Below are 144,179 nucleotides of genomic sequence, written 5' to 3' on the forward strand. Positions count from 1 at the left end.
TCTAAGCGACATACGCGAATATCGCTTGCGGCCTGGCAATAAGAGGTATACAGCAGAAAATCTTGAGGACCCACTTCGAAAACTCCGTACAAATATGGAGGATAAGAGCTTAGGCACAATAAACAGAAATGAGAAATTAAATACAAAGACGATTCCGGAACGGAAAATTATTGTCCATCAAAAAACAACAGTTTTAGTTAATTATTTTCCACGAAACAATAGTTTAGTATGTCTTGAATTATGTATTGAAGTATAACTTTCAATGTATGAAAAATAATTTCCTGTTCTAAGTCTCTACATTTATCTCTTTATTTCTTATTTTCATTTATTGAATTTTAATGTCGTAAGTTTTTTCATTACGCAGAAAATAATTCTGTTGATAAACTATGGCATTTCCTTAAAAAATATATACTTGAAACATCGGATTTTTATTTATAAAAATTTTCCTTTTTTATGGATAATAAGAGAAACATGTTGTCAAAGAAACATGGTAAATTTGAAAAATATTGTTACAATTGTAAAAATTATTTTGAAAATGTTAAATTAAAATTAAAATACTGATATGATACCTTCTTTCAAGCACGCTTGATATTACATAGTTATTTTGTACTGCAATTTTCTTGTCTTATCAAAAGGCGCGCGAATATGGTTGTGAAGATAATAAACTTGGCGATAACGTCTCATAATAATTTACAGTGTTGTAAAATCTATCATGTGTGTCTATGTATGTATGCGTATGTATGTAATTAAATAGATAGAGTATAAGCAATAAAATGTGGCAGTTATAGAATGTGAGAGGAGAAAAGTCGTACTTGTCGCACATATTAGTATTATGCATAATTATAAAAGTAATTTAACTGAAGTATAAGATTAATTATAAGTATTGAATGTATGATAATACATCTATATGTACATATACAAATATATATATATATATATATATATATATAATTTTTTAACAGACATGGTTATTTGTCTATACTAATATGATAAATTTTTCGCTATTATGTTCATTTATTATATGTCTAGCGTTTCATATACAGACTATCTGAGAGTCACTGTCACTACCTTTCACCAATAGATTCTTTAATCAAGATTTAAACTCGTTTTTATTTTAAGATACATGATAACAGATGTTTATCTTTGACAACTGCAACTGCACAATATTAAGAATATAAAATATTTTTATAATTTTTCTTCTAACACTTCAAACTATTCTTTAGATAAGAAGAATTTATTGAAAAGTAATACTATAGTATTACTATTAGTTTAAGGAATATAAAGAAAATAAAATATATTTTACAAAATTTATATTAATTAAACAAATCTTACTTTTGCAAAATTTTAATTTAAATAACTAATAAGATATTTAAATGAGATATAAAAAATAATGTTTTGTAATTATTTGTATTAAAGAGTTAATTTGTAATTTACTGGTAAATTTATCATTGTATATATAATAGCCAATCATGTTCCATGTTCAATTCTTCTGCTGTTTAATTGTTGCCTTCAGTGTACTTTTATTAGAAATATTGCGAATTGATATTAATTTGTTTAGAAAGAATTAAATGGTGAAATGTGTGTGTAATAAAATAAAAATATTAATTTTGTTACAAAGATTGTGGATTAAAAACAACTTATGTATGTGTATATATATATATAAAATGATAAATTTACCAGCAAAATGAAATTAATTCTTTAATATAAATAATTTCAAAATATTTTTTTTTATATCTTCCTACATCTCATTTAAATAACTTATTAATTATCCAAATTGAAATTTTGAAAAATTAAGAACTGTTTAATTAAAATGAATTTTGTAAAATATATTTTATTTTCTTTTTATATTCTTTAAACTAATATAGTATATTACTTTTCAATAAATTCTTTTTATTTAAAGAATAGTTTGAAATTTTAGAAGAAAAATTATAAAAATATTTTATATTCTTAATATTGCAGTTGTAATAAAAGATAAATATCTGTTATTATATATCTTAAAATAAAAATACATATAAATTGGTAGAGTAGATTAAGAGTTACATAATACATATAAGAGTCTTAGTTTAAAATACTCTGTACGTAATGTTGAGCAATTTTTTTTTAACTAACAAATTAGACTAAAGCCTGGTGATGCGGAGAAATATGTAGCGATATGCAAAAATCGAGGTTTTTTTTTTTTATCAAATAAAAGCATTTACCTGACTTTCTATACTTCATCATACGTTGCACGGTTCATATGCAATAATGTACCGTGTATACAAAATATAAAATCGGTTAATACGCATATGATGAAGCGGAAACCAAAGCGACGATCATAATGTTTACATTTACTATGCGAGCAAACATGTGGTCGCTTCATTCCATCTATTATCCCTGAAAGAGAGAAAAAAAAAGAAAAAAGAAATAGCGCGATCAAGTAATAACGCAATACATTCGCGCGAGAAGATTAGGGTTTTTGCCGTTTGATCTCTTCCTCTTGCGTATCTTTCCTCGATACTTTTGTTTTGTACACTCGGGAGAGAATCCCGATTAGAGGAATACCGGACGATCCATGAACCGTTAACGCTCGATGAAAGTATAGCGTTAAATTATCTTGTATGCACTGCTAGAATGTCGGAACTGCTACCACCAAGTATGTTCATTGCTGACCGAGGTCTCGTTGCAATTAATTTAATAATTGTATTTCAGATATGTATTTCCGATAAAATACAGCGCAAAAGTAGCCAATTATCGCTGTTCCGTATTCAATTTCGCTGCCGTTTAATTGTTGCCTTCAGAGTACTTTTTATTGCTAATTGATATTAATTTGGGAAGAATTAAATAGTGAAGTGTGTTCACATGAAATAAAAATGTTAATTTTGTTAAAAAGATCGTGGTTTTTTAAAAGTAATCTATATAAATAATATAATGGGAAAATGTACCATATACACATACATTTATTATCCTTGAATTTTAATTAATCAGAACATCCTATCACGCTCATATAACATGTATCTCTAACATATTCGATCGAAGTACTTAGTATTTTTAGTACTTAGTACTTTGTATTATTTAATATTTTACTATTTTAATATTAGAACGTAACTTTCTATCCATATATTATTTTATTTATTTTTGTCGATACAAACTTCCGTGATATTCCATTTTAATATCCTGGAATATTATATTCCTTGAATTTCTTAAATCTTTTTCTTCAATGAATTTCTTTTATTCAGAAAAAGAGGCTATCAAGGAAAGATATCGCGATTAATGTTATAGATAAGCAGTTGAGAGAAGAAAACCATTTAATCTTGATAAGAAATAGAGCACTCCTATTTATAGATTGTAACTCCGATCGAGAAAAAGAAAATATTAAGAATGGTTTAACTTTACAACATACTGTTAGGCGATAAAATCCAGATTGAAGATCTATCTTTGTTTATATGTAGCTTATAAAAGTAAACGGCAAGGTAGTCAGGCAATAGTATGATTATTTATGACAAATGTGAGACTTTGAATATTAGAAAAAAAAATAATATTTACAAAAAGAAAAAATATTTCTTTATTACTATTATTATTAATAAATACGAAAATAAAAACTATACGTGTCAACTGCCTAGTCTAAGAGATTTAAAAATTAATATTTATTTAACAATTAAATAATCAACAGAAAATATTCTCATCACTGTATATATAATTGTGTCTCTTTATGATTAATTAATGTGATTACATAACTTTAATTATTTTTTTATATTTAGCTCTTACAGTTCACTTGTGGTCGATATCGATGATTACTCAAAAATAAAAAAGTCGTTCAAAATCGACAAGAAAACGGAGTGATTCCTTACATAGCTTTAAATATCGAAGATTTCGTAAATATGATTTATTTTTACATTTTATCAGAAATCGAGAAATAAATTGTTTGGCGCGCTATAACATGAAATTGATTAATTATTTGTTATCTCCAGAAGTGGTCGTCCTTCAGTTATATGTGTATCAGTTTTCGAATACATGCTCCGTTTGTTTCGAAAAATCGTTAAATATATTAAGCTTAATAAAAATATATTATAAAATTCTCAATTTTCAATGATTATTTTTCCAAGACAAAATTTAATTTTTTATATTTTGCCTACTCTTTCGTAAGAAATCACCTCGTTTCGAAGATACGCCATTATAGCCAAAGTACTTTTATACGTAGTCAACGTATTTTTATTTGTCAACTTATAAACAATTTATATTTGTCAATATTTCATTTCAATATTATTTGTTTTACAAAGTATACCTCTTGTCTTATTGACATACCTTCGCTTAATTTGTATTTGCCACATTTTTATTATTATCGCATTATTTATGAATCGAAGAGCCTGGATGGAATAAATTTCTCATCTCAATTTTAGAGATTACTCGTGTAATCGAGGAGAAGAGTAATGATGCAGGTCGTATCCCGCGTAATTCTTCCCGCCACAATTTGGTTCCCCCGTTTCTCATCTCGCCGATTGATTAATCGCCGAGAGTCAGATTGCTCTTTAACCGCGCGCACATTTTCACGGCGCGCCTCACTTTGCCTGAAATTTATTTGTTTCACACTCGAGCGGGCGGGTATGCCGATCCACGGAATGACACATAAATCAGTCTTCCCGCCGTCTTCTTCTTCTTTTTACCCTCGTTCCCTCGTTCTTTCGACTCGGGGAACTCGTTGCTCTCACAACGCGGATCGCCTCTCAGCTATCTCAGCAACGGATCCGGAACACGCCGGAGGTGTCACGGACATTTCGGGGAGATCTCGTGGCATTTCGTAATCTATGGAACGTAAGAAGCGAAGGAGAAGTGCGAAAAGGTACACGCATTAGAGTTTCTGAAGAATACGTGACTACAGTACGTGACTTTTTTCTCCGCCGACACGTAGAGATGGGAGTATAAGAAATATATTATATTTCTACAATGTAATTTTCAGAAATAGATTTAAACACAGAAGTTAACAAGACGATTGGTTAATTTGAGTACTTAAAAGATTAAATCGAAGACAATTTATCTTAGAAGAAAAAAAAGTTTTATATATATATATATATTCAATGATTGATAGTCATAAAATTTGTTCAATAAAATAATAAGTTAATTAGTATATAAAAAATGATTAAATATTTTTATTCTCATATATTATTATAATAATAATCCGAGGTGATTTTAAATAAAATTTATTTATGTTATTAAGAAACACAGCACTCAATCTTACGATTATAATAATTGCGACTATAATGAGAAAGAATTGATTTCTTTTAGAAAGTAGTGATCGATAATATATTATTCGGAATAATCTCGGAAGATGTAATAACAAGGCGTAATAACAAGATGTAATAACAAGGTGAATAAAATTATAATAAGATACGACTACATCTTGAATCAGAAATACGCATGCTTTGACTTAGGAATGTTAAAAACTCGATCACTTTAATTCCATACTCTGTAATTAATCGGTGCCGCAAATCAATTTTATACGTCCCTCTTTCTTCCTTTTTTTAAATGAATTTATGCCTAATCACCGATTTTGATTAATTGATTGACATGACATTGATGGATTAGCGTCTTTAATTAACTGAAAAACAGGTATAGCCGAATTGAAGTTAAAAAAATTTAATTGTCAGAGAAAGATAGAAAGAAAGAGATAGATAGATAGATAGATAGATAGAGAGAGAGAGAGAGAGAGAGAGAGAGAGAGAGAGAGAGAGAGAGATTCCAATATTTTCTTACATTCTAATTTTTCTTATATTGAACTATGTTCGTTTTGCTTTGCAAAACTTTATTAGTTTGTTGCTTACTCGGTTAATTTTCTGTTGGCAACCAATAATTAACAAACTGATACTGTTATTTATGTATGCATCAATATTAATTGATAAGGTAGTACGCGAGCTACGTATTAGATCAACAGGAACAGGGGACAAATTACTTTTATACAAATAATCCAGAATCCCTTCATAAATAATATTAAACAGAATCATCATTTATAAAAATTTATATTTGTATTTCGATTTCTCAAAAAGGTATATTAAGTCGATACTCGAATATATCGAAATTATTATTGTCGGTTTTCCGTTATGCCGATTAGTTCTCTCGCTGCACTCACTTCATAAGCGGCTGTCATTGCGGAAATCATTTTATAATTGTGTTGTAATATGTTATAATATGTCATTAAAAAGTTTCTGAATATATGTACATAGTATATGTATATGTATATGACTTTCACGTACCGATTTAGATATTTAATCCTGGTAAAAAGGAAGAGAAAAGATAGGTAAATAAAAAACACATAAGAAACGTATGTTCTTATTACATAAATATAAGATATGAGCACTTTTTTATAATCTTTGTTTCTATTTTTTGAGAAAGATTTGTCTAATAAATATCTTAAGATTAAATCAGGATTAAATATTCCAAACTGTTTAAGTCTATTCATTTTAGGGCAACGAATCTAGGTAAAGATCCAACTGCAATACTTTTATAAATATAAATATATAAAAATAATCTAATCTAATAATAAGACAAGTTTCACAGATTTGTAACCTCGTTAAAAAAATTATATCACTCACCGATCCGATGCGCAACGGCGGAGTGAATCTGCCACGTAGCTACGATGATTCTGTAACACAGAAACAGAACATTCAAATTATTAGAGCAGCTCTAAATGATAGATATTTTAAAAACTAATTTTTACGCATATCTACATACTTGTTTTTCAATTAGATATTCATTAAAATAATAAAATAATTTTCGGAAAAAAGATTTTTATATAAAGGCGTATAAAACTTTAAACTGTTTTTCTCTCCCAAACTATAAATTTTAAATTATCGAAATTTAATAATTCAAACAAATGTGAAACTGATTAATTTTATATTGAGAAAAAATGTATATTTACCCTCAAGGTTGCTCCATCGACGCCCGATGCCTTTCCTAAGCCTCTTCCTCCTCTCAAGATGTCGGGTCGTCGGGTGTCCTCGCAGCACAGGACACTCGCGAAAAACACTCGCGAATTATTATAATCGCACGTGGACTAATTTTAAATAAAAATCTTTTAGATTACTTGTACGACACTCCCGAAGCAAACGCGCGGCGCGACGAACTGAGTGCAGTTCATTCATTCATTTTGAAAATCGGCGGCGGAAAAATGACGATCGATTAAAAAAAAAAAAAACCGATTGATTTGCCACATAAGAGCCATTGAACGACTCGCGGCTATGCTGTATTAATATATTATTAATAACATAATAATATTACTTAATGTTAGTATTAATGTTATTAATAACGGGTGCAACGGGTACTGTTAGCTTCTTCGTCTTTGGGATTCCGTTGGGGAACTCAAAGGAATCCCTCGGAATACTGAGCCCCACGGGTCAAGGTCGTACCCATTGAAGGGATTATCGTTTATAAAAATTTATGAATTTCAAAGAAATAAAATAAATTACGTTAAATATGCATACACTTTGTTAGAGATTCGTTATTTCGGTGCTTATGCTTACAAGTCGTTAATCACGCGTGTTAAGAAGCATTTACTATTACATTCATAAGATACAACGTAATTTGATGTCATTTCAACATTAAAGAAGTACGAAGAAATACGGAACGATGCGTACCGTGACCTACCCCTACGAACACCAATGAGGCATTGATGACGCGCGGAGCGCTCGTAAACACGTGACGTACCAACCGCGTAACGTAAACTCTTAACTACAACAGTTGGCTAAAAAAAAACAACAACAATAGTTTGGCTAGACGAAATTCAACACATACATTACAAATCAAATCAAATTTCCACGAAGCGTTACAGCTATCTTTCGATAACGAAAGATCATTAGATTAATATAATTGTTATATTTTACTTTCTAAATCTCTATTATCATACATTTGCTCTTTCATTTAGAGTGCGCTTGTTTGGAGACGCTAATGCGCTATAAATATTCCTTTATTTTCCTTTGACGTATATGAATGATAAAAATAAAATGATGCTTATAGCGCATGAGCATCCAAAACGAACACACTCTTAATAGACTCGTTACAATTTATTTGAGATACATGCATATATATATATATATATATATATATATATCTTATATAGTTCATGTTACAATAAACAATTGTACAATAGACCAACAGTATATGTATTACAAAATGCGAACTACGTTTAAATTGATGAAAATTTCAAAGCAGAAGAGCTCTCTATCATTCCAGGAGAATTTATATTGAAGATACTCGAATTAGATCATTAGAGAAAACCCCTCGAAGTGCGCAGCCCTTCCGTCATGTTAAGGTAATACCTGTATCGTTTACAAAAATTAATTATCACTATGCTTCAAAGGATAAGCGTTGATCAATGAATGAATACGAATCAATTCCGCCGCGCGGAATATTCAAATGAAACAAGTCGTCTTTTGATATAAGTGTATAAATCCGACAAACTCATAACTGCGCGAGCAACGTTTATTATAGCGTGCATCGATGTTCCGAAATGTTAGTCCAGAAATTCGTCGCGAAACTTCGTTTCGAAAAGAAAATGTGAAGATACGCGGAGCGATAACGAAACACTACCCGCCCGCACGAACGTCGGTGGTTGAATGACGTATATATACAATATCCGTATACAATATCGATTGTAAACAAAGTACCAAGGCCGCGCGCTATTGTATCGTTATCTCAAACATAAAGATTTCCATGTTTATAACAAAATTATATATAAGGTATATATATCTTTTCATTGGGCTTTACACACGGAGAAACAGGAATAAATATTAAATTTTGGAAATGAAAATTTGGAGTTAACGTTAAGATAATATTAGTAATTATGTGCGATTTTTAGTCACAAGATTATATAATATGTGATGTAAATCACATTTTATATAAAAATATATAATATTAAAAGAAAAATGGCGCGCGCTTCGCGCGCGTTTTGTACTATTTTAGTATTATAGAAAGATACATGTAGAAGTATCTTATCTTAAATAAAATTATCTACATAAAGAAAGACTGACGTTTATTTTTTTATAATATAGCATCCTATTTATATATATTATCTACTTCTCTCTCTCTCTCTCTCTCTCTCTCTCTCTCTCTCTCTCGGAATTTATATCAAAATTTATTTATATATCGTGTGACAGGTGATCCGATTGATTTTTTTATGTTCGAATACACACGAAGTGTAACACGAAGTGTAACACAAAGTCGTACAGTGACATTTCATTAGCAAACATGTTACTCGCGGCGACGTGTCGAACTTGTTTTATCCACACGGTCAATAATTACCGAGCACCGACATTTACTGCCGGTTGATACCTGCTGTTCTATTCTGGACTATATTTCAACATTGAACGACGCTAATGACCATCTAATACGGGTCCGAGACACGTTTCTCGCGTCGAAACGTAAATCTTCTCGTGCCTCCCTTTTTCTTCTCCCATGTTTTGTTTGTCGAGGCTGCGTTAGCGAGCAGCGATTAGGCCATTCTGACCAGTTACAGATTATTAGACCGGTAATAATGGCGTTTTCAAGTTTAATGGGACGACGTAAAGAGCAATTTTGGAGCCATAAGAGTCAGTTAATATTTGTCAATATTTTCTCTCTCTTGAATTTATATATCAAGAAACTTTTGTCTGATATAAAGGAAAATATTTATTTGAAAAATTTTTCTTTTGAAAATATTCTTTTTACAATATAATTACGTAATATACGTATTAATATAACGTATATCTTTTCATTGTTTTGCACATGGAGGAATAGGAATAAATATTAAATTTTGGAAATGAAAATTTGGAGTGACATTAGTTAACATTATTAATTATGTGAGATTTTAGATTATCTACATAAAGAAAGATTGACGTTTATTTTTTTATAATATAGCATCCTATTTATATATATTATCTACTTCTCTCTCTCTCTCTCTCTCTCTCTCTCTCTCTCTCTCTCTCTCTCTCTCAGAATCTATATCAAAATTTATTTAAATTATATATCGTGTAATAAATATACGTTTAATATAATTTCTGTAGTACATTTATTTAATTTATTATATTGCTAATTATAAATTATTTATAATTAATACAATCTCACAATACTAATAATTAAATTATATAAAAATCTGACGTAAAAAACTAACTTGAATTCATAAGAAATCAGTTGATTTATCTCTGATATTTTCTCTTTCTTTTGAATTCAAATATCAAGAAAATAATTTTTATTTGGATATTTGAATTCAAAAGAGAAAAAATATCAATAAATTAACTGGCTTTTTACAGATTCAAATTAACATTTTACATTATATCATATTTTTATATAATTTAATTATCGGTATTATAAATTATTGGTATTATATTGACATAATTAGCAATATAATAAATTAAATAAATATATATTATATAAATTGTATTGAACACCAATATGCATTATATAAATATATCATAAATAAATAATTCTCCTTTTATTTATTATTTCTTTTTTATCGTTTTCAAAATTTTGTATGGCAAATTCTTAGTTTGATTACGAAAGTATTAAATATTTAATATATAATTAAATGTAAATTAAATGTAATTAATAAAATGTAATTAATAAATATTTAATATGTAAATAAAACTATACTATATTTTTTTTTATTATAAAAGAAATAATTCGTGAGAATCGGAGCTTTTAGTTTAGTTACGAAGCAAAGTTGAATAAAATTTTACGAAACTTAATTGGTTTTTGTAATTCCAATGTATATTACATACTGGGGTATTTATTGCGCCTGATCAGTGAAATTGTCGACCACGAAATGGTCGACAATTGCCCCTGATCTTCCAAGGACGCAGTATATAATCAAAAAATATTGGTGTCTTACTTATTTTCCCGCGAATTATACGATATCGCTTGCTTTAAATCTTGTAATTACCGAGATTCCTGACGGTCGACGACTTGCACCTGCCCTGAATCGCGTTTTTATGTTATAATGTCATAAGGAGGATGTTTCATCGAGAGAACATTAATTGACATAAAACATTAACATTAACATTCAACGTCAACGATTACGATTAATTGTTTATACATTTATTTAAGCAGAGATTAAATATGAGCTAATGAGGCAACATTTATATTGAATTATTTTAATAAATATAACTAAATATAACTAAAACTCTACACCTTTATAATGTATTTGCATACATGTCAAACATAATATTTGTCATATTTGTTTGTTTGTAAGTGAAAAGCGTTTGTCTTTTTTACATAGCTTTTGTAGATGCTAAAAAACGATACGCAGTGTTAATTATTAATAATGACAGTTACTATAAGTAATAAATCACAGATAATTAAATGCTGAAGTACGATGGACGGAATATCGAATAATTACTTCAGCCAGATTATTTATCAGTTTGCAAATATCTCCATCTTGACATTTATCTTATAGACAAATTATTCGAGTGATCTGTAACAATAATTGATTGCGGTTTTAATAGCGGATGCAGTTGCGAAAGCGCGATTGCACATGATGTCTCACTCGAGATACAAGATTAATTAGTGAGATATCGATAATTTTGAGAATTGCATAACGATATCTCAAAGAAAATGAAACTTCAAAGTAAGAAAACGGTTTTATCAATAGCCATTTATAATAATAATATTTATTTAAGATTAATAATGCTAATTTCCAATTAAATACAATATTTGACAAGCTCGCGGTATTAATATCTGCTAATAAAGCTAGTACTTTTTTAAAAATTTCAACTTATTAAGAAAGTTTTGACTTTTCTGAAAGAATTTTGAAATTCCTGATCAAAGAGAGTTATAATTATTAATGTGAAATAAAGTAGTATGAGGATACGATTAAAATTAAATTATTTTAATTATTGAATTACAAAAAGAAAAGAAAGAAGACAATTTTTTATTGCTTAAATCAATTTAAATCATAACATTTTTCGATAAAATTATTGAGAATGTTAAAAAAAAACAAATAACAATTTTCATAAAGTTCTTTAAAATTTATAGTAACTTTAGAGATTTTTAATAAAAAAAATCGCCGATTTTCCTTTTCTTATCTATTGTTTTAAATGTTAAAAAAAAAACTATCAAAATTTTTTTTAAGAATTTATTAGGGATTTAAAAACATTCTAAAACATTCTAAAAAAGTTTTATTAAAATTTCGAAAACAAATGCTACTTTCATATAAATATATTTGTTTGTTTTCCATATCAAAATGTGCCACTGCAGCGTAATAACTATTATTTATTGACATATAACAACCGTCAATAATTTAATTACCGACGATGCTCAAGGCCACGCCTTGCAATTTCGTTCGACGAAGTGAAATTTAATTGATCGTAAACGCAACGGTGTTGCAACCGTAACATGAAAACATACATCGATCATACTATGTTTTGAAACTATCGCTTCCTCTTCATCTTTAGATTTTTTTGTTCAATCTGAATTCTATTTGTTTTATATAGTTAATTTTTGTACTTTTTCTTTTTTGAATAAATTTTAAATCTGAAGTTCACTTAAAAACTAAAGATATATTAAATATTTTTTTAAACAAATTGGACAAAGACAGCTCGTTTTTTTAAATATGCATCAGAAATATTTTGGAACAGTAATTCGAATGAATACAATGCAATTCTATATACTAATTGAATTTGAATTGTTTTAACAAAAATCACCTTGTTTTATTTTTATAGAGAGAAGAGCTTGAAGATAATGAACAATGCTTTCGCTTCAACGATTTGCTTGTGCATAAACTATTGTTTGTACGCATATATATATATATATATATATATATCTATTTTCATACCGTTAGTTTTACATAAGTGGTGCTCGAAACATAACACCATTCGCATTGAGAGATAGCATACCAGGTATTTAGAATCCATTTGTGTCACGAGCTCGATAGATCAGAGTCTCGTAAAACAAGTAGTCCACACGCACACCTACAACTTTGTATTACGCAATGTGTTGCTAATGGATCGGGTCTATTCATGAAGTCGTTGAATGACTTCGATTCCTTGAGTTGGCTCTACGTGGCTTTCGTCATGGCTTTGTTACATAGAGAAAGTCATCTCGTCGTTTCGTGCAACGTCGATAGACTCATCTTACTAGTCTCTAAATTCATAAAAGTCATCAAGATATAGTTCAAAAATGAAAATGATTTTACAAGATATTTTATATTAAATATGAAAATATATCAAAATAAAATATAAAAGAACTTCTACACTAATAATTTTTAAGTATAACTTTATAATAGCTTTTTGTAGAGAATTAAAAAGTATGTTGATTAATTTATCTAAAAAAAGGATTTTGTTTAAAAAATGGACAGTTCCTTTTTCTCTCTTTTACAAATCTAGCAGCGATATTCCATATATCATTTAAAAGGTTCCAATGAAAGACGTATACGAAGAATGTTATCGCTATTTCTAATGGATTCGAAGAAAATAGTTTGTAATACTTTATATGGCTCACCTTACAATAAATCAATATAAAAAATCAAATTAAATTTTAAATTACAATATCTCTACTCGAATTATTATATATTTAAGATTAAATGTAGTTTTTAGTTTTAAATATAATCTTAATACACTAATTTATAAAATAGTATTTTAGTTTAGTTTTTAATTAATATTTACTCAATTAACATTTTAATTTTTTAATTTCTAAATCTTAAATTAATAACAACTTTACTATTCATAACAAATTTCTATAATATCCCTATTTATTCACAAATTCTTATATTTATTTACAAATTTTTATTCTTTCTATTTGCAGATTCTCATAATATTTCTATTTACCTGCGAACTCTGATGTGATGTCTTTATCTTCTACTCGGATTTTAATCCTACGGGATATGTAACTTACGATCATCCGATGGGAAATCTATGAATTCAAAGAGATTTAAATGATTTTAGAAGAAAAACATGAACGGTATCGTTTGCATAATTATATGCGATTGCACATATCATCATTACTAATTAATTACATATCCGTTTCGATCAACACTACTGACAAAAGCAGAAATTAAATAATACTATAAAAAAGACACCGATAATATTTTTAAAATATATAATTTTTATTTAAACATTTTTGCGATCTATTTTTATGATGTTTAAAGATATTAAAGAATGACTAGAATTGTTGTTGTTTCATTTTTTTCTTTTTATTATTTTCAAATCAAATATCTTATCAAATATTTTATTTTAAGATTAAATATTATATAGAAAAAACAATATTTATGTTAGCTTCAAAAATAATGTATGTATATATATATATATATATATATATATATATATATATATATATTGAAAAGTCTACGTGTAAGTAAAATTAATAAAGTTTACACAAGGTAGCTAATATTAGCTACAATGTACATAAGATATAAGCGTAAAATATAAAATTTCTTTCTTTATACATGCAATTGCACATTAATTTCGCCATAACATCGTCGATTTAAATCTCTGTCGCGTCTAAATTAAAATTCTGATTTACGCGCAGACCTCGTATCTCAGGTGATCGCGGGTTAAAGATCTTGTTGAATTAACCAATACGTACGTGTACAGACACCTAATGCATTAGGATACTGGTAAATAAGTAGGAAAAAATATGCGGGTAAGTTGGAATATATGGGTAAGTAGGGATATAGGAGCATAATTCGATAACTGGAAAGATCAGATGTAGAAAAATGTATATTTTTATCGCACCTTTAACTTATTTTAAGAGACATTAAACATGTCGGTCAGATCAAGTAAAATTTATTAATGTAAAAATTTAATAAAAATTAACTTTGCAAAATTTAATAAGTTATTTAAATTAAATTGTTCGATTTCAATTTAAATTAATTGTTAAGTTTACCTTTTACAACGTTTTCATTAGGATAATTATTTTTTTTTAAATATCCATAGTTTAAAACACTCTGTGTTTAACTACCTATTTGATACCTGGCAGGTAGCATTTTGTTTTGATCACACAAAATCAACAACGCGGAAAGTCATGTTGTGAATGTCGTTCTTTAAGATCAAGATATCCGTTCCTACTTATTGTTTCGTCCACCGCTGCTTTTCCTTCACGAAATAACGCCTTCTCCTGTTGCTGTTGTTTCGCTATTTGCTTATCGACAATTTCGATCAATGCCACCTACATAGGAGATCGACTAGTTCAACCGGTCTTGTGATTGTGACCAGCCTTCGTGACATCGAACATGCCGATTTAGCTGCAAGGTGACTGAATGTACCGCTACCGTGATGTAAGATCATCGATTGCTCCGATCTTAACTCCGTTTCTATTGCTTCATCTTGAGAGCAAGTACTGCCGTACAATTTTGTACCTTAATGACCTCAAACCTCCCGCGTGCGCTGGAGGATTTCCTACATAACTATTTGACGTGCACCGATATTATATGTAAATGATTGCCGTTGGAACTCCCATTTCTCCCATTTCTACGCGTGGGTGTCTCGACCCACTTATATAGACGATGCTTCCTTAATGAAAATGAACACTGCACTGTGTGAACAAATTTCTGTAATTAATTTAAACGCGACATTTAACTAGCTAACTATCTATTTATATTAATTAATTAATAATATAAGTGTTTCGAACAGTTAGTTAGTCTCCTTGTAAGTAAGATGCATTAAATTTAATTATAAAAATAATAATAATAATAACGTTGATAAACCGCAATTTCAGATATAAAAACAACTTGTGACATTGTAATCTTAATTTAAGTAACAATAATGTTATCGTAAAAAAAAAAGAATATTTGTAATATAAATTTCATCCCGAAGAAATTTCTCTTGCAAAAAGATAAGTCTTAAATTAACTCCGAGGAATCCGAGGAGGACGGATTAAAAGGGCACTCGGGATTCCGGGGTATCCCGGAAGTGTAAATTACGTAGGCGTTAATCGAAAAGCATTTAACAGGGGAACAATACCCGTTTCGCTCGTGATGCAAACTCTTAAGTAGCTCTGCCGGCGAGCTCTGCGGCTACTCCGAGAGCGAGAGATTACAATTTCGTCTCTCGACGTCAGCCCGCTTACACGATCCGCTCTCGACGTTTTACGTAACAATTTCGTTCAACAATTTAACCGCGGCCGCGCCGCGCGAGAAAAATCGCGCGTTTTCGCGCGCGGGAATCCCTTCTCGCTCCTGAGCTCGCGAGCGAGGAGGTCGGCAGGAGGAGGTCGAACGACTCCGACTCACACAATCGCTCGGAGTTAAATGCAAGTACCGTCCAGATATCCGTTTTACGTTACCTCGCCAATTAAGCGTATTTAGCAACCGCGATTGCGGTCGGTGTCGTTATCGCGGTTACAACGCGACTGTCAATTGACTTCAATTACGTTTGATTATCTGGACGTACGTACATATGTGGTGGGGCGGGGGGAGGAGGGGGGGCTCCCGTACCACCTATCTCGTTAAAACGTCACATTTCGACAAATTGTTCGAGGATTGGGAATCGACTTTTCTGACTCGTAATTTTATCCCGAGCGATTACACGATTATGAATATGTAAATTTGATGGCGAATTATGCGATAAATGTTATATGAATATGCAAATTGATGATTAGAGCGCAGCATGATGGAGGACTTCTTACCTCTCCTGTCCTCTTGCTCGAAAACGATTATCTTCTCTAATGCTTTCTAAAATTAAATAAAATTATTGATTAAACGAAAAACGTGAAATATTCCAGCGCAAATATTTAAAGTTGTTATCTTAAATATCGAAAATATCGGTAGTAACAATTAATATATTTCAACTTTATTAGATCTTATCTAAAGAATACATTTGAAATACAAAATTAAACAATCAAAAAAAATCAGTAATTTATTAAAATATTTATTACAATAAATTTATGACATAAGAATTAAAAATGTGCCAATATTACAAAGACATGTATTTTGACTATTCTGTAATAAGTAATACAAATGTCACAATCGAAAAGTAATAACATTGTATAAAAACATTATATAAAAAAATAAAAAGTAAAAATATAGAATAAAATTATCTTATGCTCAGCTTTGTTTCTGAAGGAACCAATTATAAAGCTCGTCCAAATTGTGCGCAAATTCGTTTCATTCGTAACTTAACGGATCTCGCCATATTTACACTCTTATCATGAATTAATTAATATTAATATTCAAATTATTAAAATTATTCAAATTGCCTCCATTTTTTATGTGTTCCACATTCGTCGGGGAGTTATGTCGTTTATAAACTCCGAAAACTCCGTGTGTTGCTAATTAGTGGAACGAGCGATTAAAAAAGAGTGGAAAGTAACCGTGGAAACGGGAGTCGGTCCAGTGTATCTTCTTCTTCTCGGCCATCGAGTTCAGGAGGTCAGTCGCTGTACCCGAAGGCGCGATGGATCTCTATCCGGTGTTTATCTTCCGTATCGCGCCGCAAGATCGTAACGCACCGTGTCGGTATAACCAGTTCTAACGGACGTTATCTAGCTTCGGTCGGCCCAAACGGATAGTCTTGAAATGCCAGTGCCGATTTGCGAACTCTCATAGGTCACAGGATACACGGAGATATTACTATTACTTGTCGCTGGCAATTATATAAATCAAAATAAATCATCTGTCACGGAGGAATGTTACGGAAATACGGATAAATGGCTAGAGATAACAACGAAATAAATTAATGGACGATTAAAAGTGATAAACGAAGATTTTATTAACTTTTTACGAACTATTAAAGTGAGCAATATCACGAGAATCAGCAAATTTGAAGTATTTCAAAGAAGTTGATGTGTCCTGTCCTTTTTCATTCCTCTTAACTTTGTAGCCTTTCAGAAACTAATTATAATGAAAAACACTAATTGTATGCAAAAACTTGTTGAAAAAAATTAAAGTTATGTAATCGTTTAAGTTAATTTTACTAAAACGCTCTAATTTCAAGTTACATCGGCACTAATAAAGAGTTGCAGAATTTAAATCACTTTCTTATATAATCTTTTTTCTTGACGACGTCATATCGAGTATTCTTTTATTACTTAATCGCGGAAGTGCATTCTTGAGCATTATTAATACTTTCGAGCGAGTACATATAATTGGAATGAGGCCAGTTATTTCCGGAAAGCAACAATCGCCATGTTTTCCATTAGATCAAGCCAGGTAAGAGAAAGCTCGCCCAGATTCATATGCGAATTGTCAAGATTTCTTTCTTAAGCTTCGTAAAAGAAACCCTTTCATCTTGAATATATTATTGCGATAACATTTCAAATTAATGAGTACTCGCTTAATGTACTTCTGAAACATTGAGTGCATTTTAACGTTGCCTTTTCTATCTACGGTATCTTTAATACAATGTGAGATATTCGACAATCGAATCATGATTTAGAGACGATAAATTATGGCCGTTATTGCGAAAGTTCGATGTTTCTCAGTTCTTTGTGAAGTAAAAGATAGATTTTTATCAGGTAAAAGTATGTTTATTAATGAGATCTTGATTTAATTTTGTCTTTTATCTTAAATTTAAATTAATTCATTCAAATACGAATGAAGAATTTGCGAATATTAAACGTAAAATTGTTACACATATTTGAAACAATAAATATGTAGACCAATAAATATGTATATTTCCAGATAGTATTTCAGATAGTATAGACTATCTATGGAAATTAGCTTTTATTATTTTTAGTACATTTTCGAAGAAGAATCATAAAATGAAATGGTCAATTTTAGTTCTGAGATATCGATGTAAAACATGTAAAGTAGCATAGAATGAGCGGGAAATCAGCGTTAAATTTGTCCGAATATCAGGAATTGTCGGTAAACGTGTTTCTCAAATGATTTTGTAACTGTTAAGGCAACTTTCGACCCGAGGTCAGCGGTCCGTCAAGTTGAGACTCGTACATGATAAAGTGTCTAATGAGCCATGAGCCTAATTAACGATGCGTCGAGGATGACTCGGCGCTAAGAACCCACTTGGGACTGAGTATAATGCCTTGATAGCTTTGTCGTGTCTTTGCTAAGCGGGCAGGTTCAAGATTTTCTTTACGACATACATATGTTCTCTCTGAAGATGCCATTTCTCCCGATCAGATTAGGTAAATGGGAGAGCAGAGAGAAGCGTGGCTGAAATAATGGCCTACGGTGATAGAGAGAGAGAGAGAGAGAGAGAGAGAGAGAGAGAGAGAGAGAGAGAGAGAGACAGTGGAAATAAAGAATGGGAAGCGCATCGTTGAATGGACATTCATATGGCATTAGTTATCGCTGAATGGCTATTGATTAATTTTTTACGCGGAAACTAACAAGAGATGTTTACTGTTGTTTTACTACAAATTAACGGCAGACAAAAAAAAAACTCCGATGTGTCTAACATAAAAGACTAATCAAGAAGCTTTTTGAATGAACAGAGATCGAAACAAATGAACCAGATATGATGGTCATGGTGAATTCATGAATTAATGTTTCATTCATAAAACTTATTATTATAAAAGATATTTTTACGGCTGTTGATGAAAATAAGGCGTTTTTTGTATAAAAAAAAAATTTCCTTCCTCCTTCTCTTTCTTAGTTTCTTACTCTTCGGTACTTTGCCAATTAATAATTATTAAAACATTATCAAAATAAAATTTATTCGAAATAAATAGTAGGTTAAATCAAGGCGTTACACAATCGATCAGGATTTTAGGTGTCAATTTCTTGCATTTCTTTCTGAAAATTTATATTTACATAAAATTTATTCGTTTAAAATATCATATATTGTTACAACGTGTTTGTCATAATTGGCGGATTGATATGTATCTTCTATTTCTTTAATATTTTCCTTTTCTATTTTTAGTTCTATTTCCAATTCAATTAAGAGCATTTACCTCTTTACTGTACTTTGCTTGTACGTGCGTTGTTCCATTTCCATCCAGTGTTGCAATTCGATCAAGGTGTCCATGATCCATGATTACAGGCATATGCTTGACCTTGCACGTGCTGTACGCGCGCGATCCCGCGGATCTGCTATTTCGCATCTCGCGCATCATCCGCTCGCAGCATCCACCAGCTTCTCTGGGATTATTTCCCCGAGTAATCTGATATCTGGTACAAACCATCACGTGTCGGCGACTTGCCATTATTGTGCGCATACGCTAAGGTCCAGTGCAACGAGCGGTGCAACAGCCAGATCCGTGATTCCTTTTGTAGCGTAACAGAGGAAGTATTATCCGACTTGCCTCTACTCGTGTACGTGTAATAAGTTTAATCGGCTCTTTTAAAAATGCAATCCAATGATGGAAGAGATGGAAATAATAATATTCGGGAATATTGGAAATACGCAAATTAGAAACACGCTTGGCTTCGCGAAAACCTTGCTTCGCGCCAATCTCACTACCACTATGTTCGGCTCGCAGGAGCGAATTTAATGTGAAATCGCAAATTGATACTTTGATAGCGTTAATATAAGAGGCAATATTTCACGTGTGAGCGCGCGCGAGTATGTACACGACTTAATAAGCATTACGCGTATTAATGCCGCAAAACTCGCCGGACTGCGTCCTACCGCAACACCTCTGAAAAATATGACGTATTGCCGAGAGAGTCATTCACTCGCGCTTGAATATTAACGAGCGATTTGTGTCGCGCGGCTGGATTTACGATAATTCTGCCGGCAGAGAGAGAGAGAGAGAGAGAGAGAGAGAGAGAGAGAGAGAGAGGAACATCGCGATTTATCGTCATTGTCCGCATGTTCTGCCCGCAATGCACCGTTATATTTCGGTATGTGCGTCGCACGATTGCCCTTTACCCTAAACACAAAGTATACCGCAAGTAAATACCTAAATACTTAAATACAGAGAGAGAGAGAGAGAGAGAGAGAGAGAGAGAGAGAGAGAGAGAGAAACAAAGAGAGACCGAAACAACGCGAAGCATATCTTTGGAAAGTCTTATTCTTCAAGGAAGATAAATAAAATGCTGATCTTTCGATTAAAAAAATAACGAAGCATTTTGCCTTTAATATTTTTTTTTTTTTTTATTAAACAAATCGATTTGTCCTATCAAATATAATTCTATCTGTACAATATATAAATGTTTACGCGTTCTTATATATTTAATGTACTTTGCATACACCGTCAATATATACGTATGTGTTAAATATATGTATTTTTCCTATTAAAGCACGCAATATATAATTTCGTAAAAGATTATAAATATATTATTATATCGAGAGACGCAGTAGCATCTCGCGCCAATATTTATAAAACGTATTCTTTCGAAGCGAGATACTGCAGCGTATTTCTTTATTGAATATTTACATATCGATGTTAAAAACACCTTGATTTTATACATATAAAGCACATTGTAAAATAGGAAAACGTATTGCTAGCAAATAATTTTTATTCTACTTAACAATAGTCTTAATCCGCAACTTATTATCTCGCATAACGTATTCAGTTTATTTTCAAATTATTTTCCTTTTCATATTCTTTTGCTGGAGTGATTAAAATAAAAAAGAAAATTTATAACTTTTATCTTATATTTTTTTTTTTTGCAATCAGATTTCAAGGACCTTTATACCTTTAGATCTTTCTCGGAGCTTAAATTTCCTAGATTCTCGATTTACATCGTTTATTTGTATCACTTAATGTTTAATTTAAAAAAAAAAAAGAAAAAGAGATAATTTCTAGGATTAAATTCTGTGTGTCTTTTTCCTTAAATTATTCGCGATGTTTAATGCAAGAACGCACTGCAATAATTTTTAGACTTCTGAGAAAACTCCTTAGTTGCTTCAGGCAAAGTTGTTTCAGAAACAAATCCTTAAATGCTGCCATAGGGATATTTCCTAGAAAAGGTTGTTACAACACTTCTATTCGTGCTGATATGGAAGCTCCGTTGCTCTACGGAGTTACTCCGACGACGTTACTTTCGAATACGGGGAGATACTTCCTACAAATGGCTGCGAACATTTCGATTTGTATTTGCAATTGCCGTGTTGCAACCGACAATTGGGCTTACTATGTTGCAATTACAGGTTGCAGTTTCGGTTGAAACTCTTAACCATCTGGCAATAAAAGAGCGAAATATTCTTTGAATTAGTTTTGGCATGAGAACAAAGGATCGCCATGGTGATTGAACGTATGTCAGAAGGAGAACAGAAATTTTTAATTTCTAAAACTGGAATTTCAGTTTTTCAAGCCATTAGTAATAAATAATATTAGGTTTTTTTTTAATAATTATGCTTCTTGCTATTTTATAATGCACTTGAATTATCTAATTTTAAATTAAAAATCGAAAATAAAAGATTTGTAATATTTTGAATTAAATGAAAGAATCAAGAATCTGAGAATTAAGTTTTCTAAAGTTTCAAGCCTTCAATTAAAGATTTTAGAAGATAATATCTTTTCAATTTAATACTTTTCAAATTGTGGGTATATAGGAAAAAATTATTATAATATATAATACATTTTTGGAAATTACCAAATTAAAACAGATTAATTATGCCAAATTGGAAAATGCCTTCTATAAAAATTTAATTTTTTTTTTTTTTTATAATAAAAATTCAATTAAATTTCACTCCAAATTGTTGAGTGCTAGATTCGAATATGAAGTTCTACATGTACAACGAGAGTTAGTTCAATAAATACAGGAACTGAAAGGCACAATGCAATGACTATTGCACCACATGGAGATATTTCAATCTCACGCAACTAACTAATATTAGATTGTTCGGAAATAAGCTGCGTATTGTTTAATGCTAATCTGAAGCAAATTTTACTGGTAATTTTGCAATACTATTTTGCTAATACAAATGTAAATGCACTTTGTCTCGAAAGCTCTTTACAAGTGTGTACTAACGCAAAATCAACAGTCTGTACTTCCGATCGACTTGTTACCGTCAAGTATATTCATATCTATTATTCATATATTATTATTTTCAATATCAAATATTTGCCAAACATTACAGATGATGATCGTCGTTTGAACGCCGGAACAATATTTTCATTTATCCCTTATCCTAACTTCTCTAATCTATTTTTTAAGAAGAAAAAGAACTTTAAAGACAAAGGAGCCGTATTATTACGTATTATTCTCTGTCGCGGTTGCATTTTTCGAGATCGGGGTCAGAATGCTGGATTCCTGATCGGAGTTGGGCGGGGTCAGGACCACCTGCGGCGCCAAGCTACTTTCGGCGTCGGCCCGCTCGACGCCGGCTTCGTCACCGGACTTTGCCGGATTTCCGGCCCCGGCGGCATTGTTGACGATGCACTTTTTGAAGTGGGTCCTCATATTGCTACTCTGCGAGAACCTGCCGCCGCAATTGGCGCAGGAGTACGGTTTGGTGCCGGTGTGGTAGTTGAGGTGCGTCTTGAGGTGATGCTTCTTGGTGAAAGCCTTCGAGCACAGGGTGCACTGGTAGGGCTTCAGGCCGGAGTGAAGCCTGGTGTGCAGGGTCATGTTGGAGCGGTCGGCGAACGCTTTCTGGCAGACCTGGCATTGGTACGGCCGCTCGCCGGAATGGGTCCTCAGGTGCTGCTTGAGCAGCATCTTCCGCGAGAACGCCTTTCCGCACTGGTCGCACTGGTGCGGCTTCACGCCCGTGTGTATGCGCACGTGCATGTTGTAGGCCACTCGCTGATTGAAGCTCTTCCCGCATTCCGCGCAGCCGTACTCCTTGCGGTTCCGATGGATCTTCATATGCGAGCTCAGGTAGCCGCGGTCGTTGAAGTACTTGCCGCATTCCGGACAAGTGGCGGCGAACTCCCGCGTGCCCTCGTGCACGCTGCGATGGTACTTGTAATTGCGCAGCTGCGAAAACTGCTTGCCACAGTCGGCGCAGCGGAACGGCTTTTCACCGGAGTGCGTTCGGCTGTGCACCTGTGGCGATTACACACAGACATGGCGACATGACGTAGTTAGCTAGGCTAATTTACGAGGCCGCTACGCGGCCGAAGACGAAGGGTAAAAAAGGACAAGATTGTACGTAGGCCGCGTGCCGCGTGCGTGCTCTTTGTGCTCTCTCGTGATCGTGCCTCGTTTCTCCTTCGTGATCGGCAGTGGAGCGCGGCGAATGTAACAGAGTTAGTTGTTTAACGGCCCATGGAGCCTCAAAAAAAAAAAAAAAAAAAGTTAAAGGGAGAAAAGTAGGCATGTGGAACGAGTTAGGGACATCAATCTCGCACTTCGTGTTCGATACGAGGCATGAGAGCGTCCGCACATATCGCGTATAAAGCGCCTGCTTACGCCAGGCATGTGTAGTCGGCAAGGAGGGACGGTAATTTAACTGACATTAATTCTAACGTAACTGACGCTCAACCTCTGTGAAACTCTGCAAAATTAGAGACTCGCGATATCCAACATTAGTAAAAAAAAAAAAAAAAAGAAAGAGAGAGAGAGAAAAAAAGAATAGGTTGTAATTTGCGCAGTGACTTATGGAACATCATGCCTGGGGAAAATCATCAGTGAGAAGCTGGTCTGGGTCTGAACAGTTGGGATTAGAAGTTGTGTAATCCAAGGTGATCAAGGATCTATGCTAAACAGAGTTAACACTCTGTGTTAAATCTGTCAAGCAAAATCTCTGTTTCTAATCTTCGAATCGAGATCTACAGAGATCTACTTTTTGTCTCGAAAATTGAAATTGTGCGTAGCCATTGGAATATTAATATCCGACTTGATCAGTTAAGAGGCGTACCTTGAGCGACGCTCTCGTGACGAAGGTCTTCCCGCATTGATCGCACCTGTGATCGTCCGCAGAACGTCCCCTGGGCTGGGCCACCTCCGTGCCTACGATCGTCTCGTTGTTGTTGTTGTTATCGCTGTTAACAAAAATCCTCGCGACTCTCTCTTCTTCATTCTTCTCGGCGCTTGCCGTTTCCGCCCTTAATGTCTCTTTCCTCTCGTCAACGTCGATCGTGTCGCAAAGTCTACTGATCGGATGTGACAGTTCGGGTTTTGTCGGCGTTTGCGGTACCAACGTCTGCGTCGGATATCCGCCGATATTTTTGCATCCGGCACTCGCGATAACGCTGTCGTTGCTCGTGGACGGCGATTGCGTAGGTGCATTGCCGACGTTTTGGAAGACGGATTGCTCGTTGTTTCTCACCGCGTTCGCGGGCGGCGAGGTCTGATTGGGAGATGTGAATGGGAGCGGAGGTCGATAGATCTCTTGAATACTCGTCTCCGATCCACTGATTACGTCGCGCGATAAACTCGAGTCATTATTAAAGCTCGTCTCGCAACTGTTAGGAACTTCGAAAGCCCCAGAGCAAGGTCCGTCGCTTCGCAGTGCGTTTCTCGGGGAATAAATGATATTTTTCGGGCTCATCGATATTACTGAGGATCGAGTTGGTTCCGGAGTCGGAAGCTTTTTATGAATTTCCTGCAACAGCCATTAAAGTCAATTTTTTTTTTTATATATAATTACTTTTTTCCTTAGAAATAAATTAATTTTAAGTAAGAAAATGAGAAATTAAAGAGAAATTAAAGTGTTTCTTTTAAAATTAATCATGAAACAAGTTTATTATTTCCATCTTTTTTTTATTTTTATTATATTTATTGTATTTATTAATATATATTTATTATATTATTATTTTTTTAAATTACCTATTTATTATTTTGTTTATGAAACAGTCAGATGATTTAATCACAGCACAAAAAATCAGGTTTACTAAGCACAAAACTCTGTATGTGACTTTAATAGAGAAAATGTAGTAATAAAATATGTACTATATTTATAAAAGCTTGAATTCTCTACGAATTCTAAGGTCGAATAAGAATTTTAATTTTGTATGATTGTCAACAATTTATTAAAACAATATTTAAAAAGTTTAAATATATTTAAGCAAATTTTGGCAAATATAGTTTAAATTTACTTTTATATCAAAACAGCCAGACTTTACATTAATTATCATAAATAAAACATTATAATCGTGTATAATTTTTCTAGAATGCAGCTATATTCTTCGCGCGTTTAGCGTACCTATTGCGGAATTGAACACTCATCGATAGAAAGACACAACTGATCAAGTCAAACTTAACCATGTTTCATTAATCTTGAGGAATAGCGTGGCGTATTCGCGTGAAGAATCGAAATCGTCACGGTGCATCGGTCGACGCGTTTCAATGAGCTAGAAAGTGATGTCTAGATTTAAACGTCGTTTTACTGTTTTACAACACTTTTAGTCACGGTCGGTTTTAAGCAGTCAACTCCATGTGCTTGACTTAGAAGCGACGCCGAAATGTCAAGGTATCGCAAATCACATGGAGAATTGTCTAACACTCTCGAAAATATATTCGAAATTTGCAACAATAGCGATTCTCTTTTTAATTTACAAAGTTTTAATACTTTTGCGGAGGAAAGAAATTTCGATTCTCAAATAGCGGGCGCACGTAATATATTATTTATTATTTTAATTTATTTAGTAATTTATTGCTCAGGTTCATTGCAAACGTTCGTTGTAACAGAACGGAATGTAATGATAAATATCTCAAAGAGATTTATGTTTTCTTCTTTTTTTCAAAAAAAAAAAAAAATAACTTTAAACTCCGATTTTCATTCTACAGAGGAAGAATAATCATGCATTGTAAATTTATTCAGGCATTAAGAAACAGTTTCTAAACGTCACGTCCGGTCAAGTCGACATAACAGTCGACGGTTTCCCATCTCTAATGCTAACTAAACCGCCCATAGCGCAGCAATAGGAATGCATCTGCATAATTAGCAGATAGAAGAAACAGAAGAAAGTAGCAATTAGAAAGTACTTACATTGTATCGATTTAATGTTATTAACCATTTGAATGCGATAATAAGAACTCAATTTTTCTACATTTCATCACGTGGTAAGAAAAGCAAATTGTTAAAGTGCATATTATTCACATTTTAATAATTGCAACTTGCGTCCAACGGAAGCCGAATATAAATCGCCGAGATTGAAATGAGATAGGATTATATGTCGAAAGTACCATATCGATTATCGTAATATTTTTGCGCATTCTTTAGATTTTAACGGCTACCAAGATCAAAGGCTACGCGTGGAATTCAAAACTCCGGATCATAATTTTCACACTTTCATATTGGCTCTCACCAATTGTTACTCTTTTCCAAGCTCGACATATCAATTCGATTATGTCAATTAATAATATCTAATGATTAATGATTAATAATAATTACAATAATCATAATAAATAATAAATAATATTATAAAAATTAAAATACAATAATATTTATTATAAATAATTTATTATAATAACAATATTGAAATAATATTATGTTACAATAAATAAGGATATAAAAAAGAAAAATTTATCACATTTTCTTTTATTGTGGAAAAACACTCCGTACATAATATAGATAATGATACACCTTTTTGCAGCTAAAAATAAAAGGATAACGTACACACGTGTGTACCACGTATGTACCATCGATATGTGAAATATATTCGTATTATAGAATTCGTATAAGAACAGTGTGTCAATTCTAGTGTGAAAACCGGGATGATGATGATGATAATGATGACGAAAACTACGAATGCGAGCTCGTATCGCGCTGAATTCTGAATTGAAATCTCCGCTGATCTTGGCGCAGGCTGCGGGAAACCGGCTGCTTACGCAAGACGGACGGTCGCCGCGACAGGTCGCGCGACGGTCCACGAAATCTGGCACGCAGATCTCTCGTCGTCGAAAGAGAAAACCCAGTTTCCAGATCGCGTGCGTAATAACATAACAATACGATGGACTCGCGCCAGCTGGCGATGCGCAATCACGGCGTGGCGGTCTCTGATAAACGCGGCCGGAGGTGCGCTAACTGACAGTCCGCGTTAAGAACGGCGGAAACAGCGACGAATCGAACCCGCGAAGTGAAGGGACGACAACGCAGCTGGATACGGCGCCCTACGTCACCTTGTCCAAAGAAGCGTAATGTACGTGTACGTGTAGCGGAGCGAGCAGGCGAACAAATGGAGAACACGAGTCTTCCGGTGTCCGCCTTCGTATTCGCTCAGCGTTTACCGATTTCAATTAACTCTCCTCAATGTGTCGTGCATAAGAAATAATTTAATCTAATGAATATCGTAATCTCTTTTACAGCAAATGCAAATGCTTTCCTGTTTTTCTTTCTTTTTTCTTTCCTTTTTTTTTGTCTCGTTTTATCATATTTGGAATCTGTAGAAGCAAATGTGTAATAACAGTTCTCCTTCGATAAATGTCGGAGAGTTCAGTGTTATTTCATAATTCTCTGAAGCAAGCAGAGGCAAAGTATGAAAAAGCAAATTTGTTATGGTGACAGAAAGAATTAACTATGTAAATTATTGAAGAATTAACTATGTAAATCGAGCCTTCATGTTACCTGTCTTTTGCCTATCTTTATTTATTCATGAGATCGTTCATTTTATTTCAACATATATAGTTCCAATAATGGCTGAAAATAGACAAATAACTAATTCAATAAATAACTAATTTCGCTTATATGTCGCTTATAATTAGTATACCTTACGGGTATACTACGCCAATTCAAATAAAGATAGAATCAAAAAGACATAAAAAAAAAATAGAGACATAAATCAAAGAGACATAAAAAGAAAAACAGCATGATATTTTATAATCGTATAATATCAATACGATATTAGTTTGTTACATTTATTTAAGTTTATATATAATAAAATATAATATTTAATTTTTAAATTATCAATGTTAAAAACATAACATGAATATACAATATAAATATAATGTGACAAGTATAAAAAAATAACTTGCTTCAATTAACTGTAGTTATATTTGCATTTTTATTTAAATTTTTTTAAATAATTTTTTTAAAGAAATCCTAAAATTTTTATTTACACACATTTTATTAAATTAAATATTAAATAGAAGCCTATTCATAAGAAGAAATAAGCAAAAGTTTGTGATTTGTGTTAAACATCTAAAGATAGACACAAATCTTCATAGATTATAAGCTGATAAATAAATATAAAAACGGAACAAGTGCTAAACAATCATTCTGTGCTTCTACATTAATTAATTGAAATGACAAAAGTATCACTGGATTTCGTGATGCGGTGACCGCAGTTTCTATTCAATTAACTTCGTCGTTACTACGATTTATAGAGACAGGTCAGGATATTGAAACCATTTTCTCTCGTTAATCTCGCCATGACGATGACATATCGAGCGCATCCGCGTGGTGTTTAAAGTGTCTCGTTTCTGCCGTGGTAATTAAGGGTGTAACGGTTTATCTTTGCCTGACCATTTTACAGGAATTGGCTGGTTCGACGCCATGAGCCGCAATCAATCGCGATTCCTTTTAAATCCGCAGTGGAAAATTACAACGCAAATTACAACGAAAAGGTCGTTATGTATATAATATGCTATTTTTCGTAATTTATTTTTACGTAAATTCACGAAAGAAAATAAAATATATTAATCTCCCTTAAAGTGCGCATCAAGTATATACGTAATATTATTAATATTAATATAATATATTTTGCATGAGAAATATTTCATATCTATGAAATTGTTTAAAGAAAGATAGATAAACATGTAAATTTATTATAGCATTTATTCGTGTTTACTTTCTCATTTTTTTTATCCACGCTCGTTTACTATAATATATTATCGCATAAGTTAAATTTATTCTTCATGAATACCTAATTAGGTCTCCTTAAATTATTCACGAAATCCTGGGTCGGGTCTGCTTTTTTCATCGCTTAGCACGTACCAGTTTTTTTTTTTTTTTCATCGATTGGACGAAAACGCGTTTGCCCGATCGTGTCGTTCAGTGTTATTCACCTTGGCATAATTCCCATAATGGTGATTCTTTTCGTGCATACGTGGGAATACGAATTCCCTGGCAACGGGATTTCGACAGGTACGCCAAAATCGTATCTGGCATCGTAATCAAGTCTGCACAGCCTACGTTCTTTCCTGTTTTTCAACGGTGTCGTGTGTTTTTCGCGATTGGAAGTATCGGACTGGAATAAAATCTCTTGTACCGTAATAAAATGCATCCCAGAAATAACGGATCAATTATTTAAAAAGGACTTCTAATTCTTCGATACTTTAAAGACATAAAACAAAAAGTTACAAATTATTCTAGACCGCATTTAAAAGTGATACAAAAAAATTTGCGGCGGTTTAAAACCTGGAAAATTATGTAAATATAAATTAAAAGTGTACTCTAATAGAATTAAGAGATAATGACAAAAATCTTAATTGTTTTATATAAACATTTTAAGTATTTAAGATAATTTATATACAGTTTTAATGCAAGTAACAAGGATTAGTTACTTTATAACAAACAAAAATTAAATTAAGAGTAAAAACAAAGCGAGTGATGATACAAAAATAAAATAAAATTTTTTATTTACAGAACAACTAATCTCTACATCGCCATGAAACATTAAAGTAAATAATCTTGAGTAATTAAAAATTAACTTATAAAAATATTGAACTTTTTATCATTATTTCTTAGTTACATTTCTAAAGCATACTTCTATTTATTTATATATATCAAAATAATTTTTGATTCAAGTTCTAAATCGCCGCTAAACTTTTTTGTATTATTTTTAAATGCGACTTTTAGAATTTTATATATAAGAGAAAGCGTCGAAAATATTAATAATTTTTATATCATTCTTTATCAATTATCTAGAGTAAAAATAAAATTATAAAAAGACGATGCAAGAAAAATTTTAGGAACTTTTCTGAAAAGCTTAAATGCTTTATTATTTAAATTTATAGCGCAATGATTCTTCCCAAATGCTATTTCCATCAATGCTACTTCGATCAATTCCTAGTTTAAATAAATAAATCTGTGATCTAAATGACAGTGGCCTGTTTTTTGTATTTTCCATTTTAAATAATTCCATAAAATATATCGTACACCTTTTCAGATACGTAAAATTGAAAATTAAAATTATTTCGAAATCTCAATCGAATTGGAGCCGGATTTTCGATCGACGATTTTAAAGCAAACACGTGGGCTAATATTTACCTGCGGAGTACTCACGTCATCGGCGTGACGTTGGGCTATGGGGACGGGTCGCGGGAGCCTTGGTGAATGATGGGGCCTGACAATCTGGCGCCACGGCGACGCGGTGACACGATTCGCCACGTGCCTGCGAGCAATTCTCCACCTACAACAACTTTCGCCACAGCTGAGATCCTCGCCCGCTGAAGTCTGGGAGCCCGCATAATCTGGCACCTCAAACGACCTCGTCTGACCGGTAACGGTGGCGGCGACGGTGGCGGGGCTGGCGGGGGTGGCGCATTGCAAGGACGATGGCAACGGCATCGGGCTCTGGTAAGGACACTCGTCCCGCGTTGTTCCGCAAGACTCGCCTCTCGATCCGCCCGCGAAGACGTCCTCGTTCATCATCAGCTTCTCCGTTGAGCAACTCATGTGCAACCTCTCGTATCCTGTCCCGATCCTTTCCACGGTATCTGGAGCAGCGTATCCTTCCGAAGAAGGTGGTTCTCTAGGGAGACACGTGCCTCGTTGGTACATACTGAAGGACGATTCGTCACTGGGAGCTATCACTGGATTCTTATCAGCAATTATCACGGAGCCATGATCCTTGTCCGCGGGAGGATCACCTGTCGTTCTATCCTGATGCAAGAAACCTCCGATTGGCCACGCGCTTGGGCAACTAGGACCAAATGACGGGCCAGGATTACCGACTTCGTGCAGCGTTCTGATGTCTCTGAAGACATTTCTGTTGACGTCTGTAGGGAATATCCTAGCGCAAGACTCTTTTCTGTCAAACGGATCTTCGTAGGACCGTCTCTTCGATTGGTACCAAGGATACTGGTCGCACTGCAAGTACTTAGGGCTAACTTTGACGTCCTTGACATCCTCTGATTTACAGTCTGTCTGTCCGCCGCATACCGGTGGCACCGACGGAAGTCGGATGCGCAGAGCTTCGGCAGCGCGTAGAAACGCGTCCAATCGCATTCGCGGAACCGTGGCGCTTCCGGTGTAGACGAAGCCGAGAAGAGCCGCGAGTTCCGGTGCCTCCACCTCGGCCAGAATCACCGTGATAGGCTCGCAGTGGGCGGTGACTTTGCTGTGTGCCAGCAACACCTCCTATAAAACAAAAAGTAATATCCATTTATTATCGAAACATTGCAAAAGATGCATATAACAAAGATACAATAAGAACGAAAATATTATATATTTAAAATGTATATGAGGAAAGTGTCAAAAGTGTTGATAAAACATTAGTTAGTAATATTGATTAGATGTAAATGATGATTGGTCGATGAAGAAGAAAATATGTAATTTAATAGAAAGGTACGTGGTGTCTCAGCGTGGCGCCAAAGAAACTATATATAAAACATGGCTCGCCATAGGGCTGGGTTTCCGCATTGATGAGAATTACTTTATGATACTTAGTTCTGCTCAGGTAATAACATGTATCAGGAGCATGTACCGATGGAGAGGTTAATGCACGCTGACTGCATAAGTGGGCTAAATTTTATTAGTGCTCCCATTTCGTGGGGTGTCCTCATTTTGTAGAAATACGCACGTATATTTCCTTGCTTATCAGATATAACGGCAGTGATATGCGGTGCGTATATGCAGTAGGAAAACTTAACGAGAAAATATGTTTTGACTTTTCTCCCTGTAGTATCAACACCATAAAACATGTAAGAATAGACTTTCTCTCTCTCTCTCTCTCTCTCTCTCTCTCTCTCTTTCATTCTGAAGAAAAAAATCTAGTTTACAGTTAATTAAATAACGATTCAAAATTTCCATACTTTTTTATAATTCAAAAACTACTTAATTAATGTCTCAACATCTTTTTTGATAAAACATGTTTTGTGGTCAATCTTATTTAGGAGTACAGAATCTGTAATAAGAAATCGGAATCACTTATAGATAAGAAAAATATATTTAGAGAATATAATAAGTATCAAAAAAATATTCTGAAGGAATTTACGAGGATATATTGAGTTAATAGAAGAATTATAAATTCCAAACTGTTTTAGAGATTTATTTTATATATGCGCTCGTAAATATCGCGCGTTTGATTTATTTCCCGCCGTCTTTCCGTCATTACTCACGCGTATAATGAAACGTGAAACAACAATGAATTATAAGCATTTCATTGTTGTGCAGCTTGAAGATCGTGTCGCATCGAAATAACTGTAATTACGCGGTCGGTGGTCGCCTTCGATGGCTCTTTTCGATTTTTTTACGGCGATAATTAACCATTATTGCCTGGTCACCGAGATCAGGAAACCAACTTGAATTAACCTCCGCCATTCGCAACAATATTGTTCGCGTGATAATAATCGCATCGCGTAGTTTTGTTCCGTTGTAATGTATTAAAGATTAATGCATCGCATTAACGTAAGATTAATGTAAGATTGCATGAAAGCAAATTGCAAGCCCTTAAATTTTATTTTTTATAGAATTAACGCGTTGACGTATCAGATTGTCTTAAGATTACTTTCGGCCTTTCTCTAATCCCTACTACGCCATAATTAATAATTGCGTGTTCGTGTTGAGATACTTTAATTTATTATAAGAATTCAACATTTTTTTTTTTACTTCCGGATACTTCCTTGTTGATATTATGCTTGCCACCAGGGTCTAGTCTTCAATCATTCTTCTTCGCACCGCTTCGCAACCATTTTAACGGATCGTTGGCGTCGAAAAATGATGAGAGCATCATTCCTGCACGTAGAACGTAAATTAAATGTTGGCTTTCAAACCGGCCCGCGGCTCGATGCAGCTTTGCTGCACCGTTGCGTTCAATGGCGTAGGAAGAAGTTTTAAATTTTTAATAAAAATTAAATTCGAATTCTGCATTTCACTGCTTTTGCAACGCTAAACATTAATTTCACATATATTTACATTTATTATTTTACTATTACTATTATTATTATTGTTATTATTATTATATGTTTTTAAAACATAAATTGTACGACAAGTAACAAGGAATCTGTGCTATAAAATTTATAATAAATGTGACTTTATAAAAAATTCTAAATCTCGACATTTTTAAATGTCGCCCTTTAATATTGCAAAAATGCTTTTTACCAAAACGTTTGCATTGAAAATATCTTTTTATATTGAAGATGCATTTTATATACAATGTGATTACACATTAATAATATTGTTGGATTTAAAAGTGTAGCGTATTACTTCTGATTATATTTCTTTTTTTTTTTTTTTTTTTAAATAAAAGTCAAAAAGTAAGAGAAGAATAGGTTTGCGAGTTGCTTGCATGCAACCACCTCACCTATGCCTATGCCTGCGTATTTCTTTCTTACTATGCTCATACTATGCTACACCTCTGTATCGCAAGGCCGCGTTGGTTGGCTGTTCAGTTTCCTTCCTCTATGCGCGAGAAGTGCTCTCTCGAACAAGCAATTACTTAGGGTTAGTATTTGCGCTTATTGCTCTTGAATCGTAAACATTTCCGGAAAAGTTGCAACGCCTTCAGCTAGAATGTATTCCATCACGAACAGGCAGGCACGAATACGTAATCAAATGCAAATACAAAGTAAGCTCCCTCTTCTCTTTTTGATTGCTGGATAATCAAGGCTAATGCGCGTGGCTGTCGATGCACCTCGTTGATATAATTAGCGATATAATAAGCGTTGGCCTTATCTCGTATACATATTTTATGAACTTTCGCAGTGTTAAAAATTACGGTATGTAGTAGATGTATCTGAATATCCGATTTTCTATAAAAGTTTCTTACGCGCGGCTAGATTATTCATATCTTGTAATAACTATACTCTTTATCTAAATGTTAAATCTCTATCATTAATTGCTAAATGCTAAAACATTTTCATAATAAGTATGTCAGAAATGTTTATCAAGAGACAGGTCTCGCGTCAAATAAGATACATATGTAAACTTGAGAATAAATAAGAACCAAATAACAAACGAGAGCTTAAGATAAAATATATATAATGTATTAAAATTTTGAAAGAACACGATAAAGATAAGAATTCATTTCGAAATTTATATAATCTTTAATTGTTAATACGATATGAAACATGGACAAAATAAAAAAAATTTAAGAATTAAGTAAAATTCACAAAATGTTTCTTTAGCGTTTTTTCATAATTTTAATAAATTCTATGTATTTCATCTTACTCGTTATTTATTCTCAAGTTTCTTAGAATTAATCGAGCTTAAATTTTGATTTTGTACTTGTATAATATAATAAATTTTTATTATAGCATATATATTTTTATTATTAGAAAAGATATCTGTTATTTAAGTACCTAAAATTAATATTTCTTTATTACAATTAAAATATTATTAATTAAATTTATTTTTCTTGTTTTAATAAATATTTTATATATATATATATTATATTTATTACTATCATACAATTATAAAATACATAGAAAATATAAAATAATTCTTATATAAGTTATATAACTATTAATTAATTTTTTAATTAGTTTTTATCTAATTTTTTGTAAATTTATAAATTTATAGTCTCCATTCTTTATTAAGATTTATAATACTTGAATAATTTAAATAATTTGAATTGATTTTAGATAATTCAAATAATAATTATATAATAATAATTATTCAATAATAATTATTTTTAATAATTTAGATATTATACCGACTTACAATATATAAATATCTATATATGCTTATTTGTAAATAATTATTGATTTCAAGCTGTTTATATAAAATTCATAAATTTACTTCTATCAGTTTATATCTCTCTCTAATCTTTACATACTAATCACACTCAATTACATAATCGAAGTCTATCAATCAATTACGGTAAAATATTACAAATATCTGCGGATAATATCTGTAAACCAGTAAAACGGTCTACGATTTCAAGCTGTGAGAAATTTTTAAGCCCGTTTCCCGAAAGATTTATAGATCAGTTTATTGCGGATGAAACATCGCGCAGTTGGGATCTACCAATTAATCAGAATCATAGTAATATTCTGACGAGTACGCTTTCTATCCATATCTGATGCGATCTATCCTATCCAGATGTTACGAAATTCAGGGTGCGATCGAGAGAAAACACGAACACTGATTAGATTGTCATAATTACGGTAATCGTGTATCAATTTTCCAGACGTGAACGATCAAGTAAAATTTTCGTTTGATCAATTTTAACTTCCTATAAGGTAACCCGTGAAGTTTCGCACTTACTTCGAGTGTTACTTCGAGTGTAATTGGTGTTCAACGATATCTCAACGTGCAACAGCGCGTTGCAGCACTTTTGCAAACGCATGTAGCTCGTGAAGGAATGCAGGAGGAGTCGGCTCTTCAGTTCAGTACATGATGGACCGACGTATGAATTAATAGAAACAGGTTTAAAAATTTCGCACAGCTTGAAATCAGTACCGTTTTACTATTCACAGATAGCAGACGTAGATATTTACAATTGCAAATGGCTAGATGTTGCAGATGGCAATCATCTTTTCATACAGAAAGAAACCTACGGGTTAATAAAAGAAATGGAAGAAAAACATTATTGAAATATTTTTTGAAATACGTAATTTAATTGGAAATTTGAAATAGAGTTGTGAATATCAAATGTATTAGTAATTAAATATCTCAAATTAATTTCTTGTTAAAACGTTGTGTTTTTATATAAACAAAAAATGATTTATTTTAGTAGACAACAGAATTAAAATAAAATAAAAATTTCAAAATTTTGAAATACTAGGAACTTATTATTTTAGAAATTTATTAGAAATTTAAACTATGAAGAATTATGAAGCAAGTGAAAGCAAAACACTCGTGGTTAATTTCTTTCAAACAAAAAAATTATATATTAATTGGAATTTTCAGGACATGTAGAAAAATATATTTATTTTTCACAAATTCTCTAACACATTTCTAAAAATATTTTCGCAATACATATTCAAAACATCATAAAAGTGTTTTAGTAGATTTACAATTTTATTCCTAAAAATATTATTCCGATTATGTCTACAAAAATTTTTTAATACACTGTGTACTTACAATTTCTTAAAATAAAATAAAATATCATAAAATCTCTCAAATTAAATGACGTAAATCTGGAAGCCTTTCCAGATAAATCTCTAGAATCGTTATGTTCTATGGGATTCTGATTTCAGCTTCGCTCGCAATCTCGTTTACCGGGCAATTAAGGATAACAAGCAGGACGATTACTCTTATTATAGGAAAAAAAAAAAAAAAAAACTTGAAATCTCGGTTTTTTTGGTGTTTAATGTAACGCAACATTTTGCATGCCTTGTTATAGCGCAAGTACTATTGCGATATACCGCGATATAATATAATGGCGAACGAATATCACTCAGTTTTTACGATATCGCTATTCGCGAGAAAGCATCGCGAGTAAGCGCACACACACACACACACACACACACACACACACACGCGCGCGCGCGCGCGCGCGCGCGCACACACACACACACGCACACACACGCACACACACACACACACACACACACGCACGCACACACGCACGCACACACACATACATTAGCGCGCGCGATATCGTACTTAAGACCGATAATTATGCGATTCCGAGACTGAGAAAACGCCAAGAGCCACGATTTAATCAACGAGTTCGCCGCTCGAAATTATTCGAGTCGACGAACGCGAGCGCAATTGAAAAATAATTATAATCGGCACGAAAGTGGAAAAGGACAATCGGGCGAGCGTAATCGTTAAAAATAAGGAGGGATAAGTCCCATTCAAGGGTCCACTCGCACGTCGATGTGCAACGTCAACATCACGCATCGTCAAACGTCATGCTGAAGTATTTCGCAACATGAACGCAACCTAAGTAGTTGTAATCCACCGGATCGATTCATGTTATATACGTAATGGCAACGTCGATTTATCGGCTACTGTTACAACTGCGTTACGCTAGAAAAGCATTTTTGTTGTTTAAGCGAGAGTTTAACTCAAGTGTAGTGAAATTATATTTTCGCATTAAAATAATGGAAAATGGCAGGCAGGCAGGCAGGCAGGCAGGCAGGCATTCCCGTGAAGGCTATAACATGACGATATTAAATGGAAATTTATCTGCGATACCGGTCTGCACGATCACTTATTTGCGTTTCAAAATATATAGAACGAGTATTATGTGTAAAATGATCGAAAGTGAGAGAGTACGTAAGTAAAGTCGCTTGTGCATACAAACGCCAATAGAATCGAGATAAGGAAGATAAGGAAGAAATTAAGTCACCTGATGACTAAAAATGTAAAATCGAAATCGATTGTCGCCTGCAACTCGATTACAACTCAGGTGCGACCAAGACGGATGCGACCATAATAATATCCATCTTACACACACAGGAAAGCATAAGTGACGATTAGGAAACGGTTAACGACTGCCTCGTACGAATCGTGACGTATGGAATTCAAACGTCTTTCACGCACGCGAGAGATCGAGCCGTAAAACGTGATGAGCGATGAGGCGAGTCGCGAGCGTGAAGCGTAACGATTTCCGTCGACGTGAGAGTACAAGTATCATCGTGCAACACAATATTGATCATTAATCATCTATCGATGAATATCGGATACGCCGCCGAATGGACCATTATGCGAGTGACGCGCCGTGTTAAAAGCCGCGCTATCGCTGCCGCCCGCGGCATCCACGAAGATCCAACAGTGATTGACCCTGACAGAAAGGGAATGCAATACCATTAAAATAGAATAGAATATTGGAAAATTGAAAAATTGTGAAATTGTAATTGATCTTGATCGATTGCGGCCTTTCCAGCCGTGCTCGCGATCAATAATATTAAGCATCTTATTATTCAAAGTTTCACGAAAATGGTAATTGGTACCCAATTTCTAATCCACTAATATTTTAAATAAGAAATTATTGTTATCGAAATGATTACCGCTAAATCGAGTGTTTTAAGTGTTAACACGAATATTTGATTACACAATTCTAAAACAAGAATACAAACGAGAAGATATATAACTTGCTCTAAATAGTTTGTAAGTTTTCGCATCAAAATAGAATTCTATTTAACATATCTTGTATTTTATACGTTTTACTATTATTTTATTTACATATTCCATTTTAATTTTTTTATTACTTTTTATTATGTCCTGAGAGAAAAATATTTTTAGATTCAATAAATTTGCGAAAATTTGAGGGTAATTTATTCATTGGAGTTCAATCAAATCACATCGTTTGACACTATTCTGTGAATTTGATTTATTAAATTAAATTAAATTAAATTAAAATTGTCCGATTAAATAGAGATCATCGTAGGAAATAGACTTAGGAAATTAAAATCATTATCATTTGTCATAAAAAATTAATTAATATTATAAATAAATAAAGTGTGAAAATGGACTTAGGACATCACATACTATTATCATGATAGAATATATAAGATAACAAAATGATAAAGGCAATTATGTTCCTTGCAATTAGGTCATACCTGTAATAATTTTATATTAAATTTATAATAATTTTTTATTATAATAATTTATAATAATTATAATAATTTTTATATTAAAAATTGGAAAAACTTTCTAAATAAGTTAAGAGTATTTAATCTCGATTTTGCAATTATCTAATACCTTTTTATCGTCCTGTTTATCGTATTCAACGTTAACGTTGTATGACAGCTTAAGGCCATGTAAATGAAAGGGCACAATTGTAACGCCGGCGTAAATCGGAAACATTGATATGTGATTTGTAATATTACACTTCTGTACGTGTTTTCAGTGTTGTCGCGGTTACGCTCAGTTGCCCAGTTGTTTTCTAGCCGTCAGTATTCTGTCAGTGCAGTTGTGTTTTAAATGAAATAATTTGTCATTGCAATCTGCTATCTGGAGTGTCTATCTTTACCTGTGACGTGGAAAATACAATACGTAAAAAGTACTATATAATCCTATCATGTTATTACTTGAAATATTAGCCGAAGCTGAGGCTTCGTTCAGAACCGGTATATCAAGATTCAATATTCCAGTTCCGTAACATTGTATTTATAAAAAAAAGGAATCTCTCCTGGAAGCTCATCGCCACTAGCGACTCGATCTTTATGTGCTAACACAGATACCTGATACGCTGATAGCTGTAAACCAGTAATATAGATTTGTCTTGTTCACACGAACGGAAAGACGGCATGGTATTTGTAAGACAGCGTATTATTGGGCATAACAGAACGTGCTGCATTTTAAAGTTAAGTGCGCCGTAAGGTTGAAAAGTAAGTAACTGCTGTTAATCTCAACTTCTCTATTTTCTCAGTTAACTCTGTATGTCAAAGTGGTAATTATACATCCTGGCGATCGAAACATGCGGATGCGGACTAATAAGTAATACGGTTTGATAAAACGTATTTGCGTATACGAGTGATCGATATCGGCATATTTATCTTAATGCGAATTGCGCACAACGACTAGAAACGGTAAATAATAATAATTTTACGTCCAATTGTAATTTTGCAGACTGCGGAAGAATGAATGTTTTTAAATTACTTAACAGGATATATTTTACTCTTTTAAAATTAAATACACATTTACAATTAGATTATAAAATTAGAACACTTGTAAAATTTCATATCTTTATAGGTATTTATGAATAAAAAGATACATACGTAAAAAAAAAAAAAACATATAAAACTCACTCATATAATGATTAGAAAAAATTTTGCTTTCTCCGTAGTATAAATATATACATTAATTCCTTAAAACAATTTAAAAAGCATTATTATCTTAAAAAAAATCTTCTCTTATATCAAATTTTTGTCTCTATTTTTCTATCTATCTATTTTATTTAATCAGTTTCGCTACTGCTTTAAACATTAGATTATTGTTAATATCAATAAAATTCTTTTTAAAAGTACCTTATTCTTATATATTATTTCTCATATTTCTCTTATTGCGCACACACAATATTTTCGAATAAATTCTTTCATTTTATATTTGAATTAAGAAATTGTGATTTATTTAATGGTTTATCTATGTTGTTCTGCATGTTTATGCAACATGTATTATATTTTTGTTTTTATTTTAATATAACACCTATTATGTGTAACTTTATGATACTGTATGATTCATAACAATAATGATCAAGAATCTTGTTCCGAAGAGTGATCTGTGGCATTTACTCACTTAGAGGCAAATTTTCTTCTTATTCATTAGAAATTAGAAAGATTAGATTTACGAAATTACACTGTTGATATGAAAAATTTTTCTTACAAGGATAGAAAATCTTCGAAACCAATGGCCAATAATGTATCGATGTAATACATGGAATATAATACACGAAAATTATATCCTTACACTGTATAAATATAGTTATACATAAAATCTTACTTATTCTTTAAATTTAAATAAATATATTATATATATTTTATATTAAATTATTTTATATAATATTTTAATAGTAGAAATATAACGCAAAATAATTGATGAGCTTCTGAAATATCAATTTTTTAAGTGAAGAATGAATCTAAATGCATTATTACATGACAAATTTATAATAGCCCACGTACATGTTTATGTATACATTCATAAATAAAATCTCTGTCAAGAACTACACAGTTTTTTTTTTTTACTGACTTTTATGATCAAGACTAATTTCTCTAAAAAAATTCAGACGAAAATTCTTTTTTTCGTCTTCTAATCCCACGAATACATTTGAGGTATAAATTATCTGATTTATTCTGCTGTCATGTCGATTAAATATACATATAAATATTGTAATAATTATATATTCTAGGCTGTAAACTTGCCGAATTTAAATGTAAGATTTATAACACTTTGCGAAAGAAAGAGGTTGTACACAGGAAGTCAAAAGAATTCTGCAGTATGTCGGACAGTAAATGGAGGATTCAGAATTACTACAGTCACATCTGTTTTATTTCAGAAAAATCATTCGCGTAAATTTTACGAATTTATTTCAAAACATTAATTCAGGTCAATACAAAAAGTAGTGATACTACTTTTTTATTATTTATAAAACGAAACCGGTACCGGTATACATAAACATATATAAATAATACATATTTATATTTAATTCTGGACGGAACGGTATCTTGTCGAATTGAGAAGCATTGTACCCGGAATAATATTAGAAGAAGTAGTTTGGATTTGCATGCATATATAAGCGATTTAAGATAGATTTAATTATGCGCGTCGAGAATATTGCCAAGCTGCGTGAATTAATAGCCGCCGATCACGAATGATGCTCGCTGTAGATAAAACGTAACAAGAAGAACGTAACAACTTTCTTAGTTGTTCGCGATGTAATGTTTGCGAGCGATTACGATCGATCGATGAATCGATTCGTCAGACTTTGTAGCGGTATATGATATGAATTAGAATTTAACGAAATTATCCCTTAGGCGAGATAGAATCGGCTCGCGAAAGATTGTTCTCATCGCCATTATGAAAAAAATATCTTGGGAGAGATTGTTATAGAATTATATCGGTTTTATATATCTGTAGCCTGTCAACCACGTCGTGCATATTACACACATTTTATCATCTATTTATATATGTAGCTTTCACATAGCTTTAATTAAACGAAATTGAAACAAAATTAATATTAATAAATTAAATTGTAACAACGGTTTATATGTTTTTTCAAAAACAAGATTTAACTTGTTTTTCTTAATAACAAGTTTATATGTTTTCTTAAAAAGTCAGAAGCATGAAAGTTGAACGCAGGATCTTGTCGCGATTGTTTTATATTATAAAATTAACAACAATAATCGTGACTATAACAAATATTTCGATCTTAGATTGGGTCGTCCTCAGTGCGTGGTCCTAAAATATAAAAATTTTATTATTACATCTAATTTAAGTTAAAAAACCCGCAATAAACTAACAAACATGTCAAAAGTAATAAAATGACATGCAGTAAGTAATGAAATGCATAAAAGGAAAACGCATATTCGATTATAAAATACACTCACGTAGTTGAATTTGTGATAAAGTCAATCTCCAGTCATACGTTTCACCGAGCTGCAATATATTCATATTGCAGCTATACTGTCTATAAAGTTAATATATGTAACTACAATCATCGCACTTTTTTTCTTTATATTGTGCTGCTCAGCATCTTCGTGATACTCCTATATGCACCTATAGACTAACATATAAAAGATGTATTCAATGATTGTACAACACAAAAAGAGATCACCTCGATACATTAAATAACAAATAAAAATTCTCAACTTATACAAAATGTAAAAAAAATATGTGTGTGTGTGTGTGTGTGTGTGTGTGTTTTTTTTACATTTTGTATAAGTTGAGAAGTTTTATCTGTTATTTAATGTGTCAAAATCATCTCTTCATATATATATATATATATATATATATATATATATATAAATAGAGATGATTTCAACACATTTTATATATATATATATATATGCTTATATATATATATATATATATATATATATATATACATACTATGTATAATACTTTAAGCAATGTGGCCTAAGTATAAGATGATTAAAGATGAGGTTGATTAAATCATTTTGTACTGTCGCTGATGGATGTGACTTAAGAAATGTGATGTGGAGAAAAAAAGAGACTAAAATAAAGATTTAATGGCCTATGAATATGATGGGGAAAGACCAACCAACGGAAACCGAAATATTTGGCGTTAGAAAGGATCGTTACGAAGATTCTAAGCGGCACAGTATAAGGAAAAGAGACAAGATGATTATAGTTACATATATTATCTTTCTAGACATGAGTATTTTTCATCTCCCTAAAATATATGACTACTGAAATATATGACTATTGAAGAATGAGATTGATGACTTTAACACAAATTCGAATACGTAAATGTATTTTGTAATTGGACATACATTTTTCTTTTTGTTATACATCATTTTATTACTTTTGACGCGTTTGTTAATTTATCGCGGTTTTTTTAATTTAGATGTTAACAGGGAGATTTTTATATTTTATGAGCCATGATACACGCACTGAAGATGACCCAATCTAAGCTCGAAACGTTTGTTAATTATAATTATTATTTTTAAATTTATAATATAATAATATAAACAATTGCAAGATTTCTGCGTTCGACTTTCATGCCTCTAACGTTTCATTTTGTTTTTAGGAAATTATTATTTTTTTATTTTAGTCATTATTTCTTTGTAAAATCTTAAAATATATATATAGGATATCTCAAAATTCCCTCTTATGTAGTACAAAACATAATATTTTATGTTAAAAGTGTTATGTTAAAACAACTTTCACAATTGATATATATGTATATTATTAAAAAAAAAAATAAAAAAAGTATTATTTTGAAAAGTATTATTTTAGAAAAATTTAAAAACTAATTTTTTATAATAATATATACACTATAAAATTAAGAAGATATATATTTATAATTTATATTATATATGTATATATAAATATATTATATATTTTTTGTATGGATTTGTAAAAATGTATTAAGTGTAAGAATACATATATATATATATATGTATATATATATATATATATATATATATACATATATATATATATATATGTATATATATATATATATATATATATATATATTTATCTGGATAGATAATAATTAGTATATATTTCTTATGTTTTTCTTTCTACATGTATTTAAGCTTTAAGCATTCATAAATTTATATAATTATATAATTTATATAAAATCTGTGTACAAAAATTTAAAAATTAAAATTAATGTAAAACAAAAATACATTTAAAAACAAAAATACATTTAAAAACAAAAATACATTTAAAATTGCAAAATGAATATGATGATTAAAAGAACTTTTATATAAGTCTTCGTACATAAGTGTCTGTACATTATGTTTAAAGTTCAAGGGTCTCTAATGCAATTAGAAAAGTTATTTCACAATACATCGAATTAATAAGCCGTTACTGTTAGTAATAATGGACAGTTGCTGGATGACTTTTTTTTTATTGGTATTTCTAGCGAATTAAGAGTCTATTATCTTCAATTAGCTTCCTCTATTAATGATCATGGGCGTCAAGATTTTTTACGGATACAAAAGATAAATTTATTTTACACCATTTGATGAACTAATAAAATATTCTAGTGCCTTTAGATGTTATCGCTCGAATATATTGGCTATTTCAGTATAGAAAATCTTTAAAGAAATTAGTATCTTTATAGAAATTAGAAATTTATTTTATGAATTAAATATATTATATGAGAAAACTTTAAAATAAACTTAATCTTAAAATATTGCATCTATTTAAATATTATTTTATAATGACAATATTTTCTCAAATAGTACAACTTTCTAATATAAAATCAGAGAGCTTTAAGTAAACTTTCAGTATCAAAATATTTTTAATAGAATTGAGTAGAATTTTGGAGAAGATCTCATTTCGCTTAATAAAATTATGGCATATTTTTCCTTCTTCGGTGATTTAAATATTATATTAGATTTTTCAATAAATAAATATTTTAAAAACAGAAGTAAAATTAGAAAGTTGCAAAACAGAAAATAAATAAAAAAGTATTAATTAGTTGATTCCTTAATTAAATTGTTGTTTCTCAAAGTACATATCTCCTTTATGTACATTTATTCTGATCTTTTTGATCTTTTCCTGGTGGGACCTGTTGGCCTTCATCATCTAATTAATTCCATGGTGAATTTTACCTTCGCAGTGTTTAATTAGCATTTCCTAGAGTAAGTGGATGCGAAATATTGCTGTGGTTAAAACGTTGCCATCAGCATGACATTGCGGTTCTGCCGTTATACTGTCTCCTCTATGTATGTCATTGTTAATAAACTCATAGTTTTATTATAATAATCTTGGCTTATTAGTGTGAATTAAACTCGCGATTGTATATGATACTTTTACAATATACGATACACTGACGTAGTAATATTACTTTCCGTTTTGGAACTTTTTTATTCTATTTCATCAATGAACGAATAAATTATTCTAGTGTACGAATAAATTTTCTCTCCAATAAGTTCACTCAAATAAACTCTCAGATAAAAGTTTAAACTTCAATACAATATGTAATATATACATTTCACCCGATTTGCTGATTTATTTTACTTATAGATATATAAATTAATTTTTCCAAGAAATGTTTTATCCTCTTCGCGTGTGTAAGCTCATTAGAATTAGAAAAGAGGTTAACACTTGCTCTTTGTAAGAATATCCTTCGTATATCTACATTATAAATTTTCCAAGTGTCTAAACTTGAAAAAAAAAACACCATCAGTTCGAGACATAACGTACAACTATATAATCCGATAGTAAAAAAAAAATCATGTACCTAGAGGAAAGATATTTTGAGTCGCAAAGTGTACAGATCTCAACGTCGTATCTCTCGATTGGCATGAGCAATGCTGACGTGAAATATCGGCTTGTCGCTCCCTTTCAAGTTACGATAATCTTAATTAAGCAATGAATACGTGATCTCGTGCTGCGTCGGCATCCTAATGATGGGCCGAGCCATGAGAAACACGTTCTCGTGCGGCAAAAAGCGCACATGGACACACCATAATCTACCCGCCGCGGAAAGCCATAACTCCTCATCACACACGACGTTTGAAAGTTTTTTTTTTGTTTTTATCAGATCTTCCGGAAGTAAACCGTGAATTCTTAAATTGCACGTTTACATAGCACGCCGGTATACACCTGTATGTTTCTTTTTTTCTTGATTCATCGCCAAGACGTACTTAATTATATTAACCATGCCATGCTTGCTATTATTTTTCAATTATATTTTTTGAGAATATCAGTTGTAATACATGAACAATAACGTAAATCTTGTATAAATATCCGCTTTAGTAAAATCCATTTAATAGAAAATAAACGCGTATAAAAATAATAATTAAAAAAATAACACTTGCAAAAATAGCTTTTATTTATGCTATTAAACTTTCCTTTTTAATCTAAGAAATCTATCTAAAATGTCATTTGATATCTTTTAAATAGCTTTCATAAAACAACGATATAATCTGAAGAGTCATGAAACACATAATATCCTGTTTATTATGACGGAAAGTCGAAAGCTTCTTTGGAAATAAATGACAGATAATCCATTTAAATTCTCCACAAAATTGCAACACTTAGAAAAAGCATATAATCCATTCATATTAAAAGGTTATAACTTTTCATCGCTGACATTTGAAATTTATTATAAAAACAATCCGTGAATTCTTAAGCTTTACGTTTGCACGAGACTACTATTTCCTAAATAATTATATATCAAAATTACAGTATGTTTAATTATTTCTACTAATCACTCTTTCAATAGTTTTATATAAGTTCTTAGTCTGTTGCATTAAATTGAATATATTATTAAATAAATAATTTTTTTCTTAATTTTCTTAATTTATGCGTGTTAGAACACGCATAAACTACTCGATTTCTCATTTTCTGTTAATTGGTGGTTTAAACTTGATCTAATATGATAATATAATAATTACGTTTTTTCTATCTATAATTAATCACTAAGCGTAGATAGAAAAAAACATAATTTTTATATTAGTCAGTTTTAAATCTAAATCGCAAATTAACCAAAAAATGAAAAATCGGGCCTTGAACTTTAATAATGTATTTTAAATTTCTATTCAATATTATATATCTTGATATATCTATGATATATTCTAAGTATCAATGTTATTATTATTATATATCTTTCAAGTATAAAGATATCGATTATATTCCAAAAATTTTTTTAATTGTCTACAAAAAATTAAGATGTTCGATCAATATTTGATCGAATCGATATTAATGAATGAAGAAGAAAAATAGTACAACCATAATCAACCATGTTCAAAAATATTTATAAGATCGTTAAGCGAAAGGCCATAAAATGTCACGAAGGAAACAGGCCAAATGCATATGCATACGTGCATTAATTCACGTATTACATATTGTAGCAGATTTGAGGTCCGAACGTAATCTTCTTTTATTGGATATCGGCAGTTTCACGGCAGCGTAACTAAATTCAACGTAAAAAAAAAAAAAAAAAAAAAGAAGTTTCCATGTAACGTTCTGTGTTAGTAATCCAAAGGGACAACTAAAATCGCAAAGAAATGATTGTGATCATAAACCGGTTTGAGAGGTTCTCCTTCAGGTCCAGTGAGACGTATCATAATATCACAATTCGTCACAGTTTCAGAGAATTCTCTTGCATTTAAGAATACAATGTATTGAATGTGCTTCATTATAATAATATTTCTCACTTGCTTCGTATGCGAGAAGCAAGAGAATTAGCTCGCCTCGCGAATTATATCAGTCGCACTAATTAAAACACGTGTGATTTTCCACGCTTCTCAATCAAGATGAAAAAAAACGCCAGAGATAAAAAGCGAGTAGCGCAATCATGTCCACAAATCGCGCAATATGTTTCGTAATGATGAATCTGTTCAATTTAACATGTTCCTTATGATTTTATAATCTCTTTCTCTCTCTCTCTCTCTCTCTCTCTCTCTCTCTCTCTCTCTCTCTGTTTTTATCAAATTAATGTAATTTATGTTAAAATTATTTAATTTCTTAATTCTTTGATACTTAAGTTTTAGATATGAAAGAAGTATATGTATATATATTTATACATATGCACGCGTACTCGATTATATCGCTCATTAATTAAATCATTCGTGCTAATTAGAATAACATGCGAATTTGTCAGATGACGCTATTTCGAGATCGTATGATTTATTTTGCAAAAAATTCATTATGAGATTGTGATGAAATCACAAACATTTAACAACTCGTATTTTTTTATTCTTCCCATTTTTACATATTTTTGCTGTAATGAATCCGTTTACTGCACAGAAATATTATTAGATTAAATTGCTACAAAACCGGATATCAATCCTTTATGATTCTCATTAACTGACTAATTAGCGAAACGTACGTGAATAAACAGCTTGAAGCGATGAACAAATCGGAAATTGCTTAAAAATGCATATGCTAATCCTTTTAAAACTATCAAAGTTCATAGTCCAATCTTTTTCTTCAAACATTTTGTTCTTGTTAGTTAAGAAGAAAAATATTTTCCGTTTTATAATAAGTCGAATGCATCGGGGAACTATACATCTTTAAAATTGTTGTATACATAAACATTTTAATAAAAAAATAGAATACAATTAAATCAATAAGATGTATGAGAGAAAGAGAGGATGCGATAAAACATCTTTTATTTTTTTTAATATCTTTCTAATATTTCTAATATAAAAATGACTCAAAAGATATTCTTGTCAATAATAGTTCTGATTAAAATAACATAATTAAAATTATTCCGCATTTGAATGCATAATTGAAAAAAATTTAATAAAAGAACGTTAAGATATTTTTAATCATTATTATTTTTTTTTTTTTTTTTTTTTTTTGAAGAAAATAACGAGCTCGGGAGCTACGCGTTATTTCTTTCTTTTTACGCCACGCGACGCACGCAGGAGCGCGACAAAAACTGGGAATCTCGCGTTGAGTAAACAGGTACTGGGTCAAACGGTAATAAATCGAGATGCCGGGATGCCTTGAGAATCCGCGAATGGCAGTACCGGAAAGATGCATTGCGCGCGAACGTTCCGAGAACCGCAAAAGGGTTGTCTAGTAGAAATGCGTCGTGCGGGCTTTACGGAATCAAAGATCTGAGTATCTGCCAGCGTCGAAGTCAAGGGTAGCCATATTTGTTGCGACAAGAGAGCGAACCTTTTGCGGATGTCGTTTTCTTCCTTTTCTTTTCTTTTTTTTTTTTTCCCCCCCCCACTCTGACACGCGAGACGCGAAAGAGCGATTGCTTTTCCAACGCATTTCGATCGCAACGCTTTTTAATTGTCTCCAAGGCAGTCGCTGTAAATTATAAAGATCATCGCACGAAATATTGTAAATAACATGGAACCCCGAACGATATTACGTTTATATTTCGTGATTAAGTGTCTTAGGCGGGAAAATGAAGAATTCTTTTGGAATAAGATGAGACGTGAATAAGACGTGAATGGACTGAACTCGCTCAATGAATTTCCATTTGCAGGGAAAATTTTTCTTTTCGGCACTCTGCTTGTTAGAGTTTAGAAAGCGCAATTCGTGGCACGAATCGCACAGCAACGCATAATTGACAATTTTCACGTCGCAGACGCGACATTACTTTGTAATTACGTTGTATGCTGGAGTGCGTCGGGATTTATTTCCTAGGTTTTCCTTTCGCAACAAGATTCTACTCACGTAAAACTGCACTTAAGCGTTTTATGTGATAAAAACAACGTAAGCGTAAAATAAAGTAAGTTTAAACACGCGGGAGATTGGATATAAAAAGATATAACGATTAATAATTGCTCGATAATAACGGAATCCACTGACGTTGAAAGTTAAAAAGTATCTGAAGCAGCAAAGCTTTAAAAATGTTCGGATAAACAACTTTATTCCTTTAAATTTCAAATCATTTTCACTTGTATTAAAATCAAACAAATATAATTAAGCGTAAAATAAAATAAATAATTTAGACGCGCAAAAGGTCAACTATGAAAAGACTATGTAACGACTGATAATTACTCGATAATCATCAAAATCAATCAATGGCACTTAGAACTTTAAGGGAAAATTTGAGAAAGAGAAGAGAATTCAAGGGAGAAACGAGGGCCAACTTTAATTTTTGCGATTTTAATTTCTCAAAAAAAAAAAAAAAAAAAAAAAAACATTAATTAATTTTTCATTATATAAATCGCGAATTTTCCTCAACTAGTAAGTAAGTTAGTCAAGGTAAGTTTGACTTTTCGTCGATGTAGAATAGCTAACCGTTGAGTAATAATCTCGATTCTCGAAGAAGCATCAAGGATACAATCCTGTTGCACATTAATACATTATAAAAGTCAAGTCGCACCTGTCTCGTTAATTTTGAGCCTCCTGCTCATGTTCCAATCTAGTGGCGCAACAGTTTGTGCGATCGCGCAACTCTCCCGGTGAGTTCGCAAGAGAGCGCGACGCGCGCATCGTAACCAGTGCCAGCGCCGAGGCAGCCTCGAGAAACCTCGAGTGCGCGAATTGCGCACTCGATATCGCATTATCTTTATTTCCGTGTGACATAATTCGGCGGCATTAAACGCTCGCGTCAGAGAGCGCGCGTACAATCGGCTTGTATCGCGACGAAGTGGTTTTTACGGGATCGAAGTGTGACAAACCGGCGGCCATAGACGCGAAGAAACTCTGTCTGTTATCCGCTGACTTGACCCGCTAATTAAACGGCAACGTGAGCCGCATTTTCTTTTATTATACCGCTCATTATGGGCGAGGAAATAGTAACAAGTAACAGTAATATAGGAGCTTCTCTCAAACGCGATGAACGCACCTGAGAAATGTCACGTTGTGAAACTTTCCATAAGTCATACGAATCCAAGACGATATAATTATCTCTTACAGTTAACTCTGGATTATTTTAAGATACTTATTTCAAATGTTAAGCTGAGAATGTTAATTATATGAATATCAATACAGATTTTTTTCGGTGCTTTAATTACCAATTTACATATCATTATGTTACATATGTAATCAATATTATCAAATGAATAAGTAAAAAAAAAGGGAGGGGGGGGAAATCGGCGAACGCGGATATAAACTATAACTACATTGCCCAGATTTTATTTAACTTTTCAGTCAATTTTATTTTTTGCCATTATTATTTCAATAAGGATTATTAAAAGAAAGGATATTATACGTAATTCTTTTTAATTGACTTGAAAAAAGTTGACTCGCTTCATTTCCGCCTGTGATTTACTTATCAGTATTATTAATTATTTATAATTACTATATCGGCTAATTAGATTAATTAATCGTGATAGAGTATCTTTTATACTCACTTGAAGATAAGGGCTGGCTGCTGACAGAACCAGGCGATGCGCGAGGAATCGCTGCCCTCCTGGACAGCACAAGGCCACATCGGCGAACCTCTGCGACAGCATGGCCTCCTTCAGGATGTCACCGACGTCCGGTGCTCTCCCAGAAACGCGGATCACTTCTCCCATCATGCTCCACTTGTTTACGATCGATGATCGCTCGAGACACTCACGGAAATACCACAGGGTCCCGGACCCCCTGAAAGTCCTTAGCTAATTTTTATTTGCATGCGGCACTCGAAGATGTCTTTGCTCAAAACTTTGAAAGTTCTTAACGACCGCTCTTCAGTCAAATTGTCGTGGTCCATTCCATATCCACCATTAGCTTTCACATAAAACTATTCTCTGAGAACATTTGCAGAACTCTTGAAATCCTCTAATCTTCTTCTGCTCTTCCCTCACGTAAATTTGAGTGAAAATCTCTTGTCTTTCTCTTGCTGTCGAGCTTAAGCGTTATACGTATCATCACACTGTTTTTCGCCGCAATATAAAATATTCGCAGCGGACAGCGTCATTAATGACTATAATTTCAATGCATTTCCTTGCAACGGAATCTTGCTTGTTTTGCGAATCTTTTCCCGATACGATTCGCCCGCGAAATCTTGTTGACGCATCGATCGTTCACGTTTATAAATGTCATTTGTTGACTCTGTTGTATGGTGCTGACTTACGACTATATAATTATTGATGTTTATCAGCGATAACGGTGTTGGTATCCGCTGTCACATGTCGTCATCGCAAGATTTATGTCTGATCGCATATTTTTTGCCCGATCTCGCTCTTAATTCACCGTTAAAATCAGTTCGCAGGTTGGGGCCAATCGGATTAGTCTCAGTAAATTATCCTGCTTAATTTTATGTCCATAAATTAATCTCTTTTCTGGTCGCCGACCTTTATCTGATCATCAAAATCGAATGAGCCTTCTCAAAGTCAAGCTCGCAGAAACTCGGGTTTCCTACACTTTTTTGTACGCTCTGTTGTAATTTCTCTTTACATAAACAAATTTTTGCTTTTACATTTTTGTTTTACATAAACAAAACTTGTATTTTATTATATTCCAGTAAAGTTGGAGGCGAATTTTTAGTACATATTTTAATTAAAAGGTAATAACATTTAAATTGATTTATATTTTCTTCTCTATATTTTTGTAATGTATTCATAAAATGAAATACGAGATATGTAGATGCTTTAAAAATTGTTCGTTTTTTCATCAGAGAGAGAGAGAGAGCTCTGTAAAATTCAATGTGGAAACTAGTCTCTACTTTCGTTAAATAAATTACACTGTCGTCCCTACATAGAAACGACATTCGTTCGTATTTCACGAACGTTCAGTTCTCGATCAGCACACGTCGTTTTGTCCCCATCCTACATTGAGCCCTCTTTAATAAGACGCTTTCATTGACCAATATGCGTTCGCACGGCACTTTTCTTCCTCTCCCCGTCGTCGTTTTCTGCAATCGTAAACTTGAGGTTTTCTTCTCGCGATCTCGGCTCTTTAACCGAGCACTTTTTTTGTAGCTTCGCGCCGCTCGGTATTACGCGATATCTTGATAATTCCGCCAGAATGCAGTCGGACGTGTCAGTTTCACGACAAATTTATACGTCGCTCGGGGAACGCAATATCGCTCCGATCCTCTTTTTTATGAATGAACGCCGATCTTCTCTCCTAGATGACTTCTCGTTCATCGCCGCAATTAACAGAAATATCTCAAAATCACCTGAGGCCTGACGCACTTTTTTTTCACGCTGCTCATCCGCCCTTGAAATCCTTGAAATCGATTCTGCCGATCGACGTGCGATCAATTATCACAATCGACAAAAGAATCTCGGTCTTTGGCCTATCTCATTATATGTGACGCGTTATCTTATTATATGTGACACATTGTCTTTTATAAAGTGTTTTGTGATTCACGAAGGTCTCGAAGGTTGAGCGATATTTCTGGATAAAGAAGTTCAGTAAGGATTAGGAAAACACCTGATTTTATTAAAATTAACATGAATACTTGTTTAGGGTCAATTATTTCACCGCGCATCCGTCCGTTTGCTTCAATCGGCAAAATATACATAATTACAATCAAATTAACTGCGTCATCGAAAAAGTTTCTCTGATCAAATCACGGCCTAATTTTGACAATTTAATCCCTCATTAAATCAGTTCGACAGCACACAATGACTTAATTAATTTTCATCAAGCTGTATCTCTCGCTAAAACAATCCTATTGAAATTACCCCGTAATTGGATAATTCTAGCTCTAAGTGTCAAACGTCTTGCATTTAAAAGGAACGATACGATGGGTACTCCACCGATCCTCGGAGGAGAATTCGGGAGATCGTCGGTGAGCGGACGGGCCTCTGCGAGCCTCGGCTCGCATCGCGAGTACTCGCGAATTCGTTCAACATCTCAAGTCAGTCTGCGATCTCAAGTTTCCCTCTCGCGGATCTCAAATTTCTCTCTCGAGATTCCTCGCTGTCTTGTGCCGTTGTGTTCCCTCAGTGCGGCGAATCGCGCTCGCTCGCGGCGCTCACCCGGCGAGAAACCCGTCGCTGAACGACTCAGCAGGGCGACTGCCACCTGAAACGCTCAGGTGAGCAGAGACCACCTCTGCCACCGCGAGAATGGTCTCTCCGACGAGACGGAGAGAGCACTCGCAGGGAACTCCTCCCATGTCTCGCTGGCTCTATCCCCCCCCCCCTCCCTCGAGCAGAGTGCACCTGCGTGCACTCGTCTCGTGTACATGCACATCCAGCACTCTGCGCCGGCACAGTTTGCAATTAATTTCCAAATCACGTTCAAATGAGTGAAACTTCCGACAGCGGAATAGCCGGGACGCGGATTTCCCAATTTTTCCAATTTTCTAAACCACGTGGCATCTTGTTTCAACTTGTGTATGCGCGGTTTCAGACAATCGAAATATTTGATAAAAATAGTACGATCGGTCATAAGAAAAAAAAAAAAAAGAAAAAAAAAAGTAAAAGAGAAAGATAGAAAGAAAATAGAAAGATAGAAATGCAAAATATATAAAGTTGTCTTCTAAGATCAGCATATCTAATAAAGAATGCCTTGAAGATGAATCACAGATGAATTTATGTCTAGGAATGTAGATTATATTAGAATTCATCTCAGCTTGTTTGGCCTCATACTGATCGTATTTTATTTCTAAGATCGTCTAATGAAATACAGAGATCTCAGTTTGCTTGACGTTGAAAATAAATTATAGCATAAAACAAGGAAATATACTGTAATATACTTGGCATTCTAATTTCTGTATAGGACGATTCATACATATTTCATACATGCATGTTTTCGATATGCGATGTTAAAAACAGAATAATTAAAAACAGAAATACGTACCCAATCACAATTCCATCATCGTAAATCACATGAGAAAATTATATGCAAACCATGCAAATATATTATCATTTTTATTTCTCAATTTCAAAAATTAATGGGAAATTAGCGCCCTTTAAGGCGATGCTGAACTTGTCTGTATTATCGACAAAATGCAATAATTTTTTAATTGCTCTCATTTTTTATTAACATTATACTACTGGAAATTTTTTTCCATAATTAAAGTTTATGCATTAATACGTATTTAGCATATGAATTTCGTATGAATGAGAACGAGAAAAAATTTTTAAATTTAGATTTTTAATCTTTAATTCTTTTTTACCATTTGGTACCTTAAAATGGCGTCCAAAGCTGTCAAGTCGCGTAAATATTTGCTTTATATACATATATTGCTGAAACTTTTACGGCCTATACAAAACTGATATTGCTAGACTAGAAGATTACATAAAGAAGCAACGTTGAATTCTTAGAATTAGGCTTAGAATTAGACTTATTACGAACAGGGGAGTATCACAAAAATTTGTTCATATGTGTATCATGTGTGTACAGAAATGTATGTATGAGTGTATGTATATATAAATGTATCTATGTATGTGTAGATGTACATATGTGTGAATATTTTCGTCGGAGTCAGTTCAGCATCCCCTTAATGTCAAAGTAAATATTCGGGAATATTCTCTTCCATAAAAAAAGAAGAATGAAATAACTAGAAGACGAGAGGAAAGAAGAGGAGGGTTTGTATAATGACTTTTTGACGAGAAATTAAATTTTGTATTGCAAAAGGCAGCGCGTTTGGTTTGTGTCTCGCGCTTGAAGCGATATGTACATACATATATACATACATACATACATACATACATATATACACACACGTTACGGTCCTATCACCCATGAGAAAGGTGAGCGCGGATAGAACTGGAAGTATCAAAAGCAATGCGCGCGAGAAGGCGCGCGGGAATTCGTGCGCTAATGTCAGCTGTCAGTGAGTTAAGCGGATAATCGTTAGCGCGTTATGTTTATAATCGTCGAGTATGGCATAATAAGAGAATACATCGAAGTCGAAAGAGTGAACGGCGTTCTCTGCGAGAGATCGCTCCCCGGCTTCAATCCCTTTATCACGAGTAATTAATTAATAATATATCGGTATATGCAAATAGAGATAAATAGTGAGCATTTTTTTCCTTTTGTTTTATATATATATATATATATATATATATATTTTTTTTTTTTGTATTATATATATTTTTCTTAATAGATATACGTTATTACTTTTTGGAATTTGGAAAATTGATTGAGAAAAATTATTTGGATAACATCTTTTTTTTAAATCTTACAATTGGAGATAATTTAAGATCCGTATCCCGCTACTCTACAAAAAAGAAAAGGAGAAATTTTGAATCAGATTTTTTTGAGTGAAGTAAAAGATTTATAAAATGAGAAAGTTATAAAAGTCCGTACACTAGAAGAAATCGAAATATTTAAGAACTTGTAATTGTATGTGCAACAAAACAATATATAAATTAAAAAATTCTTGAGCGAAAGGATTTTAAGATTCAAGAAATATAGATACATACAGTGAAAGCAAGGAAATCAGGAACCAGAATAATGAAATGATAAATTCGTAAACGTTTACGAGATATTTATTTCAATGTAAAATTCCATTTCTGTAAATGTTAGGATTATTTTGTATAAAAAATTTTTTTTTGAAAAAAATCGCTCACGATGAGTCACGAATAGCAGGATTCTTATAATTTGCAATGGAACTGAGAGCTGATCATTATACTTTATTTCGCCTACCGGAAAGTAGCAATTATAGTGCGTGTCTCTGAAAGAGAACATATAGCATATAATTAATCTTTTATTAATAGACGAAAACTATCCGATGGATTTAAATTTAACCTACTGATTTACTAACATATATGTCCAAAGATCTTAATAAAAAAAAATGTAACTTATGTTTTATGTATATATTTTATATCTAGCTAACGTTGCTGAACAAAAATTCTATCCAACATTATATATAATACTTACCAGGATAATTATTTAATTCTATATCTCTCCAATTGCATTTGTTACTCGAAAAGTAGAAGCGTATTAATTTATTACATTTATTTTAAATTTAATTCTTCTGATTTTATTTTATAATTAGTTATTATTACTCCAATTAGACGTTTCATTGGACAGTTAAAATTGGATTAATCTGTAAAGGAATTGAATACCAAACGATTGCTATTGTTTTTTTTTTAACTCTCATAAATATTATATATTGCGAAAGCAAATGCAATGCAGTAACGCGATATTTTATCGTGCGAAAATAATTTCGCGGCATGGAAATTCTGTAAGAGATCAGCGGCGCATACTTGGATTCTTATCTGACAAGAGAGAATGTAAATCGGTACCGAATTAGTAGGGAGTGTCCAAGATAGAAATGACATATCGCGGATATCGTTAGCTCGGTTTCCTCGATTCTAAAATTATGACGCGCGTGCGCATAGCGATAACGGCCTCGGTATGTGTGATTGCATACTTCGTTTCGATATGTTCTATGTACCATAAATACACATATACATACGTATATCAAATTATAATACCTTTTCTTTTATGGCTGTGATATTTTTTTTACCCCCCGACAATTACACGCTTCGTTGCTTGGAATGTATATCATCTTTTAATGCTTCATCAAAATGATGAATCCTAACAAGGATTTGCTTCTAATGGAATTTTATGAAAATAAACTTATTGCGCGCGCGCGCGCGCGCGCACACACACGCACACACACACACACACACACACACACACACACACACACACACACACACACACACACACACACACACACAGTAAATTATTAATATAAATTATTGATAATTGAAGAAAATATATCACCCCGTATATCAATATGATAACGCTGTCATAGCAATAATATTTAATCAATCAATAATATTTATTAATATTTTAATCAATCAATAATATTTAAAAAGATAACGTAAAATAATTGAAATATTATTTTATAAATTAATATTCTTTTTAAATATACAAATAATATTGTAAAGTTGTTGAAACATATTTAATAGATTATTGTTTTCTTTTCTTTAAAATTTCTGCTGATTCATGACAGTCATCTTGAATTATGATGACAGAAGCGAGAAAGCACGTGATAAAAATTTTTGTAAAATAAATTAAAATGGAAATATTTTTCAATAAAATTATGTTTTCAGTCAATAAAACAAATTTGTAAAATATATCGGAAGCTCTTCTTCTTTAATAAATAATCTCTAGAAAATAAATTGTGCCTAATCAAGGACAGAGCCATAATTCATTTCTAGACGTATTATTATTTATTACTTAACAGAACGAAAGAAGAGTTTTCGATATATTTAAGTCTATATTTAAGTTCTATCGAATAAAAATATAATTTTCTCGAGAAAAGTTTCTATTTAAATTTATTTTGTAAGAATTTTCATCACACGTGTTTTCATAATTCAAGATGGCTACAATGAATTACAGCAAGAATCTTAAATAAACATATTTCATACTTAAAAATCAAACTTGTAAACTAATGCTATTTGTATAATGATGTTTCCAAGATAAATTTCTCGCGAGTCGTTAATTGGCCTCAATTGGTTTCGGTTGTCAAAAGTCCTAATGGTATTTAAGCTAATGGTGTAACAAAAATTCCTTTGATGCGATCCGCCATTGCTGGTTCCGTTACTGGTGTGATTATAGATGTGAGAATAGCGTTACTTCCGGCCGTATTTCAAGATCGAACCAAGGAAACCGATCTCTCCCTCTATCAAATTGATGAACTCTACCTGTGAACGCATGTGACCGATGATGATGGAGAACGAAGAACTAAAATTGTTGCCGCTACTACGAAGTCGTTTTACGAAAGATACATTATAACGGTTCAAGTGTGAAGGTCAAAACGAGTTCCTCGAAAATATCGAACGTCGAACGGTGGTGCGATTCATTTTAATATAGAAAAGATGGACTTGGAAAAAAATCGTAAGAAAAAAAAGATATAAAGTTTGTGGAAGCAGTTTTGTTTACAGTTTTTAGTAAATCTAATTCAATAGAATCTTCATTATTTAAATCACACTTGTAGACATAACATAACATTTGATTAATTCAATGTGCAATAACATGTAAAAAATAACTATATATTTTATTAAAAAATAAAATAAATCTAAATATACATATAACAAATATGAAATAAAAGTGAAAGCTATTTTATTAAATATACAATTTTATTTGTATGTTTTATCTTTTTATTTAGTCCTCAGGAAACACGTACATTATTTATATAAATTATATCTTTTTATATTTTGTACTAAATGCCTAATATTTTGCCTCTCCTTTTTCCTTAATTTGAAGCTTCAAATTTAAATTTATTCACTTACTTTCTTAGTACTCTTAGGTCTTAATCTATTCGTCGAAATGCATTCTAGAGAGAAAGAAACGAGATCGAACGTGTTACACATGTAGCATTACTTGTTATAACCCATAATTTCCCCTGCTGGGAAACTCTCAAGAAATATAACGGCGGAAACGCGCTCGATAATAAATCTACAAAACAACGGGGGAGGGGGGGGAGGAGGGGGGATTATAGATCTCAGCGCGGGAATCCGACCCGAATTCGAAACCCTTGAACGAGCCAATCGTGTCGCTCGCACGCGCTCGATCGCGGGAGAGGAAATCGCGCGGCCTCCGCTCACCGCTGTTTACTTGTTCGTTTACTCGTGCGAATAAAAATCTCATCGATCATCGCCGGTGAAACCCTCGCGCGCAAACGCGGACACAACACGCGCGTGCCGGCCGCTCGTTCGGAACGGAGCACGTGATCTCGCTGTCGCTAAATCCATTAGCACGCGGAGAGAACGTTTTCCAGGTGCTGGTTATCGGGCAAATATTGTTCCGCGCTCGGTTACCGTTTTACCTACATGTCGACCCCGCTTGCTGACACTGTTTCATGCCGTGTTTGCCATCAGGGGTTCCCAAAAGGACACACTTGACCGGAAAGAGGGAAAGAGATACCGTATCGTTTGATCCTTTGTAAAACCTAATCTTTTCCATACGCGCGGTTAAAAATAACCTTTTTCGATAACTTTTCTCCGTTTGCCTTGTGCGTGAATAATTCTTGAATTCAAATATTCAATTATTTGAAGGAAGATTATATATAAATAAAAAGTTGTCATACATCGAATTGATTTCGACTCTGATTGTATGATTAAAAAAAAATCGATCCGATCCGATGGAGTAAATTTTTTGGTTCGTTAAAAAAAGTAAAGAAGGATTTAATTTAAAGCATTCTTGATTAATAACAATCTAAAAATAATGATTGAATGATATTCTTAAGATAAGATAACGAACGGGATAAGCTTCCAGGGAAAATTCTACGAGAAATATACGATCATACATTCAAATCAACGTTCAAATATACGACCTGCTTCAGAAATAGAAATAGAATATATGCTTGGCGCGAAACACGTGCCATTCTTATCTGTCCTTGTGATATTCTCTCCAATGTGCAGTTTATTATTACTCTCGTTTGTGCAGTTTGGGAACTGCTGTTTTGAATGGCGACCGGGGGGGGGGGGAGGGGGAGGGGACGTAACGCTCGTCATTTAGCGCTTCTCTCTTTGCACGAGGCTGCAACTTAAAAATCGGAGCCGCACAGCTGGATGAGATATCGAGTTCCTCTCGACCGAGATCTCAGGCTATTTCTCGTTGCGCGCGCACGAGATACGATTTCATCGTATAGATAGGATTGTTCTCGCCTTTCCAGCCCATTTCTCCAATTTGTTCGCGTACCTTCTGCAAAAGTATCTGATAGCGAAGAGATTAATCTGTCACGTACTAACAAGATTTTTAGCGAATAAAGTATCTCGCGCGCGTCTACCTCTCACATTCCTCCATAGATTCCACGCGAAATTGATTTTGTTATATAAATGAATGATTATTACACGAATTTTCCTTTCCTAAAAAAAAAATAATATTGAAAAATCAAAATGATAAATTGACTATTAACATCTTCACTTAATCTCATTGCTTTTTTTTTACGATTTTTAAATATCTTCAAAATAATTTAAAAAGAAAAAATGTGTGTGTGTGTGTGTGTGTGTGTGTGTGTGTGTGTGTGTAGATTTCTACATGTTAAAATATTAAGATACTAAAACTCTTACTTGATCTCTAAATAACCGTGATGTTGTGAGGATTTCATCCTGCCTGAATAACAACTCACTCTAAGGGATGATGCGAAGAAGGTAAACTTGAAACGGTGCCTTGTTTGCACTTGATAAACGAGCGACGTTTTCTTCCGCGATGTATCGGCGATGTTTGCTCGTCGTTTAATGCCGACGACAACCTGACTCAAATATTTAGCACGTACAAAACGAACAACAAGATTGCCTGCCTGTCGTGTCCTTTTCTCCCTCTGCCTTTTTTCCCCCCTCTCTTCATGAAACTCTTGACGACGCATGTTCCTCGCTGATGTAAAAAAAAAAAAAATGCAATGGACACCAAGTAGATCAGCGTGCATTCTAAATTAACAAAGATTGACATTAACGATAATGTAATCCATTATATCCGCATGTTTACTTTGCACTTATTTCGTTTTTTCTTGCTTTTATTATCTTGGCTTTGGTTCTATAAAATCCTGTGTTTCGTTATGGATTTCGTTATTCGATAGTATCTAATAAGAACGGCATTAATTTTTACGTAACATACCTCTTATTTTAAAAACGCATCATATTTAGTAATACGAAACGCATAAACGCAATTATATAAAGGAAAAAATGAACATTAAAAAACTGTTCTCCACGTCATATCTCGTTAACCACCGCTCGCCTTTCGAGGCGAAATTGCAATTCTCGAAGTGCGCAACGAAGCAGCAATCTCCTCATTTCCTCTCTCACGAAGAAAAAAAAAAAAAAAAGAAAAGAAAAGAAATCGACGAGCGATAGAAAGGGAGCGTCGGTTAGCTTCGTCGTCGTGGCACTAATCATTCCCCAATCAATGGATCGTGAGCTTTAATTGCTTCTTCAGGATCATTATGGGATTCCGGCCGCGCGGGAGGAGATAGAGGAGCGTTTCTCTCTTCAGGAAGGAAAGTCACATTGTGCCACGAGATCGGTATCGGGATTCCGTTCCACCCCGAGCTCGACCAATCGCTCGACGTCGATCGCGCAAATTGTCTGTAATCTTGGTAGCGCGTGCTTTTCTGGAAATAACACGTCGAGAGCGCTCGCAATCCGAGCGCATCCAGATTGTGCTCTCGGTCGTCTCGCGGTGATTTTTCTTCATTTGATGGTGAATTGGCGCACCGCCTTTTGAGGGAACGAGTCTCACTGTGACCGATAATTATTGCACCGCAATATGCCGGCGCAAGCATTAAATGCAATCTAGATTTAATCATACGCCGAGCGGACAGATGGGATTTAGGAGAGACATAAATGACGAAGCTTCTTTCAGATAAGCCGAAACATGACTAATACTGTAATACTGACTATTGATATGCTTAAAGCTGTTGTCACACTACGTCACGTCATTACGGACGCGGATCGGATTGGGATTACGGATTGCGAATCGGAATTCAGCCAATCAAGACGAGGCAGCTCCGTAATCCCAATCCGATCCGCGTCCGTAATACGTAGTGTGACAACGGCTTAAAGGGATCCTGGATTGATGAGCGAACTCCGATGAAAACGTTCACACATATGCACATTTAACATACATTTATATGTACATACATACATTTCATATACATGTGAATTTCTTTTTTGTATTACTTTAGGTATCAAGCTTAACTCTAAGAACTCAACGTTGTTTCTTCATGTGATCTTCTAGTCTAGCAATAACAGTTTTGTACAGGCTGTAAAATTTTTGTATAAAGCAAATATTGACGCGACAGCTTTGGACGCCATTTTAAAGTATCAAATGGTAAAAAAGATCTAAATTAAAAAAATCTTTCTCGTTCTTGATACGAAATTCATATAATAGAAATAAATGAATGCATAAACTTTAATTGTGAAAAAGGATTTCTAAATCTATAAAGTTTATAAAAAAAATGAGACCAATATAAAAATTACTGCGGTTTTGTCGGTAATACAAATAAGCATCCAGCATCCCCTTAATGGACAAACTTCCGACAGAGCTTTTGTCATCTCATTCTCGCCACATATAGTCTGTTTCATTATCGGAATATGTATATCGAAATTAACGAGTTTGTATAGATAGTTTATGTACGAAAGAGAAAGATTCGATCAGCCAATAATTCTGTGCCTCGATACAGATGCGTTTGCGATAATCCGTATGACGTGGAATTAATTCCAGATATTACTTCTTTTTATTGCAGTTGTTGCAGTTATTGCAGTTGAAATAAGATTAATTCTTTCGCAGATATTAATTCCTGAAAATTACGATTTATCTTGAATATTTTTGTCAGCATATTCAAAATTTTTCTTCTAAAAATGGCGTCCTTTGCATCGTGTCATAGCATTTATTTAAGTAATCTTAAGTTTAACAAAGTTAGAAATATTTGATGAGCTTTATGGTCAATTATAATCGCCTCGATAAGATTTCACGATATCGTGGACGTATCCAAAGGGCTTTTAAATGTAAAAACCTAATATTTTTCTCATTTCAAAATCAAGAATAAGGAGACATTCTAAGCTTTAAAATAAATCTAAAAGAGCTAAAATTTATTAACATAAAAAAAAATTGCTATTTGTTAACGGAATTGATCAGCCTCTCTCGAAAGGAAAAAAATCCTGCCCATCCTGCGCGATACCTTCAAATTTTCTTGAAATAAAATCGAGCATTACGTCCTGTAATAATCGGACGAGGCTTGCGACGGAGGATTTTATAAATCGTACATCTCGAGTTTCGTGGTCGTGTGTGTCGGATCGCGATTTTCGATACGCGGCCATCCCGCGGTGTTTTTAAAAGGGAAGAGCCGGGACTCGTTCAAGGCGAGCCACATGCCACCGCAATTAACGGCCCGATATTTCATCTGGAAAACAAGGCGAAACAGCCAATATTATTGCATCATGGTCGGCGTGGCAGCTGTAAGAATACATTAAATCTCGGAAAGTGGTGCAACGAGCGCGAGCGCGCGAATTGCTCTCCCGGATAACGGTGCGGTGCACACATTAACAAACGCCACGTTGTACAAATTCCGCGAAACTGCGTCGATAAATAATATATGAATATCTCTTAGTTCGCAGCTTAAATGGCACTTAAATGATTTTCTGCGTTCGATGCGCCGTCGTTTCTCCGTCCAGCGCATCTCGGTTTCCCTTGGCATTCTGGATGCCGATATCGTCGCGCGCGACGACCTGCGATTAATTCTCTCGCTTCTCTTCCGGAAAAGACACACCGCACCACACCACAAAGCCACACATCGGCAAAAGCCCTTTCCAACTTACTTGGCTATCTGAGAATAAATAATCGCGTTATTAATCCGCCTGCTATTAATGCGCCGCGAAACGAAAAAACATATTACACACATGCATACACTTGGACGTACATACGCGCGCAAAGAAATGCTAAATATATCAGGGATTACCCAAGCACATGTAACTATCTATTTACGTTACTGCGTAACGCGAGCGCACGGAGGTAATTAACGGAGTAATTAATCGGCGCGCAACCGAGAGAGAGAGAGAGAGAGAGAGAGAGAGAGAGAGAGAGAGAGAGAGAGAAAGAGAGACGCCGGCTCTTTAAACGCCGCAAATCCATCTTGGGGGAATTAACACGCGGAAAAAAAAGCCAACACTAGCCGAACAACTTCATTCGATATATCCCTCGTGTATAACGTTACGTCGCCGACCAGGGCGCTCGCGAGGCCATATTCCGTTTCTGCCGTTCCATTGCAAAATCGGACACAGTATATTCCGTTACGCGATATTGTGTGATATATACATATATATTGTGTGATATATATAAGTTATTCCTTGATAATCATTTGTGATAGAGACAATAGAGTGTTTCGTCAAAAACCTCGGTAAAACTCGATGGACAGAGTCATAATTGCGTTGTCAAACTTTCCGTCAAGTATTTCTAAGTGAAACATAAATTATATTACAAAAATTTTGAAAATCTCGATTAAATCATGAGATTAAAGAAATTGTTTTCCAAATTATGAGTTTTCCAATTTACGTGACGAGAGAACGATTTAAAAAAAGAATTCTTATGCTTTACAGACATTTATTAATTCAATATATAATTATTATCCTTTAGCTCAATACATAATAGTGTTTTTTCTCTAGTGTGGATATACAGGTCTCTTTTCCTCTGCCTAATTTTTTTTTTAAACATCCATCATCATTTCTTTTTTTCTTTTGTCGTACAAGCTCGTAACATAAAAATCATTAACCTTTTTTTTATTATAATTATTTTTATCTGAATTTTTTGTGAAAGCGGCTATGAAACAAATACTTGAAATTGAGAAAAATACAATGATACAAGAGGATGTTGCACGCAATTCTTGGTGCCGAAAATCGCATAATTATTATGAGTCGGGAGAACAAATTACAAGAAAGTAAGTACGATGCGATGTCAAAATAAAATTGCATACCGAACTGCCTTTATATAATCAGGATTTCTTCTTACAGTTGCAAAAAGTCTTTTGATAAATGTGTCAGATTTGGCAAACCTTTGAAAAGTCAAGGATCGGAATCACGGATCAGAAAAATTTTGACGTGGATTAATCACGAACCGGTTACCTTAGTCAACTGTCAACAAGCAGATTTTATAAAGCGTACTAAATCATTTGTTGGACAAGTCAAGTAATATCAGTTATGAACTAGCAGTCTGTCAATCTTACGATAGTTACAAAATGCACAATAGCACAATGAGGAATGATAAAGATCTTGTCAATCTCTTACGTGACAGATCCGTGTAAATAAATAAATAAATACCAGTGTTTTAAAGCGTTACAAAGATTGAATGAGATATTTTTAACTCTATGTTTTATATTCTGTTTTTATAAATTTCGTCAATATCATTATTTTTAACGTATAGATTTAATTTATTTTTATTTTATCAACTAATACAATTTGAATTTCAAATAATAAATAAAGTTTAGTTTAGTTCTTTTTATATGCTTCTTCCTGTATATTAAGTAAAGAAAAATTAGAAAAGTTAAAATAAAAATGATACATTACTTTAAAAAAAATGATAAATTTGTGATTCAAGAGATCTAGAAACGTCACGTCTCTACATGGATGCTGTACATGGAAGAAAAACCGTCAAAGATGAGTCAAATATTTTTAATGATTTTAATGTAAATGAACAAACGCGTTTTTGGTGGCAATGTTTGCAAGATTTAAACAATTTCCGTCAAAAACTCAAAAAGCGTATACCAGAAATATCATTCGTGGATATAGAAGATGATTTTTCTTGTCTGGACAAAGTATCAATATATCAATTTATTAATGTATTGATTACTGTGTATATAAATGAGTTTTTTTATTAATTATTATTTATTATTATATATTTGTATATTATAATAAATAATAAAAATTAATATAAACTTCCACAAATAAAGAAAATATCTAAATTTTAATTAATTAAATTAACTAAAATACAAGAATTTTAATTGTTTTTATAATTATGAAATTGTTGCAAAATTTTAATATAGAAATATAGTGGAGTGCTGTCTGAAGATAAGATTTTTCTGATTTTTAAAAAACATCGCATATATCCAAATAAAGAATTTCTCATACCGTTAATGGACATGTTGCAATTACGCAAAGATGGATATATTAATTACAGAGAATTGCTGAATCTCTTGAATTGGAAACGAAGTTTACCTGTTTTGCCAACGATAAAACGTAAATAAATTACGAATAATTTTTATGATATCTCTCTGTAGATTTTTCTCGTTTTCCTTTTCAAAATTATCTAGAAAAATTATGAATGAGAAACTTTTATATCATAATTAATAATAATTTTAATTAGTAGCTTTAAATACGTTTTAATTTTAATTTTTATTTGTAATAATAGGTAATAATATTAATAAATATTATTGTAGAAGCAACAGCGAGTTCAGATTGCACTACATATAGTGACGGTATTGGAAATTTTCAGAAAATTGATAGCGCAAGTAGAGTTTTTTAATATCTAAATTTTAAAAATATTTCTTCAAAAATAAATAGCGAATACGTGGAGTATGGAGTGTACTTCAAAAAATTCATGCGGCTGGACTTCCATCTGAAAGAACAGATTTTCTGCTGACAATGTTACCACGCGCCAATATTCAGACAAGGAGAATTTAGACGATCAAACCTCTGTTTAATATATCTCGTTTAATATTCACTGTTCAATATCGCTCAGCATTTACACAAGATACGAATTGACACACAGACTTTTTCAAGGTAGACCACTTAATTGCATATCAATTATATCATACATTACATCATAAAAATAATTATATTAAATTACAAAATGCAGATTTGTAAAATTACGCATATCAAAAATTCCTCAAAATGTCTAAATATTTATATTACTAATTAATTTATATTACTATTCTATACTGACATATTGTATTCCGTTTTATGTTACCATATCACAAATATTATTAATTTATACTTCGTAAACCTCTATTTTTAAATAAATTTTGTGAGAAAGAAAAAGTACGGAGCACATCGTATTTGAGAATATCGATTTCGAATTTCCGGAGAACAGCTTTGATATGCTTTAGCAAAAGGAAAATATAGGTGAGAATATAGAATTGCACCGATGCAGCATGCATACAAACATTTTAGGAGCTACTTGCCATATCAGATCCATGCTCAAAAAGATTATACATAACTAAATACATGTGAGTTCTTTAATAATTATATGAAAGATTGATGAAAAAATATAAAACTATATGTCTTAATTATATTGTAATAAATATAATTTTTTAAACTAATACCACGCGATCTTTATTATAACAATTATTACAAAGTAATAAAACAATTTGTTTACAATGTCAATTTTATGTATGTATTAAGCATACAAACTAAACTGTACAATATATTTATTTAACAACTTTACATTTAACTAAAATTATATGTAAAGTTATTATATATTACTTATAAATAGATTTATTCTACTGGTTTCAAAAATTTTGGTTTCTTTTTCAATGGTTCATTTTCATGTTTTGGCGAAAGATTAGGATTTTTATGCTTCATACGTTTGTTTACAGAATCAACCTTTGCTCGCATCTTCTTCCACTGAACAGCCATTTGTTCATCAGATACATCAGCATCTTGTTTCACTTCTACTTTAGGTCGATTGGCATTCTCCCTTGCTTCCATTAACTTTTCTATAGCTGGGTTCATCCCTTGAAAACTTAATCTACCATCAATAAGTTTCTCACAGAAAACATAACTTGATTCCATAAGGAATTTTCCCCTTAAATATAACAAGAAAACAATTAGTAGCAGTAATATCATATATAATACGATAATATTTCAGTCTTAATATACACATATATATATATATATATATATATATATATATATATATATATAAATTTATATTATTTATTTAAATATAAAGTTTTGATGCTTAAAGAAAATGACAAAAATACTTACGATGACTTTTTCATACATGAGGTAAGTTCATTACCAAAATATTCCTCTCCTTCTTCCTGAAATTGCTCTTTTTCCACTTTGTCCTTTGTCCGTTTCATGAACTACAACAAAATACATTCACATATTATCATGCAATAATGCTTATCTTCTGCGACTCTCAGATTTGTTCTTTTTCACAACTCACCTTCATTTCCAATATACTCCTCGACAGAGTTAACTTCTTCGAATCCATGTTTATACTAATAATATTTATATTAACAATATCACAAATATAAAAAAAAAAGAATCTCTATTAGAAAAAAATTAAGATGTGAAAAACTTGATAATTAAAGGTTTGGAGATTAACACCTTTGCACGCACGTATCAACAACAAATATCAGATCTGTAAACCATTATAAACAGGAGAATCATAACCTAACTTTTCTATTATATTCTTGAAAGAGTTCTGCATTACCAACCTTACTCTTTCAGCAACTTAAAAATTCTAAAATATCAATCTTATTTATTATTATCAATTTTATTTTTTATTATATCATATATATGAGAATTGTACCGTGTAATTTTTAAAATTACTTACTTGAATTATTTAACATATTTAAATAAATAATATAAATTTATAGAATGAACAATATAATACAGAAAATAATAACTAAGTTTTAAAATTATTGATATATTTGACGTTAATAAAAATTATAATTTAACATTAAAGAAAAATCATCGCTCAAGTCTCGCTTCTTCTTTTTATAATTTCAAAATTTTTTGATATTTCAATCTATATAAAAAGAATAAAAGAAAAATAAATTTTAAATCACCAACTATTCTCTGCTACGATTTAAATAAAATAACTTATGTTTTTAATTAATTAAAGCAGAAAATTGATAAATATGATCAATATGATTATTATTAAATTTTCATTTTCTAATTTACCGACGTCAAAACTTTGAAAGTAAAAGAGATTTGCGTGACGATTTTCCTTCTCAGATATATTTAATATATTCTATATATACATAAAAAATATATAAATTTACAAAAAATTACAAGAAAATTGGAGGAGAGAGTATTATGTACACATATTTTACCTTATAATTATATTTTATATGAAATATTCTGCTTCTTGACTTGTGCTTCGCTCGAGATCCAACTTCATTAAATAGAATATTTTTTATAGATGTCGTTTGTATTGGCCGAGTAAAATATCAGATATCAACGTGCCTTTCCTTCTCCCGCTGAGTGAGTGCGGCAGTATCGACTGAAACACTTGTCCAATCCTTCGGCCATTTTACTTTCCCGATTTGCCGCGTAAAGATGATTCTCATTGAGAGGCCGTGCTCGTCGTATTTGGCCACACTGACGCTTTCCGAACGACCACGAGCGACTTTCGTTCATGGCATCGCGCAAAATGCGGAGGTCCACGACGATCGAATCTCTGGCACGCGAGGTAAGGCGCATCAGAGAATGACGTAGCGGCGAGATCGAGGAAGACGCGAGGGACGCATCACCGTGAAAGGTGAACGTAGCAGCGGCAGCGGGGAAACATTTCAATCGTAAGGAGGTAAGCCCCCGAGCGCTCGCGCGCGCGCGCGCGCTCGCGCCCGCGCGCGAGATCAATAACAATGATATTATCCTTTCGGAGCTCCGAAGCCTCGACTGATCGAGAAGTTTCATCAACGTCTACGACACTCCCATACCTGCTGGTCCACGTTGAAAGCGGCCTCGATCATTCCGATTATGTCCGTAACTTGTTCGAACCTTGCTACCGGCTACGTCGCAAAGACGCAACGGAACCTGGACGACATCTTAGAATCAACGTTTTTAATTTAAAACATTATAAAATTGTTTCTATTTCTTGCTCTCTTTTTCTACGAGTTTTTTTGCCACGTCTAATTAGCGTTCGACGTTTTCCAATTATACGTTGAATCACGTACAATACTTATATATGCGCCTATATTCTAATGTTCTAAAAATCATAACCTTGCAGAAGTTCTCTTGCTCTTTTTTTGAAAATAATTATTTTTACATCATAGTAATTTTCAAGATAAACAAATTTTGTTTTAGAATTGACTTTCTAGAATTGAATTTTGGCATATATACCATTTAAAAACTAACATTTAAATTTTTATAGAATATATATTCCATTATGTTATAGAATTTAGTCATAAACTTAAAAGTGAAGAAGCGAATATCTTTCAATATTTTAAACAAGTAACTTACTGAGTTTCTATTATTTATGCTTCAGAGACGGAATATATCCACAAAGATGTCGAAACGACCAGTAGATAGCGGGGACTCCAGTTCCCAACCACCTATAAAAAAGGTGCAATTTGAACCGATTCTCATCGGCCCTATATCTACTCTTGAGGAGATGGATATGAAGGTTTTACAGTTTCAAAACAAAAAACTAGCACAGGTATAAATGCATTATATCTATAATTAGTTGATTTGCAATTAGAAAAAGTAATGTTAATCTATAATGTAAAAATATATAAAAATAATATATGTGAGCATTAAGTAACGGTATATAGTTGACAATATGAACTATTATCTTGGATTTAAATATATAAATTCAAAAAAGAAATTAGACACCTGTCTATCCAATAATGTTATTTATTATATTCTGTTTAAAAATATCTTGCTTGAATACATTGATTTAGTTATATGCATTTATTATATAATTATATATAAATAAAAAATGTAATATAATAAATATTAAAATTATTATATATACATTTCTAAATATAAACACTATTTATTAAAGTTTTTTGTATAAAATTTAATTCTTGTATAATATTTGTGTAATATTTAATTCTTTATTACAAACTAATACATGTTTAATTATGGTAATTTTTCAGTTATCTTGTATCTATATACTACTTATATATACTACTTTGGGTATATTTCATTTCTTGCATGATGTACATGATGTATCATTTATCCTTATTATTTACTACATGTTAAACAAAGCACATAAATGATGCATATCGTGCAAGAAACGCACCCTTTATGTCATGACATAAATTTAAAAGTACAGTCAATCTTTAATGCCAAACGAATTCATAATAATTTAAGTTATTTTGAATCTAGGAAGATTTTTAATTAAAAAAAGGGAGCTTTTATATTATAAATATAAGTTTAAATATATTTAATTTACAATAAGTGGAAAATTTAATTATATTTATATATCAGTTATTTTAATATAAAAAAGAAAAAGAAGTTTTTTGATGTTGACTCCCTTTTGTATTTTAAATTATAGACGTTTTATTCTTTGAATTGAAAGAGATTTTTTGTTTGGAGATTTAAACATCAATTTTGAAATAATTTGAATTATAAAGTAACTAATGTACTTACATAAATACTTTGAATTAATCTATATTTTCTTAAACTTATAGACAATGAATAAAAATTTGATTTAAAAGTTTTTAAATTAATGAGTTCTAAGTTAGAGCATATATATATATATATATATATATATATATATACATATATATATATATATATACACATACATATATGTAATGTTTGATTATATGTATGTATATATAATTACATAGTTGTACTGTTATATGTAAATTATTTTTATAATATTATAATACAAGTTAATTTTTTTATGCTTTTTTTTTTCTTATTTGCATTATATTTGTCAGAGATTGGAACAAAGACATCGAATGGAAGCTGAATTGAGACAACGTATTGAACAATTAGAGAAACGTCAAATGCAAGACGATGCAGTACTTAATGTAGTTAATCGATATTGGAATCAGCTCAATGAAGATATACGTGTGTTACTGCAGAGATTTGACGCTGAAACTGCTGACGAATCGGAAAATAAAAGTAAAAAAAAAAAAAAATAGACTTTGTAGAAAAAATGCAATGTAACATTTTTTAGGACAAATTTCTTTCAACAAGTTTTTTTCTTTTTTTAATTACAGATGAGAGCGAAGCAACGACGTCGTTTCTTATGCAATTATCTTCCTGGGATAAAGAAGAATTAGATGACAAATTAGCAAACCGTGTACAAGTGTCAAAACGAGCTGTGTCTAAAGTTGTACAGGCATTTGATCGTTTATCACAAAGAAATGAGAAAATCACTCTTGCATTGAAGGGAGAGTTTGATGGTGGTAAGTTACATGTCTAAAGGATCTTTCTTCAAAGTTCAAGTATTTATATGATACTTAAATAAACTATACTAGATCTTTGCATCTTGTTTTGGCTTGCACTAAGACTAAAATTTTCAAAGTCTCAAGAAACTTTAAGGATATTGCATAATTATCGCGAAACATTTAAATGATTTAAATGCAATTTTCGTTCTGATTTTCATATTGACATTTACTATTCTTCATTAGTTTCCTCAATGAATTATTGATCACGTATAATCAAAGTGTAAAGCATTGTTCTAAAAACAATTGTACCATAGATATGATGAGATTTTACTTTCCAATTGTTATATATAATTTACTATATATATATATATATATATATATATATATATATATATAGTAAATTATATATTTATGATATGATTGTTTGGAAGAAATTTGAATATAATCATGCATTAAAATTATATAAATATAATTATATGTAAAATATATGTAAAATATAAATTATATGTAAAATATATGTAAAATTATATAAATATAACATTCAACAATATAAATAAACATTCAACAATTTATTTGAATCGCAAAACGGGAAAATATGAAAATCAAAAAGAAAGTTGTGTCTAAATTTAATCATCAATCAGAAATATGATAAATATGTAATCGATTAATGAAATAAATTATATTATTAAAATATAAATTGATAAATTATAGAAGATGCGCCGAACATTGACGAAGTCGTACGTCATGCTAATGCAGAAATACAAATGGAAAATAGAAATCTGCAAGCAATAAATATACAATTGCACGAGAAATATCATACTATCTCATTGAAGGTAATTTCTGTTTTATTTATATTTAATTTTTTACTTTTGATTGTTATCGATTATATACAATTGATATAGCCTTGATTTGTAACAATCATGAATTGATCAAAAAAGTTTGTATACAGATATTTTTTTCAATAAATTATTATAAGTAAAGATTAATTATTAAGCACAAGATCTTTATTGACAATCAAAAGTAGTGATATTTATTTCTGGACATTTCTTCATAGATGTCAGAACTGCAAGACACCATAACAGGAAAAGATACACTTGCAGCAGAGTTGCGGAATCAAGTGGATGATTTGCAATATGAATTAAACAAAGTACGTGCGAGAAATGATAAATTGGAACATCATCTTGGAGAAGCAATTGAAAAGTTAAAAGCGTTTCAACAAATTCATGGCACAGATGAAAAAGGCAGCAATAAACCGAATACTTTAGTTGCATCCAGTGTTTCTCAGACTAAGGTAAAATTTTGTTTACCTATATAAAATTATAGGTATAAAATAGTTTAATATTACAATACCATTGTTTAATTTATAATGGATACATATATTATTTACAGCTTGAAGATTTACAAAGAGAACTTGAAGAAACGCGTGAATTAGCTAACAATAGATTGCAAGAATTAGATAAATTACATCAACAGCATCGCGATACTTTAAAAGAAGTAGAAAAATTGAAAATGGATGTGAGTAAATAATCATCTTTTTTAAATTTTATTTATATTATGATATTTCAATTCGATTAGCTATCCAGGATGTTTACTATCTAGAAAAACCTGAAAGTCTTAGGAAACATATTTAAATAAACATTCTGACAATGCTCTGCTTATTATCATAGTTGATTTAATAAAGATAAGAACTAACATTGAATTTGAATATTTATTTTTATAGATAAGACAACTTCCCGAATCGGTAATTGTGGAAACGACAGAGTACAAATGTTTACAATCACAATTTTCCGTATTGTATAACGAGTCCATGCAATTAAAAACGCAATTGGATGATGCACGTCAACAATTGCAATCGAGCAAAAATGCCCATTTACGTCATATCGAAATGATGGAGGTAAGATCTTTCATATATCCGGAAGTTGCGCTCGCGAATATGTAAATTTATTTTATTTTTATTAAAATTTTTTTTTAGAGCGAAGAATTAATGGCTCAAAAGAAATTGCGTGGAGAATGCATACAACTCGAGGACGTCTTGGCACAATTACGCAAAGAGTACGAGATGCTTCGCATTGAATTTGAACAGAACTTAGCTGCCAATGAACAGACAGGTCCAATTAATCGAGAAATGCGACATTTGATTACTTCTCTTCAGAATCATAACCAGCAATTAAAAGGAGAAGTACACAGATATAAACGAAAATACAAAGAGACTTCTACTGAGATACCTCGAGTATGTATATAAATTTATATTATAAATTTTAATTAAAAATTTTTTTTTCTTTTTCATCCTTTTTTTATTTTATCAAATTTAATAAATGTGTATACACGATTATATCAACCATAAGCACATTGCTGCATCTTTAGATGGAACATTAAATGAATAGTAGAATAATATTTTGTATATGATATGAATTACATGAATGACTTTGCAATGTGACTTTAACTGATTAACCATGATGTATTTTTATTTAATTTTTTCTAGTTAAAAAAAGAAGTAGAAGAATTGACAACAAAATTAGGCCAACAAACATCACAAGAAAATAAAGAAGGAAATAATTCAGATGGCAGTGGAAAAGAAGAAGACGCCTCAAATTCTTTGCCGGGTTCTACACAGGTAACAAAATGTATGTGTGAGTGCGTGCGTGCGTGCGTGCGTGCGTGTGTACATATATGTGTGTGTGTGTGTGTGTGTATGTGTGTGTGTGTGTGTGTGTGTGTGAGAGAGAGAGAAAGAGATGATATAAAATTAAATAAAAAAAAAGTATAATACGGTTTTTTCTATTTAAAATATATTATCCTTCATACATTTTGTTATTTATATATATGTACCTACATAAAAATTCTCTCTCTCTCTCTCTCTCTCTCTCCTCCCTCTCTCTCTCTCTCTCTCTCTAAGAAATAAAATAATTAATATATTAAATTACTATTTGTGATGTGATTTTGAGATTTTTTGTTTATTATTCTTGCATTAATTGTTGGTTTTGGAAAATAGATAAAAGAAGAAGGTGGTGTTACGGTAAAGAGAGAATCTGGTGCTGACGAAGAGGTAGAAACTATCGAGGTTGGAGAAGGTGAAGGCAACAAAACCACGCCAGATTCTTTAACCTTAACATCACCAACTCTAAAAAAGGAGAAAGACATAAAACGAGAAAAGGATATAAAAAAAGAATCAGTGAAAACTGAACATCGTGATCCTACACATCGCACTAAAGACGCGAAGATGGCAGAATCGGAACTCGTGAGGGACTTGAAAGCACAACTTAAGTATGCTTATGAAGATTTAATATTTTTAAATAAAATGTTAATATTTTATTATAACAATATGTTCAGAAAATAAAGGAGAATAAATATGATTGCAGAAAAGCTGTGAATGAAATGAAAGAGATGAAGCTTTTATTAGATATGTATAAAGGTGTTGGAAAAGAGCAACGAGATAAAGTACAATTAATGGCTGCTGAGCGTAAAACGAGAGCGGAATTAGAAGATCTGCGACAACAAGTCAAAAAGATTCAAGTATGTTGTAAAATACATTTTGTAATTATAACTGTATAATATAATTTTATTAGTATTATATATATATATATATATTATATGTATATATTATATATATATATATATATATATATTTATATATATATATTTATATTATATATATATATATATATATATATATATATGTATATAATTAGTATTACACACATATATACATACATACATACATACATACATACAGAGTTTAAAATAATGTCCTTCAAGGGACATATTCCTAATCGTATTCTGAGATGACTTTTCCTTTAGCAAAAAGTTTGTCTGGAGCTTGGTTTTTAAGTTATAAAGAGAAATAGCGTATTGTAGGTGTCAGATATAGGAGGTAAGCAGAGGCGGTACAATTCACCATTACATGCGGGTATTTATATAAGTATGCATAAGTATGTATGCATGGTAAGTTGTGCCGCCTCTGCTTACCTCCTATATCTGACACCTACAATACGCTATTTCTCTTTATGCATGTACTTTCTCTATTTTGTGTTGACTCTATATCAGCTGATCGCGATAGGCGCCTCACCCGCATGTAACAATGAGTTGTCCCACCCCTGCTTACCTCCTGTACCTGACCTATAATACGCTAAGTATTTCTCTTTATAATTTAAAAATTAAGCCTCAGACAAACTTTTGCCAAAGGAAAGTCAGAATACAATTAGAAATATGTCTTTTGAAGGACATGGATTATTTTGAATCATCCTGTATGTATGTATGTATATGTATGTATATGTATATATATATATATATATATATATATATATATATATATATATAAAATATGATATAACTTAGTTATCAGAATGTGCAATTTTCGAACGATTTTTAGTATAGTAGACACCTACCACTTCCGTTTATCTCTCAAAATTGTGATAATGGGCTAAACAGATGATCGGTCATAAGTCAAGTATCATAAATCGCGCGACGCTCTGCTTCAAAAATGATGTATCATTTCAAGTGTAAGCTAACGCCAAATTTTTAATGACGATTTTGACACTAAATCAGTACACGTTATATATCTCACACTTGAAATGAAATGCAATCAGAGCGCGACACGATTTTTAGCATCAATTATTTGTTAGTTCGTTAGCATGGAAAGATAAAGGAAAGCGATCTACCTTAAAAATCGGCGAAAAGTTGCATATTTTGACAAGCACTGATATAATATACGAATAAAATAAAGATGAAGCATGTGTGTGTATGTGCGTGTGTATGCGCGCATACGCGCGTATGTGTATTTATGTGTCTACATATTCACGATAATTATAGTATAATATTATTTAGTTGAAGAAAGAAATTAGTTTGAGTTAGAATTAGGGCCTGCGCACAATGGAGCAAATATTAGGAACAGAAATAAATATTAAATTTTGGAAATCGTAAATTCAGAGTAAAAATTAAATGTATTGCCAATCAATATAAATAAGTATAAAATATAGTTATATCTTATGCTTGTATTCATTATGCCTTTAATTTTTCTGAATTTTTATTTCTAAAATTTAATATTCCTATTCCTAATATTTCTTCCATTGTACGCAGGGTCTTAAGGCTTCTGATTAGTCGGCAGTATTGGAATTGTGATATCATAAGCGAGAAAATGGCATAGTGAAATTTATTGCACGTAATTTACAAATAAAAAGATTTTAAATAAAATGATTCTTGAGATGGCTTTAAGACATTTGTGAAAAAGGGCAGCTACTATTTTTTTTCCCACCTGATAGTCAATAAATATCCGTAAAAGGCACATGAAATAAAGCTTACAGCTGTAGACAGAAATTCACACGGTTTGACAGCTGTTGAAAGTGAAAAATATGCTTTTACATATAAAATTCAAAGGTAATTTTGCCGTCCATTTTTATGAATTTGATAAGTACGACATAAGTCACATCTGCATGATTAAATACATAATAACGAGATTAGGTATAATAAAAAATTTTGTTATCAGCATGTTACTTAATATAAAGATGGGCAATGACAAGGAATAGACAAGATGAACAAGAATGAATAAGCTCCTAATTTTTATCGCGATGCTGTGTCGCCACGGGTCTGTTCTTTTTGCACTAGTTCAGAGTTTATCTTTTTTCTTCCAGTGTAAGAAAGAAAGATAAACTGTGAACTAGTACAATCGGTTCAGTCAAAAAGAACAGGCCTACTGTCAACGCAAAGTTCTTAACTGAGTAGTTAGAAGCCTTAAACCTTTTTGTAACAGTTTTATAACAGTTTTAATATTGTTAATACTATACATATATCTGAGATTTATATTAACCCAATAAGAATTATTTAAATACTATAATAATATGAATTATATTATGCTTTTGCAGGAAAGCAAACGTGAAGAACGTAAAAAGTTAGCCGATGAAGATGCGCAGATAAAAATTAAGAAACTAGAGGAACAAGCGTATACATTACAACGTCAAGTCGCTTGCCAAAAACAGGTAGCTCGCATTTCATAAATTTTCTGTATTCTTTTATTTATTCTCTTTTAGTCTTTGATAAATATTCAAAGATTAAGATCTTAATTAGAAATGGAACTAATTATATGAAATTTAATTTGAGAATTATTTTGTTGTTTGTTTTATAGAAATTTTTATATAATGTTTAAACCAGACAGATTTTAGTCATATACGAACAAGTGTAATGTTAAACAAAATTATATGTCATGATTATAGGAGGAAGAAGCGCTTCTGAATGAAATGGAAGTGACTGGACAAGCATTTGAAGACATGCAGGAACAAAACTCTAGGCTGATACAGCAGCTTCGCGAGAAAGATGATGCAAATTTCAAGTTAATGACGGAGAGAATCAAAAGTAATCAGTTGCACAAACTCGCAAGGGAGGAAAAGGATGTATTGAAAGAGCAAGTGTCCACATTAACGACACAGGTAGAAGCGGCCAATGTAGTCGTACGAAAGTTAGAAGAGAAAGAGCGTCTCTTACAAAACTCTCTCGCAACGGTGGAAAAAGAATTGGCATTGCGACAGCAGGCAATGGAGATGCACAAACGGAAAGCTATAGAGAGTGCACAATCGGCTGCTGATCTCAAACTTCATCTTGGTGAGACTCAAAAATGCGGTCGTAAAAAAGCTAAAATAAATATCTTGAAATTCAAAGCGTTTACAATGCTTATTATTGTTAGCTAAAAAATAAATGAAAAAAATGACTTAATAATAAACGATTACTTTCAGCAAAAGATTGACGTGGCTTTTATTATGTTACAGAGAAATATCATTCTCAAATGAAGGAAGCGCAACAAGTTGTAGCAGAAAAGACAAGTTCCTTGGAAGCTGAAGCATATAAAACTAAAAGATTACAGGTATAACAATTAATTTTACACTAATTATATTTCTTTTTTTCTTCTGGATTCCTTCATATAAAAATCGCTTTAAAAGTCATCAATAATCTAAATCTTTAATAGAAATATTATAAATTTAATACACGAATTACAGGAGGAGATAGCACAGCTCAGGCGCAAAGTCGAGCGTATGAAAAAGATCGAGCTCGCTGAAACCTTAGATGAAGTGATGGCGGAGGAGTTACGGGAATACAAGGAAACTCTAACGTGTCCGTCTTGTAAAGTGAAGCGTAAGGATGCCGTGCTGACTAAGTGCTTCCATGTATTTTGTTGGGACTGTTTGCGTACACGTTATGAGACACGGCAGCGAAAGTGTCCGAAATGCAATTGCGCTTTTGGCGCCAACGACTACCATCGATTGTACCTGTCCACATGAAGAAGAAGGTGCTGATTTATTGGAAAATATGCCGCAGCGTAGAGTAATGTTTTGTAATATGTTACGTCTGCATTTCTCTTTTCTTTTTTTATGTCTTTTATTTATTACGCTAACTTTTTTTATGAAATATGTGTCTATGCGCAATATGTAACTATCTCCAAATGCATCGATAATGAATCGCGAAATTTGCTAGATTCTTATTACGACCATAGCACAGGAGGATAAGTCGTAGAAGTTAAAGATAAATAAATCGTAAAAGTTGAGTACAACTTATAATCGAGGATTTTGAAAACTGGACGATTTGTTTATTGCTTAATTCTATTGCTTATGTTTTTTATGCATTATGGTCTAGTTTGTAAACTACACAAAACAAACGATATCTAGATTAAACGATGAGTGACTGAACGCGTGAATGAATGAGTGCGAGTGAACACGAAAGAGGAAGAGAGATAAGAAAGAGATGAATAAAAAAAAAAAGAAATAGCTGAGCTTGCATTTTTAGTACAGTTTATGAGCTGTAAACTTTTAATTTTATTTGATATAAAAAACAATTTATTCGATTACTTTTTGATCTCGTTTTTAAAAGCTTAAGCGAGATTGTCGTAAGGCAATCGATTGCTTAGATTAATATCTTTTCGAGATGAATATTTCGTATTTTATCGTATGACAAATTTTTTGAATGTGCTTATTGGTTACAAAATATTAAAAATAAAATTTCTTAAAACTTGAAAAGTTTTATAACAAATCAATATTCAAAATATTTATCATACGATTTATCATTGCGATAAATGAAATATTAGTTTAAAATATTATTTTCTGAGCAACATCCCCTCTTTAGAACATCTTATAGAATAAAAAGTAAGGATCACTGAAATCGAGTTCGTGAGATTAAAGATTGTAGTCAAAGGATTGAAATTAGTAATTCGTTGGAAAAATTGAATTGAACTGAATGAATTAAAATTAATTGATTAATTATTACATATTATTCGGATTCAATTATTGTACAAAGTTGTGTTAAATTTATTGATGAAGGCAACTAATGGCTACACTCGCGTATTATGGACATAGACATTAAGTATAATTATATTTATTTTACCCGAAATTTCATTTTTGAGTTGGGCCGAGTCTCGAAGGAATGATTACTCATTTCTCAACTTTAAAGCTTGACTCTTTCGCGGCACGATATGTGAGAGGTGACATGCAAAATGTTTCTTGCGCCGTATAACTTTATTTTGTACTTTTCCTTTAAAAACATGATATTTTCATTAAAACTTGTAAAAAATAATCACCAAATTACTAGATCTAGTTGCTTTTGATAGTTGAGAAGTGAGATTATTTCAAAAATTATTTTACATTTTTACGTAATCTATTGGATTAAATATCTTATCTTTTGATATTTTTTACAAGTTTTAAGAATATGAAAAGGTTATATTTTTAAGGGAAAAGTACAAAATAAAGTTATACAGCGCAAAAAACTTTTTGCACATCATTTCTCGCCTCTAACGTCACACAATCCATTTCGGGTCGCGAGTGAGCCGAGCCTTAAAATTGAAATTTACTTTTGAATTAAGTTCGGAATCGACAATTGATAATTTGTATGGTGATCATGCTTGTAATTATTTATTTAATTAAAAGAATTTGTCTATTTAAATAAATAAAATCCAAATTTTTTTTTCTTATTTATAATACGAGACAAGCAAACTTGTTTATGACAGGAATGTCCTGTACAATAATTATTTGATATTATTCAATAACGTGAATTTCATTTGCTGATCGTGAATATATTTTTGATGATTTTCATAGAAAGTGCTATTGATATTGAAAAACCAAAATTATCTCAAAAATATCTTGTTTAAGATATCCTTTTAGAATATTCTAAAATATCTTAAAAATATATTTATTTAAGAACTGTATTTTTAAAAATAAATAAGAAAAAGAATATATATTTTTTCTTTTTCTTATTTTGATTTATATATATATATATATATATATATATATATATATATATAAATCAATCAATCAATCAATATATATGATAGGAAGACGAATACACGTGAATTTTGATTGCAAAGCGCCGATATTAGCAAATATTTTAACTTTTAAACCATATATATGTTACTAAGTTTATAGAATTTATTCCATTTACGATACAAATTTGCACTTTGTTAAACACTTAATACTATTATACTAATATTGTATTATAGTATATATACTTTTTTGAATATATTTTCGCATGTACACAAATGCTAGTTATAATTGTGAGCATTTATGTACATGCATCTGTAAAAAGACACATGAATAACTTATTTGGATAAAAAAAGCATCAGTGCATAAAAACTATGTTTTAATCGGACAATCAGCTTTGTAAATCTTTATTTCATTTGAGAATGATTATTTCTCTTTTGATAAATTTAGTTATGTTGCAATTAATTTAAAAACAACTGTCTTTTTTTTAAATGTCTTTTTTTATGTAAAAAAAATTTATTTTAATAGAAATATAAAAAATGCATTTATAAAAAATATTTACTTCACAAAAATTAAAGTTTTACTTTCTTATGTTAAAAAAAATGCATGATTTAAATTTTGCTTAAAGATATTTCTTTGCTGAGTTTATTTCAATTTTGAATTATTTTAAATTCTCTAAAAAAAATACATATAGATATACATAAAGTAGAGTGGGGCTTTTTTGTCAATGAGTCAGCGATAATATTTATCTTTCTGAACATATTCAACATTTGAAGATCACGCTTATGTTTTCAGGAAACAATCATATTTATATTCCATTAACGCAATTATAAACACGTTAATGGAAAGGTGTGCATTATTTTTCAATAAATTTTCAATAAATTTTAAAATTGAAACTGACAGAATAGCCTCGTTTTACTCTATATTTATTTTGTTTTACACACCGTGTATATGGAGGGTAAGAACTGGTGGAAAGCATTGTAAACATTTTCTTATTCTATTTTAAAATCTTATTTTGCATCCTTAATGAATTTTGCATTTCTTACATTTATCATTTTATTTCTTAACAGTTTAGTTGTTCTTGTGAACTGAATCTAAATCGATAAATGTGAAATGAGAAATAACACTTGTCAATTTTTTTTTCTTTGTAGTATAATAACATCAACTCTAAGCTTTGTATCATAATAGATATATACTGTAAAAAAAGTATGTAAAATTACATGAATAAATGTAACATTTGTACGATTTGTAATAGATATGTAAACATATTTTGTTGTTCATGTTATTTTATATACCTTTTTCACAGTTTATACGTGAAATCTAAATAAAATTCAAAATTCGATTTGCAATAATTAATATAAGTGATAAAAAATATCTAATAATAACAATATAATATCTTTAACAATATCTTTCTGTAGCTATTTCGAAATGATTTGACTCTAGTTCTCTGATTATATAAAATTGAGAAACATACACATACACAGAACACTTCAACCTTTCAATTAATTTTTAAAAACTCTTAATTATATAAAATATAAATATAGAAAATGTAAAATATTTCATAAATACTATATTTAAAAATATTGTGTTCTATACCTTTTTATATAATAAAATTTAAAAAAAAATGTTTTATTTTTTTTTCATATCACAAAAAATAGAATATTTAAGAGAAGTATAATTTATGTTTAATCTTTATTTTTATCTTATCAAAATTAATTTAAAAAATTTAATAAATGTAATTATATTGATATTCATTACATTTATTATAAATTAAAAATTAGAATTTGAAATGAATTTATTAATATTTCATTTTAAATTAATAAATAAAGATAGGTTAAAAGTTAAATGTTATATATCTTTTTATATATATTTTAATATTTGGAATTAGTTAAAAGTAATATTTTGGAACAAAAATTTGTATAAAATTGATATCTATATGTGGAGTCGTCATTATAATGTGATCTTCTCTCTAGATAGAAATTGAATAGAAATATGCAGCTTTGTTAAAAATAATAGTATAACTAATAATATATAAATATCGTCCTATTATCACAGATAAAAAAAAGATGAAAATCGCTTTGTTTTTTAAAAATCATCCATTATTTTTCCTATCACAGATTTCTGTATTCCACTTTTTAATTATAATTAAATTATAAACTGATAAACAAGGAATGCTTTTCAATAGTGTTCTTTTCAAAGGATAAACATTGGAAATAGGACACGGAAAATAAAAAGATTCAACCCAAATGAATTTGTCATATGAAATTCCTTCGGATTTTATTCTATCTTACTAAATTTATTGAAAATCCTAAGAAACAGTTCTATAAGCTTGAAGATATCAACGAGAAGAGTCTAGTTCAACCTAGATTATATTTTTTTTTTTTTTTTTACAAAGTTACCTTCCGCAGAAAGCTGCCGTTGATTCTGATACGGAGACACAATGGCCACTTGAGAGATACTATGAACAGGCAATTTTTTGACGTTTATTATATGTATATATTGAATAAAACTTCATCGAGAGAGATACAGCTAGAATAGAAATACGTATATCTAGTGCAGTTCCTGTAAGAAAATAGTTAATTAAAGAAGTAAAAATAAAATATTGATAAGAATTCATTCTGCGGAATTGCGATTTCCTGAGATGCAAAATTATAAATATTCGTTTGAAAATGGCCTTTTCTGCGATGTAAATTAAACTTGTCATATTTTTGAGCCTTATAAGAAAAAGATATTTCAAAATTTGTTTACAGAAGAAGAAAAAAATTCGTTCTATGCTCGACTTTGTTTAACTATACTACTGCAATAAATTTTTTAAATAATTAATAGGAACTAAGATACAATGGACTTCTTTGCGTTTTACGTACTTGATTATATTGCTATTTGCTTTATATCTCATAAAAAGTAATGAGAGACATTGTTATAAATTTGATTTGCTTACAAATAATGCAAAATAATATTTAATAATTTAAGAATAGAAGAAACAAGCAGCAATTTAATTTAGATCCGAATACTTTTAATTAATTGATTTCTGATTAATCAGGAATTCGCTTTTGCAGGCTGAATTCGCATCAATTTCATTCATCTACTTTTTGCAGGGATGCAGTAATGCAGATTTGAATAGAAGCTTTTCGATTTTCGATCATATAATCTTTCTTTTTTCCTCGTGAAACATAAAGCCCTCGCAGATAAAGCTTCGTTTTTGCACGCGAATTACGTTTTTCAAACGCATATTCTCTCATTAAATATGTTGCATATTCTCTCATTAAAAATGTTACTATTCATTTAATAAATAGTGACTTTTTTAATTCGAGGAATTAAAGAAATTAAAGGAATTAATTACGATAATTTACTAAACAGCAAATAATAAGTAACGATAATAAATTATACTTTAAAGCTATTATAATAACACATTTACGCAATTGTGTAGAAGGCGATCGAAATGGAAATGGAATTAAAATAGAACTTACTTTAAGATCAATTATTTAGTCACAGAAAATTATATGTAGCTTAAACAAACGTTTATATTAATTGGAAAAATAATTCTTACGTTCTAATTGTGTCTCTATAAAATAAAAACTTGATAAAAAATGACATAAGTCGCAGAGATTTTTACCTGTAAAGATTTGATCGTATAAATTTACTAACTGACAGAGAGAGATAAGTCGATCATTTTAATTTGATGTTAGATAAAGTTTATTCAGTTCGACTATGTTATTTGAAAAATTGGATGATAAAAACGCTTATCATCCCGAGTCTCTCGTAAATTAACAAAAGCGGAATTCTAAAATCTCAGTGAATGATATTTGTATAAAAAGCATATTTCGTCTCTTTTTTTTGTAGGACCAAGAAAATCTATATACACATGTTATGGGAATGTTTCCCTTCCAAGTTACTCTATAACGCTGAGACAATTATTAATAATGTTATATACAAAGCTGTTCCAAATTCACTGCGCCTCTCTTTTTCTTGTTTTCTTTCTTTCTTTCTTTCTTTTTTTTTTCTTTTTTTTTTTTATAAAAAGCACGTAAAATGTAGCATGCAAAAGGATTAGTTCTCCTAAAATTGATTCTTCTAATGGTACATCTGAGAGTTCAGACTTTTCTCTTTAATAAACAACGCATGCAACAAGGCATGATATTGAAAATGAAAAAAATTAGAAGGGTAGATGGTGTTCTTCTCATTAAATTTTTCTTCAAAGAAAAACCAAAATATTTTTTTTTTAAGAAATACATTATCGAATATCATTAAAGGAAAAAACAGTGAACTTGGGATAGTCTGTACAACATATATTTGTAAACAATATATAAATCAATTCGGGTACAATTCACAAATAATTTCCTCGTGGAAGGGACTAAGATATTTTCCGATCTGATCAAACGATCGATCGCGTTTTATATATAATTGACGCCCTTTACCATTCATGCTTTCAATTACATACTCGTATCTATTTCAATTTTCGTATATATATTGCTTAATGTTGATCAGTTCTCCCTCTTTCTTATGTTGACTAAAGTATGTGACAAGTTATTCTCGACAGAAAACTGACTTAACTCTTTGCGCTCGAAAGGATGGATCAAAGACACGTTAAATCGAAGAAATACATTATGAGATTAGAATTTATAAATTTTTTAAATTAGAATTTACGAAAAATTTAAATATATACAATTATAATAAATTTATTATGTAAATTCGTTTCGCGAAACATTTAATTATATATATAAAAAGAGAGAAAAAAGAAACTTGTCATTTTTCGTCGACCAAAATTTTTTTAAATTTCTTTTTGGATTCTTCAAGATTGTTTTCTTTAATTAACAAGAATAGGAATGTGCAAAATGTGAAAGGAATATAAAATTGTCGTGTGCAAAGAGTTAAACCTACAATATTAACAATATCTTCAACTGCAACTTATTTTTCTCTCGGAGTCGTTCGCTGTATTATTCAATTATCGATGTTTAAACGGTAAAGAGTGTCCGATTGTACGATTGTTTATCACACAAGAAAAACATTCTAGTTGTTACGCTCGAGACTATAAGCCGTGTGTCATTCTTGCGTTTTCTTTTTGGAACTACGGCCCTCCTTGGGGGTACTCTTAATTAACGTGTATTAGAAAATACGAGAAGTGTTCGAGAAATAATGCAACACTTCGTTGGATTTCGAAGAACGATCACATTGGATTATTGGAAGAAAAGTAATAGGACAGAGGAGAGAGAGAGAGAGAGAGAGAGAGAGACCAGTACGGTACTTTGTATTGTTTTTCAGGACTAATCGCACCTCACTCTGCGAATGAATGCAATCGTTTCTTCGAGTTACACATATTAAAATTCAAAGCACGTTAATCTCCTCGCTTATCAAGAGAGAACTCAAGAAAACACTTGATTCATCTTGTTGATCACAATTGGAATATCGCAACATTACTCGACAAAAAAATGATGATTTTGCAATACTTTTTCTTTATTCCCTTATTTATTCTCTTTATTCTTTATTCTTTGAGTATTCAAAACTATTGAATATCTGTGATATCATGTCAAATCGAATGAGAAATTTATATTCTTTTCAGGAAATATTTTTTCTTTATTTTCCAAAAATTAGTAGTAAATACAGGTTTTAAATGTTAAACCTACATTTGATTGACATACATGTTCAAAATTTGAAAATTTGCCTTTGAAAAAGCTTCTTGCTCGAAAGGCAAAGTAATCAGTATTTGCAGTAATTATATTCCGCGATGAAAGCTATCTCTCAAACACTTCTCGTAACTCGATGCATTCAACGCGGAGTCCAATAGGACTCATATCGGTGCCACTTCGATGGCTCGGCTCAAAAAATGGGCAATTTGAAAAATCCCTTTTCAAAAAATCTACTCTTAATCTTTCAACTCGAAAAATGTATCTATTTGCAACCTCACGTAGAAAATATTTATAACACTGTTTACACTTTTTTGTAATATTTGAAAGTAGATGGATGAAAATCGAACATCTATTTTATAAAACTGAACTTTTTATTACTTTTAAAATCATAGATTTATTAAGAAAACAATTTGTATTTGGATCTTATTATTTTTTTTTTTTATTTTTAATGTCCTATTTTGTATCATATATTTATCTCAAATAATAAAAAAAGTAATTTATTTTTATTTCTTTTCCTCTAAAATAAATGTTTATAATCCTATGTTGTGTACAAATATTCAGTAAAAATCTATTTTCAACATTTCAGAAATATTGAGTATATTTTGATCTCTCTCTCGAGATACTCAATTCTGTTAAAAAAATCGAAAAAAAAAAAAATAAATATTAAAAATTAAAGATGTCTCTAAAAAGAATAATAGGCAAGAAAAAAATAGAAAAAAAGCGTAATAACGTTTAAAGTTTTAAACGTGTCAATATTTGAAGTGAGTTTATAAATTTCTATCAAATCTTTCTTTTCGTTACCTAGTATTTTCTGCAAATACAATAATTGGTTGCAAGGTTGCAGATAAGATGATACTACAGCAAGTAAGGGACTGTAGCGCTGTTTTACTAGCGTGTATATATACGATTACGATGTAAAGGCCTCTTCAACGTTGTAAGCGATGTCAGCCGAAGATTGAAATCTCGCGGGGTGTCGTCTTCTCGAACCGATCCATCGATTTGCAGCCGCCGCGAACGAGCCCGAGAACAACGGGACGTGCGCGCTCCAATTCCAGTGCAATATCGGTACGAGATCTATCTTATCGGTAAGTTTTTTTTTTTGTTTTTTTTTTTCAAATTCACGAAGTGAATGCTATCAGTATAAGTAATCTCGACTCTACGCCACGAGTACGTTCACCCATCAGCACAACGCCGCGCTTACACTCAACATTCACCCTCGGACGCCGATCTCGGAGACGGCGGGAATCTCTCATCTTGCACGGATCCGCGGACCGTTACCGATGAGACAATACTGATGAGAGAAAGAGAGAGTCGTCGGAATAAAAATTTGGTGGTGGGAAATATCGAGCGTAAAGCCCAGGGGCTTGGGAACGATGTTCCACGATGATTAAAACGGAGCTCATGCTCAAGTCGCGGTTATATACCTCCATGGCGCACATGTACCCCCGCGACCTACTATTTATAGAACAAATACATAAAACTTTGTAGAGAGAAAAAGAGAGAGAGAGAGAGAGAGAGAGAGAGAGAGAGTTTTTTTTTCGCAAAAGATGATCGCACGCGCGCTTGTTCACTAGCACGAACACAAGTAACACCACCTTCAACGTCTCTCCCTCGTCCACCCTGTCGTCACCTTGACATTCTCCCAAAGTAAAGACACTACTATTAGATTCCTATTTATTCCTAACTGTTCCACCATTCTATCGATCATCGATCCTCCGACAATTCGAAGGCGGCTTGCCGAGCCTAAACACTTTCTAGAAGCACCATCTGAGGAGTTAACTTCATGTTTCACCATCCTTCGGTAGTTTCTTCTAAATCTAAACTGACTTTGTTCTCCCCAAAGCACTTCCATGCTAACTGTTTCGTTTCTCGTCTTTATTTATTTTGCAGTGACGAGACAATCTTTTTCCATCCTGATATTTATTACTATTATTATTATGATTGTTAAATTCTCTATTTCTTCCCGCGCAGCTCGTTTAAAGCTCGGAACTAAAAGAGCTTTCAATAATGTTTGTTTTCTTTGAAGTTCCAGTTTGCTATATCACTTCTTCTCTGTTGTTTCTTTCTTGGTAAAGCAAGACGATTCATAATATTCCTTCCAAATTTTGCGTGCTAGTGGACTAGTGGCTAACTTGTATGTTGTATGTTCCCTCGTATTGTTTCCTCGTTCCTTCTGCCCATTTGGAACTATAAAGCGACTAGTTACTTCAACACTCCCTCAAATCTAGACTTTGGTTTTTTACAGCTATCTATCTGATCGTCGTTTTATCATCCCTAATTTTCCGTCACCTTAATACTGCTGCCGAACGTACAACGCTGAGATAATTGGTTTAACTATCTCTTCGCTCCTTTACGTTTTTTTTTTTGCTTTAACAGTCTAGCGTTGCAAAGTGACTTATCTTTTTTTTTTTAAGCACAACATAACCGTTCCTGACTTCTAATTGCTTCTTCATTATTTTACAACTCCCTAATTGCTTTTTCAATACTGTGGAACAATTAAGTAACGCTTCATTCTCTTCATTTTACACTACGAATCTTGGATAAGATTCGTTCCTCCATTTTTCCATCATGTTCGTTTCATCTTTCTTTCGTTATTTCTTCATTTTTCATTAAACCTTCAAATTTTCGACTTGTCACCTTGATGCAACACTTTCAAATAGTTAACACTACCCACAAACATCTCTTCTTTCATTATTTCGTTCGTTTCTTCATTATCCCTCCAAGGATTTGAAGGCACGAGACGACGTGTCTCTTTGATAATCTTTTGTAATACAACGCTAGAACCAGTAGATAATACGTTATATTTGCCGTTTCTGTTATAAGTAACAAGATGCTGACATGATATTTCATCACATCGTCGCGATCACATAATTTCTTAGCAAAAATCAATGGAAATTGTTTCACAAATTCCGGAAATCAATTAAGCAATTAAAAACGTCTCTGTCATGTTCGAGCACATTTTTTTCCGCATTTGTACGCAGGTAAATAGTTTCTTCCGCGCACAATTGCGAGTTTATTTTCGCGTCACGATGACGCGATGAGCGTTATTCCACAAAAATGCCCTAGTGTGAGAACTTGAGGAACACCTGTTCCAGGGTAGTTTGACTAAAACTATACTCTTCTATGTCCAGTTCGAGCTTGGCTGTAAACAGAAATTTCCAGAGATAAGTCACCGATTTATAAATTCCAGCCGCGTTAAGTTTTCCTTTCATAAAGAACTTTCTCACTCGTAAGGGAAATTCAAGTTGCAATTCTTAAATTTATATTTATAGTCCTACTAATAGAACAAAACTTTTAAGTTTTGAAAATTTCACAAATTTAGAAATTATTCGATTATCACTATCACTAAGACGAAGTGCAATACTCAAAACTGTGACTGTAACTAAAAAAAATTTCAGAAGAAGCTTGAAGAAGCTTCAAGTTGTGAAATATTTCAGACTCAAGAAACAAATTACTTTTATCTCTTAATTTTTTTTATCTCTTTCTGTTTCTATTTTTCTTCCAATATTTTTTGTATATATTTTTTTTTTTTTTTTTTTTAAGTACCTTGAGATTTTTGTATCCTTTGGACTCGTGACTAATTGAAGTCTGAAGAAATTATTCAAGCCTATTCAAGTTTCAATTATTCAAGTTTTCTCACCTTTTTCCAACTGTGTGAAGCACTCAGCCAGCGAGTTCACGGCATGTTGGGGCACGGCAAAGACCAGCCGGTCGGCGAAACTCTCTTCCAGAGTGGCGTCGGGAAAGAGGCCGGCGACAAATTCCTTTAAACCGGCGATCCTGTCGCCGGAAGGTGTCGTCGGTGTGCAGTCGCCGCCCAGCAGCTTCATCTCTAAAGTATAACCGGCGCCGTAGAGATTCTTTAGATGCTGAGTCGAGCCGATGCATCTCAGCTCACCCTTCACCATTATGCCGACTCTCGAACACAACGCGTCGGCTTCCTCCATGGAATGGGTAGTCAATATAACACCCCTGCCGCCCTATTAATTAAAGAAGAAGAAGAAAAATTTTCTTTAATATGAGTTTTTATCGTTGTCTACATAATATACCCACATAAATTCTTATATTGACTCATCTTAATAATTCATTGTCACGTTATCCATCTTCCTATATTTACTATTTATTTGTATTGATTTGATTTTATATTCTTTTTCATCTATAAGAAATCCTTTTATAAAGCACGTCATTTAGACAATGAGGCTAATGGGAATTAGCGTTGTAAACAGTGCGTAATTAGATATTTAATTTCGTTTATTAATGAAAAGGGCCAAACTCGACTCAAATTTGAATCGTCTTTAGCGATACAAAAACGTAAGAATATATTCCTTTTATTAATAAACAAAGTTAAATATATAAAATTAAACATAAAATTAAACATATAATTGCGCACCGTTTATAACATTAATTCTCATTAGCCTTACTATTGTTCCATTATTATCATATTGAAAATCTTTTTTTTTTTTTAATATCGTTTGGAAATTATATTAAATAAAATTAGGAAATAGCTTTAATTTAAAGTGTACACTCACCTGGAAACTAGCTAGAATCGTGTCCCATAGAAATCTCTTCGATCTAGGATCCATACCCGTGCTCGGTTCGTCCATAAGGATCACCTTAGGTCCACCGACCATTGCCATTGCGAAACTAAGTTTTCTCTTAGTTCCACCGGAACATTCTTGGGTCTGCTTGTCGGCGTGTTCATGAATCTGTAGACCGGATAAATATAGATCCACGATTCTGCAACACAATTAATAAATGAACAATTAGATAATTGTATTTGCAAGATATATATATATATATATATATATATCTTGCAATTATTATATATATATATATATATATATATATATATATATAAAGAAATATGTATAGTAATTAAAATTGAATGATATTTTATTAAAATTTTGTTAAAAAAAAAGTAAGTAATAGTAATAGTAGTAATAGTGTAAAAAAAAAATAGTATTGGCTTATGTCGAAAAATTAGAAAATTGCCATATAAAAAAAACTAAATATATTTATATCTTAAAATTAATAATAGTAGCATTACTGTACTAATTTCAATTGCTTTTGAATTATTACAAATTTAAAAAAATATTCTGTTAAAAAAATAGTACAGCACTACTACTATTAATATTATTATACTATTATTAATATTACATAAATTAATTATTTGGATATAAATATATTCGGTTAATATTTTTAGATGGCAATTCTTTGAAGATGTTGAGCGATAGCAATTTGTATCTTCAAAGAATTAATTAATTACTTCATAAGATATCGGAGGATCGCACCTGTCAACTTCACTCCATGGAACTCCGCGAATCGCGGCGTAGCATTCCAGATGCTCTCGCACGGTAATATTCTTCCATTGAGCATCGTGCTGAGGGCAATAACCCATCTGTCGGAAAGCTTCCGTCATATGAGTATTGATATTATGGCCGCTAATCTGTACCCTGCCTTTCGTCGGCGCTTCTTCGGCGATAATAATCTTCATCGTCGTTGTCTTACCGGCGCCGTTATGGCCTAGTAAGCCCAGAACCTCACCCGGTTCCACTGCCAACGAAAGATTTCGCACAGCGATCTTTCGCTCGTCCTCGCGCTTCGGGCAACACGACGATCCTGATTCTTTTTGCCGATACTCTTTCCGCAGATTCTACATTTATGTGAGATAGAAATAATTAACAAGTATAATTTTGCGTCATGAAAAAATGAAATCAATCTGAATACTTATATTACAGAAGAATTAAGCTAAAACTGTGTATAATTAATTTTACGAAAGATAAAATATTACACACACACACACACACACACACACACACACACACACACACACACACACACACACACACACACACACACACACAAATATCTTTCTATATAAATATAAATTTAATTAGATAATTGAATTTATAGATATTATTAGAATTTTGATCGAGTAAGATCAAGCAAAGTATTTTTAGCGGAATTTATTATTTGATACTTATATACTATAACAAATGATATAATTTGGTATGTACTAACTTACTTGAAGCAATACTAAGGGCGGCTCTTGACCAAGAGCTGGCGAAACAACAAAATTGAAAACCTTCTGTCGCTCGTTCTTTACATCCGCGTCTTCGTGTTCGCCAATATCCGAATTTTCCATAATTTCCTCACGAACAGAGTCACCATCACGCTATAAAAACAAAAAAGATAACGAAAATATATATTTAATATATATTTAATATATATTAAAATATATATATATTTAAAAAATATATATTTAATATATATATATTTAATATATTTAAATATATATTTAAAATATATATTTAAATATATATTTAATATATTTAATATATTTTAAATATATATTTAATATATTTAATATATTTCCACCATTTAATATATTTAATATATTTCCACGAAAATATATTGTAGATGTGTTTTTTTGATAGATTTAATTTAAGATCTTTGAATTGTGTATATTATCTATTCATAAACAGTATAATTGAAATATGTATGTCACAAATTATAAAAATATTGCTTATTGAGAATATTATTTATTAAATAATTAGAAAATTATATAACAGATATATATAAATGTGCAAAATATATTATATATTACATATTTATATAATTTTGCACAGATATTACTGGATTTTTCTAGCAAATTATTTCCAGATATACCTTATGATCGAATGAAGAAATCTACAAATAAATTATAGAAATAAAGAAAATTGAAAAATTCACTAGCCTTCTTCTTTTTAATAAGACGCAGTTGGACGAAATACATATATTTGTACATAAAGGAAAGAAAAAAAAAAAAAAAAGCAGGCCTGCGAATAGTAAAATTTTTAAGTGATAACATTAAACATTAATATTGGCTCTAACCAGGAAGTAACGTTTAAAGATATCGCTGACATTGCCGCCGCTCTTGTTGATATCCAGGAGGAGTAGCACGAAGAACCAAATCGGGCATTGCACCAACGCACCGAAAGCCAACAATATGATCTCCATAGTGAGATAATCGGACATGGCGAGATAGTGACAGGCGGCGTTGATGGAGCACATCAGATGAACGCGATCCACGTAGTACACCGCTGCGTATGGCACGTACATGCTGTTCAAGAACGAAAAGGCCACGTGCAACGCGAACGAAGCTGTCCCACCTGTTAAGTGACAAATCCATGACATGAGGATAATTCCGTGATTGTTCCATGATGATGACCAATGTCGGTGTAAGTGTGTTAGATTTCAGAAAAAAAAAAAAAAACAATTAATAAAATTTGTGAAATTCTGTGAAATTAGAAGGAGAAAAGTGAAAGAAAAAAAAAATAAATATATAAATAAGTAATTCGGGATAGATTAACAATGCTGCAAGGAATTAATATTCAGAATGTTATAGTAGTTTAGAGATTTCAATGATATTACAAATAAAAAAAAGATATAAGATATCGAATAATTACATAGAATGACTGACAATGTGTGAGTTTAAAATGTGTGAGTTTAAAATCAAAAACTTACGAGAAAGATGGCACCCTTCATTGCGCGCTGAAGAAAAATGATCTTAATAAATGTCGATTATTATTTACCGAGTCCTTGCATGTCGAGGATCATGACCAAGATGAACGGTAGCAGCCCGAAGAAGGTCGCAATGTTCGGCAACATGCTTTGTGCGGAGTCCACTTTATCGAAGATGTAACTGAGGCATGTAGAGAAGAGGATAGACGATGGGCAGTAAAGCATGATGAGTATGCCGAGGGTGATGATGGCTGGTATTTCTCGTAACGAAGGCACATCGAAGAGGAATATGATGCCGAGGATGCACAGACAGATAAAGGTCATCAGGCCGAGTAGTACGATGAAGTAGCTAAGAAAATACATGGAGAATGACAGGCCGTTCACGCGAAGCTGATTCTTCGCCTTGATCTGGAAAGTATTTATATATTATATATTAAATTTTCCTGAAAAAAAAAAAAAAAAAAAAAACTATATTGCATATTAATTTTATGCAATATATTATATATTAATTAATATTAATATTATATATTATATATTAATTATATATTAATTAATATTAATTTTATATATTGATCTTTCGTTTGATTTAGATCAGAAAAGTTTATTTAAACAAATCAAGATTTTGTTGAATAAGAAGAATTAAAATCTAAGACAGACATTTCTCTTAAAATCGATACTTTGCATTGGATTTATTTGATTTTAAATAAAAATCACGTTAACGTGAAATTGTTCTTTCAATTTTTGCCGTATTCTCTAATGTCCAATATATTTAGTATTAAATATTAGGCATTAAGAATATGGCAAAAATTTAATATTTAAATAAAATTTCTAAAAATCAAAACGGAAATTTATAATAAAAAATACAAGTTTTGAACAAATCTTGTACAATAATAATAATCTATATATAATTAAAGTTTAAGAAAGTTCTTACCTCGCGATCGTAAACCATATCTACCGCTAAAGTAATCGGCAATAGTATGAAAACCATGCCGAGGAAGAGGGAGCAGCTAGCTGCGCCAACGTTAAATTGTTGAGGTTGCGACGTTTGTTGGAAGGGATGGGTATACACTTCGATTGGCGTAGCATCGTTCTTGCCCGAGATCAATCTAAATAAAAATTCATAAAAATTATAAATTATATATATATATATAAATTATAAAAATTATATAAATATACAAATATACAAATATATAAAATTAATTATAAAAATATTTTTCAATTTACTTTTGAGAAATTTGAAAAATATTTTTTGTTTGAAAAATAGTTCTTCAATTTACTTCAATTTACTCAAATCTCTTTGCTTTCTCTTCACAAATGACAAAAAAACTCACCTGTAATAAGCGTTCGAAAGAATGTTTATCAATATTGGAAGGGAATGTTGCATCGTATCGTTGTACATCACGGTCAGATTGAGTCGTGCTAGATTATAATCATTAATATTGAAGGCGGCTATATGCGGTGCGATATTCATTAAATTCGCGAAATTGCCATCGTATTCCTCGATGTGCTTTGCGTCTTGAGCTATGCTGTCTATCAATTCAGTAATATCGTGGTCAGTATTATTTAAGTATACGATCTCGGTTTCGTTGTATGTATCTAAGAGAAAAAAGCATATTGATTTTTCAAAAATAATAATAATTATCAATTCTAACAATATGTATAATTTTTTTTTATAAAATACGTTTTTTACACACTCCTGTTTATAAATTCGTGAATCTGAATGGATTTAATTCGCAGCGACAGCCCCCGATTATCAAGCTAAATTGTTGTCTCATATATATTACTTAATAAAAAATTTTATTTATCCATATTCTTCACTTTAATTTATAGAAATATATCCAAATATATAATAATTTTGTATTTTTATAAAAATAATATTTTTGAAATAACATCTTCTGATTAAGTTTGATAAATTTGGGAATGTCGCTTTTTAAAGAGTCGATTTGCACATTTGTTTCTAAAATAAACTGGACATAAACAAAAAAAAGTCAAGCTATTATTTTCTATTTTACGCAAATTGCAATCACTTACAGCTATTAAGTTTTAACGACTGCATCTTGATGTCAACTGTTCGGATGCTGTTCAGATAAAGACCAAGCACTATCAGAGCCAGAGGCATGATGATTGTGAAATATAACAATTGGAGATTCCTGAAGAGTCTGAGTACTCTTATACGTAGCATGGCATAGAGAATTTGAAGGAAATTAGGCCGAATTTTGATGGGATCTAGGCCGAGGCCGAGTACAGGCGGATTTCGATCGTTATGGACGCCATCCGGTAGATCGCTCGCTAAATAAAATCCATTAAAAAAATAAAGTTAGTATGTTGCTGGTGGTTAAACAGTACATATATGCTAACAATAGATAAGATCGACGTCTAATAATAATATTAATAATTAAATTTATAACTAACATAATTGTATATATAATTATCTATCTTCGATTTTATTTTAATAGAAAGAATGAATCGTTCTCTTTCTTCTAAATTATAAATTTTGGATAGTGATGAGAAGGAACGTTGATCGACATACTTTTTCCCTGACTGTCGCTCTGCACGGTCACTCCTTCGTTTTGCAAGCTCTGATACGACGTGCTCTTGGATTGTAATGAAAGCGATCGGCTGAGCGCGCGATTGCGCACCATCTTCTTTGACAAGTTGTCCATCGTGCACTCGGTCTCCTCGTCCTTCTCTAAATGCAAGAACACCTCCTCCAGGGTGGTCATCGACACGCCGTAGCTGCTGATGCCGAGCCTGCTCGAGCGGGTCTTGATCTCGTGTTCGATGGCGGAGAAAAGAGGTGCGAAGTTTTCCACAGAATTGTGAGGTAGAATAAAGCTTAATTCCCGACCGTGACGTCTCGCCTTCTCCGCTTTGTTCACGTGTGACATTACTAATCGGCTGATGGCATGTTCCCTAGCATTGCCTTCCAGAACCAGCCTGTAATTGCAAAAATAATATAATTAAATGTTCAAAATTTATTGTTTTATTCTTCTTTCTACGAAAATCTATATATATATACACTTTTTGCAATTCCTTTCTGTCGAAATAAGCTCTGATGAAATGTGAATTTTTTTTTTGCATCAATTCATATTCTTCTCTATTAAAAATTGAAGAGAGATATTTTTATATCTCAAGCGAATTAAAATAAATACAACAACAAAACGATATATCTTTAAAAATTTATTATATTATATTATATTTAATTATTACAATTTATATTTATATATTTATATTTACGCTTATATCTTTTGCAAATTTTTTTCAAATCGGAATCTATATAAATATCAGAATTTTAATTTAATAAATTTCAGGAACCTTTCAGGAATATGAGAATAAATGTAATAAGCGTTCTTACGTCAAATGGTATCCAATGCCAAATTTATTCTTGAGGAACAGAGAGCTGCCGCAACATCTGAGCTTTCCCTTGCTAATCACCGCTTTTCTGTCGGCGAGTATGTCCGCTTCGTCCATGAAATGAGTCGTCAACAGAATCACTTTTCCGTGCCGTCTCGACTGCAAGAGAGACCATAACTGTCGTCTCGAATAAGGATCCACCCCGGCGGTTGGTTCATCGAGGATAATAATTTTAGGGTCGCCGATGATGGCAATTCCTACAGACAGCTTTCTCTTCTGTCCACCGCTTAGGTATCGCGCAAATGTATCCGCCTTTTCAACTAAATCAATGTCTTTCAGGGTTTTTTTCACCTGGAAATCAAAAGTGTACTTCTACTATTGATTTTTGATGCAAAAAATAAAAATTTGCTAACTCAGCTATTATCGATGCACACTAAGTGCATACAATGTAGAGAATCATAATCATAAATATGGAATATGCAGGGTGTTGAAAAAAAAAAAAAAAACTATTCAGCATTTATATGGCAGAGAGTACACAGAGAGTATACTAAAAAAAAAATCTTAGGGAACATATATAGGTCAAAAGTTCAATCGTTTCTGAGATATAAATATTTTTGTATGTTAGCATGATTGAATTATTGACTACTTCTACGTATCGCAACATGAGAGGAAGATAATCTATCTGAATCTTCTATCTAAATCTATCTAAATCTTGATATTTATAGAAGATTCCAGATGTCCTCCTTTTCATTTATTTTGTTTGGATCTTCTTATAGAATCGCGAACTCGAAAATTCCAGGTCTCTATTGAATTATTTGACACTGGATTCGATCACGTAAGTCTTCTAAGTCATTTATCGGTGATAGAATACGCTATGCTTAAGTAAACATCGTATGTGACACGTAGAAGCCAATAAGTCAATCATAACTCAGTAAACAAAAACAAGATTAAAATGGATTGAAATATTTTCACACACATATAGAAACTTTTTTTGTATTCAATTGGATTAAATTGGATTGAATTTGGATTACATTGGATTGAAAAACTGCATTTCCTATCCAGAATTTTGAATTGAGCGGTATCCACTTTTTAAAACTGAACTTATTTCTGGATTGAAAGGCATAAAAATATGTTTCATTCAATTCTTATAAATAAATACAAAAGTAATGGAATAATATGGATTGATATGGATTCATTTCAACATTCATGAATGCGTATTTTAATCTATTTTAATCCATTTTCGTTACCAAGAATATACAAAAATATTTATATCTCAGAAATGATTGAGCTTTCAACCCATGTTTACTAAGGTTTTTTTACTCAATGTGGTGTGTACTATCTACCTCTATCATATAAAGGCTAAATCGTTTTTCTTCAACACCCTGTATAGATGTTCTCGTTATCATTACGTACCTCGTGTCGTATCATCGAGCGTGGAATGCCACGCACCGCGGCAAAGAACTCGAGGTGTTCACGTGGCGTCAGTAGATCGAAAAGGATGTCGTGTTGCGGACAAACTCCGGTCATGCTACGTATCGCCCGCATATCATTGGAGTCACGCACATCGTAGCCGAATATTAGGGCGGTGCCGGACGTAGGTGCGGTCAAACCCGTGAGGATGTTGAAGAGGGTAGTCTTGCCAGCGCCATTATGGCCGAGGATGGCGGTGATCTGACCTTCGTAGATGGTTAGATTAATACCGTTCACCGCTTTGGTCTCCGGACGTCTACATTTGTGGAACGATTTATAGAGATCGGCTATCCTGATCGCTTCGCGACCCTTCATCTCGCGCACCACCGGCTCCACGTCGCGATTCGCTTCTTCGCCTGGGATGAATGAGTTTGATTCGCCATTCGACGACGGTACCTGCAAACAGTTCTGTGAAAACCACTGAAGACTATGACGCTCCTATAACTCCCATCAACAACTAGCGTCCTTATTATTATTAAGAAAAGAGTGAGAGACGAGAGACTAATAAACTTTTAGATACTTTAAAATATTTTTCAAAGTCTTTCGGACTTTCGATTTTATTTTGAAATGCTTGAAATACTTAGCCTGTATATCAATAGTTGTTTGTCTCGATAATATCTCCAACATTTTTACAACAATTTTTTATTTAGAAAAATATATAAATTATTTAATATATATGTGTAGTATATTTGAAGAGGCTTTATGGCTTTTCATATTTTTGCTCTGTGAACTTGAAAACTCACTCTTTGGACTTTTTTCTGACACCAAAATCCGGGTAGGAAACAAAACCAAGGTGGCCTCTTTGTTCCATGTTCACCTAGAAGTTGATTTTTACATTAAATTTTATCCCAGAAATATGCATATGCTAATTATTTCTAATATAATATAAATAATTATAATTCTTGCTAATTTTAAACAGAAATTAAATATTCTTGTGTTAAATAATTGTTGTACTACGAGAAATCCCCTACGAGAAAAATGTTAAAAAAGAAACTTACTTGGTATTACAGAATCAAGATAATAGGCCAAATAGCCGTACAAAAAGATATCCAGGGTCATCATGATGAGACTGCCTCCAAAAGGTATTCCAGGTCCAGACCATAGATTGTCAAAATTCACTCCCTCACCCTGCAGATCTAGCACCAAAGCCTACATAACACAGTGCCAAGCTTTTTAAAATACATGATGCGTAGACGTTTATAAAACTAATTATAAAAACATTTATGAGATTGTTAAATTATTTATAAATATTAAGTAAAATCTTATAAACAAGATATATTATTTAAGCTATTGAGTATCTAACATTAAATAAATTTTTATGTTCTTTATGTATATTTAAATTAATTTTTATGTCCTTTAAAATATTATAAAAATCATATATTTCATAATCCTTAAAAGAAATTAAACACACATTAATATTATTATCATCAGTTTTTTCATAATTATGTAAATCATCAGATTGAGATTTTGATAGGATAAATTGTTATTACAAAGTACTTTGAGACTTACCTTATCCATCGCCAAGGCGACTGCAGTTGGACTGATCAGAGAAACTAACCAATATATAACTGAACTAGAATCACTTATAAACACTTGAATGAAGTACATTAAGCTCAATATCGTAACAGCAAAATTTCCCAAGACACCAGCCGTCTAAAACAAGTAAAAAGACATTTTTTTTCGCATAAGTTATAAAATCTTTTATTTTCGTTTAAGAGAATTACAAATAATCTCAATAGATACATAAAAAAAAGATATACCACTAATTTTTACTGATTTAATAGTAATCGATGCATGTACAAACGTAGAAATTGTTATAAAAATAATGTTTCAAAAAAACATTAAAACTCTTACATTTAAAAATATTAAGGGGGTTGCTATTAGTAAGAGCTATTAGTAAAGGCTCTTTAAAAAAAGTTCTTTCTTGGAATTTTTTTTTAAATAACTATACTGTTTCTAGAAAAAATATTAATTAGTATATTGATTGATTAGGCTATTGATTAGGTAGATTTTAAAGATACTTTAAGAATTTTTGTATATGAAAATATAAATATATGTATATGTTTCGCAGCATTGTAGACCTTGTGTATAAAAAAATATAATCTATTGGAGAGAACTCAAGTTTCAATTATCAGAAAAATATTTGAAAATTTTTAAAAATTGTATTAGTGTACTTAAGCATAGTATTCTTATAGATATCTTTTCAAAATAATTTTTTTCACAAAATAATTTTTTCTAAAACTGTTTATTTTGTGAAATTACTTTTTGAAACTTAATCAAAAATTGTTCCAGTTATAGACGCCGCCAGTTGAAAAGAAGTAATTTTGAGAAAAACGTATTTAAATTTTCTATATCAATTATTTATCAGTCAAATTTACTAGTTTACCATAGAATCTATTTCTGTGACGAAACAAATATAATAAACTACATGATCGAAGGAATTTTGTAGTCTGAGTACATGGAGCTGAGCAAGAGTATTTAAAATTAGGGTTGTTTTAGAGCGATCGGCCATGTGCGCAAATTTTCACTATACTTATACAACTTGAGAAATATTTCATTAAAATGTCATTAAAATGTTTGTGTGTAGGAGCATACTTCTAAGATTTTAATTTTTCGAAAAAGGTAAAAAACTCGGTTTTTTGAAAATGTTATTTAACCTCCTTAAGAGATACGAATTAAAGTTATCAAGAATTACTTACACGCGATTTGTCGAAAAATGGCGTGATCATGAAGGCAAACATAATCACGGAGAAACTGTACAAAACTACCAAAAGAAATATCGGCAGGAAATGCGTGTGTTGAAACATTTGCAGAGTGAAGAGTAACACCACTCCGACGGCAGAGAGTAAAAACACAAAGATGCTGTAGATGATGAACCACGATAACCTGCAAGAAGAAAAGGAATGTATAACACAGCAAGAGAGTATCATTTAAGATGTACATAAAATTAGTTTTTTTTTTCCAGAATCATTTATCATAATCGATATTCGACAGAATTTTTTGAAAGTTTACGATCTTACCAAAACACGGAGTCGTTTAAGCCCATCATCTTCATGCCCTCCTTGATCTTATTCTCTTTCTCGCCAACTATTAAAATCAGAAGATAGGTGATGAATTGCGAGAGTGCCAAGACCATGTAGAGCGGAATAACAACTCTGAAGGCCAACATCCAATCTAAGAAAAATAATATAATCGTTAACACGTTACCACGGAAATCGGTGAATTCCAAAATTTTGGGTCAGATTGCTTACCAGCGGTGTATGCTTCCTTGGGAAACATTGTGAGTTTAATATCCGGTACTGTCACATCGACGGAATCTCCCATGTCCAACTGCAAAAAAAAAAAATAACATCAACATCAATTTCTGAATGCTATCTTTTAATTGGCAAATCAGATTTACATTCTTATTAAGCGGAAAGTATAATCGATAAGTAGTGAAATTGACAGATATAGATATTAAGCTTCGAAATAAAAAGAAAAGCTTACTTTTATCTTCGTAATGTCCATCATCATTTGTAAGGCCAAAAAGCCGGAATGCAAGTAATTATTGACGGGACAGGATTCGCCGGTTTTTATCGATAAGAGGTCACCCATCCAGTGACCCGTCTTGTTCTTTCGACAACTGATAGGAGCGGAATATAATTCGGTTGGCGAAGGTGGCAAAGTGTATGAAGGATTCGTCCGAATTTCATATCTAAGAAATACGAACGGTTTCCATGTATTATTAAAAAGCACTGACCTGAAATTTTTCTTGACTGTCGAATCAAAGTTAGAAAACAGAAAGAACTACTCGTATGATTAATGATTCATTAATTTGCTATTACTACTTATCATTGTATGACAGATTCAGAAATTTATTTAAAAAGATTAATCCAAGAGAAAAGCTAAAAATTATGCTTGTAAAAATAATTTTTAATATCAAAACCTATGTTGTTATGGGTGTTTGTTGTAAAAATTTTTGATTCTTATTTCTAAAAAAAAAATATTGTAAATAATGTAAATGAGAAATAAAAATATTCTTTATTGTAAATAATATTTTCATACATTTCTTTACATGTATTTCTCTTTAAAAAATTGTGCCATCTTTTATTTTAAATTTGACAAGTTTAAAGTGGTTAAAATGGTTAAAATAATGTAATGATATAAAAATGATCCTACATGAGATGCCGTGATATTGGCTGAGAGTCCTCGAAGATAACTGCTAGAGGTACGCTGTAAGGATCTCTCCAATATGCTGCTTGCAGATCGTCCTTCGTGTCGAATACCATGAAGTTTAAGGGAAGCTTACCGGGATAATCCCACATAGAGAGCCAGAGGCTGTTCATGGAGCTTAAGAAGCTCTAGAAAATATGTCGTTAATTTTATAGTACGCGAAATCTCGCAATATCCGGGAAGAAGAGATCATCTTTTAAAGCAATTTATACCGAAATAAAATTATATGCAATATTGTAAAAAATATGTACGACCAAAGAAATAGTATCTATAATATAATAATTAATAAATATTTAAAAAATGGAAAATTAAAATTATTAAAAAATATAAAAATTGAGATTTTTTTCGGATGCCAAAATTACATAAAAAAAAAAGTAAGAGTTTTAAATATATATAGAAAAATTCATTTGCATTTAATAAAAAAAATGTTTTTAACGAAGGATAAAATCGACATTAATACAACAATTTTATCCGTACACGTATAAATTCATATATTTTTTATAATAATTAAAAGCAAAAGCAATTTGTACTTCATTCAACACGCTCAGTTCGCGACGAATTAATACTCACGAGAGTTTCTGTAGAATTGGGCACTACAGCGATTGTGTTATTTTTGTAACCGTTGAATAATGCGAATATATTCCCTTCGTGCCTCTGCGTCGTCATCGCGGGAAAGTTTGGGTTTGGTATCATGACTTTCACTACAATCAAGGCCCCAAGGATGTAGAGGGGTAGAACGACCTCCTATGGGCAATCAAGTGATGCTGATTTCAATTCAATTAAATTTATATATTTGTATTGTATCTAGTATTGTATCTCACGTATAGCAAGGATTTTATCAAGGATCAATTCTCTATTTGATATTACTTGGGAAAATAAATAAATATATTTTTTAATAAAAGAATAATTTTGTATCAAATTAAAGAAGTTATAAAATAGTAATTAACAGATTAATAATATCAATAATAATAATAATATCAATTTATGTGTGTGTGTGTGTGTGTGTGTGTGTGTGTGTGTGTGTGTGTAGTGTAGTGTATATAAAGTTTTTAATATTATTAATTTATTAATTATGATATATTTTATTTCTCTTTCTACTTTACATCTTTTCTCCTAATTAATTAAAAAATATATATATGAAATCTATATGCAATATTTATATTTTTAAAATAAATTTATAATTATAAACGATAAAGATTGTAGAAAAAAATAAAAAATTTTTCATTTCTTAAGAAGCACATTTTACGAATATAGCCGTTCTATAACTGCACGGTTTATAATAAATGAGTAAATATCTCTTGTTATTTATTATGTAAAGTAGAATGGTAACTTTCACTTTACATTACGCTTCTAAAAACTAAATTTTGCATGATAAAAAATCCCCCATGTACATACATATATTTTCATAATTATTCAATATTCCATATGCGCATCTGCTATTCCATTATATTATTCGAAATGCGATGTCAAATAATACTCCGAATTCTCTTAATTATATTATTTCTTCCTTTTAATAAATTATGTAATATATTTCCTCCTTTTTAATAAATTAACAATCTTGTTTTAAGAATATATTCAAATAGGATTAATAACTTTATTTCAAAATATAAAAAAAAGTTTATTTGTGATTTAAATCTAAAAAGGCATGATAATTTATAATAACTATGATATGAAATGATATAATTTATTAATAATAATGTGATATGAATCTTATAATTATTGCCACTTTTATCTTTATTACCGCATTTTTATATTCACTTTGTGAATTTTACAGTTTGTTTGCAAACTATCTTTTTTTAATAATTTGAATCGCTGAAATATAAATAATTGTTTTCCGTAATTAATTAAAAATAATTTATTCTATTATATCTTTAATAAGATTAACTTATTAAAAAATTTATATTAATTACGCTTTCTTAATATAATAAGTATCTCTTTAATAGTAAATTTTACTTTAATGAAAAAAAAATCTTAATTTTACAGATTAAATGTTATAACATTTATATAAAAGAATTATACAACAAATTAAGAAATAATCAAAAAGTTTCAAAAAAATTGTTAAATAATCATTACGAATGAAGGAAAAGACTCTGTACACTATTTGAGCATATCGATAGCTTTGAAAGAGCCGTCGTCATGGCGAATCAACAAAGAACTGACGCATACTCTTCGCAATGATTGCTGAAATATCGAAAAGTACAAGTTCACACAGACCCTTTTGACAGTGTTACAAACGAATCATACGTGTAGTGTAAAAATTTGCATCGCTTCAACGCTGCTGACGGCCATTAACATTATTATATAACATAAATCGATATAACGCCGATTAAATCGTCATAATATTCGGAAGAGAGCGAATAGGAGCTTTATATTTCTTCCTCGTAGAAAATGATCGTAAAGAGAATAGCATAAAAAAAATGGTAATTGCTTCCATCTGCGAGTTAATGCGTCATTCACTTGCTCGTCACGTCTTTTAACTCTTCTGTTGTAAGGAGCAAACACTACATAAGAGAGGTATTTTAACAAAAGGGGTAAAAAGAGCAGGACAAAAAAGCGAGTATAAATCTAAATTATGATAGTCTAAAAAATATGTCTGTGAGAAAAAACATATAATATGATATAAAATATTAATTGTTAATATAATACATAATTTATATTTATTAAAACATAGATTAAATGATTTCGTCACGCTTTTTCACGTAATGTTTAAAATATACTTTAAACTTAGTTGCATGTTTGTAAAAAAATTATTGATGCTATTGTAATTATTCTATGTCTGTAATTATTCTTTATTACTCTCCTGCACAATTCCTCTCTTATTCTTTTTGATATAAAAATTCAAGTGACTTATAAAAATGGATGGACTAAAAAAATGGATAGAAATCTTTCAACATTAAGTTTCTCATTATCACAAAATCAATTTAAAAAAATAATAAAATTTACAAAAAAAAGGCGGAGGGTAAGAATCACGAGACGACGTCGTTCTGTGTGGACATTGTCACTGAGGATTCCTTCTACGAGAATTTGACCCTCGGTGTGGTCAAGATTCTCGAGAGCTTGCCGTGCGTGAGAAACGTGCGAATCGAGAGACGAAACGGTTGCGAATCCGGTGCCATAACCAGCTGGGAGCAACGCCATTGTTGCGCGCTTCCCGAGGACATCCGGAATTTCTACGCCTCCATCGATGGCTTCCTACTGCAATGGAATCTCGATATAGCTGGTAATCTATTCTACTTTTAAATAGAAATGAGAATAAAAGGATAGTCAAGATTTTGTGTAACAAAGCTAGCTTTTGTATAATTATTAATAATTATTATAATATTATTATATACCAAATTAAAAAAATGTACAGATATAAATATAAAACCTAGCCCTTTTATCACTTTCTTTAATCTTAATCTCTATAATAACTGTTTCGAATCTGCATTTCCGATTTACTGTGCCCTTCCATAATTTTTTTGTATTTTTTTCCCATGTAATATTCAAATACATATTCCGTAACTTTATATTTTACAAATGTTATTTTATTTTTCATTATATTTCATTATTTTTAATACTATTTATTTTTTCAAAAAGTTATTCTATTATCAAGATAATATTCTATATAATATTGTTGTAAGTTTTTATTATTGCGTCTATTAGTTTATTTTAATTTTAAGACGTTCTTTGTGCCACATGGATTATTGGTGACATATACTAGGCCTTTTTTCATTCGCGTTGTTTGATAATTTAGCTGTAAAAAGAAACGGAATGAAAATATTTTTTGATATCATTTACTGATAAATGCAATATCAACATCTTAGACTTTTCCTATAATAATAAACTTTTATAATTTTTTCATTATTATGGAATACAATTTATTTAACATATAATTAACATAATTAATATATCACGTAATCACTAATGATCTATGTAGCATGAGTGACAAAAAACATAAAATCACGTAAAATTGTGCAGCATGAAACGCGTCAATAACATTTATTAATGTCCTAATTGCTTAATACATTCGGCATTGTAATTTTATTTATTTAATATTATTTAATTTTTAAATAGAAATGAGAATAAAAGGATAGTCTCATTTTGTGTAATATAAAACCTAATCTTTTATCACTTTCTTTATAATTAACAATTGCATTCAGGATTTAGGATTTATTTATTCTTCCAAAAGTGTTTTATCTTTGTACTTTATCTTTGTATATTAATGGAATCTTGGATGTACGACATTGATAAAAATCACTAATTCCTAATCACCATTATTTGCTGATTTTCCAAAAAGCTTGCGTGCTACAGACTCTTTTGTCGAGACATTCGCTATCAGCGTTGCTAAATCTCCGAAAGAATCCTTCATTTGACAAGCGAAAAAAAAAAACAAAATTGAAATGATGTTATCCAGCATGGTCAGACTTTGGTTTTCAAAATAAAAGATAACAATCTCAATAAACTGTTGAAAACTGAAAAACCATATCGTATGGTCTAAAAAAAGGCTTGCGATATTCTAAATGTCCTCTTCGTGTTTTATTCAGATTTTCGCTCGTGATGTAGAAAACGGTTTGTCCCAAACCGATGTCTTTAATTTAGCCAGTGCTGATTCAAAGTACATTTCACTTCGATGTAGGCGAGGAATTTCCAATAGGTCGGATGGAGATCGGTACTCTTTCATCGCTGAAAAGGTACGCTGGCAAAGATCGGCAGACGGGGGGACCGTCGACGCAGGATTTGTCGGGGACCCAAACTGCGGAGCCGCAAGACGCTACGTTCTCTGGAGATTCACGCGACTGCAAGTTTTTCGAGATCGGCCAATGTTTTCCGGGATCCGAAAATGGCCGAATCTACTTGGCGTATCGTTCCAAGCAGGAGCAGGACACGCCCGGCATTTGGCTCCATCGGGGTGGCGGCTGGTATCACCTGGCCGACAATTTTACCACGTACTTTCGCATGATGCTGGTCCATTTGGGCCTGCCACTATGGCAATGTTGCGTGGCCGGACTGCCTCTGCCCACCTGGGTCGAGCAGGCGTATTTTCTGGTCGGACCTCATCTACTGCCGTCCACTGTCGAGCCCACCGAGACCATGTCCGCTTCATTATGGAACAACGGGCCTGTCAACGTTCTCGATCCGGCCATCTTCAAGGCCAAGGATGGCAAACAGAGGAACGCTCGCAAAAAGTGAGCTCATTATGATGGTACTTATTATATAATAATGGCACTTGAAGTTTTTAAGGGGAGGTCAAAGTTCCACTTAAGGTCAGGCTACTAATAAATAAAATGAACTTGTAACTTTTTAGAGTAACTTCGCAGATGTCTTCGAAAATCTTACCGCAATATATAGTAGGATGTCTTTTGCTTAATCGCTTACTGAGTGTAGATAGAATATGTGTATTAATATATACGAGTGCATGTCAGATAGTAAGAATTCTATCTTTAAAAATTTTTATGTAATATATCCCGATATGTGCATTATAATAAATACTGAATCTATTTTTAAAAAGACTATAAGAAATTATTGCCGCGATGCTGATTGATTTTCTTGTTGTGCTCATTTTTCGCTACTGCGAAGATAACTGTCAGCGCAAAGATTATGATTATGCATTTTGACAGTTTGTATTTTTATATAATTACGACACAAATTAATGAAATCTCGATTTAATATTTAATTGAAAAAATATATGTGACATATATAAATGTCAAAAAATAATAGTGTGAGCGCATGTTTATTAGTAATCTAAAATTAATTAAGTATTCTAAAGCTAGCAAATTGTTATTGAAGTGTGTGTGTGTGTGTGTGTGTGTGTGTGTGTGTGTGTGTGTGTGTGTGTGTGTGTGTGTGTGTGTGTGTGTGTGTGTGTGTGTATAAGAAGATCGTTGATTATTTAAAAATTGAGACAAAAAATTATTTAAAGCTTTTAAATAATTTATCAATTTATAAATGAAGACTTATGAATTATGACTTATGAAGATTTATGAATGAAGACATGTAAAGAAAAATATCTTTATATGTACGTATTAAATCTATTCTGGATCTTGAAAGCTACAAATATATAAACCTGAATTAAAAAGATCAATAATTATTTAAAAATCGAAATAAGTCTATTTTCTTTTCTAAATAATTTATCGATTTGCAGCTGACATGTGAAATATTTATAGCGATTGTCCTAGTTAATCGAAATTATTAAAGTTTAAATTATGACAATTTATTATATCTATAAAAATCGATATCAAGCTATATAAATTAAATTATGATCGATTAAAAATTAGGACATTCCGATAAATTAAGTTTCAAAGACTTAAATAGATAGAAGAAACTATTGTTATATTAAAAATTAAATATTTTTATCTTTTTTTATGTAAAAGATTATATTTTTATAACAAAATTATAATATTTAGTGAAATAATGCTTGAAATATTGAATTATTGGAATTTGCAAAACTCTTGATTATTTTAATTAATGTTAACTGAATTTCTAAGGAACATGATTTTTTATCAAAGTATAATTATAATTTCTTTTTTGTTATAAAATGTTTTAATTTTTTAATTGTTCTAATTAGCCATGAATGCAAATCTACATATAAGACAAAAATGTGCGACGCGACGACAATGTAAAAAAAACGCGAAAAATTCAACGAGACGAAGAATCTCCCCTTCTTCGCCGCCAACCCTTGGCCCAGTTGGCACTGAAATTACGCAAAAACGCCCAATTGGCAACGTGGTTGGCGAACGCCGTCTGCGACAAAACGCAGTCGTGCCGTCGCCATTCTCACAAACCACGTCTATCCACGTCTATCTTTCCTTTTTCGTTGTTCTACTTTTGTCATTCTCTTATACGGTTCTACGAATTACCTAATGAATGTGAAGTTGGCTATTTTCGGCGACGATTTGACGGAAGTTCTAAACTGAAGTTATATAGCTTTTATATTAGATCGTTAAAATAATATATCTCCATTCCATATCTATTGCGTTGTTAAACTTAATTGAAAAAAGAACTTAACTTTTTATCTAAAATGAAAGTAACAAAAACTCAAAGAGTTGTAAATTAAATTTGGAAGTGAAAATAGAAAGGATTTATATATCCCAGTTATTTTTAAATGAATTCTCCTATAGACGCATGTAGTTACGTTAAACTAGAAAGTTTTACATTGTACGATAAAGAGTCGGTGCGACGATGTTTGACATTCTGTGCACATTCAAATGCAGAAAATAAATCGATTCGAAATATCAATTCGTTTCTCGCGGTGTGACAACAACTTCTAGCACGATAGATTTCGATAAGCAGCCATTGCCTGCCGAAGGAAACCTTCGAAAGTGACTTTGGCACGAATATCCATTTGGCACACACGATGGCCCGCGACATATTCCCTGAGATAGCTGGTGCCGATTTTTAATTTAATTATATTATATTATAAATATTTCTCCCCGATCGAATCCACCAGGTTAATGAAAAATCACATCGAGTGTTCGACTAGGAGTGTTCCAGTTTCCATTTTAAAGACACCGAAAATAATCGATCGTAGCTTTTATATATTATATAAGCGAGATAAAAGTGGCGATTGTTATTACGATGGACAACTTTAATTGCGTCAGTTTATTAAAATTAAATAGGATATGATGGACATACCATAAACGTCTTCCGCGTGTCACGTTTCTTCAGCAGGAGATTCCTCACGAGCATCGCCCGCAGCTGGGAGAAGTAGAGCGCGCACGAATTCATTCTGCGAGATGCGTTCACCCTCTCGTCCTCTGCAACAGAAATATCAACAAACTAAACGGCAAACGAAATTTCAATGTTTAATGAGTAACAGAAATGGAAGCTCAAATTTTGTTACGTTTGTACTGCAGCAATCTACTTGATTCTGATTTAATTCGATTTTGATTTGATTTTAAACTATAGAATATTTGAAAAAGATGTTACAATATGTGTCAAAAAGCCAAAAAAAATGGATACAAATATATAAAAACATGTATGATTCAAACTTATGTATGTTAACCTTAAGTAGATATTCATTTAAAATTAAAATAAAAATTTCAGGCCTAATTATATTTTAAAATTTATTTCTAGATCTAATTATTAAAGTATTTTTAACATATCCAGTTAAGCAATTTAAATGGCATAAATATAATGTAATATCGCATGTGGAATTATTATATATTATATAAATTTGAAAATATTAAGGTGAATCTCGATTATAATTTTCTGCTGCATTATCATATGTAACAAAATTTAGAGCTTAATTTACAACTCTTAATAAAGGTCTAATACATATACTAATACTAATAATCTTGTTCAAAAAAAAATTTTTTATATAATAAATTTCTATTAATAGAAACTCTTTGAAAAATTAACTAACTACTACGAGCATTTATGTCGAACGAATTGAGATGCATTTATTATCATTCAGATTTTCCTCGCGTGTGCGTGTAAATAAATTAACTAACACGACTAACAGTTTCAGAACAAAAAGCAACAATATATATAATCTGTCACTTATGACGGAACGTAGACGCTTGTCACACTTAATTAATGTTTTCGCAGAGAAGCAGAATATTTCGTTTCTTCTCGCTCTAACGAATAATGCGAACGGAAAACGACAAGAAGGAGAAGCTGAACTCGGATGTAGGTGTCCAACTGCAGTACAGTCGCGCTCTTCCCGATTAATTAGCTTAATTTGTTTGCACAATTGCTCGACACGTCTCCCGCCCCCCCCCCCCCTTACGTCCTCTCTATCGTCTGCTCTCTTCACTAGTATCCTCTGCAGCAAACTCATGGTAACAATATAGATGTGCATGTTTGATATTTACGTTAATTAATCATTTGCAACTCAGTCACAGTTTTAAGATCAATCGGATTGTTTATAAAATTATAAACCCTTAAATAAAATTTAGCCATGAATAATGTATAATGTATAATTTACGTTCTCAATAGATACATTCGAAAGTATTTGAATTGTGAACTTGTAAATTATTTTATGTTGTATAGAAAATATTTAAGGGAAAGTTGCCGAATATGCCTTAGTCACTTAAGGGACTATGCTGGACTTGTCTGTATTACCGACAAAACGCAGTAATTTTTATATTGCTCTCATTTTTTTTTTATTAATTTTATAGATCTGAAAATCCTTTTCCACAATTAAAGTTTATGTATACGTGTCTAGTATATAAATTTCGTATCAAAAGCGAGAAAAATTTTTTAAATTTAAACCTTTTTTTACCTTTCAATAGTTTGGTACTTTAAAATGACGTCCAACGCTGTCAAGTCGCGTCAATGTTTGTTTTATATAAAAATTTTACAGCCTGTACCTACAAAACTGACATTGTTGGACTAGAAGATTACATGAAGAAACAACGTTGAGTTCTTAGAATTAAGCTAGATACTTAATGTAATGCAAAAAAGCAATACGAAAATTTGTTTATATGTATATCATGTGTGTACAGAAATGTATGTATAAGTGTATGTATATATGTATGTATATATAAATGTATCTATGTATGTTTAGATGTGTGGACGTTTTTGGTCGGAGTTCTCTCGTCAGAATCCTCTTAAATTACAATAAGGCAATTCCTATAAAGATTTAAATTGTATCAATATTTTGATAAAATTTAAGTTCCTAAATCATATCGTCATCACGAAAGATTATTTATTATATTTATTATTGTAAAATAGACATTTGATAATAGTAAAGTTGATAACTGACGAAATATGTCAATTGTAAAAACAAATTCAAATCAGTTTTTTTATTTCGACATTTTTATCTATATTTATTATTTATTATTATTAAATATCAAGTCCTTTTTAATAAATAATTTATAAAATAGATTATTAAGTTATTTAATAATTCATATTTTTAATTGTTTTCATTCATAAATACGATACTTGCAAAGAATATGATTTAGAAGACCCATAAGTACAATTTAGATGATTGGTTGCCTAACTCCCCTTCCAACTAATGCAGATAACTTTGATCTCTAACTTTAAACTCACTTTCTATCTTTATATCTGTCAATTAGAAGAAGATAAAAAATTAATTGAACCAAGATCAAAATTAATTGTATTGGGGGAAATGGAGATATATCATATTTTTTACAGCATTACAAAAAGACTTGCTACAAATTAATTTATTATTCATAAAAGATTAGATATACAATAATAAGTGATTTGGAAGCTACAATTTTCATCGTTTATTTCTATAAATTAGAACTAATAAGATACAGCCATATAATTATTAGCTATTTATTATATAATGATAATCATAATAAAAAATAGTTTAAATGATATGCATTTGGTAACTTTCTCCTAAATGTGCATCTTTTCTATTTGAACATCAACATTTTTTTCTTTACAGTTTTTTAAGAATATTTAAAAAGATCCTTTAAATATTTTGATATTTAAAGACTTATATTAAAATTTAAAGTTATATAATATAAGATAGTATAACATGTACTTGTTGTGCAAATCTACATAATTAAAATGATTTTTTGTAATCTTTTACAGTAATATTAAAGAAATAGAAATGTATTCATGAAGTATTAAGTATTAAAATCCTGTCAATGACCTCATATTGAAATATTTAAGGATTAATATTTATTATCGTTTTTCAAACGAGATCAAGCTAATCTTTCCTCTATCAACAGCTTGTAATCATAAATATAAAACCAGTTTGTAATAAATATAAAGACAGATCCAAAATTTAGCTTGAAAACAGACTCACGTATATAAAACAAAAAAAAATTAATTAATTTAAAAATCATAAATTATTTTAAAATAATCTTTAATTTCTTAAAATATCTGATTTCTGAAGAGAGGAAAGAGAAATGCTTATTTCTCTTCTATGTAGACGCCTCGCGCCTTCAAAGAAAATCCACCATAAATATAAAATAATAGTATACTTTCTGTATACTATTCAAAATTTTATTACAATTCTTCTTGTCTTAGTTGCAAAAATCTTTTAAATTTACAAAAAGGCAACCGATATAAATGCGGTAGGTACTCACGTTAATCCTGAAGTGCGCCAAGTCTGTGTCGAAAAGGATGACTCTAGTCTGCCGTACCCTCTATTTGACTGTGATTGCTGGCATTGCTGCTGGCGGTGATGCCGGTGGCGGTGCCGTTGCTGTTCGCGGTGCTGTCACCGTTGTTACGTTGCTGGACGCTGCCGCCGTTAACGACGCCAATCGATTCGCATTGCTGGGACGTTGCCTTACCACGTGACACGACGGCGGCATCGCAGCGACGGACGATGTGCTTGGAACCGCGTCCACAACCACTGTCGTTGCTCCTCGCCATGCTTGGCGTTGCTCACAACTGCATCAAAGAAAAAAAAAGCAAAGTCGTTACTCCTTCCAACCAATTATTTTTTGTTTTGGTCTATTTCATCCATTTCTATTTTTTTTAAGAAAATGACACTACATGTACGTATACATGGGCTTATTGATTTTAATTTTTTTCAATCTTGAAACTTATAGAGAAGGATCAAGAGCTTGAAATAATAATTTTTTTCATCCGGTATTCTCATTTTCAGTAAAATTTTTTTGTTTCTGGATAATTTATAGGGACACTTTGCATTTTCTATTTTTTAAAAATACCGAATATTGAAATTATTTTTCTGTTATATTAATTTTTACAAACACATTTTAAAAAAATCATATGTTTGAAGATTAAATTTCATAACTTAACAACCTTATTTTTAAATAGTTACTTTTTAAATAGTTACTAGAATACAAAAAAATTACATTTATTCTTTTATTAAAATTATTCTATAATAGTCAATTATAAATAATTTAAAGAAACTTGGCAAATAATATTTAGATTCTAATAAAATGCATATCCAAGCGCAATAAATAAATTTGGAGATTTTCCAGTATTATAGCTAAAAAAGCTTTAGGCTATAAACTATCCGTTACAAACAATTCCTTTGTTATAACTCGTAAAGCATTGAATATATATCGTGAAATACTTCATAAAAAAAAAATATTACTTTATGAAAACAATTCTTTCAATTTACTGAGCTTGTTAAACGTATCAAAATGTCAAAGTATAAAAACAAAAACAATGTAAATCAAAGAAACAGTCGTGGCGATTTTCATTATTATGTGTATACTTTGGGTACGGTATTCGCTATTTTAACGGCGTAATTTACTATATGTAAATTAATGTATATCTAAAGAAAAATATAGAGACAGAGAGAGAGAGAGAGAGAGAGAGAGAGAGAGAGAGGGGGGCTTACCTCTGACCACAAGCAGGTCAAACTTTCCTCCGGTCGATGAACGTGATTTAGGAACGTGATGAAGACCAAAGGAATAAACCTTCAGCAGTTTCTCAATACGTCACGTTGTCCCATCCGATCACATTCGTGAAAAGATCATCGCTTAGCTGTAAATCGTCGTTTTACCTGCCAAGCAAAAAGATGCTTCGATAATTACATAAACTTTCTAAATAGTTTACGAACGTATAATGCGTAACGGAACATGGAAAAATGGCGTAAGAATTAAATGGCATAAAAATCGATTCATTGTTCAATGTAGTAATTTATTCGATTGTAATATCTGTAATGTAATTAAAATTTATTACGTTAAAGAGATCGTTGTTTAATTTATTATATACGTAGAGATTCTTAATTGACGCGGCGTACGTTGCCGTTCTAAATACAGAAGATCGATAACATAATAAAGCGATTCCATTTGTGTTCCTGTTCAGAAATTCATAAAACAGCTTCTCGCTTGTTATTAATATCAAACATATTCGAATTTTCCAATATAAATTTTTTATAACACGGAAAATTTTTGTGTATGATTTATATATATTTTTGTAGAAAATTGATTTGAAAATTATTTTGATCAATTTTTTTATCAAGATATTACTTTAATAAATATTTTCTTTTTACTATTAATTTGACTATAATTTTCTTTTAATTTGACTAATATTTTCTTTTTATTATTAATTTTACTATTGATTTGACAGATAAAATCTCCGCAATTAATTTTAAAAATGCCAAACGCATTCGAATTTTTCAATATAAATTTTCTATATATAATACAAAAATCTTTTGCATATAATTTATACACATTTTTATAAAAAATTCATTTATTTTATAAAAAATTTGATGTTAAATTACTCATCAATCAATATCAATTTTTTTCTTACAAAAATACTACTTTAATAAACATCTTCTTTTTCTATATTTAATTTTCATATATTAAAATTTGACAAACTAGATAAAATCTGTACATAAATCATTTTAAAAATATCAAACATATCATACATAATTTTTTAATCTAAATTTTCTGTAATACACAAATCTTTTGTATATAATTTATTTATATATATTTTAATAGAAAACTAATTTGGTGTTAAATTACTCTAATCAATTTTTTTCTTACAAGAATATTACTTCAATCAATAGATATTGTTTTCATTATTTTATTATTAAAATTTGACAGACTAAATTAAATTCGTGCGCAAATAATTTTAGAAATACTAAATATATTAGAATTTTTTATAAATAAATTTTCTAATACATAAATTCCTGATATGTAATTATATATACTTTCATAGACAATTAATTTAGTATTATTCTAATTAATTTTCTTATTACAAGGATAAGGATTTTTAAGGATTTTTATTACAAAAATATCATATCAATATCTTTAATCTTTAATCAATATCCTTTTTTTAATCATTAGAATTTAAGTAAAGGTATGTTTTTTTATGTTGAACTAGTGTACACTTAAAATGAAATAGATATACGTTTGAAATTTATGAAAGCGAGAAAAAAAATTCCAATGAAGTCACGTGACGAAATAAAAGAGAAGTCTTAGAAAGAAATCCGCATGTAAATAATTAAAAAAAAAATATATATGTCTTTTTGCAGACGTAAAACTTGATATATTTACACATTTATCAAATAATGCAAAATTAATTGTTTTTTGTTAAGTATAAAATGTAAAAATTTTATTGCATTTTACAACACTGCTTTGATAAAATGTAACGTTTATTATGTATAGATTCTTAATTCTTTGCTCACTTAATTCTGTGCGATTCTAAATACAGAAGATCAATAATAATACTATGAAGTGGTTCTACGTGTTCGTGACACAAAGTGATGTCTTTACTGACATAAGAAAAATTAGCACAGATTTTATAAGCTTTATAGCTTAATTTTTGTCTATGAAAAAGAAAAGATGGTACATTTATAATTCTATTTAATTATTAATACTTCGCTACGTCTTTTAAAATATGTTCAGGTTAAACACATTAATTAACTTTATGGTGCAATCTTCTGTTTTAAGAGAAGTTTCTTACGTTTGATTTTTATATTATTCAGTTACGTGAATTCTTGTAGGTCATCATATATTTAAAAGATTTCATTTTCTCGGAAAAGCCCTTTTCACAACTCTTTACACATAATCTGATAATTGTGAAAATTGATTGGTGAATATTTCATCTTTATCTTCTTATCAATAAGAAAATATGTTTAATATGTTGAACGAGATACTTTAATAAAAAAACGATACTCAAAACTAACACCACACGTGTCTGTGCCGAGTTTAGCGTGCGCTCGTTTTTTTTTCGCCACTACACCTCCCCCCCCTAATAAATAATAAATCTAAAATACAAGGAGGAAACCGCAGTGCGCGAGCGGGGTCGTCACCCCACGACGTGAGGGTTACTGCGGTAAGGACTACAGACAGGATGTCGCCACTGCGATCGCAATTGCATAGGAGGGTGTACACGCGTATGTAAGAGGGGTCCTGTAAAGTACAATTATACTTATTTCTCCTTAGAAACGGAAAGTTCTCGCCAGCACTATACATGAAGCATTATAAGCGTAAAAATAAATTACGATTATCGCAATAAATTCATTAAGATAAGAATCAGATTAGATAATTAGATAATTAAAAGATATATATATATATATATATAATTAAATTAGATAATTAGAAGAATGAGAGATGAATTATAACAAGCTTAATTAAGTTAAGCGTGTAAATGCGTTTCATTAAACATATATTATACACTTAATCACGTAATTATCTTCTACTTCTGTAGGGCTAAATTATAATCGTTAGGTTTGACTACATCCGCTTTAGTAATCTTATAATGCTTTTTAAATTATGTGTAATGTATGATATTGTTATTTATAATCATACTTATGAATATAATTAAGTGTATTTCTATCTTTTTTTAAAATTATCCTATACACATTTCAAACGTTTTTTTTTTTTTTTATTGAATAAAATTTGTTATGCAATATATCCATAGTTAGGAAGTAACGCGTCAGGTTGTAACGCCGTTACCGTTACAGCTACTTTTTTTTATAACAAACTGATAACAGCGTTATATTTTTTAGTAACTATAACGATAACGTCCACTTTTTCAATAACGGTAATGAAAACGAATTTAATAGTTACTTTCATCGTTGCTTTTTATATTTTGAATCTATTTATGACATAATTTTTATATATTCAACGTTTAGTTTTCGATCGATATTAGTGGTCTGTTGTTGTATTTAAGACTCATCAAAAATAGTTTTAAGAATAGTTTATCATAAACCAATCACAAAAACAGATTTTATAAATACCGCCTTTGTAAATAGAGAATTGAGCATTAAAAAAATGTAAATTTACTGCGTTAATAAATTTAATGAAAATCACATCTTTTGTATTTGCATTTTGAGTATTTTAAAATCTTCAAACTTAAATTTTTTGTAGTCTTGCGAATTTATATAAAAGGTTTTATTTAAGATAAAAGATTTATACACTGATAGTTTAATAAGAAATATGAGAAAAATTTTAATCTCGCTTTAATAAAAGTAATTTAAAAAAAAATAATGTTATCGTTGCTTAAAAAGTAACTAATCGTTCCTTTTTAAGTAACGAGTTACTTTTAAAAAATGACTTTCTCAACCCTGAATACATTACATTATTATATCTTAGATAGTTAATAATTCTGTTCGAAACAATATCAGCAACACATGTGCGAAATATAGACATCCTGTAGAAGTATATGCTAATGCCTAAACTTCGTCTTTCTCGAACTTTTCCTTTCTCGATGATCATGAAGCATGAAATATCATAGAGAGAGAGAGAGAGAGAGAGAGAGAGGAGAGAGGAGAGAGAGAGAGAGAGAGAGAGAGAGAGAGAGAGAAAGAGAGGGAGAGGGAGATTAAAGAAATATTTCATTCATAATTGCTTTACTTAAAGAAAAATCTATTAAAAACTTATTAACTACAAAATTAAGGAAAAATAGAATTTTAATTATACAAGAGTGCGATATAGAAAAATGAATAAATATGAATTAAAGAAATATAATAATGTTAATTATTTGTGATAAATAAAAATATAACAGAATACAAGAAAATAATGATGTAAAATTAACGGAATATATATATATATATATATATATATATATATATATATTTGTTGTATAAATATATTATTGATATAAAAAGTATGTATTGCTTAAGTAATTTTATAAAAATGTTTATTTAAACGATTAAAAGAATATAATTGTTATATATAGCCGACACATTGTATAATGTCTAAATTATATATTAAATATTACTTATATATATTATATATTACTTTTATTCCATCATTTTACTAGAATAAATAATGGCTATGTATAGCTAATAAAATATCAACATCTAATGTTACCGCAACATTTATTACCACGACAATTTAATAGTTCTCGATATTATTTTCGTTCTCATAACTTTACAAAATTAGTAGAGTATTTCAATTTCAGAGTCACATTATGGTTGCCGGAACTACTTTGTTTTCTTTGAATGTATATTATTCCTGAAACAAGCGGATGTAAATTTTCCTTCGATAAAGCAAAATACAAGAGAGAGAGAGAGAGAGAGAGAGAGGGGAGGGAAGGGGGAAAGGGAGAGGAAGAAAGAGAGAACGACAAACACACAGAACAACTGAAGTGGGTTCTATCTACGATTTCCTCAAAATCGATCGTTTTCCATGGAATTTCTGTTGACGACAGATCTGCTTATCTCCCTTTGATCCCGTGCTTTAATCCTTTCCGCGAATGTCCGCCATCGTCATCGAGTCTCCTTTTACCACCATACTACCGTTATGTACCTACCCGTGCCCTTCTATCGCCACCTTTGACATCAAATACTTCGGCATTTAATGCGTCCCGTCGCGTTTCGAAGAGCGCTACTTAGCCGTCGATTTGTCTAGACAATGAACTCTTGTCCTTGACAGATCTCAAAAAGAATATCGGTGGAGATGATGACGTTGGTTCCGCCGTCACGCCACACGACCTCGAAGAACGAATCGTTTAATCGTATCCTTGAATCCCTCCCTTAATCTTCCTTACGATATCCAACACTACCTTGCGTAGAACTTAATAGCATCGAGTGTTAATCTATTTTATTAGAGGAAGATTGTCTTCCCCAATTAATATCTTATCTTCCTAACTAATATTCTATCATCAAGTTTTACAAACTAATTCTTTTGAGAATTTTTTTAATAAAGCGATTTTTAAAACTGAATTTTTCCATTAATAATACTTTTCGTGTGTTTGCTTCTTCACGTATTGCTTTTAGTTTAGATTTATATTTGAAATGTTATAAATATTTCCCATATATTTTAATATAAATATTAAATAAATGATAAAAAATGAATAAATGTATTTTAATAAGTATATATATATATATATATATATATATATATATATATATATATATCTAGGCCGAAATGTCAGATAGATAACAGAGATTCGCAGCTATACGATCGGATAAATATATTTTATTTCTTTCTTTTGATAATGATTAATGTATACTTACATATTTCTTAATAATGTCTAAAAATATTACCTATTTCACGAAATAATGTTTTTAATGAGTAAAAATTAAAAATTCAGTTTTTATCTAATTTGTCAAGATGTCATAATATTTCAATGATTAAATAAAAATAACTCTTTTTAATAAATTACAAGTAAATAAGTAAAAAAAGAAATATCAATCTATATTTAGTAGAGCAGAAAATTAATTACCCTTTTAAATTAAAGAAGATATGTTATATTAACGCTATAATTACATACTGGGGTTCTCGGGATCAGCGTAATTTTCTAAATCGAGATTTTTTCACGTTCCTGAACTTTTCTTTTTCTTTGAACTTATGTATCTCGAAGCTCTTTAATTTTATCGATTTTATGTTTTATTCTTTGATCAATTTTCCACCGATTGAAAAAAATTAATTAAAATATGTCCATTTTTATGAAAATTAACAAATATGAATGTATATACGATAACAAATATGAATGTTTTACACATTCAGAGATCCGAGGATGTAAAACAAGATTGAAAAAAAAGAATGTGTACAGCTAGGATTATAATAGAAGTATAAATCTAATGATTCAAATAAAATCTTGTATTACATTACTTTTACAAAAATTATTTCGTATAAAAAAATAGAAAATAAATAATTTTTAAATTAAAGTATCGTTCACGCTCCAACTAATCTATTTTAAATTAATACAAGTGACACGAGCATCATACTTTGTAATTATGAAAAAGTAAAAACAATATAATAAACATATAATAAATGAAAAATCTCAAGACATATATATAATACATATTAAGATTTCATGAATTTACAAACGTCATCTAACTTTAAACTTTTAATTAAGACTAAATGCAACTTCTTTAAGATTCATTTACATAGTACAAGTACATATCAACAGTATTATAATTATATAATAATAATTTTTAAAATTAATAATACACTTCAATAAATAATAACATAAAAATATCATATTTGTTTTAAGACTACATCTAAAAAAACTACTTTTACTATTAATGTTTACTGTTAACTATTATATAGTCATTATTATGATATTATTATAAAGAATAAAATTGTAAAGTTATTTTCTATAAATCTCTGAAAAAAATCATCATATGAGAAAAATAAACTAAGTACTGTCGCAAATAATCGCAAATCAATCTAGAAAAAGTCAAAAGATATGTAAATAAATATTAAATGCAGTATAGCATGGCACATAACAGTGCTTTGTGGTGTGTTCACATCCTAGATACTGTCTATACGTATATACTCTTATCCACGAAATGACGAATGGTTATTGTACACTTCGCTGGCAAGCAAGCGACCTGATTTGAGTCCCCAGCAACTTGTGGGGAAACTCAAGCAAATCCAGTCGTTGTCCGCCGAAGTTGGAGAACAACATGACGAGTTTCGATTTGTCTCGTATCGTACTCGAAGATCGTTCGTCCAAGCACTTATATCACTCATTATCTACCATCACCTCATTCGGCCTTGCGTCATGGAGGATTCGAAGACCTCCTCCTGGATATTTATCAACATATCACGGAACACTCAATCTAGACATCGGAACTGCTCTAAGGTCATTCGACCAATCTTGAGAACAGTCAAACTGCTCAAGATAAACTTAGAAATCACAAAAAGCTTAATCTATTTGTCAGGTGCAACTTGACATCGCGAAAAAAAGCAAGAGAATACGAAAGAAATATTGTAAGCAAAGTATTCGGGATAATGTTTGAAAATGATAAAAAGGATACTAAGAAAAGTCGAGCAATCGATATCCTTATTTGTTCATATTATTTATCGATTGCAATATTCGCTGTATATATAAATTGATACTAGTTAAAAAGGAAGGATTCATCACTTAGATGATGTCAAGTCCTTTATCGGACAGAGAATGTCTTATCACTGATAACAAGAGTCCATAGAGTGATTCAAACTTCTAGGATACATTAATGCTGCTCAAATAGTTTCAAATATGAATCTTTTGTCTATGATTACTTAATTCTGATGTCTATTAATTATGTAATTTGTAATTTGTCTTGTCCGTTGACAGAGGCATACTTCACGAAGAAATAACAGATAGAGGGAGAGAGAGAGAGAGAGAGAGAGAGAGAGAGAGAGAGAGAGAGACAAAGATAGAGCAACTACGAACGACCAGCAGTCGGGGGTCTATCGACCGACGAGGATCAGAGAGCGGAAAAGGGTCAGAGACGGAGAAAGGATGGTGGAGGAATTTCGTACGGCACGTATCCAAATACGATGGATATATATATATGTATATATCGATGCGCGATCGATTTTTTCCGACCCCGTGATCGCGGTTCGTTAGGTTCACAGTGGATGCCTCGCGATGAATAACGAGAAACAAGAAGGAAGGAGAATGAGGAGAGATGAGGAAAATAAAAAAAGGGAAAAGAGAAAGCAGCGTGATTTTCATGGAAATCTCCGATAGTTTTGAAACGTTTTATGTAATACTTCGTTTATAATACGTTACGTTGTGTAAATAGAGTAAACAATCAAAATATAAAAATATAATAAAAGAAAATGCATATATATATATATATATACATATATATTCATATGGAAATATGAACATGTATATTACTTAGTTATTATTATTATTAATTAGTTAAAAATAAGATATTAATGAAATATGGAAATTGCTTGTACAGGTCAGTTATCAAAGCAATATTTGACTTAATTTTGCAAATTTATCTGTGTAAAAAATAAAAATTATATATTAATGCTGGTATATGTTGTTAAATATTGTACAAAGAATTGCTTTAATCGCTTTAAATATCAAGATATATCTTACTTTATATACTTTAATTTTATATTAAATCTTTTTAGTAAAAAAAAAAAACAAGTAAAAAAGTTATTTATCTTTTTATATTGTTGCTGACGTCCAAATACATTGTGCAATTACTCAATTACACATTTGCAATAATAAATATAACATAACGATATAATTACAAATAAATTCAATGGCTAATAAAAAAAACTTGTATCGTCAGTTATTATCCGAATAAATATTCAATACTTCAGTTATTCACGCAATGTGTGACTATTACTTAAAAAGCTAAACAATCTCTGTCAATTTTTTTAATATTTAAGAATCTAATCTAACGAGAGGTTTACTCCAAAAGTTGAAGAGTAAGCCGTGACAGTTAGACGTCGAGCGAACTTAAAATCGGACTGAGAAGATGTAGGACTTGAGTTGACGTAGCAACAACTATTTTTGTTCGCAAACGAAAGTGACATTCCTGTTACGTTTCCGCAAGTCTCAATGATTACTCAGTCGTATCTCTCAGAATAGTGCAACAACCGAGACATGTGCGCGCAAGAGAGATGAGTCGACGAGATATTCGTGTCAGTCACTTCTTTCGGATTCACGGTCACTTGTGAACTAGTCATTTGGCAAGAGGTGAAATTGGTCCCCTAAGGCCAAATATTTTTCGAAATTGATAAATTAGGAAAGTAAATTACGCTATATTGTTCATAGATGGTCAATAAACGATGGTCAATAAATTATAAGCAAGATGAGATATTAAAGATACAAAGAATAAGAACATATAGAAGAAAAGAATGAGACCGTATTTATTTAAATAATTTTACAAATAACTTTACAAATTTTCTAAATTGTTTTACTCGGAAAATTAAAACTCTTGGAATTGACTTCTAAAATTGACTTATTAAATTACGTATAATTTTTAGTAATATGTGATATAAACTAAAAATAAATAGAAGACCATCGGAAAGTGTACGGTAGAAATTATTGGAATCCAACTATTAGTTTTACAATGTAATTTAATTTTGTTGTTATATTCACTATTTTCGTTCGAAATTACATTCGAATCGATCGATGATTATCCTATGTAGTCGCTACAAAGACTCGAAGGAAGTTTTATTATCAGAGGATTTTATATAGTTTATTATAGTTTATCATTTGTATGTATTAGAGAGGTTATCTATATACGGAAGTAACAAATTGATTTTTATTTTGTTAATCTTGTCAGTGACATTATCAAATAAAACATCAAAGACATCAAATAAACTTTAATTCTTGGAGAATCTTTTTCCGGTTAAAGCACATAATTTTGAGTAACTATGTGGACACTGTTATCAAATGATAAACCTACTGGAAAAAGTATCACCTGAGTGATGAGTTCTTCCTTCTCAAATAGTATCGATTTAACGATGCGTATGAGTAAGCATCGTACTCGATAATAGATAAAAGATTAAAAAAATTAAAGTCCGAATCGAATTCAATTTTCAAATTAAATATTTCCGTACTTTTAATATCATCTTTACTGCAAAAAGTACAACACTGATTTAAAAGCTCATTTATAAAAATTATTTATACTATAATTTAAAAGAAAATCGCAAAATTATAGAAGACAGCTATCTATCTTTATGTTTATTTTCTTTATTACTGAATAAATATACTCAAATCATTTCTTTTTCATTTTTTTATTCATAATAAGTTATATTTTGATCGATACTTTTTTTTTTAAATAAACTCTTTCTTAATTACGATTCTCAGAAAGACATTTTTGTGCAATTTTAATTAATAGTCTTTGATAAAATTATAATTTTTTCACATAAATCACAAATCAAATTTCTTATTTTTATTTGATGAAAATACATGAAACAAAACAAAATAAAAACAAAACAAAGCAAAAAATTATAAATATATATATATAAATCCATTGCATGTTTTTACAACAATAGCATGAAAAATTTGATCTTGTTTAAAATGACTTCTTGAGAAGTACAACACTGATTTAAAAGTACGTGTTGTAAGTGTTGTACTTAAGAAATCCCAATTTAATATGATCATCCTTAATTTGTATCAAAATTAGCACATGAAATAATCAACTATATATAACTGCAAAAGTTGTAAATAAAATTAAAAAAAAACATAAATAATTATTATCTAGCTTTAGCAATTGCTCAGATTTAAAAGGTCTAATTTATATTTGACTTTGACACATGTGCACGATTGCAGCCACCAATCATCAGTCACGATTTCTTTCTCTCTGCTATGAAACGCACTTGCAATTCGTATTATAACTTTGTCTGTACTGCAAGTTTAACTTGCGAAACGGTTGTAAAGGGTAAATCGAAGTGACAGTGAATTTACACGCGTCCTCTCGAGAAATACAATTTCAATCCGAGACGCTTGATAGTGATTTCATCAGAATTAGACGTCAGCGAGACGATGCGGCGATTTTGTCAGGCCGTACATCCGCTGCGACATTAAGTCCAACGTCATCCTGCAACTTATTCGCCCTCCCCTACCCCAGAAAGAAAAGAACGAGATTAGATAGCCGGAAGTGGCCGGTCTCTAATTTCGGAACAGGAACGGAATCACCTCGAAGCGAAGCACGACATCTTCTCTCTCCGATTTGTCCGGCCGGTTCACCCTGCTCACGAGCCGTTCTCAACGCTCGACTCATTCTCGAAGTCACCCCCAAACTCACACACCCACATACAAACACAAACTTATATTTCTGTGTACACAGAGCCATACACATATACACACACACACACACACACACACACACACACACACACACACACACACACACACACACATGCACATCGTTATGCCCACGCACACGATGCGCCTCTGCCCCCGTTTCCGCTCGCTTCTCTCGCTCTGGCAAACCCCCTCGCTCCTCGCCCTCTTGCCTCTCGCCCCTCGCGAAAATCGATTCGCCACCGGCCTGGACAGCAGCAGTCCACGTCGAACGGCTCAGAACCTGCACCCTCTCCTCGACAAGCGTAAACGGGGGGCAGGCTAGCTGCAGACACCCCAACACATGCAATCGATCCCCAATCAACGCCATTACGTGACGGAAACCGGGGGCGGTTGGAGACCGGCAATCGCCGTATCGGGCTGTCCCCCCACGAGGTGTGGTGCATCCCGGAGTAATCCTTCTTACCTGCCCACCCAGCGCGGCCCAACCGACTGACATCGTTCATCCTCGCGATCTCGCTACCGCGGCGTTCACCACCGCCGTTCGCGGCGTCAGGGCGGCATCGAACGATGTTTGCGATTCGCACCCACCCTCCTGAGCTCCGCTGCCCTTTCTCAAGGGCTTGTCACTCACTCGCGCAAAGTCGCGCAACTCGGCTCGATCACGATTTCCGCGATTCCGCGCGGTTCCGCTCGCGACCGCGCGATGCGATTCTCGTCTCTGCCTGTTCACAAACCCGGTCGCGTTTTTTTTTGCAAGATCACTTTACTTAATCGCGTTTTCGTGAAGCCAAGTCTATCCCGTGTGTCTATCCCGCTATCGTGACCTTTCGCGAACTTTACGCTGACTCGATCCCGACGGTGCACGGTGCTCCTCTCACGATTCCTCGCCACCCCTTGAGGATCGTCGCGACTGCCGCTCCAGAAGAACAATCCGGATTCTAACGACACACGCGTGAGACCGTCACGACCGGCGGCATCAGACTGCGCGAAAGCGCCGGACACCGCGGACGCGGCGTTCACGGCCCTCCCACACCCCCTCACCGCATCGACAACCCCCGTGGCCCCTACAGCGCCGTGCCGGCCGCCGCGGTTTCGACGACGACGACGTCGCTTTCTCTCACCTCAACCCCCCCCTCCCCCCTCGCCGGTGAGCACGTTCACGTCCTCGCACTCGCCCTCTATCTCTGCCCTCTGTCTTTGGCTCGCACAAGCGCACTACTTGATGACACGCCACGACTGCGCGCTTCCACGCGCGCCACCGCCACCGGGGGATACTAATCGTGCTTATGATAGTATCAAGCTATAACCGGGATTTGATACTAAAAAAGGGATATCAATATGAGTATATATATATATATATATATATATGAGTATATATATATATATATATATATATATAAATTTCAAAAATTAAATTTTGAGCTATTGAATTACGCTCAAAATTTGAAAATGTGTCAAAACTGAAAATTTATAATTCATTTATATATATATATATATATATAATTTATATATATATATATATATATATATATATATATATATATAATTTACGCTCAAAATTTGAAAATGTGTCAAAACTGAAAATTTATAATTCATTTATATATATATATAAATGAATTATAAATTTTCAGTTTTGACACATTTTCAAATTTTGAGCGTAAATTTAATAGTTCAAAATTTAACTTTTGAAAATAGAAAATATGTATGTTCCTATAAGATGTGTGTACGCATAAAAATTATAACGTTTAAAGCAACGCGTGTTTGAAACTTTTATATTTTTTGGCTGAATATTATTATCACATATATATATATATATATATATATATATATATATATATTTCTACGCTATGATTTATACATAAATTTGCATTTTCTTTTTTTCAGCATTTTTGATCTTGATTTTATTTTATGATTTTATTTAATATTAAAAATATTACAATAATAGCAAAATGTTATCAAAATTAAAAAATATATATTTCTGGTTCTATATATGACTGCTTAAATATCGTATAGAAAAATTCGGATTATAAAACAATTAAAGTATAAATAAGATAATTTTTAATATTTTCATAAAAGAAAAGATTTATAATTAATATTTTTCCTCAACGGATAACAAAGTTTTTGGTTATAAATATCCTCGAAAAGGATATAAATATCGTGAAATCAATTGCAAAAAATAATTAATAATTTGTAGGAAGATTTTAAATTATCATCGACATCAAATAAGTTAAATATACACAAAATAAAGTAATCAATTATGTATATGAAATTAATAATTTAAAAATGAAATTTATATTCTAAATATGCTATTTAATACCTTTATTAGCATTACGTGATTAATTTCTATAAGAAAATTAATGTAAATTTAAAAATTAAATAATTCTCAAATTGTTATATAACTGTATATGATACAAACTGTATTTGTTAATTTCTACTAAATGAAAAGTAATCGCACTTAATAACTCGATAATGATTATTGGTTTGAAAATGTGCAATTGAAAAATGTTACGTTTGGTTCTACATTACATATGTGTTTAGCCACAATTATCCTAATTGATCTCGCGTGATAAAATTTTTACATGTACGTCATTTACATCGTTTACTATCGTTTTCGCGAAATAAGTTTTGTTGCAACGTATCATTGATGCGTTTTCATCTCTTATGTTATATCGTTATTCCCAAATCGTACATTAAAAGAGTGTCAACACATGTTGTCATCATTTCTTTCGAGCTGTTACTCGCATTCAAAACAAGATAGACGCCGTGTCTTCTATGCGATATTATTACTACTTATTATGCAATTCAATAATATTAAAAATTTAAATTTTGTAATTGTTAACTTAATTTAAAAAAATTTTTTTATTACTCTATCCTCTTTCTAATTTTTTAATAATATGTTTGAATATACAAATAAGAATTTTTGAAATAAAAAAAAAAAGAAAATATAATAAAATTACAAGAAAATATTAATAAGAAATTAGCATGAAAGAATTTAGCATGAAAAAAATGCTAAATGCTTATATTTGTTAATTTGTTAAAAATAATCAATATATAATTTAATAAAATATAAACGTTTCGGTAAATTTAAACGTTTTGCTTCAAATTTGGAACTATTTTTTCAGCAAAAAATTAAAAATTACAATTAATAAAATATCAAGTATTGAAATTTTATCTCGCTTATATTTCGCTATGAGATAAAATTTTTGAGTGAGGTTTAAAAGATTAAATTTAAAATTTGTAAATTATCCAAGCTATAACACCAAATGGAAGAAACTAAGTGTTGTATAGACAAAAGGAAGAAGTTAAAAATTATAATTGATCTGGTAATTATATAATTTTTGAATAAAACTAATCTCGAATAATAATAAAATGTCAAGTAATATAAAAATGTGAAAGTAAAAAAATCGCAATTATTATAAAAAATAAATACAAACAAAGATATAAGATTAAAATGTTTAAAATTATAATAAATAACAGTGGACGATACAATGAGCTAATTTTAAATAATTTATTGACTTCGAATCTCTGTGTCATTCAACTCGGCTCGCAATAATTTTATACAAAATAAATTTTTTTTTAAATTGAATTTACACATTTACATTCTATTTCTAATTTAAATGAAACTTAATTTTATCCATTTATAAATTTAATTTGTAAAAAAATTCATTTTCTGTGAAATTATTGTGAACCGAATTGAATGACACATACAGACACTCGAAATCGATAAGTCATCTAAGAACAGCTTATTGCACAATATTCTATCCATCATTATTTATTACATTGACAAATATTTTAATATTATATTTGTATATTTTTAACTAATACTTATTTATTATACTGACTGCATTCTTTGATTTTTACATTTTACATTATTAGACATTTTATTACTTGAGATAAATTTTGTTTAAAAATTTTATAATAACCAGTTAAATTATAATTTAATTATTTCTATTTTCATAATATTTAATTCCTGTTATTCGGTCTTACAATTTGATGGACAATTTATAAATTCTACTAAATTTATTCTTTGATCTCATTGAAGATACGAAATGAAAACTTTAATTGAGTATAATTTTTATTACTAAAAATGGCTCAAATTTGATGTATCGATTATTTTAATTTTTAATTTTAACAAGTATATTACAGCTCATCGTCGTTACGCTAAACTCTTAATAGTCTCTTTTTATTATTTTACTATATTTTTTTTAAATGATTGATTTTATAAATAAATTAGCAAATGTTTTAATGATATGATACACTAATAAATATAATCTAACTTATTCTAGACATAAAACTTATATAAATATTGGCTCTGGGATAATTTTACTTTTTTTTTTTGAAAGCAGAAAAAAACAGTCTGGTAGAATTAACTTGTTTTTAAGAACTTTATTTATGGAAAAGTTTATTAATTTTTAAAAAAATATGATAAATTGATATTTTGTGATAAATCACCTTGTTAAAGACATTGTATTAAGGTAAAAATAGATTTTTTCCTTTTAATTAAATAATTTTATTGCAAATACTTGGATACAAATTTTTTATATATCTTAATAAATGTAGGGACTAAAGTGTTACAAGATTATATCTTTGAAAATATGCATAATAGCAAAAAATGTTTCAGACAAAAGTTGCATGGTTTTAAGAAGTACATAACACTGTGCTATTGATTTAACCTTGAATGGTTGTTTGAAGGTCACGTGAAAGTCATCTTCAATTTGTTAAATAGAAATCCCAATTTTTTATTGCATATTCTTGCAATTTACCTCGAGAGTTTTTTAAAACACTATAATAAAGTATTTTTTATTAAATGTTTTTTGAGTTAAGAAGCTTGAATTTGATATACAATTTGATATGAAATATAAAATATCTCATAAATTATTCATTTTTTGGCAATTATATTTTAATACTTTTACGCATAGAATAATGAAATAAATCAATTGATATAAAAAAAATACATAATTATTATTATATTATAGTCAAGAAGAATACGTCGTTGCATATTGTAAATATTCATTTTTTGGGACAACAAATATGTGTTTTCTTTACACCGATTAATTAACCTCATTTCTGTGCATGAAAATATTAAGATATAGTTGCCAAAAAATGAATAATATACAAGATATTTTATATTTTATATCCAATTGTATGTGAAATTCAAACCTTATGACTCGGAAAATACTTAATGAAAAATATTTTATTGTAGTGTTTTGAAAAGCTCTCGAGGTTAATTATAAAAATATGTAATAAAAGATGGAGGTTTTTATTTAAAAAATTGAAGATGATCGTCAATGACCTTCAAAAAATTATTCAAGATCAAATTAGCACAGCCTTACGTCCCTCTTAAAACCATACAACTTTTGTCTGAAATATTTTTTGCTATTATGCATATTTTCAAAGATATCTTGTAACACTTTAAGCTTGTAACAACTAAACTTGTAACACTTTAAATCCAACCTGTATATTGATAAAATTGGAATTAAATTAAATTGGAATCTATAAATATATTAAAATATATTAAATTGGAATTTACAAATTAAGGCAACTAATTTATGAAAAATAAAAGAAATAAAAAATTGCGATTATTTATGTTAATAATTGAAAATTTTATCAAAGATGTTAAAATAAAATTATATTTAAAATATATTATATTACAATAAATAATTAAATATTCCTTCAAATTTTACTTTATATAACTTTATATTATTTGAAAATTGAAATAACTCAAAATTAATGGTGAAGGAAATCTTTTTTCACAAAAAATTTTTTAAAAAGTTAATGTTACGTTATTATATATTATATTAAAAAACTTATTGAAACAAGAAATAAATTGTAATTTTGTAATGAAATTTGTCGATAAATGTTATCACATTAGCAATAAGAAAAAATGTAATACAAAGGACTTGTATCGACTTTCTAATTTTCGCGGCACTTAAGACTAGGTCAAACTTATGTGAAAAAGGATTTAAAAGTCTCGTCAATTTATTTATGTGAGACACGAACAATATTTAGGTGCGGTCTCGTGTCGGGACTAATTCACTTCATTCTGATTAGACAAAAAAGGGTGGCACACCTTCGCAAGATTTCGATCCCCAAAATAGATAAATGGATAAGCATTAAATGTGGATGACGTAGAATCAATGGATGACACGCGAAATGATATGATAAGAATTTCCTAGAATCTTAATTTATTTATAGAAAATAAGATATTATATCGAAATGAATAGTAATTTAATCTTTATTTCTTTTGTTAGTTTTTCTTTTTAGTGCATACAATAAAAAAAAGTATACAATAATTTTTCTATAACTTCTGTATAGACAAATTGTTAACATCGCATAGACTCAATTTTTTGTTTACCTATATTTACTAAATCCTTTTAGATGTAAAAAAATGTGAAATAATATTTATATAAATAAGAAAAATATTAAATAATAAAAAATTATTTAATATAATGTGTGTGTATATTGCACTCATACAGAAATACTATGTCTAAATTAATGTCTTTCTAAATTAATATAACATAATAATACTATATTGCATAATATAATATAATTAATATAATATCTACATTAAATAACATAAATAACTTAAATAATAAAAGCTATTTTATTTTATATAAACTATTCTATTTTATATTTAAATCATATTAATAATATTTCTTACGAAAATATTATATTTTATATTTTATAAAATAGATTTTTCACAATATTACATAAGTCGTATTAAAAATAACAACATTTTTAAGCTTATTTTTTAGTATTTCGTATATCTTATATTTGAAATATTTTCTTTAGTTGAGCTGAATCTTATTAATAATCTGTTAACATAACAACTTTTAATTTAATAGGAGGAACTTTTACTTTACTTCAATTTATTTTGGAGAAGAAGTGTAGAATCAATAAGCTAGAAAATCATGAAACCATCTCTTCCACCACCTCTAAATCTCTTTATAGAATACTGCATGAAACATATGAATGATAAATGAATGATTATTTTTAATTTTCCTCTTCTGTTATCCGTCTGCTTACTTAGGAGAAATGTTTTATAAGCAATTTGTCTAATTTTAAAAATATTTCTATATTTTAATTTATTATAACATAATATAATAGCAAATTTGTTTAATAATTGAAACAAAATAATTATTTAATAAATATAAATATTTAAAAATTTATTTATTTTTTAGTTCATGTAAAAATATAATTATTATATTATCTTATAATATAATTGTAGTTATAAAATAGAAAAAATCGTAAACAAGATAAAGAAAAAAAAATCTATATTGAACATCTATAATAACTATTTAATTTAAAAAGTTCTACTTTTATATTTTGCAATATTAATAGTAATTATAGAAATATATGATATAAATAGTAAGTATATTTTTGTTCAAAATATTTGTTATTACATTTAATAAAAATTTTATTGTTTATTAAAAATTAATTTATAAAAATCCATTCACCATAAATTTTAATTTCTTTTGATAAATTTGTATAGTTTTATAAATACTATATATTTTATGGAAATTATAATAGTTTGACACCTATAATTTCATTAAAAAAATAGCAATAATTTTCAAAATGAAGATAGAGATTATAATAGAAATTATACCTTCAAAGATAATAATCTATTTTAATAAAATCTTCTGATAAAAAAAACAGTCAAAAAAAATAATTCCTTCGAGCCGGATTTGAACCAGCGACCTATGGATTTCTTCTTCTATGCTTCCTACTACAGTCCACCGCTCTACCAACTGAGCTATCGAAGGGTGTTGAGGGGTCTGCCCAATGAACTAATTATATTTAGCACTTAATTGTATGTTGATCTAAAATTTTTAAATATTAAAATATCTTTATTTAAAATAGAAAGCAACTTGCTAATGATTTTCTTGATGATGAATTTTCTTATACTACAATATCTAATATTGTTTATTACTTTTTATATATTTATCGGTACATATGTTAAAAGAAATTTTTCTTAATACATATAATTAATATTTATAATATTTAATATTTTTTAATACTCAAAATAAATAATTATAATCATTACCTTTTAATATTAAATTTCTATAAGAAAAATCTCGTTGCTAAAGTATTTCTAAATTTAATTAATGTATTTATTTTGCATGAAATATTTTATAAAAATTTATGTAAATGTTTCATTACATTTCTTTATCAAAAATAGATTTTTTTTAAATATTTGTTTTTCTAAAAATAATAAACTATTATATTGGTAATTTTATTGTCATTCTTCTTAGGAAGAATTAAATGTTATTATTAATCAAATACTGTCCAGTTATTTTACATTTAATAAATATATAATTATAATATATAAATATATATTTTATAAATACATTACTGATAATTTTAACGTAATGAATAAATTGTGAATTGATTTTATTGAGAATTCTATTAAGTTAGTATTAGACTAAATTAGATTATTAGGTAATCAATATTTTAGGAATCTTGACCTTTCTTAATAATGTCACAACATTTGACAGCCCTTTGTATTTTCATCATTTCATTGCTCTTTATACTATTTTCTATTATTCGAGGAAATGTCTCGAGGTTATTCACTTTTACACACATCACACCCACACACACACACACACACACACACACACACACACACACACACACACACACACACACACACACACACACACACACACACACACATCCGCACACGCGCGTAAAATTTGGGTCAAGCATTCAAATAAAACAAAAACGCATATAAAGTACAATACAGTAATAAACAAAACATATAATATACAATATAATAACAATGTAAAATTTTTAGTAAAATATGCTATCTATCCCACTTTCTTCAAAATATAAATAAAATAAGTTTAAATTGAGCATAAACAAAAATTAAATTTATATTAATGTTATTTTAAATAATTAATAAATTTTAAAAAGGAAAAGATTATTTTATTTATTATATTATATATATATTTCTATTACTTTTATTTTAATTTTTATCAAAATATTTTTGAAAATAATTTAATAAATATTAAGGAAGATAAAAAATAAACCGTATGGAATTTTTTTATATGTAATTATAAAATATGTTTATATAAAAAAATATATAATTACATAAATATATATTCATATGTTATATTTTAACACATATAGATACATTTATAACATTTTATACATAATTTTATACATAATTGTATCTTATCATACCTAATTATATATGAAAAATTATATATGAAATCTTATCATACCTAATTATATATGAAAAATTTGTTACCAGCATGAATAAAATTATTTTGTATAATGTGAATACTTAGATGTTTTATTTTGTGAAAAAAAAATATTACGACCGTGACAGGACTCGAACCTGCAATCTTCGGATCCGAAGTCCGACGCCTTATCCATTAGGCCACACGGTCAGTTACAAGCGTTCTCTTCCACCAAATATATATAGAAGTTCATTCTCTTTTTTTGTCATATATTAAGCTTAAAATATTATAATTAATATGATTTTATATTTAAATATAAATATAAGAAGATATACAACAAGTTTCAAAGTATTATAATTAACAATTTATTTTTATTAATATTTTTATTCACGTTAATGTTTAATCTGTTCGTAAATCAGTAAAACAATCAATTATAATATATATCATAAATTTTACATTTAATATTGAACACAGGATTACTTAAATTTTGTTACAAAATATTTTATAAAAAGTTCTAATTATTTTTTAAAGATTTTCTGGTATCACAAGCTATTGATGAAATTACTATCACAAATCATTATACTAGCTAAATTTTCATAATTTTTATACTATGGATAACAAAACATTGATATTATTAACAAATTAATTAAAACTTCAATCAAAAATAAAAATAAAAAAATTGTTTGTAATGATTATGGTAAATATATTGATCAAGTAAAATAGCTTGAAAAAGACGGTTAGGGGGAGAGGAACAGAAATGTTCGAAGTTGCAGCTTCTATTTTCCGACAGATGACAATATAGTCAATTTTCTCTTAAGGCAGTATTCATTTGGTTGAAACATACTCTTAAGTTCCGGTCTATAATAGGTTTAAGCTTTAAGCCAATTGACCAATCACAATCGAATGTAAGAAAAATAATAGATTATGATTGCTCATTTTCTTTCAACTTAATGCTTACTATTGTAAACCGAAACTTAAGACAATTTTAAATATAAAAACTGATTATAAATAATACTCTAAATATAAGAATTAATTATAAATACCAATGTATATGATGATGGATAACCAGTATGGACACAATGAAGAATGCTAATTCGCGCAGATTACAGAACAAGCCATGTTAGGCTCCAATGAATTAAACACGACAAACATATATAGGCTATGTTAAAATTTATTGGTAGAATTAAAAATTTATATTTATATAACCATTATACATTTTCAAGGATGGCGCCCACAAGTGCCCACGTTGTCAATTGGCCAATTTAAAATAAAATTGTTTGATTGATTGATCCAGTGGAAAATCTCCAGGCGTCGGTCGTTGTAAGTGACCAATTGCAACGTGGTCAAACGGGACACTTCCCATTTTCTGACAGTCAATACAGTCAACTGACAATCAATTTTAAAATATAGCTATAATAGAAGGACATAAACGAGTTATAAATATGTCTCTTCGAGCTATCGCACGCAAAATGTCACAATATAGCTGCATATACAACAATATAATTGTTGAACCAATGAATTTTTAATATAAAGCATAAACGACTTTATGGCATTCTTTATTTCTAACTTTCAAAGTTAAGATTAAAACCGAAGCATAAACCAGGCCTAAGTGTACATAGTATATATATATATATATATATATATATATATATATATATATATATATAATCGGATATTAAAAGGATACAATCGGATATATAATACTGTATCAATAAAATAATTTTTCTTAGTTATAAAATCTATGAAACTATTTCATGATTTCACTTTCCAAGCATCCAAGTTACATGCATAATCTCTATATGTGAAAAGTTTCACGTGAAATATTGATGCGTGAAAAATAAAAAGTGAAAAATGGAAAGTGAAAAATTTCACATGAAATTACATGATCAATCCCCTGGACCGTGAGGAAAATAGTCGAACTCTGATTGGTCAATTTCAATAGAATAATCAGTCATCTAAATTAATCAGAGTTGATGAAAGTGGCTCTAGGGCTAGTATTCATAGTCAGTTCTTATATTTAAGAATGTCTTAAATAAGCTCATGAAGCTACAGCTATCCTATTGGTTAAAATGTTATCTTAAATATAAGAACTATAAATGTCGGCCTAGGATAGCCAATAGCTGTATAAACTTAGATCTGATCTTAAAGCTCAGCGCGTATAGATTATATAACATTAGAAACGAGAAATGATATATAAAAAGTTTCTTGTGTCATATGGCTTTATTTTACTTTTCTCTTGTCGAAAAACATGATATTTTCATATTCTTAAAACTTGTAAAAAATATCAGAAAATAAGATGTCTGTCTAATAGGTCACGTAAAAATGTAAAATAATTTCTTGAAATAATGGTACTGCTCAGCTATTAAAAATCAATCATCAATTGACCAATCACATTTATCATTTCTGTTAATAACAAATGTGATTGGTTAATTCCAATGGAATAATCAGTCGAATAAGATTAATCAGAGTAGTTGGACTGGTCCTTTATCCTTATCTTTCATCGAATGTTAACAAGGATAGAATGTATTTGGTGTTCACCATAGACATAGTATAGATAGACCGAGCATACTATATCAGGCAATGGGCGACATGTGCGAATGAGAAGAAACAACTCTCTCCACTCAATATTTCCCCCACCTTCTTCTATTAGAGAGAGAAAAAAAATTAGATGTCGTCGTTTCTTCTCACTCGCACATGTCGCCCATTGCCTGATATATAGCATGCTCGGTCTATCTATACTATGTCTATGGTGTTTACACACCTCTGCTTTCTCTGTCAAACATAGCCTATATTGATGATTGAGAATTAAAGGTTCGAAGATCTTCGGTTAAGTTATCGATTGAATTTTGAAGAATTTTTTTTCTTCGTTATCTGCTGGTGACTTGTATCGTGTCTTTAACCTGTTCTTTCGCGTTATATGACGAATCAACTGAAATTGAATTTGTCGAGATTACTTGTACGTTAAGAAGATGACAACTCCCCTTCAAATGCAACTTATAAATGCTTTAGGAAACAAAACAAAATACCTTGCGGAATTAAAGAAAACATTCGCGCGTCCATTAATACAACGTGAGTTTATTTTCTTGAATATCAATTAAAATTGGTCTAAATAAATATGACTTACATAAAACAAAGTAAGTTGTAGTAAATATTTTTGAAGTGTAATACATATACAAAAAGTGTGTGTGTGTGTGTGTGGGGGGGGGGTGCGCGCGTGCCATATCACATCTAATATTCATAACAAAGATATAAATTTACATTAATTATCTAAAAAAAAATTATAGTTGCAGTGAAAGCAATAGAAATGGAACATATAGAAGATGGTATACTAGAACGAATAAGTAAGAAATATAATATACCTGAAGAACATGTAGATGAATATTATGCTGCTATTCTTACAATTTTGAAAATGCATTTATGTTCACAATATCATAATATCAAACCTGCAGAATTTAAACAATGTTTGGAGGAATTGAAGTAAGTAATGTATATGTGCTAGTTTTTCATATTTTTTTAGTAAACAAAATGTATATATCAATATATTATATATATCAATATATTAATAACACATTTGCTTAAAATATAATAGATTCTTTATAGCATTCTTTATGTTCATGTTAAATTTATGTTTTGCTGATAGATTTTGAAATATCTTAATGGTAAATTAGGATAAATTGGTAACAAAAATCAAATAGAATTTGCAAAATTCTGTTTTATTTCTGTTGCCAATCTGTATCAAACTAGCAAATTTGACAATTTTTTCTGCTTGATTTGATGAGTCATTAATTGTATAATTTTATCAATAAACTTTGTTGATTTTAGCTAATATTCTGCATTATTATAAATTTCAAATCTTATATCAAATTTATAATAATAAAATTTTCATTAATAAAATTTGTAACAAATATTTAACAACATTCATTTTTGATAAATTTGACTATTTAGATTATATTGATTCTGTTACATATAAGAAAAATAAATAAGCTTATATTGTCAGTAATTATTATAATAATATAAATTATATATTCATTTTTTTTATAATAAAAATTATATGAAAATCCTCTAAATGGAAACTATAACTGTATTTTCTAACTGCATTCTGCATATTACAGGTTGAATTCAGACTGTGTAGAAGATTTAATTTCTGTAGTTTATGGCCCAAAACAATCAGATCTATTAGCAGGTTTAATTCAGAGAACAAAATTTTATCCACAGCTAGTATCTTGTAAATGGCGTATAGATATTACTATTTCATCTAAGTATGCTTTAGATTTTAAACAGATATTTGTACTAAAATAATATATTATGAGACATGTTCTAATAAATCATTTTTTTCATTTCAGTATATTGAATAAAGTACTAGAGCCAAATATTGTGATGGAATGGATCTTTAATACTGGTGAATCAGTAACATTTGAATTATCTCTGGCAAAGTTCCATCAATTGAGACATGCTGTAGCTACCATTCTCGTTGAGATGCAAGCACTGGAACGGCATAGTATTTTCAAAAGTGTTTTGCCCAGTTGATAATCATTTTACCTCAATATAATTTTCACAAAATGTATAGTTTATATAATTTATTTCTGTTATATAAGAATATATAAAAAATATTTGTCTTTGATATATCCAATTTATAATATAAGTAAAAATTAATATTGTACAATTAGAATTCCACTCCTTAATATGTACTTTTATAAAAAAAATTTGTATTTTTAAATCAATAAGAATAGGAAGATTAAAATCATATATAATATATTTATTCTTTCACATTTATTTTGTATCAGATTAAATGTTTCTTTTTTTTTCCTCAGTATAATTGCTAAAGGTTCCTTTTCATGCTCGACGCTCATTTTTAGCGTCAAATTAGATCACGTGATCAAAATTAATATAGAATAGTGAAATCTGAAGTTCCTCATGCAGACCGGTATTTTGACACAGAATGCTAATTGGTGAAAATGAGTAGTGGGAGTAAATAGTAAGTACTATTTACTTCCACATTAGCGCCCTATATCAAAGCGCCGATGCTGATGGGGATCCAGCCTGAATGGTTATTTTTGATCACGTGATCTAGGGTACATGATCAAGGGCTTACTACAAATGCTTTGAAGCATTTTTTGATTGGTGCATTAGTCTTTGTTTTGATTAGACAAACGCTTCGAACATTTGTTACATTAATCGTAGTTTGATGCTTAAAATGAGCGTCAGCATGAAAAGACACCTTAATACAAGGCAAAATTGTTAGTTACTTTTAGATAACGCTTGAATCTATTTTATACATATAGTCTACGTAACGTATTCTATATATTTTCAGTACTGGCAGTGAATTTACGAACACAGCCTAAATGAATCCATGACTGCCCAACAAAATTAGCGGGAACAAATGCGTTTGACAGAAAATGTCTACAGAAGTGAAATCATAAAGAGTTTACTTTGTTAAGGTGTGTTAAAGAAAATAAATAGGAGTGTTCAGTGTTCAGTGAATATTGAATATTAATTAGTGAATAGTTCAGTGAATAGTGATTAGTGAAAGAAGATAAAGTGAACTGAGAACGAAGAGTTATTTTCTCTTCGGAAAATAAAAATTTATACAGATTTTCAATACTTCAAGAAGAAACTTTGATTTTAGATTTGTTGCAGATACTGCTTCTTGGAAGATATAAGAAGATATGCGAAACAAAAAAAAATACAAGGAAAAAAAATGTCGACCCATAAATCAAGTTCATGGTGTGTTGCGATGAAATGCAACAATAAAGTTACAGAAAAAAGACACTTTTTTATGTTTCCAAAGGAATATGACAGGTACAATTTTGTTTTAATTTTTTTTTCAAACATGTTTAATTTAGTTATGTTTTAGTTATGTTTGTGTGTGTGTATGTATGTATGTGTATTTTCAACTTTTCTCTTAAATATATTTATTTATTTATTATTATATATTTATTTATATATACATATATTTTATTTTTTATTAACAATATTTTGATAAAATATAGATGGATGCAATGGATACGTGCTTCTAAAAGATTTGATTTAAAAGTAATGGGCCCAGAATATGCTCATCGTAACTATCGACTGTGTCACTTGCATTTTGAAGAAAAGTGGTATAAAATAGGTAAAAGTAGAGCCAGTTTTCATCCTGATGCTATACCAACGATATTTTTTGGAACAAAGTAAATAATAAATTTTTTATAAAACACATTTTTTATTTTAAATAACATTTTCTTTTTTTTGAAGCAATTATAAACAATAATTGATAATGTATAAAACAATACTATAACATTTGTAGCAATATACTTGTAACAACAGCACCAGAAGAAATTGTCAACGATTGTCAAAGATTATCAACGATTGTCAAAGATTGTCAACAAGAGGAAACGAACAGGTTTTTTAACTTCTACATAAATATTCTTATAAATATAAATCTTTCTAATATTAATGTTTTGCTTTTGCTGCTATATCTTATTGCCAACTAAATAAATAAATTTTATTTTTTATTTAGATATGACTAGAATATTAAAAAGATATATTTCAGCAATATCCAATCATCAAAAACAATATTACCTATGGATACAGATGCTGAGATCACTAAACTGTAAGTTTTTATATATAATTAATAACATAGATGCATTTTAATTATATTATTTGTAAAAATATAAAATTTATAATATTTGATTAGTTATTGAAATATATTTAAAATATATTTTAAGTTATATTTCTCATTTTATATTTACGTTAAAGATATTTTGCTATTTTCTCTTAACTTATTTTTAACAAAAAAAACAAAGCAAAAAACTTAATCTATAATAGTATTTCATAATATATATTTTGATATATTTTGATATATACTTCAGATATTTAATCTTTCTTAATATATACATTTTTATATATGTACATATTTTTTCTACTTTTATATCTAATTATATCTTTTTTCCAATATGTTTCTGCAATGTTTCTAATTCTATTTCTGTTTTGTGTAGGAACACATCTAGAAGGATGCATTTCTCAAGCATAAAGTTTCAAGTAGAAACTCCAAAGAAGAAAAAAATTAAAAAAACGAAATTTAAAATTACAAGCAGAAAATAGAATGCTGCGCGAAAGAATTAGATGGCTCCAAAGAAGAATAGAGAAGATGGAAACACAAGATAAAATAAGAAAGATCTCAAAGAACGTGAAATTTTCGTCAACTAAGTTGTAAGGGCCGTGGCACATAACAAAACTTAAGCAGTAAGCGAATTAACCAATCACAGTCGAGAACGTAAGGCAATAACATAAGCAGTAGCAAATCCGTTAATAACGTTGATTTCCTTATTGCTTAAGTTTTTTTTACGTGCCACGGCCCTAAGTTACCCACAATTTTTATGTACAAAGCTTGATGCCCAAATTAAAAGCAAATATGGGAAAAGATACTTCTGAATTTAAACAATTTGCACTACGATTATATTTTTTAAGTCCACGAAATTATCGAGAACTTAAGAATAAACTATTCGCATTACCATCTATTTGTAGTCTCTAATTATTCATGCAAACAAATAGTAAATTAACTGGACATACCAAAAATTCTGTTTGTCTTGTTGATGAATTAGAAATATTATATATATTTGATACGCCTTACTTGATGAAAAAAA

At 30.7% G+C, this 144,179-nt stretch overlaps 8 protein-coding genes, 2 long non-coding RNA genes and 2 other non-coding genes across 14 annotated transcripts in view; 6 read left to right on the plus strand and 6 right to left on the minus strand.

Annotated features, from left to right (window-relative positions):
• Positions 1–21,181: 21,181 nt before the first annotated feature.
• LOC105423398 (uncharacterized) lies at positions 21,182–54,513 on the minus strand. Its single transcript, XM_011633141.3, has 4 exons — positions 51,644–54,513; positions 30,882–31,973; positions 24,588–25,274; positions 21,182–23,773 (listed from the first exon to the last, which is right to left on the minus strand). Exons 1-4 carry the CDS (start codon positions 51,809–51,811, stop codon positions 22,976–22,978), a joined length of 2,745 nt encoding a protein of 914 aa, XP_011631443.2. The 5' UTR covers positions 51,812–54,513; the 3' UTR covers positions 21,182–22,975.
• LOC148937233 (uncharacterized) lies at positions 39,386–40,475 on the plus strand. Its single transcript, XR_016138492.1, has 2 exons — positions 39,386–39,732; positions 39,824–40,475. It is a non-coding gene; the product is annotated as an uncharacterized LOC148937233 (long non-coding RNA).
• Positions 54,514–65,427: 10,914 nt separating the features above from the next.
• LOC148937234 (EF-hand domain-containing family member B) lies at positions 65,428–67,855 on the plus strand. Its single transcript, XM_089073686.1, is given in 9 exon segments — positions 65,428–65,568; positions 65,642–65,815; positions 66,225–66,441; positions 66,670–66,862; positions 67,063–67,134; positions 67,200–67,280; positions 67,283–67,405; positions 67,655–67,760; positions 67,762–67,855. Coding segments are annotated over 9 exon segments (1,176 nt in total). The 5' UTR covers positions 65,428–65,452.
• A 76-nt stretch (positions 67,856–67,931) lies between these two features.
• Positions 67,932–69,084, minus strand: Mpp6 (M-phase phosphoprotein 6). Its single transcript, XM_089073706.1, has 3 exons — positions 68,796–69,084; positions 68,612–68,712; positions 67,932–68,429 (listed from the first exon to the last, which is right to left on the minus strand). Exons 1-3 carry the CDS (start codon positions 68,841–68,843, stop codon positions 68,120–68,122), a joined length of 459 nt encoding a protein of 152 aa, XP_088929832.1. The 5' UTR covers positions 68,844–69,084; the 3' UTR covers positions 67,932–68,119.
• Positions 69,085–69,715: 631 nt separating this feature from the next.
• Positions 69,716–81,633, plus strand: Bre1 (E3 ubiquitin-protein ligase Bre1). Of its 2 annotated transcripts, none has more exons than XM_089073704.1 (16): positions 69,716–70,163; positions 70,848–71,018; positions 72,253–72,439; positions 72,538–72,726; positions 73,420–73,541; positions 73,763–73,999; positions 74,098–74,223; positions 74,429–74,602; positions 74,681–74,938; positions 75,191–75,322; positions 75,701–75,972; positions 76,068–76,221; positions 78,567–78,680; positions 78,915–79,299; positions 79,464–79,558; positions 79,692–81,633. In XM_089073704.1, the coding sequence occupies exons 2-16, from the start codon at positions 70,869–70,871 to the stop codon at positions 79,971–79,973; spliced, it is 2,877 nt and encodes a 958-aa protein (XP_088929830.1). In that variant the 5' UTR covers positions 69,716–70,163; positions 70,848–70,868; the 3' UTR covers positions 79,974–81,633. The 2 variants fall into 2 exon arrangements, with proteins under 2 accessions (XP_088929830.1, XP_088929829.1); XM_089073703.1 differs by lacking the exon at positions 69,716–70,163 and adding an exon at positions 70,205–70,341.
• Positions 81,634–84,189: 2,556 nt separating this feature from the next.
• LOC105423409 (cholesterol transporter ABCA5) lies at positions 84,190–115,393 on the minus strand. 2 transcript variants are annotated; one of them, XM_089073702.1, is made up of 24 exons: positions 115,141–115,393; positions 111,713–111,834; positions 104,672–104,845; positions 104,048–104,229; positions 103,376–103,583; positions 103,141–103,219; positions 102,910–103,063; positions 102,589–102,775; positions 101,399–101,542; positions 100,888–101,038; positions 100,633–100,706; positions 99,833–100,285; positions 98,421–98,770; positions 97,596–98,002; positions 97,097–97,354; positions 96,397–96,661; positions 95,997–96,171; positions 95,137–95,473; positions 94,436–94,713; positions 93,588–93,737; positions 92,854–93,215; positions 92,092–92,299; positions 91,203–91,542; positions 84,190–90,704 (listed from the first exon to the last, which is right to left on the minus strand). In XM_089073702.1, exons 1-24 carry the CDS (start codon positions 115,373–115,375, stop codon positions 90,625–90,627), a joined length of 5,373 nt encoding a protein of 1,790 aa, XP_088929828.1. In that variant the 5' UTR covers positions 115,376–115,393; the 3' UTR covers positions 84,190–90,624. The 2 variants fall into 2 exon arrangements, with proteins under 2 accessions (XP_088929828.1, XP_088929827.1); XM_089073701.1 differs by having other exon boundaries at positions 115,084–115,225.
• Positions 106,490–111,706, plus strand: LOC105423402 (tubulin polyglutamylase complex subunit 2). The gene is made up of 3 exons (XM_011633145.3): positions 106,490–106,495; positions 107,054–107,321; positions 108,717–111,706. The coding sequence occupies exons 1-3, from the start codon at positions 106,490–106,492 to the stop codon at positions 109,268–109,270; spliced, it is 828 nt and encodes a 275-aa protein (XP_011631447.2). The 3' UTR covers positions 109,271–111,706.
• A 6,459-nt stretch (positions 115,394–121,852) lies between the features above and the next one.
• On the minus strand, positions 121,853–127,830 carry LOC148937235 (uncharacterized). Its single transcript, XR_016138547.1, has 2 exons — positions 127,265–127,830; positions 121,853–127,187 (listed from the first exon to the last, which is right to left on the minus strand). It is a non-coding gene; the product is annotated as an uncharacterized LOC148937235 (long non-coding RNA).
• A 7,215-nt stretch (positions 127,831–135,045) lies between these two features.
• On the minus strand, positions 135,046–135,138 carry TRNAY-GUA (transfer RNA tyrosine (anticodon GUA)). Its single transcript has 2 exons — positions 135,102–135,138; positions 135,046–135,081 (listed from the first exon to the last, which is right to left on the minus strand). It is a non-coding gene; the product is annotated as a tRNA-Tyr (tRNA).
• A 1,556-nt stretch (positions 135,139–136,694) lies between these two features.
• On the minus strand, positions 136,695–136,767 carry TRNAR-UCG (transfer RNA arginine (anticodon UCG)). Its single transcript has one exon. It is a non-coding gene; the product is annotated as a tRNA-Arg (tRNA).
• Positions 136,768–139,279: 2,512 nt separating this feature from the next.
• LOC105425130 (COMM domain-containing protein 5) lies at positions 139,280–141,312 on the plus strand. Its single transcript, XM_011635735.3, has 4 exons — positions 139,280–139,626; positions 139,842–140,034; positions 140,670–140,816; positions 140,901–141,312. The coding sequence occupies exons 1-4, from the start codon at positions 139,527–139,529 to the stop codon at positions 141,082–141,084; spliced, it is 624 nt and encodes a 207-aa protein (XP_011634037.1). The 5' UTR covers positions 139,280–139,526; the 3' UTR covers positions 141,085–141,312.
• Positions 141,313–141,631: 319 nt separating this feature from the next.
• The window catches only part of LOC105425131 (uncharacterized), a 3,443-nt gene continuing 895 nt past the window's right edge, over positions 141,632–144,179 (plus strand). Inside the window, exons 1-5 of the mRNA XM_089073381.1 lie at positions 141,632–142,356; positions 142,548–142,724; positions 142,841–142,936; positions 143,087–143,146; positions 143,532–144,179. The exon at positions 143,532–144,179 is cut by the window's right edge and continues 895 nt beyond it. Of these exons, the coding sequence (XP_088929507.1) occupies positions 142,256–142,356; positions 142,548–142,724; positions 142,841–142,936; positions 143,087–143,146; positions 143,532–143,637 (540 nt within the window). The 5' untranslated portion in view covers positions 141,632–142,255 and the 3' untranslated portion in view covers positions 143,638–144,179. The remainder of the gene's footprint in view (positions 142,357–142,547; positions 142,725–142,840; positions 142,937–143,086; positions 143,147–143,531) is intronic.

Source organism: Pogonomyrmex barbatus, unplaced genomic scaffold, assembly GCF_055798465.1.
Source record: "Pogonomyrmex barbatus isolate J1 unplaced genomic scaffold, ASM5579846v1 scaffold15, whole genome shotgun sequence".
NCBI lineage: Eukaryota > Metazoa > Arthropoda > Insecta > Hymenoptera > Formicidae > Pogonomyrmex > Pogonomyrmex barbatus.

What these genes read in the sequence shown, in the direction of transcription:
- Bre1 (XM_089073703.1), top strand. Translation starts at nt 70,225, where the DNA reads ATGATATTATCCTTTCGGAGCTCCGAAGCCTCGACTGATCGAGAAGTT. An exon ending in GCCTCGATCATTCCGATTAT is followed by an intron (nt 70,342 to 70,847) that starts GTCCGTAACTTG and finishes TTTATGCTTCAG; the next exon opens with AGACGGAATATATCCACAAA. An exon ending in ATAAAACTAAAAGATTACAG is followed by an intron (nt 79,559 to 79,691) that starts GTATAACAATTA and finishes CACGAATTACAG; the next exon opens with GAGGAGATAGCACAGCTCAG.
- LOC105423409 (XM_089073702.1), bottom strand. Translation starts at nt 115,375, where the DNA reads ATGGCGAGGAGCAACGACAGTGGTTGTGGACGCGGTTCCAAGCACATC. An exon ending in CAAGGAAGCATACACCGCTG is followed by an intron (nt 103,064 to 103,140) that starts GTAAGCAATCTG and finishes TATTTTTCTTAG; the next exon opens with ATTGGATGTTGGCCTTCAGA. An exon ending in CGCCCTTAGTATTGCTTCAA is followed by an intron (nt 93,216 to 93,587) that starts GTAAGTTAGTAC and finishes ACATAAATGTAG; the next exon opens with AATCTGCGGAAAGAGTATCG.
- LOC105425130 (XM_011635735.3), top strand. Translation starts at nt 139,527, where the DNA reads ATGACAACTCCCCTTCAAATGCAACTTATAAATGCTTTAGGAAACAAA. An exon ending in CGCGCGTCCATTAATACAAC is followed by an intron (nt 139,627 to 139,841) that starts GTGAGTTTATTT and finishes AAAAAATTATAG; the next exon opens with TTGCAGTGAAAGCAATAGAA. An exon ending in GATATTACTATTTCATCTAA is followed by an intron (nt 140,817 to 140,900) that starts GTATGCTTTAGA and finishes TTTTCATTTCAG; the next exon opens with TATATTGAATAAAGTACTAG.
- LOC105423398 (XM_011633141.3), bottom strand. Translation starts at nt 51,811, where the DNA reads ATGATGGGAGAAGTGATCCGCGTTTCTGGGAGAGCACCGGACGTCGGT. An exon ending in CAGCCAGCCCTTATCTTCAA is followed by an intron (nt 31,974 to 51,643) that starts GTGAGTATAAAA and finishes TTTGTTTTATAG; the next exon opens with GAGGTGTTGCTGGCACACAG. An exon ending in TCACGAGAGCGTCGCTCAAG is followed by an intron (nt 23,774 to 24,587) that starts GTACGCCTCTTA and finishes TAATCGCCACAG; the next exon opens with GTGCACAGCCGAACGCACTC.
- Mpp6 (XM_089073706.1), bottom strand. Translation starts at nt 68,843, where the DNA reads ATGGATTCGAAGAAGTTAACTCTGTCGAGGAGTATATTGGAAATGAAG. An exon ending in GGAGTATATTGGAAATGAAG is followed by an intron (nt 68,713 to 68,795) that starts GTGAGTTGTGAA and finishes ATTTTGTTGTAG; the next exon opens with TTCATGAAACGGACAAAGGA. An exon ending in TCATGTATGAAAAAGTCATC is followed by an intron (nt 68,430 to 68,611) that starts GTAAGTATTTTT and finishes GTTATATTTAAG; the next exon opens with GGGAAAATTCCTTATGGAAT.
- LOC105423402 (XM_011633145.3), top strand. An exon ending in ATGGAATCTCGATATAGCTG is followed by an intron (nt 107,322 to 108,716) that starts GTAATCTATTCT and finishes ACTTCGATGTAG; the next exon opens with GCGAGGAATTTCCAATAGGT.